Source organism: Rhineura floridana, chromosome 3, assembly GCF_030035675.1.
Source record: "Rhineura floridana isolate rRhiFlo1 chromosome 3, rRhiFlo1.hap2, whole genome shotgun sequence".
NCBI lineage: Eukaryota > Metazoa > Chordata > Lepidosauria > Squamata > Rhineuridae > Rhineura > Rhineura floridana.
This window is the reverse complement of record NC_084482.1, coordinates 115,492,107-115,636,285: the sequence shown is the minus strand read 5'-3', so window position 1 is coordinate 115,636,285 and position 144,179 is coordinate 115,492,107. Positions and strand designations below refer to the sequence as shown.

Sequence of the window (144,179 nt, the reverse complement as noted above, 5' to 3'; positions counted from 1 at the left end):
TTAGCAGGTGATATTCAAGCGCTTTCACTTCACTTCCTGGTACCAGCTGAGTCCCTGAGTAACAGGACAGAAGTTTACAAAAAATCTCTTTACCCCTGTTGATGTGAAGCCAAACCCCAGACAAGAAGAGCTCAATATACTGGGAAATTGGTTTCATCTGCCAAGGTTAAAACTGGTTCCAAATATCTCCCAAATTCCAAGGAAAGAGAAGCTTTTTCTCAACTTTCACATGGACAGTTGCTATATTCAGATCCAGATTCCAAGCTTTCTCTTAGTTTGACTTGTGTAATTGTGCAAGCCCTTTCTAAAATTCCACTTACGTTACTTTGATGCAGGAACTTTATGCAGAAAATGAAATACAGGATTTAAAAAAACCGGTATGTTTCATTATGAAACCAGGCCAAGATTTTACAGTTATTGAAATTCTCTTATCTCCCCACTTGACACAAAAAGCCCCATCTTTGCTCTGCTATTGCATATAATGGAGTTTATCATACTCTCAAAGTCCTTGTCTTGCCATGGCTAGACAAGAACTTTGAGAGCATATTAAGCTAAATTCATCTAGGAGAATATTTTCAATTACTTATTGGAACCTACAAAGGAAGAGAAATCAGGACTGATTTATGTTGATTTAATATCCCTCAATACATCCATCCATTATTCTATCCCCGTGGAGCTCATTAGAGTCTCTTCCTGCAGGAAAAAGTATAGGTAGTTCAGCGGCAGCTGGCATTCCATAACTAAAACATGGAACGTATTCCATGGCCTCACTGACATGGAGCCACCAGCTGCTGCTGAGGTGGTTTGATCATTTTATCTGCTGATAGAGCTTGACTTGGTCAGACTGGTTCTTCACAGCATGTAACAGTCTAAAGGATTTCTGCTGTCCTACTCTAATGCTTTTAACAAGAGTTCCCCATTTGTTGATGTTTATAATCAATCCTTGTGATGTGCCAAAAGTTGTCTTACAGTACAATAGCTCTATATCATAGTAGTTACAGTACAAAGAGAAAATATATATTTTAGCCTGCATCTGTACACCCTTTTACATGCACATAAGCAATAATCTCCCCAAAATATATTTTTGTCCCACTTTATCAGGGCTATAGCAAAATGATACCCTACTGCATACAAATAACACATGGTGGAATATATCAGATTAAGGGGCAAGGAATTATTTATTTATTTATAGAATTTATTTTATTTATACAATTTATTAGTCGCCCATCTGGCTGGCTGTCCAGCCGCTCTGGGCGACATACAACATAGACATATAATACCTAGACATTGAAAATCTAAAAACAATGAAGATAAAATCTAGCCCACCCCAAAAGCCTGCCTGAAGAGCCATCATAGAAGGGGCATGGCGGAGATCATTTGGGAGGGAGTTCCACAGGGTGGGGGCCACAATTGAAAAAGCCCTCTCTCTAGTCCTCACCAGTTTGGCTGTTTTGACTGATAGGATGGAAAGAAGGTCTTTTGAGGCTGATCTTGTTGGGCGGCATAGCTGATGATGCTGGAGGCGCTCCTTTAGATAGAATAAATTAGTGGCTCTTTAATTCTCTATCTGGTTCCCTTAACCAATCTGTGTCTCAGTTCTTCACTTGTGATGCATGACTTGAATATAATTTATTGGTTTATTAAATTTATATCCTGCCCTTCCTCCCAGTAGGAGGAATTTACTTCAGAGTGGAGCCATACTAATTCCACAGATTCTAAGTCATCTGTTTTATCCCGAGTTAGAATGTTTGGTCTGTCCAGTGGACAATCAGCCTAAGGATATGGCAGTTTCATGTGTCTGTATGAACATGGTTCAGATACTAAGCATACGAAGAGCCTGTTGGATCAGGACAATGGTAAATTAATCCCAGCATCTTGTTCACACAGTTGCCAACCAGATGCCCATGGGAAGCCTGCAAGCAGGACCTGAGTTCAAAAGCACTCTATCCTCCTGCGGTTTCCAGAAGCTGCTGTCTCCATCTCATAAGAAGCTGCCTTATAGTGAGTCAGACCATTGGTTCATCTTGCTTAGCATCATTTACACCAGGTGTGGGGAATATCGGCCCTTCAGATGTTGATGGACTTCATGGTTGATGGTCAAGAATGATGGGATATTGCTGGACTTAATTTTAAGAATTAAACTGAACTGTGGGAGGGTAGACAGAAAGGCAACTTGTTCTTCCCTTGCTGATTTCTTCTTTAGCAACCACTTGTTGATTGTTTTTCTCAGGCTTTACTTCCTTCCTCCTTCATCTTGTTAGTTAATGTTAATGTGTGTGGGGGAGAGGGGGGAAAGATGGCAGCAGGAGGAATGGTGGTGGCTGCAGCCGCTGCTGCTGCAGGTTGCGTCTCCTCCCCTGTGGGATTATCTTCGGGTAAGGAAGCCACCACCGCTGCCTCTTCCTGCTCCATTTCATCCACCACAGCTGTAGCCACCGCCCGGAGGCTGAAGTCTGTGAGGACCAGCGGGACTGGGAGCGCTGGAGGCAGTGTTGTTGGAGGGCTTCTGGTGAGATACTCAGACAGCAGCAGTAGGGAGCAGCTCTTAGACTGGAGGTGGAAGCAGCTGCACAAAGTGTGGAGTGTGGAACCCGACGGGCTACCGGAGCCCGCCGAGTGCTCAGAGTCACCCTTCTGCCTCTCGGGAGCTGCCGCCCCTGCTAACACCATCTCCTCTTCCTCGGTGGTGCAGCCTGCACCCACGGCACCGCATTCCTCCCCTGGCAGCCCCACGTCCTCCCCCAGCCGCAGCTTCATCCTCACTAGCTCCCACAACATGCTGCTGGCGGGCGTCGGGACTCAAGCTGCGGGAGCTGGCGCCACCAAAAAGACCATGGAGCCACCACTGCCTTCAGTTTGAACAGGCTTCAGGGAATTGTGACATTGAGATGCAAAACACTGCAGGAAAAAGGATGGATGTCTTTTTAAGACAAGGTGTTCAACTCTTTCCTGGACATTTTTTTCTTCTTAATAATGTTAATGCATGTGTTTAGGGTTGAGTTCACATGTGCCAATGTCACTTCAGGATCTTAACTTCAGGGCTGCCCACTGGTGCTCATCCCCTCCCCCCAAAAAGTGCATTCACTGTGGATGCGGAGAAAAAAGAATAATGAAAATATCTGATATTTCTCCATAGTACAGGTTACTCAGTTCCCAGCTCTTCCCCTCTTTCACTTTTCGTTTTTTTGTATCTCATCCCTCCTGCCCCACAGATAGTCACTGATAAATTTACAGTGGAATCCTATACTTGCTTAGTCAATAGTAAATCTGCCTGAGTTCAACAAGGCTTACTCATAGATTAAATGAATAGAGGATTCCTGTCTGAGTTGATGTTAATAGTATGTATGAAACTGTTCATAGGATTGTTGCACAATTCTAAAGAAAAAATTACCTTCTGTTACTGGGTGAAACTTCACCTGTTTAATTTCTGTATGTCAGTCTACTATTAAAGATACAGGAGTGGGACCAATAAAAAAAAGGGGGAAAGTAGCTAGGCCTACTGTTGACCCCACCTACTGATACCACTGGGTCACCTTCCGTTTGCTACATTGCCTCCCAGTTCACCATGCACAATGGGGACCAGCTACCGCTGGTGAATTCAGGGCCCTGTTTTCCTATAAAAGGGTCTCTTCTTCTCATGACTTCTTGTATATAAAGTCTGCCCAATGTTCTTTCCGATTAGCAAAAAGTTCTATAGTGCTACGGCTGAAGTCTGGAATTTGCTGGATCATCTGCTTCTCAATGGACAGCATTGCCAAGGTACTGAGTTGGTTTTCTGTTGCTGTGTTCCACAGGCAAGCGTTTATTCTCTTCAGAGCTGAGAATGTCCACTCTGTTTCTGCTGTCATTATTGGAGTGATTATAAGGATTCTCAACAATTTCACTGTTTGCTCTAAAGCTGACTCTAGATTTCCCTCCAAAAGCAGGTTCCGGAGTGCAGAAGCATCCTTGCAGTTGTTGTATTTTTACCTGTGGTACAAGATGGAAAGCTCCGTCCTCAGTCTATCCTTCTCCAGTATTGGGTATGCCTCTACAGCATTATTAAGTGCCTCTTCTGGGAATTTCTTGCTATGTGCTGCAAACAAACTCCCCTCTACCAGTGTTGCAGCTGATAGATGATTGGTAAATGCAAACTCTTCGTTTACATGTGCAATGATGATGTTGCAGACTTTTGTGCCATTTGATCCAGGCTCACCTTTGATTTGCCTCTCTGTAACTGAGAATTCAATGGTGCCATTCTGTTCACAGGCAGGCTTTTGATCCAGTCATGGACAGATGCCTTCACTAGGGATGGGTTAATCTTCTAATTTCAGTTTCTATTTTTTCCAGTCTTGAATTCAGTTCTCCACATTTTAACATCAGTTGCAAATTTTGTTTTTAAAAAGTTGTCATGAAAATTCATAAACATTTTAGTGCAGATTTCTCCTAAAATACACACAATTGATTTATTATTTATTTGTTACATTTATACCCAGCCTTTCTTTCACCATGGAACCCAAGGCAGCATACATGTGGTTTCCAGGCGGTCTCCCATCCAGGCACCGACCATACTCAGACCTGCTTTAGGTTCATCAAAGTGGTAGCCTCATGTGCCTTCAGACCATATCCTGGGATATAACTGTATGCAGTTTTGCCTAATATAGTGCATTTTTGTAAGTTATCTTCATGAATATATGCATTCATTCCGGGGTGGGCTAATTTTTCTGTGATTGTTTATTGTTTCTGATTGCCCTACATAGTTTTACGCCTGCATTAGTGTTGACTGCATTGTATTTTATTCTGTAATTATATTGTATTTTATTGAATTTTAATATGTACGTCGCCTAGAGTGGCTTCGGCCAGATAGGCGACACAAAAATTAATTAATTAATTATTATTATTATTATTATTATTATTATTATTATTATTATTTATATGATCACTTTACCTAAACAGCCTTTCCCAACCTTGGGTCCCCAGATGTTGCTGGACTACAATCCCCATATTTCCTACCATTGGCCATGTTGGCTGGGGCTGCTGGGAGCTGCAGTCCAATAACATCTGGGGACCCAAAGGTTGGGCTGCTGCCTAGTATATGCAGTTTTTGCACACATTATTGGTTGGAGAATGGCAAAATTTAGAGAAGCCCAAATTTCGCGGATGTCTGTGTTCTGGTTTGCATGTTGTTTGGGAAAGTGTGACTAAGGCTGCAATCCAATACATGTCTACTCAGAAGTAAGGGACATTAGGTTCAACGGGACTTACTCCCAGGGAAATGTTTATTGAATTGTAGCCTTAGGTAGGTTCACCTTTAAATGCTCACTGAACTGGATTTTCTGTAGCCTTCGTTAATGGAAGAAGAGAGGAGGAGATTTTTTTGGCAGGTTTTCGCTTCCCCTGTAGGACCCCAGAATCTGCTCTGAAGGATTGGGAGCATCTCCAGAACAGCATGGAAGGTGAGACAGGGTGGCTGCAAGGGCAAGGGGGAATTGGCAAAAATCCTCTTCGTTAGTGGAAGCCTCCACCAAATCAAAGACTGTTCTGAGAATTGAAGGACTCCACTGAATACAACCCTGGGCTCCTTTGGAGGAAGGAGCAGGATATACATTTTAATAACACGGTCTGCTTAACTTAAAACAACAGCAGAGGGTTATTCTTCAAGATCTGATGAAGTACACTGTGGTTCAAGAAAACTTATTCCATAATAAATGTGTTAGCCTTTCAGGTGCTACAAGATTATTTGTTGCTTTTGCTAGAGCAGACTATCGTAGCTATGTTTCCAAAAACTTCAAGTTAGTTGTTCTTTGAAATGAGTATTTTAAAAAATCACCCTGAGGGAATCTTGTAATCTTGTATGTAGTTCCAGTGATTTCACTACAGAGACAATGCCTTGGTAGTTGTACTTCCCTAGCCATCACTAAGTTTGAAACGCATAACCCATAATGTTTCCAATGGAGGTTTTAAACTTCCAATTAGAGGATGATGGAAGGGCAATTGCATCCTGGTATGACAGGAAAATCAATAACATAGCTTTTTTTAAAAGCATAAAATAAAAAGATCCCTTTCATTAGTACCAACAGAGCTTTGGTGAAAGCTTTTCTTCTGGATGAGAAGAAATAAATAAACAATGGAAGGATAAGCATATACTGTATTTCAACATGGTTGGAATGGAGTCTGGCAAGAGAATGCATTCATTTTCTATTCGCCAGTTCTAGTCTCTCCCTCAGTTTTATCTTTTTAACGTTCATTCTATTGGAGTATGTTTTGGGTTCGGTTCGGTACCTTGAAACAAAATGAACATGGAGTTTTGTATTCAGCCAGTCCCAGTCCTGTAGTTCTGTAACTTGCAGCAGGAGGATGGCCTCTCACACTGTTGTGACTGTAGTAATTTAGAGACATTTCCTTACAAGTAACATGGGATGGGAGTTTAGAGATGATTCCTGGAGAATAGTGTGAGTGGGTGAAACCTGACTGGCTGAAAGAGCTCTATCAGAAAGCTTTGGTGTGGCTGCTAATTATTAAAAAAGAGCACTTGGTATCTGGCCCAGAATTTCTAAGGATTACGGTTATTCCTTTCTAGTCATTCTCACCGTGAATGTATATTTGTGGATTTTTAATTGTATTTTTATCTGATTTTTTTACTTGCAATGCTTTTTGAAGTTTAAGAGGATATTTTGGTTCACTGCTAATTATGCTGTTTTAAATGTAGATGATGATTATGATTATATTACATGCCATTCACCAGCAGGCCCAAGGATGGGTTACAGCAGTTTCGAGTTTAGTATAAAAACAATTAAAACAAATTTCAATGACAGGGATAGGGTAGGTCCTGAAAACTACATCTCAAGTGCCAAAGGCCAGGGTAAAGAAATGTGTATTTAGTATTTGCCTAAAACTGTACAGTGAAGGTGCTAGGTGCACCTGTGTGGGGAACGAATTCAACAACTTAGGGGCTGCTACAGGGAATGCCACCATCCTTGAACTTCCGAGGGTGGCAAAACTATCAAGGACCCCTCTGCTGATCTTCACAACCAAGAGGATCTGTAGGGAAGGAGGTAGTCTCTCAGATATTTGAGATGCAAGTCATTTAGGGCTTTAAACACTAGTGTGAGCACCTGAAATTGGGCCCAGAAACAAAATGGCCATCAATACAACTGTTTTAGAACAGGAGTTACATGCATTCTAAAAGCAACCCCAACCAGTAATCTAGCTGCTACGTTTTAGATCAGTTGAGGTTTCCAAGTCATCCTCAAGGGCAGCCTCACCTAAAGTACACTGTAATAATCCAATCTGGAATTTACCAGAGCATGAAATACTGTGGCCAAGTCATCTCTGTCAAAAAGGGGCCAAAGTTGGTCAACCAGCGGAGCTGGAAATAGGCACCCCTAGCCACCAAGGCCACCTGGGCCTCAAGTGACAATGTTGGATCCAAAAATACCCCCAGGCTACAAACCTGCTCCTTCCTGGGGAGTGTCATGAATCCCTACCGTCAAGGCACAGGGACCATGCGTCAATCTCAAACCCCACCCTTAGGGAAATGAGACCGGAACCGAAAAAACTATTACTTCACCCTTGCCAGGGCTGTGTACACTCACAACAACCCTGCAAGGTAGAAGGTAGGCTGCCACCACCCCTGTTACTGGTCCACTCAGAGCCAGGGGGTCTCTGAGCCCAGAAAATAGGTCAAACCAAGATCCTATGAGGCAAGAGCCACAGTTACACTCCTTGCCAGGAACCTCTGGTTTAATACCTCCAATTAAGTTTAAGCTTTAACTTCTTTTCCCTCTTTGGTAGTTACGTGACTGAGTATGGTCAAGGTACTGAATCCAGAACCACCCCTTCTCTCAATGAACACACCAGGTTAAATAGAAGTAGCTTTATTAAGATATATAAGTGCACATCAATATAGCAGCAAGTAATCCTTTAAGACCATTCACCCAAACAGGGGTTTAGGTACTTATAAGAGAATTCATACACACAACAATAAAATAACAAACTAGCTTACCTAACTACTTACACATGAGGTAGTTGGTTGCAGTGGCATCTCTCCTAAGAGAGATGGATGTTAAACATAAAGCAATGGAACCAGGCATAGGTAACCAGGCATAGGTTACCTCCCATAGGCAACCCCCATGGAACCACAAAAGGCAGAAGGGTTTGGAACTCTGGTACCAAGTCAGCAGAGAACAAAGGCTAAGGGTTTCCAGCCCTATACTTAAGGAAAAGAATCCTAACGGTCCAAGATTAATTGACCAATCAGGAGTTGGCTGATGTAACCTTCTTCTAGGTGTTTCTCACTTTTTCGTGCCTTGCAGGCCCCCCTCCCAACTGTGTTTCAAACTGCACAGGCCAGGGATGACCTTGAGTGCCAGGCGCTTGCTAATCAGCAGAGATAACCAGGTGCAGCTTGTTGAGGCTTCTTCTAACCTTCTTCAGCTGGAAAGTAAAACTTAGAATATTGCCTTGTCAGAGGCCTGTCTTTTCTAACTGTAAAATCTCCCAGAGTCCCTTGCTTGAGCCAAGATATTACTTATGAGATTTTTAATAACTCATGAACATATACAGGTTCATGACAGGGAGTACAATCCCATCCAGAACAGGTTATCTTCCCACCTCTTGGACTTGAGAATTTGGAACAACTAACACCTCTGTCTTTTCAGAACTCAGTTGCTGTTTCTTGGCCCATATCCAGCCCATCACTGCCTCCAAATATCTGTCTAACACCTCAACCACCTATCCCAATTCAGATGAAACAGAAAGACAGATTTGGGTGTCATTCGCATATTGGAGAGGCTTCACTCCAAAATTCCTGATGACAGCTGCCAGTGGCTTCATATAGATGCTAATCTATATGAACCCTATGGGACACAACAGGAAAGCTCCCATGGTATCAAATAGTAACTTCCCATAACTATTTACTGGAAACATCCCTGGAAATAGGAGCAGCACCACTGAAGCACAGTCCTCCAGTCCCCACCTACCTGAGCCACTCCAGAAGGATACCATGGTCAATGGTATCAAAAGCTGCCAAGGGATCAAGAACAAGCAGGGTTATAGTTCCCCTGTCTCTCTCTCTCCCGACAAATGTCATCAACCAGGATGACCAAGAAAGTTTCAGTGTAATGGCTGGGTCTAAAGCCAGACTGAAATGGATCCAGATATTCACTTTCTCCAAGGATGCCTGAAGCTGGACTGCCATTATCGTCTCAAGAAACTTTATTACACTCTTGTATTTGATGTTCATTTCTAATGCTCTGTTTTGATATTTTGAAATGTGTTCATGTTGTTTTATGATCTGCTGTAAGCTGCTTATATATTTTTAAAAATGGAAATGGACTGCCTTCAAGTCGATCCCAACTTATGGCGACCCTGTGAATAGGGTTTTCATGGTAAACTGTATTCAGAGGTGGTTTTACCATTGCCTTCCTCTGAGGCGGAGAGGCAGTGACTGGCCCAAGATCACCCATTGAGTTTCATGGCTATGTGAGGATTCGAACACTTGTCTCCCAGGTCGTAGTCCATCCCTTTAACTACTACACCACACTGGCTCTCTTAAAAATGTAAAGCGCTATAGAAATAACATAAAGCAATAAATAAATAAATACATAATATTTGACAGAAGGCAAGTGACATCTGTATTCTGAATCCAGAATTTGCATTTTGTTATAAATATTCTGATATATTGATGGGGTGGGATGAAGGGAGGAGGCAGAGGAAGAATAGCTCTGATTGCAATGGCCTCATGGTAATTGTTGCATTATTGTCTGACAAACCCCCTCCCACAGAAAGTAGCAGCTGGTAAGGTGATTTTTATCATAAACATGGAGGAAATTAACCTCATCTCCATCTATACCACACCATGGTCCCAATCCTGATTGGGGCCCTCACAACTGCTATTTTAAAATCAGGGCCAGCAGCACCCACCCACATGTCCCACCTACCTCATCTCACATTGTCATGTGAATGATATGCACGTGTAGAGCACATGCCTGCCATCAACCAAGATGGCGGCAGGAGCATCAGCCCCTTAGGAAAGCCCCTGCCACCATCTTAGTTGATGGCAAGCAAGCATGCATGCACAGTGCGCCCAGTATTCTCAGGGACAGGAAACGTAGGTGGGGTATGTGTGCGGGCTTATTGAAGCCTACACTGATTGTATTGGGGGGGGTACCTAGGAGCTCCCTCTCCGCGATCCACAGCAGGGTCAGGACCCAATGCTGCCATCAATGGTGGATTGGGAGCACTACCCCTCCCACCCTCTGGTGTCAGCCCTGATTAAAATACACACAGACACAGACACATTTAATATAATAGTTTGGCCTTCAGTACACACTGCTGAAATTGAAGTTCCATGTATAAATGAGTATTTAAGGAATTTGTCTCTCAGGGTGCTTCCAGAGAACCTGTTTATTGAGCATTCATGCTGATTTGTTTGCAAGGATATTAGGTGACATTGAGTATTTAATCAATATTCACTCTGATTTGTTTGTGGAGAGGCTAGACAATGTTGTGACAATGCATATGTTATCCCTAGGAATGAGGGAGAAATTTGGTTCAGTTTGAATTTTAATACGAGCTTTTTAATTTGCACTTTCCAAAACAATATGCAAAACAAACCACAGCTATCTTTCAAAATTTATGCTTCTTCAAATTTGCTGTGCAGTTCTCCAACCAAATAATAAGTACAAAAATGAGTATATTAGGGGAAAGTGTGCATTAAAATGCATATATTAGTGAAATAATGCATTATATTAGGGAAAATTACAATTAAAAATGTGTATATTAGGAGAAATTTGCACTAAAATACTGATGGACCTTCAAAAGGACTTTTAAAAAAACACCCAAAACATTCCTAAACTAATGCAGAAATGTGGAAAACTGAACTTACCACTCGTAAAAGGCGAAACTGAGAAAAAAACAATGTTGACAGATTCGTCCATTCCTAGTTATTCCATATTTTCCACTGCATTTTCCCACCATTTCCTTATCACAAAAAGTCCAGTCTTATGGAGAATAAGTTTGTTGTGTAAGAGCTGCAAATCAGCTTTAATAGTGCACTTTGAATTTGCCGCTATATGATCTAATCCCACTCAAAAATAGCGACAGTCTGGAAACGTCCACAGTTACAAATGCAGAAAGGAGCATTTAATCCACTGGTCATTTATGATTCACCTTTTCACTGTAATGGACCCTTTCTCAGAACTCCCCAGAATCTTTACAAATTCAGGTTTGAAATAACAATTTCCCTTCACCTTCTGTTACTCCCACCAGCCCTGATACATGTCTACTTTGACAAACCCAAAATGTTTGCGTGTAGAATCTCCAGAGAAGAAATGCTGACAACTTGGGTGTGAAATTCACTGAAACTCCCTAAGGTTCTCACAGCTGAACAAGCCAGTTACAAGTTGATGCAGTCAGTTCCCACCTTCCAGGCATCAAGCTGAGGCAGTGAAGAGAATCAGCTCTGGTAAACCATACGTCTCAGCAACAAGCATGCCTGAGCTTAATCTTTTCTCTACACATATAGGAGACACACAGCTGGCATCCTGATGATTTCATCAACCAGCTGACATCCAGCTGTGTGCTGCTGGTGTGCTTCATCTTGCCAGTTCTGTAGGTCACATCTGTTTATCAAAATTACAAAGGTTGCAATATTTATTTATTTTATTTATATCCCACCCTTCCTCCCAGTAGGAGCCCAAGGCGGCAATATTAAGTTCTCATTCCAGGTCATCACCAGGGCAGTCAAAATCTATGAGTGAGGCACACACAAAATGATATATTGGAGTTTCACTTCCCTCCCATCTCAATCTCTTACTTGTGAGTAATTCTCTAAAGGTCTTCTGGGATGATGGAATAATGTCTCCATTGACTTCAGTGATCTGGGCAAGTATGTTCTTGGCAGCAATGTGGTGACAGATCATTGGGGTAGGGAATGCTTAGCACAGCTGTGGCTTGGGCTGTGCATGAATCATTTGCTTTACTTTCCAGCATTCCTGACATCAGTGTGCTTCACCAACAAACACATTCTTCCCTCCTCCTCCTTGGTGGCTGTTTAAATGAATACTTAGCACTGATATAAGGACACAGATTCCGTCTTAAAGCCTGGACTCATGTAAAATTTGCTTTTACTGAAACTTTTGGACTTCAGTGGTTTTAAGGTTCCCTCGACTTTGTTTCCTCATATGGGGATATTCTAATTGCTGTAGTAAATTGCTTTAGTAGAACACACAAATTGTCTCAGGAAAGAGATCAATGTTCCTTCTATTGCTGCCTTCAGTAGCAGCCAATACCAAAGCAATGAATGTTCTTTAATGCACCTAATTTTGCAGTGCTGTGCCAAAGGGCATATTCCATTTTGACACTAGCCGACGATCACTTTATTATGCCCAGGAACATGAGGAATGAAAGCTGTTTGTCTACTTTTTGTCCTATTTAATGCATAAGTGCAGAATTCTTACTAAAAAAAAAAGGCATGGGATGGACTTCTGAATACCAATCACTGTCAGCTATTATGGTAGTGAGTGTAATCAAGTGAAGACAAGTGAAGAGTAGAATAAATGTCATTGAATGAATAATATGATATAACCGAGTCGGTATTGTGTTCCAGTGCATAGAATCCTAAATTAGATATAGAATTTGCACAGAATCTGTTTCTTTAATAGCTAGTTTCTAGTTCTTATGTTGATGAGAAAATGTTGATAATATCTAGACAGCATCTACCAAAAAATCAGAAACAGAGAAGTCTTAGCCCCTTCAGTGGTTAGAGATTGGGGCCTTTTCATTCTGCACAGTTTAACATGGTTTCCCATGACAGTGTAATTGCTTCCTATTTCTAGTGGGAATATCAAATTAATATTTCTACTGAGGCACCAAATCACAAAATAAATTATAAATTGCTCTGTAGGAATGATGTGGCCTACATGTTCTTTTAATCATAGGGATGTGCATGGGCCCCAAGATTTGCTGTGTATCTGTACATTTTTAAAAATTCTGAGTCTCTCTGTACGATCTCTGCTTCCATCTGTAATTTGGGTTCCAGGCCAAATCATGAGGTATAGGGCAGGTGGGCATGGCTTGGCCAAAATATTTTTACATGTTTTAGGGAAACCCCATTAGGCCCAGCCCCTGAAGGTTCCCCATCGCTGACTTAGAGAAACATAGAGATACAGAAAAACATAGAGCTATAAGGTCAAAAACAACAGAGCGGCACAAGCCCGCTTCACCTCATTATTTGGCTCCAACACAGAGCTGATGCACATGCCTAGTAAATAGCAGCCAGGGTAGGATGTAGGATTAGCAGAAAACTGATGCAGGACCTGGTATGGATCCAAAGTACAGGACCAGATCAGGGACCATGGATACTTTTCCTTCAAAATAAAAGTGGCAGCAGTAAACACTTCTTTTTTTTTTTTTAAGTATGATTCACATAAAATGTAGTTTGGCTCTAAAGAACATGAGATAAAAAGAGAGGGGCATGGAGGAAAAAGTAAAGTTCTGTGGTTAATCCTCAGAGGATGTACAGAGTGTGCAAGTGAAGCCAGTACAACCCTTACCATACAAAGGGGAGGGGGAAATGAAATATGTCAAATACAGCATCAAGAAGAGAAGTACAATAGAGAGAGAAAATGAGTCTGAAATAATTCCTTAAAGGAGGACAAAAAGAAGGGAAACTGGATATCTAATGGGAGAGAGTTCCACATGTGACAGGCCATGAGAGAGAAACCTAAGAGACAGAAATAGTGCAAGAGACTGAAAGTTTCATAAGAAGGTTTTATAAGAAGGTAAGCAGGTCTGGTCAGTGCCTGGATGGGATACCGCCTGGGAACCATATATAAAGCCACTTTCGGTTTCTATGATGAAAAGAAAGGTGGGGTGTAAATGTAATAAATAAATAAATAAGGTTTGTGCTTGATGGACTAAACAGGAGAATAGAGACAGGAAAAGGGTGCTATTCCTATTCAGGGTAGACCCACTGAAGTCAATGGACACTATTAACTTAGGTTCATTTTCAGTGGCCCTGCTTTGAGTAGGACTTAGTTGAATACAAAGCGGGATTTTGTTGAATATAAAGTGTGTGCAAAAAGACTTAAAGCTGAGACGAAGTCTAAACTTAATTAGAAGCATTAAAGGAAGCCTGGTAAGAGAAACAGTTGTAACATGATTGAGGTGAAAAATTAAGTGAGCAGAAGCATCAGGAACAAAGATCACAAGCTGAGAGGCAGGAAGACTAAGTGCTTTCTTTCCATACATATACGGCACTAGCTTGATCAGATAGAATGTTTTTTGTTACATAGGGGAGTGATCCTATTATATATCACTTTTGCATCTAAAAGGGCCTCATATGGACGCATTAATTAATTCAAATTACTGCCTCTAAGAAAGATACGTTGGTCAGAGTTCCAAAATGTTCTTGGCAGTATTTAAACCTTTCTCAAATACAGTATCATATATTGATCCTTAACCAAAAGTGTTTTTAGGTAGAGACTTGCAGCTTATTGGACTATGACAATGACAGGGTAATAAATTCCCCTTGGAACTTTGAGAATCCTGCTGCTTGTATTAACAAAATAGCAGATTTCTAGTCATTAGGATGGTAAAGTTTGAAACATGCAATAACATTGTGTTCCAAGCTTAGGAACAAGGCCTTGAATAAAATGAAGCCCAACGTCAATACAGTTTCTAGTCCTTTATTTTCTAGTCTTTCTGATTTATTTATTTAATTTGTATACCACCCCATAGCCAAAGGTCTCTGGGCAGTTTACAGCAGTTAAAAACATTAAAAACAAATATACAAATTTTAAAATACAAACAATTTAAAAACACAATTTAAAATTTCTTTTAAAAAATTAAAAACACATGCTAAAATGCCTGGGAGAAGAGGAAAGTCTTGACCTGGCGCTGAAAAAATAAGTGTTGGCGCCAGGCGCACATCATCAAACAGATCATTCCATTATTTGGGGGCCACCACTGAGAAGGCCCTCTCTCTTGTTGCCAGACTCCCAGCTTCCCTCCAAGTAGGCACCTGAAGGAGGGTCTTGGATGTTGAGCGTAGTGTACGGGTGGGTTCATGTCAAGAGAGGCGTTCCATCAGTTATTGTGATCCTAAGCCATGTAAGACTTTATAGGTTAAAATCAGCACCTTGAATCGAGCTTGGAAACATACAGGCAGACAATGCAAGCGGGCCAGAATTGGTTTTATATGTTCGGACCGTCTGGTCCCTGTTACCAATCTGGCCGCTGCATTTTGCACAAGCTGCAGTTTCTGAACTGTCTTCAAAGGTAGCCCCACATAGAGCGCATTGCAGTAATCTAACTTGGAAGTTACCAGAGCATGGACCACTGAAGCCAGGTTATCCCTGTCCAGATAAGGGTTTAGCTGGGCCACCAACCGAAGTTGGTAGAAGGCACTCCATGCCACCGAGGCTACCTGAGCCTCAAGTGACAGAGATGGTTCTAGGAGAACCCCCAAGCTACGAACCTGCTCCTTGAGGGGGAGTGCAACCCCATCCAGGACAGGTTGGACATCCACCATCTGGTCAGAAGAACCACCCACTAGCAGCATCTCAGTCTTGTCTGGATTGAGCCTCAGGTTATTAGCCCTCATCCAGTCCATTGTTGCAGCCAGGCACTGGTTCAGCACATTGACAGCCTCACCTGAAGAAGATGAAAAGGAGAAATAGAGCTGTGTGTCATCAGCATACTGATGGCAATGCACTCCAAAGCTCTGGATGACCACACCCAACATTTCATGTAGATGTTGAACAGCATGGGGGGCAGAACTGACCCCTGTGGAACCCCATACTGGAGAGTCCAGGGTGCCGAGCAATGTTCCCCAAGCACCACCTTCTCGAGCCAACCCGCCAAATAGGAGCGGAACCACCGCCATGCAGTCCCTCCCACTCCTAGCTCAGCTAGTCTTCCCAGAAGCATACCATGGTTGATGGTATCGAAAGCCGCTGAGAGATCAAGCAGAATCAGCAGAGTCACACTCCCCCATCTCTCTCCCGACAAAGGTCATCATACAGGGCGACCAAGGCTGTTTCTGTGCCAAGACCAGGCCTGAAACCCGACTGAAATGGATCTAGATAATCGGTCTCGTCCAAGAGTGTCTGGAGCTGTCCTGCCACCACTCCTTCAAGGACCTTGCCCAGGAATGGAACATTTGCTACCAGCCTATAGTTATTAAGATTATTAAGATTCTAGTCTCTCTTGATTTGGGATTATTTCATTAGTGCATATCACAGAACAAGTGCCTAACTGTGGCCTGACATCCACGTAATTCATGAAAATATGCAAAAATGTATGCAATATATATCATTACATGCAGGAACTGCAACAAAGTGTTGTAGTGAGAAGTGCTGTTCAGGGTTGCAGCTAGCTTTGTTTCAGGATTCCATTTTCTTCTGCACTCCAACCAATGTTCCTTTCACACCCACCTCATCAGTTAGCATTCTGTGGCCACTCAGCATTGGACTTTGGGGGAACCCACCCCCTTCAGGTTTTTCCCCCTAAAGATTGTACTTCTGCAAATCCTGTTGATATCTCCATCTTGTTGCCATTTTGCCTTCATAAGGACTGGCATTCAGAGATTTCAGTTCAGTTTTAGTATCTGTCAAGGGTGGGGAACCTTTGGCCTTCTGGACATTGCTGGTCTACAACTCCCATCACCCCTGACCAGTGGCCATACTTGCTGAGGCTGATGGGAGTGGAGGTCCAACAACATCTAGAGGGCCACAGCTTCTCCATCCTGGGTATATATGATGTCCTTCTGGATCACGGTCAGTTCCCACATTGACCCATGATGCTAAACAGCTTGACTATTCCTGTCACTGACAATTTTTCATGGCTTTTGACCCTGGTGAGAAAGAGAGAGGCTTCCAGCATTTTGTTTTCTCTCTTAAATACACTAACAAGAAGTAGAGCTGCAAAATCAGGAAGTAGGGTTTTTTTAATCTGAACTTGTACACTTCAAACTGCGAGTGGATCATATTTTAAAATGCTTCCCCATGTAAAACACACTCCCATGAATATGGAAAAACAGCACTTAGTTCAGCACTTCCCTTCATGTACTAGTTTGCCATGTACAGGAAAGCTTTTCTGAAAAGCAGGGGATCGTTCTAAAATGCACTCGGGACCTGCAGAGTATGTTGAACACTACCACATAATTTTGCTGAATGCTTAGTGATGTTCCTGAAGCTGTGGGACAATTTAGATGGATGAATCTGTCCATTTCATTTTCTCTCAGTTTCTCATTTTCCCAGACTTGCTTGCTATTTTTTTTAGTCCTCACAAAAATTCATCATTTCTTGTGCTCATTTCTTGTAATATGAACACTTTTATACAATTTTGCCCAATACAGAAATTTTTGCAAGTGATTTCATTAATATAATACATTGCTGTCTGTTTCTTTCACTAATATATACTTTTTACACATACTTTCCCCTAATATATTCATTTTTGTATACATTATTTGGGCTGGAGAACTGCATTACAAAATTCATAGACATGTGAATTTTAAAGGCTAGCTGAGCTTCATTTTTGCATATTGTTTCAGGAACTACAAATTAGAACCAAATTTCTGCCCTATCCCTAGTTGACAGTGATTATGTTTTCCAGGCCCAGTGCCAATAGGTGGCCAGGTTGGGCTTCTGAGGCCCCCCCTTAAGGTGTTAGGGTGGCACTCCCACTCTACGATCTGTAGCAGCTTTAGGCCATCTGACCTATCGCTGCCATGGACCAAGGAGTGGGAGCTCCTAGGCACACACACACACCCATATAGGCAGTGCAGGCTTCAATAAGACTGCACTCCCCACCTACCATACCTAAGGGGTTCACATTCCTGCCGCCATCTTGGTTGATGGCAGGTATGCGCACTGACACAAGAGACAAGTGGGGCGGGTGGGCCTATTTAAGCCCCGCACCACCTGCATTGGGAGGACGTGTTGGGCTATATGGTGCTGCAGGACCAGGGCAGGCTGCTGCCCAAGGGCCCAGTCACATCTGGCACTGCCCCTGATGTTTTCTTAACACTCTCCAGTCTAATGCCTTTTTGAAAATACATACATTCCGTCTGACATTTCATGCTGAAGTTATTTCCAGAAAAGTCTCATAGGTTAGAGCAGCCAAATACAGCTTGAACAAAATATCATCTGATTGATCAAATAGAAACTAAAACCAGATCATATTCCCAACTATGTGCGAAATACAATAGCACAACACCCTTCTTCTTCTTCTTCTTCTTCTTCTTCTTCTTCTTCTTCTTCTGCTTCTGCTTCTTCTGCTTCTGCTTCTGCTTCAGTAGCAGCACACCTGGAGAGAAACTATTCCTCTGGGTACATTATTTACTTCAGCAAGATATTGATGACCTCATAATTTATGCCCAGCCTACACAATAGAGTCCTCAGCAAGTTGTAAGAGGTGATCAGTAATGATGCAAAAATTAATGCAATGGAAATGATGTTTTTTCTGTGCAGCCTGAATTCTGGGAAGTTAGTACTGGAGTTCTTAGTGAACTGAAGCAAAGCACCTTTGGGGCTATATATATCGACATGAGAAAAAGAGTGAAAGAGCATGGAAGGATAATGGCCTGTGATGAAGGTGCTACTACCAGATAACAGAGAGACAGTGAAGGAGAGGTACAAAATGGGAAGACTGAGCAAAAGGAGGTGAAGGAAAGAAACCTAAAGGGTTAATCACAAAGAGACATGTTGATGCTACCATAGTCCTATGTAGGCATTATTCTTTTGGCAGGTCCACACCATACATTTAAAGCACATCCAATGCATATTTAAAGCACATGGCGTCCCCCAAACATTCACGGAAACTGTACTTTGTTAAGGATGTAATTTGTTAAGGATTTGTTAAGGAATTTACAGCTCTGTGAGGGGAAAGCCATAGTTCCCAGGATTCTTTGGGCGAAGCCATGTGCTTTAAATGTATGGTTTGGATCTGCCTATGTTTTAACACCTCTATGGAAGGGTATGGAAGAGGGGCGCCAGCCTTGCCTCAGTGTCTGCCTGTGCATGTCCCTGCACGTTGCAGCCCCTGAACTTCTCACATTGACTGGGAAGGTCTCATGTGCCTTCAGACCACACCTTGGGATGGGTATTCAGAATGAGACCCTAATCTCAAAGTGGAATTCCTACTAATGGTCTAAATGTGAGAAGAACTGCTCTCTGTTGGGATGGTTTGGAGAAGTAGATACTATACCTGACAATGCAAACAGATGAGGCAACTAAAGTAGCAAGTATGGAATATAATTCACAGTGATCAATAATATGTCTTCAGTCCCTTGTTCTTCTTCAATTACAATGCAAGCAGCCAATAACTAGAGAGATAGAGAAAAAGAGACCATCCAAAAGATGCTTTGAAGCAGAAGATCCTTTATTTTACATAACAAAGAAATTTGCTCATAGGAACAACTAACGTGAAAACATACTCACAAGAATCAGGACAGAGAAAAAGAACAATAACTGATTGATTACTATTTAATAAAAACATGTTGGCGCTGCCTTTCCACTTCAGTTTAGAGGTGCCCAAGTGGCTTAGTTAAGCAAAGAACAAATTCTGATGATGATGATGATGATGATTAAAACCACAGGGTTGTATCTAATGTTGTGCGTGCAGAGTTCCACTCAGACTTCTCCTTCCTCTCCTCTCCCCGCACACCCTCAAAATCTGTTTTAGAGGGCCTTCAGCTCTTTGAAGCAGATTTTGAAGGTGCACAGGGGCTTCAGGGGAGGGGAAACCTTCATTGCACAAGTGGAAGTCTGCTATACTAGCAGAACAGCAGTGTTAGATAGGGCCCATAATAATTATGCACACAATTTTAACAGTGTTTGGCATCAATAATGCAGTGGCAAATTCAGAAGTGCAGGGTCCCTTCCTGCTAGTTACAGACCCTCTCCCCTCCCTTTTTTTTTGCTGCTGGGTTGAGAATGAGATCCTTGTTAAAACTTTCTCCCACAACAATAGACGTCCCCAGGAGCCAATGAGCATGAAAGGGGAGTGTGTTCACTACTGAGAAGAGTCTTCTCAGTGGCTGACTCGCCTCCTTTCACTCTGATTGGTTCCAATCAGCAGAAAAGGACAAGGAAGCATGTTAGAAGACTCTTCTCAGTGGCTAACAAGCTCTCCTTTCATGCTGATTGGCTCGTAGGATGCTGGAGACATAGGGACCCTGTTGGGACCTGATACCCCCCAAAAGTAAAGGGTCTAAGACACCACCCCCTCCAAGACTTTGGATGACTACACGACTGTTTGGCATGCATACATAGCACTAGTTATGCTTCAAATTAATAATTACAAATAACTGATCAACATTTGTTTTGTAAACAAAGGTCATTAATATATGCCAACTATTAATGTGTCAATAACGTATTTTAAATACGGTGTCCTTAGATACAGGATTGTTCTCCCACAGTTTATATTCCAGTGGCACCACTTCACAGCATGATGACATGCAGCGTAATTCTAAACATATTTATTCACAAGCAAGTCTCATTGTGTTCATGAAGTTTACTCCCTAGTAACTGTGCTCAGGGATTGCAGCCTAATTGTTCCAGAGTTCTTCCTGCCTTGGGACTGAAACTCTGTTGATAGGTAAAATGTCAGAAAGAGTTGAAAGCTATAAGGAATGAAACATTCTAAACCCATTATGCTCTTTCCTAATAAGATCCGCAGTAGGTATGCGTTATCTGCTTTCCATGCTCTTTAAACAGTCAGGCATACTTAGTGCCCATTTCAAAAAAAGCCTCATTAAATGTTTGCCGTAGCCAGAAATAAAAGCACACCCACTTCCACTTGTTTTCTTTGATTTCATTGCCTCTCACAACTGCCTAATAAATAGCCTCTGATTTAATTTCCCAGTCAGCCACCTAAAGCCTGGAACAGTTTGCCCCTGTCTGTTTAGTCAAGACAACTTCCTTTGCTCCTTAAAACCCTTTCTAAAAACCCACTTCTGCATTCTTTGTTGGGTCCACCAACCCTCACCTTCTGTAATGAGGGATGCTCAAAGAATTCTATTTTTGTAAATTCTGAAGAGATCTGTCCTGATCCACACGTTGTGGACTAATGTGTGGGTTGGAATGTAATTATCTTTCAGATTTTGCAGTTCTCTGAATTTTGCAATACACTTCTTGGCTCAAAAACCCCTACCAAAACACATTTTTAAATAGTAATACAATATATTTAGAAATGCATATATTGAGATAAAATATGTATTTAAATATATACCTTGTGATAAAATAGAGATATTCACTCTCTTTCTTAAGAGTAAAGGTGGGGCCATTGCTATCAATGCTCAGACATTCTTTTCATCACTGGACTTCTTCCCTAGGTTTGTCTTCAACCTACTTCCTGCCCCTACTTTCCTCATGTTTCCTCAATCTCTGGTTACACACTCGCCTTTGGTACTTTTTGTCCCAGACCCTGAGTCCAATGCCTCTATTCTTTGTTTCCTTATTATTTGCTGTAAATGTGCAGGCTCCCCGCTCCAATCCAAATTCCTTTTCTCCTCTCACCTTTCTTTGGACACTGCTTGAGAGGACACCGTTCCTCTTATCTCTGTTCCCCTGAACTGCTTACTCTGCAAGCAGGATGGAATGCATCCTGAGAATTCTCCTTCCCTCCACTCTCCTCTTCTAGTTCTAATCATACTCAAAACGTGCTTGTCAACGGCTCCTTCTCAACTGGAGGGAAGTAACAAGTGGGGTACCAGTCCTGGGCCCAGTGCTCTTCAACATTTTTATTAATGACTTGGATGAGGAGGTGCAGGGAATGCTTATCAAATTTCCAGATGATACAAAATTGGGAGGGATAGCTAATACCTTGGAAGACAGAAACAAAATTCAAAGGGATCTTGATAGGGTGGAGAACTGGGGTGAAAATAACAGGATGAAATTTAACAGGGATAAGTGCAAAGTTCTACACCTAGGAAAAAGAAACCAAATGCACAGTTATAAGATGGGGGATACTTGGTTCAGCAATACAACATGCAAGAAGGATCTTGGGATTGTTGTTGATCACAAGCTGAATATAAGCCAACAGTTGTGATATGGCTGAAAAAAGGCAAACGCTATATTAGGCTGCATTAACAGAAGTATAGTTTCCAAATCACATGAAGTATTAGTTCCCCTCTATGAAGGACTGGTTAGGCCTCATCTTGAGTATGTGTCCAGTTCTGGACACCACACTTTAAGAAGGATGCAGACAAATTGGAGAGGGTTTAGAGGAGGGCAATGAGGGTGATCAGGGGACTGGAAACAAAATTCCCACTACCAATTGGTTTCTGCGCATTTCACTCCTAGTGTCTCCAAAAGCACATTCATCAGCTTTCTCATGCAGCCATCTTATATAGGCCTCTGTAGATTCCCCTGGTTTCTGATGTCTCAGGTGAAAGCATGCCCTCTCATGAATGATTTTTCTTTCGCACAGAATATTCATCAAATTTCCACAGGACTAGGAGATAGTCACCTAGTCCTCTGTAGCAGCAAACTCAAATTATTTAAATATCTGCTTTGTTTGCTGGTCCATGGCATAAATCAAGGAGCATACCTGAATTTCTTCCTTCTCTTCATTCAGTTTTGTAGCAATGCAGTATCTGGAAAACCTCTGCTTCCAATCTGGCCATGCTGCAGGCCTGGTGAAATCAAAGGTCTCTGCTTTCCTTTGTCCCCCCCCCCAGTTGTCCCAGGAGCTCTGCTACTCTGGAGACACTATGAGGATTTCTTAACTTCTCACACCATGTTATATTGATCAGGATGAGACCGAGGATAAAATAGAGCTTCTTTACTTAATAATTCTTAAACAGTAAAACATCTGAGCTTGTTCTGTGCTAGAGAGCCAGTGTGGTGTAGTGGTTAAGGTGCTGGACTACAACCTCAAATCCCCACACAGCCATGAAGCTCACTGGGTGACCTTGGGACAGTCACTGCCTCTCAGCCTCAGAGGGAGGCAATGGTAAACCACCTCTGAATACCGCTTATGATGAAAACCCGGGTTGTCATAAGTTGGAATTGACTTGAAGGCAGTACATTTACATTTTATTCTGTGCTAGGTGTCACCCAGCACCTCAACACTGACTAACTAACTTCAGTAACTAAATCAGTCTAGCTCCCCCTAGGGTGTGTAAGCTAACTCTTTCTTTGCTGTGCAGCTAACTTAAATACACATTTCACTACACCTATGAGGAGAGACTGAAAGAACTGGGCAAGTTTAGCCTTGGGAAGAGGAGACTGAGGGGAGATATGATAGCACTCTTCAAGTACTTAAAAGGTTGCCACACAGAGGAGGGCCAGGATCTCTTCTTGATCATCCTAAAGTGCAGGACACAGAATAATGTGCTCAATTTACAGGAAGCCAGATTTCGACTGGACATCAGGAAAAACTTCCTAAATATTAGAGCAGTGCAAGTGTGAAACCAATTACCTAGGGAGGTGCTCTCCAACACTGGAGACATTCAAGAGGCAGTTGGACAGCCACCTGTCAGGTTTGCTTTAATTTTGATTCCTGCATTGAGCAGGGGGTTGGACTCGATGGCCTTAACAGACTAGTTAGTTCTGCACTCCACTGCATTATATATAAAAAATCCAACAGTTAGAAACTCATTGCAATAAATATTTAGTGAGAAGAGGTGCCTTACATTTCTCCCTAGTTTCACTACCATGATTCGTTTTTTGAAGACTCTCCAGCACTATGATGAATGTGTACATGGGTCTAATAATCAATACTGTAAAAGTACATTTGTTGGTGGTTAGTATGTGGTTCTGACCATACTAGATCTGATTGGAAGAACTTCATTGCATTCTACATGGACAGTGCCAAGACAAATTGGCAGGCACTGGGGACCTTCCCAAACAGTGAGGAATTCTACTGTTTATTAAAATTAACAATGATGCTGAAGACACATAAGCACACATGCTTCATTAGTTCATTTTGGCTCACCATAATGCACCCATTCACCATACACATCTAGATCTTTAATAACCTATTCCTCATTTTGCTGGAGAAGAAGGACTTGATTACTGCTACAGCAGATGCATCTTCACATTGCAGAGTGTGCCACAAAACAGAATTTATGTCAGCTGGGATTTCTTACCTGGAAGGAGTCCTTCTCTCTAATGGGCCTATATTAAATGAGCCATGGAACAGATGCGATGCAAATGGAAATCATAGATATGGAGCTGATTGGAATATTACCGGTTGACCAGCTGCGCACCAAGAGAGTCAGCCAGGGCCAGCTCTACCTTGCAGTGTGCCCTTCTTGCAGGGGCAATTGGTGGAGGCACAGAACAGAGGCCAGTGTTGGGGTTTGCGTGCATGCTGCACAAACTATTGCAATGGCATCAAGAGCATAGTCTTTCCTCCTGACCATCTGATTCTTGCTCACTGGTGACCACTTGAGCCTGTCCCCGTGATAAGCAAGCCCGGTGGCTCACCAAGGCTGCCTGAGTCCGTTACCAGGCTCAGCAACTGCCTGTTCTTTCCCAAATGAGCCCACTGAGAGCAATCTTCCAAATCTGCACCTCTACCCACCTGTCTGACCTCTTTCTTCCCCACCTAGTCTCACTTGGGGGAAATAGTGGCAGTGGAAAGAGCACTGTGCAACCATGTAAGGAGAGCTTGAGGGGTCAGGCCAAAGGCCCATGTAATCTAGCCTCCTCTTCTCACAGTGGCCAACCAGATGTTTATGGGAAGCCCACAACCAGAGTGCAAGAGTGCTCTCCCCACCAGTAATTCCTAGCAACTAGTATTCTGAGGCATGGTGCCTCTGACAGTGGAGGTAGAACATAGCCATTGTGGTTGGTAGTCAATGATAGCCTTATCCTCCACAAAATTGTCTAATTCTCTTTTAAAGCCACCCAGGTTGGTTCCTTTTGTGGGAGCTAATTCCATGGTTTAACTGTGCTTAATTCTGTTACAAAATGCTACATGTATGTGACTTAAGCTGTACTCTGGCGTCTCACTTTATTGAATTATCTGCTTTACTTGCATTTATTTCCTATAGCATTGTGGTAAGATTTAAGAATGCTTTCTTATGATATGCTCTCTGGCCTGGGACTAATTTTTGCCTAATTCTATTTTTTTCAGAAAGATATAATTTTGTATATGATAGAATCATAGAATAGTAGAGTTGGAAGGGGACTATAAGGCCATCAAGTCCAACCCTCCGCTCAATGCAGGAATCCAAGTTAAAGCCTACATGATAGGTGGCTGTCCTGCTGCCTCTTGAATGCCTCCAGTGTGGAGAGACCACCACCTCCCTAGGTAATTGGTTCCATTGCTGTACTGCTCTCATAGGACATTTTCCTGGTGTTCAATCAAAATCTGGCTTCCTTTAACTTGAGCCCATTATTCCTTGCCCTGCATTCTGGGATGACCAAGAAGAGATCCTGGCCCTCCTTTGTGTGACAACCTTTCAAGTATTTGAAGAGTGCTTCCATATCTCCCCTCAGTCTTCTCTTTTCAAGGCTAAACATACCCATTTCTTTCAGTCTCTTCTCATAGGGGCTTGTTTCCAGTCCCCCGAGCATTCTTGTTTCCCTCCTTTTTTTTTTCCAATTAATTTTTATTCAGATTTTCAAAACCAAAACAATACAAAAAAAAACAAACACACAGATCAATACAATAAAAAGGGGGAAAAAGAATAAAAACTATTGACTTCCGATTTGTCGTAGTTCAGCTATAAGTCTATAATATATAACAAGCCTGTCTCTTAATAGATTATAAAATCACCTTCCTCCAGCGGTTATCTTAGTTGGTATCAAATCTCATTAACATCATATCATTTTATTCTTCCACAAAAAGTCAAAGAGAAGTTTCCAATCCTTGAGATATATGTCCATCAATTTTTTTTCTCGATAAACATGTCAATTAATCCAACTCATCAAGTCTATTAAGTCCAGTAATTTCAAATCGCTCTTCTTCCATTATCTGTGTTGGTTCCATCTTCCATCTTCCATCTTTACGCACCCAATAATCTTGCTGTCATAGTCATATAATAAGAGTCTGATAGGAATTTCCTTTTTCACAGATATTTCTTTGCCATCAATTCCGAACGTATCACTGAAATATTGTTGCAAAGCCGTATCTCTGTTCCTCTTTTTTACAGAATACACTAGCACATCTCTTGAAGGTTTTCCCATTGACACAAAACAGGAATTAATTCTGTTAACTTTCTCCATTTCAAGTTCCATCAAATCCTTCCAGTCCAGGAATTTTTTCAAACCGATAATATCTTTATCTCCAATCTCTTCATCAATTCCTTCAGGGACAGCGCTGAGTTCCAAACCATAATATTTGTCTCCAGGATCCATCACAGCCAGGAAATCCAAATCTTTTTCCAAGTCCATATTTAATCCAATCTCCATAGTTTGAACCTTGCCTTTAATTTTTCTTTCATCCTTTTTTGGTTTTCCAGATCTATCTTTATTCTCCTTTCTCATAGAATCCTGAATTTCTTTCAGCTCCTGTCTCATTTCGTCAAATTCAATTCTCAACGCTTGTCTATTATTTCTCAGTTCTTGTTTTATTGACTTAATCCCATTCATTATTTTCTGAAACATATCTAAAGATAAAGTCCCTTCTTGTACATCCATGTTCTTCTTAATTGTCATTCTTAAAACCAAAGGAACAAAACTCCTTCAATTTTCAATGTCCCAAGCAAAGAGCAGTTTATTTCTTTATCCAGTTACAAAGGAGTTAATCTTTCAAACCAACTGATGTCACACTCTAGACAGTACGGATTTCCTTATCTCTTATATGCCCAGAAGTGCAAAAACAACTTTAGTTCACAGCATCCAAATAACTAGTTGCAGAAGGAATGAGCAGATTCGTCAAAAAAAAAAAAAAGACCGGAAAAAATAGTCCCAGACATATATTACACAGAAGTCTTATAAATCAAAAAATTACCCAATCAGAAACCCCTCATCCGTTGTAATCTTTATAATGCTGATTTATATGCCAGCTTTTGCAATAAAAAAGATAGGCTATTTTTATTTTCTTCCCCCTTAGTTCCGTGAGTAAGAGAGAAGGTTTTGACTCACCCAGATTTTCTTAATTGCTGGTTCCTTGACAAATCTCTTTAACTGTATAGATAACAAAATAATGAGCATAGACAGGAGGATGCTTGCCTGTTAATCCGTTTTTCTTTGAAGAAAAAAAAACGGCTCACTTATTCAGCTGAGCTAGTTAGAAATCCTAGCTCCGTCCGAGCTGTTGGAAGACATTCTTTCACAGAAAATTCTAATGAATTCTAGTCTCCAACAAACACAACAAAGCTGTGTGGGAGATCTCACGTTTCTTCCTTATCCGGAAGAAATTATCCCCAGTCAAAAAAGCCCTTTTGACTGGATTTTAAACCGAAAAAGTTTCATCCAAGACGGGAGCCCGTCTCAGAGGCAGCACAGGCGGAGGGATCCTCCTGGGAAGTCCTTGTTTCCCTCCTTTGAACCTGTTCCAGTTTGTCTGCATCCTTCTTAAAGTGCAGTGTCCAGAACTGGACACAGTACTCAAGATGGGGCCTAACCAGTGTTGAATAGAGGGGAATGGGTACTTCTATAAATCCAGGACACAATAATGGCTCAAGTTCCAGGAAGCCAGATTTCAGATGAACACATAAGGCTCGAGACTAGAGATGAGTCATAAAGGCCAATACTATAAAAGGCTCGCCCATGGTTCTCACATAGAGGAGGGCCAGGATCTCTTCTCGATCGTCCCAGAGTGCAGGACATGGAATAATGGGCTCAAGTTGCAGGAAGCCAGATTTCGACTGGACATCAGGAAAAACTTCCTAACTGTTAAAGCCATACGACAATGGAACCAATTACCTAGAGAGGTAGTGGGCTCTCCAACACTGGAGGCAAGGCAGCTGGACAGCCATCTGTCGGGAGTGCTTTGATTTGGATTCCTGCATTGAGCAGGGGGTTGGACTTGATGGCTTTACAGGCCCCTTCCAACTCTACTATTCTATGATTCTTCTATGGCAGTGCAAGTTTTTGACATCAGGCAGAGTCCAAGAGGCCTCAGAAGGGCTGCCACACTGACCCATGGAGACCCGAACAGTTGTTATAAATGTCTTAACAGCAACAAAGGGTCATAAATATCATCTGACTAGTACATCTGAGGCCGTGTGTGGGAATGTTGACCAGTTGATAAGCTCATAATATTCCTATCCTATGGCCTCTGCACCTGCTGTTTAGAATTGGGGAGAATCATTCATCAGCTACAGAACTTAGCTACTTTCTCATCTATCCTAGCTTCCTGCCTAGTGCTGTTTAAGCCTTGTGAAAAACATAAGCATGGTCCCAGTAACCCAAACAGCAGGTGTGGTTTATTAGCATTTAAGTGTATAAAAAGCTCTGCAAAACCATCCCATGGGGGGGGGACTCAGAGTAGACCCAAGATCCTGGGATAATGTGCTGCATACCAGAGCTCCTATAGGGGTCCATTTGCGGTTGTTTTGAAGGGTTCCCTGACAGTAGCAGGAACATGAGATTAATTGCTTTGCTTCCTGTTTTCATATACTTTGCTTATTAGTTAATAAACCTGTGACTTTTCACCCCATCTGTCTTGTTATTGCCACCAAATCCATAAAGAACCTTGCCCTTTGGCATTACAAATTAGCTTGGGCAATACAGCAGGTCCTCAACCTGGGGGTACTCCTAGATTCATCATTGCCACTGGAGGCTCGGTTGGCCTCAGTGGCTAGGAGTACCTTCTTTCACTCCAGCTGGTTTGCCAGCTTTGCCCCCTTTTGGACAGAGATGACTTGGCCACAGTACTCAATGCTCTGGTAAGTTTCAGATTGGATTATAGCAATGTGCTCTACATGGGGCTGCTCTTGAAACAGACTCGGAAACCTCAACTGGTCGAAAATATAGCAGCAATACTACTGGGCTGGGGTTCCTTTTAAAACTCATATAACCCCTGTTGTAAAACAGCTGCATTGATTGCCAGTTTGTTTCTGGGCTTAATTTAAAGTGCTCACACTAGTGTTTAAAGCCCTGAACAACTTAGGTCCCAAATATATGAAAGACCGCCTCCATCCCTACAGACCCTCTCAGGTGTCGAGATCAGCAGAGGGGGCCCTTTGGTAATTCCAATACTCTCAGAAGCAAGACTTCCAGGAGTTTTCTTGGAAAGAAAGCAGAGACTGTGGTGCCTTATAGGATATATCGTCTTAATTTACACATATTCACAACCTGAGCATAAGATGGAGGGGTTCTCAACATTAACAGTCCATCAAATCTTGCTCCCCATTGCCCATAGCTTTGGGGCCCCTTCAGACACAGAGAGCAAGCAAGCCTCTCTGTCAGTTCTCTGTTCCCAGGCTGTCCTCAGACTAACTCTAACACAAACACACAAGCTACTTCCCTTTTTTGGGGGGGTGTTCTTCCTTTGCAGATTCCAAATCAGAGCCTGGAAAGGGGATTTATAGAAACAATCCATCTCACCCCCTAAATCTCATAACAATATTATTATTTAAAATTCTGTCTTTCTAGATGTGGGGTTCTTTCTTCATTTTTAGTAACTACCTGTTTGAGGTGCATCAGACAATTAATTTTCACTGTTGGTGTGGAAGATTTTCCAATCACAAACTCAAGCAAGTCTGTGCTACTGTGAAAGGAAGGCTACATGTTATTTTGTATAAGAGAGTTCCTCATGTATGTTTCTCATGTGTTTTTCTGAATAATTTGCCAAAAATCATAATTAGAACAGCTTTCCCCAACGTTGTACTCTCCAGGACTACAACTCCCATTAACCCAAACCAGTCTGACCAATGGTCAAGGATGATGGGAGTTGTAGTCCAAACACCTGGAGGGCATCTGCTTGGAAAAAGATTGTCCAGAAGAATAGAATTCTTCTGCTCCATATTTATTCATTAATTAGATTTATTAGGTATTTGTTAATCTGGATTAACTACTGTGCACCACTGGATATTAGTAATCACTCCTTCTGCAGAAGAAAAAAGCCTGTTTTGCCCATAGGCATGCATTATAGGGTATATAGAACTTACAAGATCTGAACAGGGTGGTTCATGACAGATGCTGTTGGAGGACACTGATTCATGGGGTCGCCATAAATTGTAGTCGACTTGGAGACACATAACAACAAATGTGTAATCTCAGTTTAACCACCCCGACTGTGAGTACAACAAGCTCTTGGGAGAAAAGTTGCTGCTTTCTGAGCTATCTTAAGGATTCTGTCAAATGCTTTAAAATATAAATATCCACCAGTGGCATGGGCTCCAGCAGGTGTGGGGAACCTTTGGCCCTCCAGATGTTGCTGAATTCAATTCCCATCAGCCCCAATAAACATGGCCAACCAAGGGATGATGGGAGTTGTACTTCAGTATGGACTTTAATTGGGCTGGATTGAAGCACTATTTCATTGCTTCTGCTACCGGCTGATTAACTCTTAATTTTTTATTTTTATTTTTTGCTCCTGGGAATGAATAGGAATGGAATGAATGGAATGCAGAAAAATAGCTCAAGTAGTCATAAAATGGCAAAGAGAAGGAAACGGTAAATCAGACATCCACTTGTAACAGGCCTCCTTTCTCAGAATCACTCTCCTTGGGCAGATTGTCAATTTCATTTGCCTTTTCTGTCTTAAACTTTTATTGGCCTGCTGCCTCATGTGGAAAGATAGAGTGCATGAGCCATATGTTTGGGGGATTTTGTTATCTATTTATTTTCATTGCCATTTCACACTCTCTGTGTCCACTCTGTTCTCTGAAATGACAGGCTGTTCATACTTTACCATAAAGCTTCCAAGTATCAATTCACCTTTTCATTACTAAAAATACACGTTGCTCCCTTGGCTTATGTAATGAAAATGGCTTCTTCTGCACTATTTTCAATTACTTCACCATATTCAAACATGTATTTAGTTACTGTGAATAACAATTAGCACACCTGAAGAGAATTTCTTTTTAATCACAGCAGGAGAGATGCTTCAAGATTTGAAATTTTTGCAGCTTCCCTATATCTAGATGGCACTAATATCAAATGAGGCTTTTGAGAACTGGAATCCATTTTTTGGTGCTTTATATAATACCTCCACTTTTTACTCTTTTATTGGTTTACCGGCTCGGCTTCTTGTTTGCACTTTATTTGGGTGCAATTATGTCTTGCTGTCTATCGACAGCAAGGGTCCTCTCGACCCTTGCCCTTCTTGGCTTATTAAAGCTTGCCGAGGGGGTCTGACCAACTGGATCCAGGGTGTGGTCAACGCATCATTGCGAGAGGGAGTGGTTCCAGCCACCTTGAAAGAGGCGGTGATCAGACCACTCCTGAAAAAGCCCACCCTGGACCCATTGGTTTGTGACAACTACTGACTGGTTGCAAATACCCCCTTCTTAGGGAAGGTGATTGAGAGGGCTGTGGTGCAGCAACTGCAAGTACTCTTGGATGAAACAGATTATCTTGACCCATCCCGGTCTGGGTTCAGGCCTGGTTATGGGACTGAATCGGCCTTGGTCGCCCTGATGGATGAAGGACAGGGGGAGTGCACCCCTGTTGTTCTTGATCTCTCAGTGGCTTTTGATACCATTGACCATGGTATCCTTCTGGGGTGACTTGGTGAGATGGGTATTGGAGGAACTGTTTTACAGTGGTTCCAATCCTATCTCTGGGGTCGTTCTCAGAGAATAGCATTGGGTGACTGTCTTTCGGCTTCCTGGCAGTTGTGCTGTGGGGTGCCGCAGGGTAGCATCTGGTCCCCCATGCTGTTTAACATCTATATGAAGCCATTGGGAGCAGTCATCAGGAGCTTTGGGGTGAGGTGTCAGCAGTACACTGATGATACCCAGCTCTATTTCTCTGTAACATCTGAATCAGGAGAGGCCATGCAAGCCCTGGACCACTGCCTGGACTCGGTGGTGGGCTGGATGAGGGCCAATAAACTGAGTCTGAATCCTAGCAACATGGAGGCACTGTGGGGTGGTGGTTCCTGAGTTTGGATAATTGGTCAGTTGCCTGCTTTGGATGGGGTCGTACTCCCTCTGAAAGAGCAGGTCCATAGCCTGGGGGTGCTCCTGGGTCCATCTTTGTCGCTAGAGGCCCAGGTGACCTCAGTGGCTAGGAGTGCCTTTTACCAGCTTTGGCTGGTGAGACAGCTGTGGCCGTTTCTGGACCAGGATAGCCTGACCACTGTTGTCCATGCACTGGTAACGCACTGGTAACCTCTAGGCTGGATTACTGTAATGCGCTCTATGTGGGGCTGCCCTTGAGGTTGGTCTGGAAGCTGCAGCTGGTGCAAAATGCGGCAGCAAGACTGCTCACTGGGGCAAGGTATCGCCAACATGTCACCCCGCTGCTGAAAGAGTTTCACTGGATACCTATTACCTACCGAGCCAAATTCAAGGTTCTAGTTTTGGTATATAAAGCCCTATAAAGCTCGGGACCAGGATACCTGAAAGATTGTCTTACCCCTTATGTACCCAGTTGATCACTGCGCTATGCAGGTGAGGGCCTCCTGCAGATACCATCTTATCAGGAGGTCCATTCTGCACAATATAGGAAACTGACCTTTAGTGTGGCGGCACCTACTCTGTGGAATTCCCTCCCTTTGAATATTAGGCAGGCGCCATCTCTGCTATCTTTTCAGTGCCTTTTGAAGACTTTCCTCTTTCAACAAGCCTTTTAAGTTGAGACCTATCCCAGTCTGCATCTGTGTCAGAATTGTTTAATATGTTTTTAATAATGTTTTTAACCCTTTTTAAGGTTGTTTTTTAAAATGTTTTTAATGCTGTTTCATTTTAATGTATTTTAAGATCTGTTTTTATGATGTTTTAAAGTGTTTTAGTGCTTTGTTTGCTGCCCTGGGCTCCTGCTGGGAGGAAGGGCGGGATACAAATAAAATAAATAAATAAATATTATGTTAGAAGCCATTTGAAAGGACTTAGATGGCACAGGCATGAGATATATTATCATTTATTTATTAATTAAATTTATACCCCGCGTTACGGCCCAAAGGCGCTCAAGGCAGCTTACAAAAACACGAATATAGCGACACATCATACATCAGTACAATAATGCAATTCTCAAAATTAAATAACAAATAACATTATTAAAAGAAAAGAAAAAAACATTTAAATGTGTCACGATAAGAGAACCGCATTCAGCCAGGTTTTTTATACTAGATATGCTCTGCTCCGGAGGTAAGAGTCTCAATTTGAAAGGACACAAATTGGCTCTTCTTCAGCTTTTTCAAGGCCTTATCTTCATGACTCCCCAAAACGCCATCCTCCATTTTGTAACTTAGAGACGAGAGACTTTTCGTTTTCCTCTTCACGCAGTATGAAGTATCTGCTTTGCCAGCCTTGGATGAGGTTTGTGTATTTTCGCAGAGAGCCCTCGAGCACCATCTCCATCTTCCTGTCTGCCACCAGCCCCCCTCCAGTGCCGCCAGTGCTCCCTCCTGGACTGGCCACGGCTGAACTGGGACTGCTGCTGCTCCCACCACCTCCATCAGGCCTCCCAGTTGGTGCAGCTGCCGCTCCTTGCCGACCTGGGAGCCCCCAACTGGCAGAGGAGCAAGGAGAAGAGTGTGACGCACTTCCCTGGCTCTCCCTGTCAGGTTCCTACCTGCTCGTGGTTACTGCCTGTCACTAGGCACCACCAGGGACTCCACCAGTCCGGACTGTCCTTTATATGGTTTCTCTCCCTGTTCTAGCATAGATCTCAACAGATCCCCCTGCTAGGCAGCACCACCAGTCACGTCCTATAACCAGTATTCCCAGAGACTCTGCCTGAGTCTCCCTCAATTAGGTTACCTCTGTGACTGCGTGCTTAAACTGTCCCAATCCCTTTGATTTACTCAGACTGCTTATAATTCTGGTTTGCTCTGAATACTTGTGGTGTTATATTCTTCCCTTCACCCGCTGCCACCATTTGCTACAGTTCAGCCTTGGTATTTACCTTACCCTCCCTTCTGGTCTGTGAAACCCCAGCCAAGGATCAGGCCTTTGGTAAACCACAAGTATTTATTAAATATAACAAAGATAAGATTTCTTTAAAAGGCACTTAAGCATATGGTTACATCTATTCCTGAGGTACTGGTCTTAGTATTAATCCGAACTCCACCCTCTCCTCACATCCACCAACTCTCCACACAATCTCCTATCAAAACCCACCAAAACAACCCTCTCAAGTCCACCAACGTCCACCGTCATTCTTGGCTCTGGATTGCTCGTCTAGCTCCATTTGCCAAAATCCTTTACAGAGGTCTAACGTAGAGATAATGGTTGCTGCCCCCAATAACTCTAACATTGTGTCTACCCTGGGCATAGGATACGCATCTGGGACCGTGATTTTATTGATTTGCCGATAATCAATGCAAAACCTTGTCGTTCTATCTTTTTTCGAAACCAGGACAATACTTGAGGCCCAGGGACTGATGGATTCCCTGATCACTCCTAATTCCAGCATATCTTCCACCTCCTTTTTGATCTCACTCAAAACTTTCCCATTCACACGGTATGGCATAGATCTGATTGGGGCATGATCTCCAGTATTAATGGAATGTTTGGCTATACTGGTTCGGCCAGGTTTATTACTAAAGAGATTCCCATAGTTTTTCAAAACTCTCAGAATCTCTTCTTTTACTTCCTCCTTCACCTCCTCTGACCATTCCACTTGATCTACCCCTCCTTTGTCTTTGCTTTCCTGTACCAGATCCGGAAGTTCAGGCCCACTTCCCTCAGGGAATAAGGTAACTTGCAACACCTTTGCATCCCTGGTATGGTAAGGCTTTAACATATTTACATGAACCACTTTGCTTTTGTTTAATTGGTCTGTGGTGATTACATACGTCACTGTGTCAAGCCTTTCTCTGATGGTATATGGTCCTTCCCAGTTAGCCTGTAATTTGTCATGTTTCCTGGGTATGAACGCCATAACCATATCTCCCACATCATACACACGTTCCCTGGCTGTTCTGTCATAGCAGTAACTTTGCTTCTCCTGTGTATGAGTCAAATTCTCTTTCACTACTTCCATCATTGATGTTAATTTATTGCGGAATTCCAATACAAAATCTACTACAGATGTTTTGTACTCTCCCAGAGTTCCTTCCCATGAATTTTTTAACAGTTCTAAAGGTCCCCTCACTTTTCTAGTGAACATCAGTTCAAAGGGTGAGAAGCCTGTTGACTCCTGAGGGACTTCTCTGTATGCAAATAAGAAGCATCCCAAACGTTCATCCCAGTCTTGTGGGTGATCTTGAACATAGCTTCTTATCATGCCCTTCAAAATGCCATTGAATCTCTCAGTTAGCCCATTAGTGGCGGGATGGTAAGTAGTGGTCTTTAGATGTTTTAGACCACAACATTTCCACATACATTGCATCACTTCTCCCATGAATACACTGCGTTGATCCGTCAGCACTTCATGAGGGAAACCCAGCCTCATAAAGATTTTTAACAAAGTCTCTGCCACTACAGGGGCTTCTACAGATCTTAGTGCTTCTGCGTCTGGGTACCTGGTGGCAAAATCCACCACCACCACTAGATATTTCTTGCCATGCCTTGTGGGTTTGGAAAAAGGGCCCACCAAATCTATTCCCACTCTATAAAAGGGTTGTCCAATTATAGGAAGGGGCTTTAAGGGTGCCTTAGTCTTTACTCCACTTTTCCCCACCTTTTGGCATATACCACAAGATAGACAATGTTGTTTTACATCTTTGGAGATGTTTGGCCAATAATAGTGTGCAGCCAATCTCCTCTTGGTCTTTTTTATTCCCAGATGTCCTGCACATGGGACATCGTGGGCTACCTCTAGCAATCTGGTTCTGTATTTGCTAGGTACTATCAATTGCTTCACTGGTTCACATTCATCCTTTCTCTCAGCAGGCATCCACAGTCTATATAAAATCCCATTTTCACACACAACTTGATTCCTCAGTTTGTCAGTGAAAGGAATCTGTTGGGTCAGGGCTTGTTCCTTTATTTGATTCAAACTGGTATCCTTATTCAGTTCTTCTCTGAAATGCTCTGTCTCTTCCCCAGAGACCAGCTGATACAGTTTGTCTCCTTCAGCAGGCCTGCTAGTGGTTGCTATGGCGACCTGAGGCTCGCAAACAGATTCCACCCTGTTTATTTCAGCCCCCCTTAACATGGCTTCTGTTTCTCTGCCAATTTGCTGTCTGGTCACCACATATATTTTCCCTTGTGCCCCCATAACATCTCTTCCCAGGATCACTGGTTCTTGTTGTTGGGCATTAATGCCTACTTTATATCTGCCCTCTCGGCCTCTCCATGCCATTTTCACCAGTGCCACAGGCAAGCTTTCTGGTTGACCCCTCACTCCTTGGATATTCACCGTTTCCTGAGGTAATATTTCTTCAGATTTTATTAAATCTGGCCTCAGTAACGTCTCAGCGGCACCAGTGTCAAGCAATGCCCAATAATTTGCCCCGTGTACACTCACTTCCTCTCTCAAACTTGAATCAAGGTCTGTTACTTCTGTCCAGTTTATCTGGCAAAACTGAACCTTTTTTGTGGTTAAATCTTTTGGTTCTATTTTTACTGCCCTTGCCTGAGCAGGATTACTAATGGGGTTGGCAACCTCACATTGAAAACGTAGGTGCCCCGGTCTACCACATTTGTAGCATAATTCCTCCTCTGTTTTAGGGTACACAGATCCACTCTGGGGTGTCCTGTGTCCTTCAGATTTTATTGGAGGACTCACTCGCTGTGGTACCACATCCCTTCTGCCAGCATTATATGGTCTGGGTTTAAAATCTCTTGATGTTTTCCCCACCCAGCCAGTTCTATTGGAGGCAAAGTGATCCACCATCTCGGCGGCCTCCTGCACCGATGTAGGGGAACGGTCTTTGACCAGGAGCCTTATTTCTGGTGGTAACTGATGGTATAATTGATCCAGTATCATGAGGCTTTTCACCTCTTCCACTGACTGAGCTTTGGCACTACTCATCCACTTTCCAAATATATCCATCAGCTTTGCTCCCAGTTCAACAAAAAACCTCCCTGCTTGGATCTGACAGTTTCGGAATAATTTTCTAAAATAGTCAGGTCCCAGTCTGAATCTTTTGTAGACTGCCTCTTTAAACTCAGCATAGGTGACGGGCTTGTCTGAGGGGAAAAATTGGTATACCTCTGCCAATTCCCCTTTGATCAGATTTGATAAATACTGCATGTATTTATCTTCAGGTAGCCCCCACAACTTAGCTGCCCTTTCAAAGGTTGTGAGATAAATTTGAGGATCTTGACCAGGCTTATACACAGCAAAGTCCTTTGGAGTAATTTTTATTTTTGCTCCATCTCTGTCTTTCCTTGTCTCCTCAGAGTGAAATTTCTCTCTATCCAATTTTAATCTTTCCCCTTGTATCTCGGCATCCACTCTCATTCTCTCAGTTTCCATCCTCAATCTCTCAGTTTCCAACTCCCTCTGCTTGTCTTTTTCCTCAGCCTCCCATCTTAACTTCTCTCTCAAGTACTCTATATAAGCGGGATTGCTTAAGTATCCTTCTGGGGTCTCTTCCCTGACAGGTTGTTTTTGCTGGGCAGTTGCAAATCCTATAAGTGCTACCCTCAATTCATCTACCCCTTTACCCTCGTGAGGTAAATTGAATGTTATGCACTTCTCCACCAGCTCCTCTCTTTTCATTTTTATATGTTCAGCCATGGTATTTGAGTTCACTCACTCTTTGCCACACACTCTTTGCCAGTCACTCTCACAAGTAATCTTGTTTTGTTATTTCTGTTTGTCACACCACTGTTAGGGATTCTCTAGTATTCGTACCACCGCTACAGCCAACACCTGTGACGTAGTCTCCTTTGTCACCACGTGTCTTTGGGACTCTCTTTGGTTCGTATCCCACCGCTACTGCCACCACATATGTCGCCCTTCCCTGGCTCTCCCTGTCAGGTTCCTACCTGCTCGTGGTTACTGCCTGTCACTAGGCACCACCAGGGACTCCACCAGTCCGGACTGTCCTTTTTTATGGTTTCCCTCTCCGCTCTAGCACAGATCACAACAGATCCCCCTGCTAGGCAGCACCACCAGTCACGTCCTATAACCAGTATTCCCAGAGACTCTGCCTGAGTCTCCCTCAATTAGGTTACCTCTGTGACTGCGTGCTTAAGCTGTCCCAATCCCTTTGATTTACTCAGACTGCTTATAATTCTGGTTTGCTCTGAATACTTGTGGTGTTATATTCTTCCCTTCACCCGCTGCCACCATTTGCTACAGTTCAGCCTTGGTATTTACCTCACCCTCCCTTCTGGTCTGTGAAACCCCAGCCAAGGATCAGGCCTTTGGTAAACCACAAGTATTTATTAAATATAACAAAGATAACAAGATTTCTTTAAAAGGCACTTAAGCATATGGTTACATCTATTCCTGAGGTACTGGTCTTAGTATTAATCCGAACTCCACCCTCTCCTCACATCCACCAACTCTCCACACAATCTCCTCTCAAAACCCACCAAAACAACCCTCTCAAGTCCACCAATGTCCACCGTCGTTCTTCCTTTTATACTGTCAGCCATTTTAAACATTCAGCCAATCATCCAACATTCTACTGCCCATTCACTCCCCCTTCCTCTTTCATTCTACTTACCATGTATCTCCTATACAAACAGCACTTACCCTATTTACACTAATACAGGAACATCACAAAGAGCTTGCTGAGATGGGGCGGATGCTACTCCGGCTGCTGCTGTTACTGCTGCTGCCGCCGCCACTGTTTACTCTTCATATTTAGCTTCATATCCATCCAGGTTCATCAATTGCACTTTATATACTCGTGAACTGCATTTGTGCTTTCACCAAATATGCAGCTCCCCAGAATTCTGCCTCTCATGCAGAAGCCAGGTTGACTTGCATTTGCCTCTCCACAACTGCTTCAATCTCTCCCCTGCTACCCGCAGCCACCTCCCTTCAGCTCCTCCTCAGCCGCCAAGCAGAGCTGCCTCCTACTCCCTGACAACAACTTTAAAAGTAAATATTTGGTTGCCAGACAAGGGTTTTGCCTATGCGTAGTGATCTCCAAGTGCATCATTGTGGCTATCAGGCACTATTAATGCAAGTGGAGAAATTAAGGAACACTAGGGCAAGTTGTGCCTTCTACTCTATGGAATGCTTTGCCGAGCAAGGCCTACCAGACCCGAACACTGTGCTGCCCCTATACAGCAGTTAGTAAGACCTGGCACTCTGGAAAAGTCCTTTGGTTTGCTATGTAATTTTGCTGGCTCCAATCTGTTATCTGTATGCTGCTGGAACATGTTAAACATTGTCAACTCAAATGCGTATTGTGTTTTTTTTAGGGGTTGTGTTTGTTGTATTCTGTTTTCTTACCTGTTTCTTAGCCAGCTGGGGCCTCATTGGGGAAATAAGTGGGGGAGCCATTTTTAAAACAGAAAACATATACATACATATAGACTATGTAAGGAATACTAGCATTAAGAATACCAGTATGGTTGCAGCCTTCCCACTTCCAGGCTCAGACTAGAGGACCCTGGCTTCAATTCAAAACTGTATTTCAACCTCCCTCACATTTCTCAACATGTAGAATTTACTATTTGCCATCAAAATTCTGTTCTTCAAAAAAGTTCTTGAAGTGGAAGAAAAAGCCGAAAGGATACTTGGGAGCCAGCTCACATTCCGCCAAATGCCTGGGAGCTTGTTTCCTCTCTTTTATTGGAGAAAGGAAGTGTTTGCATTACAGCAGTGGTAGAAACTATTTCAGTTCAAGGACCACATTCCCTCATGGGCCACCTTCCGAATACTGCATGCCATTTCTGGATGGGCCAGAAACAAAAGTGGATGGAAAAGTGGAGGCAAATCTTACCTTTGTGCAGTAGGGTACATTTCACCTACACAAGTATCGGAGGTATCCATCTGTCTCCATTCATGAATGACTTCCCATAAAATATATCAGTGATTTCACAATAAATAGATCAGCAAGAAAAACAATTTCACATATAAAAAACATCATCACAATTCAAAAAAGGAACTTTAAAAACTGGCATATGCAAAAACAACTTTTGCATGCACATACATCTCTCCATTCAAACAAGCAAGATGAACTATCATAGTGCAACAAAATGTTCCATCCAGATGAAAACATATGAGATGGTGGAGCAAGGCCAGTGAGAGGTGTAGCCTGGGGATGGAGGTGATGGCTTAGGGGAGTCCAAAGGGCCAGACAGAGAGGTGTGAAAGGCCACATTTGGCCCTCAGGTCTGAATTTACCCACCTCTGCTGTATAGCCTCATATCTAGGACAGGAGTTTTTCCCCAGAGGACCACTTGAAAATTGCTGAGGGTCTTGCTGGACCACTTAATGATTTTTCTGCTGTGCTAGATGCTATATTATTTTAAATTGTATTTTTATTGCTTCTTTTATTTCTTACATATTGCATATACAGTATTCCACTGAGTTCAAATTGTAATGCAATAAAATAGAATAAAAAAAGAAAAGGAGCAATAGAATACAATTAAAAATCAGTACAAATATTTAATGCAATGGATATGCTGTCTCCCATATTCAATCACAAATCTACAGACACATTGTGAATCCTCTGAATGAAGCTCATGGACCACAGTTTGGAAACCCTTGATCTAGAATATCCCTAGGGAATTTATTTATTTATTTATTAAATTTATATCCCACCCTTCCTCCCAGAAGGAGCCCAGGCCAGCTAACAAAAGCACTAAAAGCACTCTAAAACATCTGTTTGTTTTTTTAAAAAAGAGACTTTAAAACATATTATGGCATTGTGAGGACTTGCCAGGTAAGAGGAATGAGGCCCAGGCAGTTAACGACTGTGCCGTGTTCCAGTCCTCCCCACACCCGCAGGTTTGTTGGTTGCCCTAGCAGCCAGCTCTCAGACCTCCGGATGCTGCTCCTAAATGCCAGATCGGTGCATAATAAGATCTCCCTCATTCATGATTTAATTGTGGATGAGGCAGCCGATCTGGCATGTATAACTGAGACCTGGATGGGTGAGCAGGGAGGAGTTAGTCTCTCCCAGCTATGCCCACCAGGGTACATGGGTCAGCATCAGGGTAGACCTGAGGGTTGGGGTGGGGAGGTTGCTGTGGGCTATAGGAGCTCCATCTCCCTCTGCAAGCACCCTGTCCATGTCACTACTGGTCTAGAGTGTTTGCACCTTGTGTTGGGTCAGCGGGGCAGACTGGGGATTCTGTTGGTGTACTGCTCACCCCACTGCCCAACAGACTCCCTAGCTGAGGTGATGGAGGTGGTCTCGGGTGTACTGTTGAGATCCCCCAGACTGTTGGTTCTGGGGGTGTCAACATCCATGCCGAGGCCACCTTGTTCGGGGCAGCTCAGGATTTCATGGTCTCCATGATAATAATGGGACTGTCCCAATATGCCACTCGCCCAACACATGTAGCAGGGCATACTCTAGACTTGGTTTTTGCAACTGGACATGGAGATGGTGATCTGAATGTGGGAGGTCTTACATCAGTCCCTCTGTCATGGACAGATCACTGCTTGCTGAAGTTTAGACTTACAGTGGCTTTTCCCCTCTGCAAGGGTGGGGGACCTATTAAGTTGGTCTGCCCTCAGAGACTAATGGATCCCGATGGTTTCCAAAGGGCTCTGGGGAGTTTTCTGGCTGATAGGGCTGGTGCTCCTGTCGAAACCCTGGTTGAACTGTGGAATACAGAAATGACCCGGGCGGTTGACATGATTACTCCTGAGCGCCCTCTCCTGTGTAGAGTTCATATGGCTCCATAGTATACCTCAGAGCTGAGAGCAATGAAACAATATAGGAGATGGTTTGAGTGCAGATGGAGATGAACTCCTGGTGGATGCAATTACACACTGGTAAGTGCCTATGGTAAGCTGTTTTAGGGGCAGTGAGGGCAGTAAAAAACCAATATTTTGCTCCCACTATCAAATCATCAATCTGCCGCCCAGCGGAGCTCTTCAGGATTGTCCAGGGGCTATTACACGCTGGCTCCAAAGACATGGTAGAACCATCTGAGGCCCGCTGTAATGAATTTGCTAGGCACTTCCAGGATAAAATCTTTAGCATCCACCAGGACTTAGACTCCAGTGTTATAGCAGATGAATCAAGTGAGATATCCAGAGCACAGGCTTGTCCTGATTTCTTGGATGAGTTTCATTTGGTACAGCTTGAGGACGTTGACAAGGTGCTTGGACATGGTCTTGTAAACTGATGAATGGGCACACTTTCCACACTAGGAAATTCCCAATAATGATGCACTAGATGGTGACATATTTAGGTTAGGGCTGTAAGCTATAGCTATAGCTTTAGCTATAGCTTACTAGGCATGATAATTAATCTAGTCCTTTGTGCATCTGATTGCTAGAAAGGTTTCTGACTCTGAACTGTAGGTATCTCGTGGTTATATGTAGCATGTGGCAAGAGCTGGTGATGTGATATAAAGACTCACTGTATGAAAATCATGATGATTTGAATTAGAATATCTAAGACATTCATGATGGTTTAGAGTGGCTTAAGCTTTAGCATTCTAACCTATAAAACGCCTGTCAAAACAAACTGGGATGTGGCAGGAAAAGCCGACATGGCCATATTTGCCAAGTGGCATGTATAATCATGCCAGACTAAGGGTTTTGGAGAATTCTGATGAAAATGGAAATGAGAGCAGAAATTGCCTGTTTGCTTATTCATCCCATGTCTAGAACAGAAATCAATGCAGTGAATATTATTGGTATTCATTGTTGTTGCTTTTGGTCCACAAATGATATAAAATTGATTGTTTTTTTCCTCATTTTCACTGGAAAAATGAAAAACTGAGATAAATTAAAAGTGATTAGTTCATTTATCCTACATCATATGGCAGCGTGTTTGACATATTTTCTGCCCCCCTTTCAAATTTGAAATGTAGAATAGTGACATGAATGTATACACTGATCTTCAATGAAATTAAAGTGGTCATTTGCCCATAACCCAGTGTTCATTTTTGCTAGCATATCTTTGCTGGGAGATTGGAAAGGACAAAAAGCTATTGCTGTTCTGTCACCCCATTCCACACAGTCCAGCTATGAGTTCAGAATTAGATATCAGTACAGGCAGATTTCCAGACACAAAACCATCATGCAGAGGAGATTAATTATCTTGTCAAAGCCAAATGAGACACCAAAGAAAGAAATTTACCTCAGCTGGTTTTGATATACTAGCACAGCTTTGGATTTTTCGCACTTTTAAGAAATATAACTTTCAATATTCTATCAGGAAGCTTACCGCAATGGTTGTTTATGAGATACTTCTCTTAGAAACCTTTCACAGAATAATCTAAAATGCCTGCGTTTTGTGAACCACACATCAACTGAGGGAAATATATTCATTTATTAATTTAACATCATTTACTACCCTCTCCATGTTTTCCATTTCTCACTGTACTACATTTTAAAATTCAGTAGCTTTCTTTCATCACTTGTAAAAGAAACCCCAAACCAAAGCTCTCTAGAAACTGAGAGATGATAATTAAAATATCAAACGTCTTTCGTTTGCACTGAGTCATTCTTTGATAATGATTCACAAGGGGGAGGGGACTTGACAACAAGTTTCAACATGTAAATAATGGTATGATCAACGTGGAGACAATGTCTTTCCATCATTCCTGCTGATACTTTTAATTGTTTAATGAACATGGTTTATATTGTGCATCAGTTGTTGAGCATATAACATCACCAAGCAAAAAAGATATGAATCAAAAGTCATATTATAATTCTGGAAGTGAATTTATTTATTTACACAGAGAAGGTTTAATTGTATGATTCCTAAAAGAAGAATTTGCCATCTTAATTTGTTGTACGTTCTGCTATAATAATTCCCCTTCTCTTAGTCTTTATTTTACCTTAAAAGGGTCACCATCCATGAGAACTATGGCTGCAACAACTCTACACCAAAGTAGGTTGCTTAAACACAGGGGTCATGGGCTATAATGCATACAGAATTGTAAGCTTTAATTGTTAAGCAATTTTCTTTATTTTAAATATCTGAAATTCTATTATTTTATTTTATTTATAAAATATTTGTATATCACAATTTCTTCATAAAAAATCATAGTGGTTTACAACAATTGTAATACAATTAAACCACACAAAATTAAAACATTAAAAATCACAACAATTTAAAACATGTTGAATAGTCATTAATCCAGAGTTAAAATATAAGCAGCTGTTATTATGGCTTTCTAAATAGAATAGGTAACCATCACATGAACAATTTGCTAGCTAATGGAATTGCTTTTTAAACATATGCTAGTCTTCCATTCTCCATGGCTGGAGATTTAGCACCAAAGAGTCTAAGCAAAGCATTTCAGGAGCATTTATGAATAGGTACACACTTTATTTTATTTTTAATTTAACAGGATGTAGATAGCACTTAATAATCAAAACCTCTAAGTTGTTTACATAAAATATAAAATATGCATTAAAAATACCAATAAAATTATATGCTAAAAATGTGTTTATTTTCTTGTTTATTGAACAAAATTTATATACCGCTTGATTGTAAATAGAACGTCTAGTGGTGTACAAAAAATAAAACAATAAAATTGTCAATAAAAGAAAGAGTTAAAAGCAGAGTTTTTAAAAAAATAAAAATGTAATTCAGTCCAACAGTAAAAGTAAAAACAGATTAAAACACATGTCAATTTCTATATGGCTGGATAGGCTTGCCTAAACAAAAATGTTTTTAGCAGGCGCCAAAAAGAGCAGAACAAAAGTCCCTGTGTAATGTCAATAGGTAGGGAGTTCCAAAGCATAGATACTGCCACACTAAAAGATGGATTTCTTTAAAGTACAGAACAAATATTATGTGTCAAGTGGCAGTGACCAAAAAGAACTTGGCCTAAAAATATCAAATATTTATTTATTTCATAGGATATATATACCTCTAGAGGAAGGCAATGGTAAACCACCTCTGAATACCGCTTACCATGAAAGCCCTGTTCATAGGGTCGCCATAAGTTGGGATCGACTTGAAGGCAGTCCATTTCCATTTCCATATACTTCTAAATCGTCAAACTCTAAGCTTTACCAAATGGTGGTTGGGCACATCATATTTTTGTTGTTATGTGCTTTAGAGTCAATTTTGAATTATGGTGACCCTATGAATCAGTGACCTCCAATAGCATCTGTTATGAACCACCCTGTTCAGATCTTGTATGTTCAGGTCTGTGGCTTCCTTTATGGAATCAATTCATCTCTTGTCTGGCCTTCCTCTTTTTCTACTCCCTTCTGTTTTCCCCAGCATTATTGTCTTTTCTAGTGAATCCTGTCTTCTCATTATATGTCCAAAGTATGATAACCTCAGTTTCATCATTTTAGCTTCTAGTGATAGTTCTGGTTTAATTTGTTCTATCACCCAATTATTTGTCTTTTTCTCAGTCCATGGTATCCGCAAAGCTCTCCTCCAACACCATATTGCAAATGAGTTGATTTTTCTCTTATCGTTTTTTTCACTGCACATCAGGACAATCAGACGTTGTGGCCATTTCAAATGAACTATAATTAATTAATCTGCACAGAGAGCCCTAGTTTGTTCTGCAAGTAGTCAAGTGATAAAAATAACGAAACTGAGACAAATAAAAACAAGTTACATGTTCAGTTTTTGCTCAGAACATCTATCGGTTTCTCCATATTCTGTCCTTACAGTATCCTCTTGTCCAGAGTATAGGTTGCGCATCAGAACAATCAGATGCTGTGGCACCCCCATTTCTTTTAAAGCATTTTTTTACAACACACAAAATGGTTTACAAGGGTTACTATTTTGAAATGAACACTCGAGTCTAGATAGTCCTATGAAGAAGAAGGTGGTGTCTTTTTTATGAAACCATCTCTTCCAGGAAATAAGACAGGAACCAACCTTAGTGAGTTTTTTGTACCTCCCAAAAGCAAATGTGTTCATCTAGGCCTTTGGAGAGTACTGATATCTGGGTTTGAAAACTGTTCTGGTTCCTAAACTTGTGCTAGTATTCTATTTGTATTTATTGTAATGTGTTTTTATTGGTTTTAAATTTTGTTTATTGGGTTGCCTTTTAAAAGTTGTGAGCTATCCTCGGATTTGTGTGAAAGGTAGTTAATAAATGTTTTAAAATAAAATGCAGAATGTGATTGCAAGGTTGCTGATTTGGAAGGTAAATTTAAAAGACACATACCTCATATGCTGTAACTGAGTATAAAAATGCAGTAGTTATTATGGGTTCTAAAACATGAGAATACAAGTTGAGCCCTTTGGGATCAGACCAATAGCCTATCTAGTCCAGCATCTTTTCCCCCCACAGTGGCTAGCCAGATGCCACTAGAAAGACCAGAAAGAGGACATGCAGGCCATAGCCCATTCCCATTATTGCTCCCTGATATTGAGTGTCCCACTGCATCTGCACCTGGATGAGCAAGGACGCTCACTTGAGCTTGTGGTATGGCTGAAAGGCTATCAGTGATGGATTTTTCATTGCATAGCTTAGCGTAGTGTGAAATGTTAATGATTCCATTTTGAGAGAGAAGTCTGCTGTTACAGGCAAGTTAACTGTTTCAGCCCACAACTCAGTGACACAATCTATATAGTGTTTGCACTTGTGGTTATTCAAAAACATTTTCTCCTTGCTCATCTTTCTACCTAGTGGCTGTCAGTTCACAACTCAACTTTATATCTTACTATAAGAAACACAAAAGTTGCTGTTGCTTCATTTGTTCATTGTTAAGAGTTTAAAGTTACTGATTATTCAAGAGGTCACAAACCACCAACAACTCCCAAATCTGTAGGTGAGAGGTTCAGCAAACACACTAGCTGGACCAATACAGAGACTGCCAAAGGCTGATTGAGGCATTTTATTAATTCACAAGAAAAACTGACAAACTCCTTCTCACACAGAAGTCTAAACACTTACAAGAATAAAGCAGAGTAGAAAACATTTTACTCTGGAGTTGGGAACACTTATCAGGATTCTGAAGACAAACCCCTGATCATTTTGCCTGAACCTAATTAAATATCGTTTCCAATTGTCTGTCCCATTCAGAGTGGGAACCACGAGGCTGAGACGCAGGTGTAATTAATTCTTGTTTTATTAAAGTAATGGATATATCAAAAGCAGTGCGTTTCATAGAGAACACTAAACTAACTCACCAGAATTCCCTAGCTGCACTCTAGACATGCTCTGCAACATAGAAAGAAAATTGACTCAGCAGCTCCTCCCCTGGAGCTGTAGGCTTAAGTAGGGAAAGTTCATGATCTTAATCTCTGACTCCTTCTCAAGTCCTGCCTCTGACCGGTCTGTTTCTCGCAACGCCAAGAGCGGGGTGACGGGGGGCGTGCCTCCAATGGCTCATCCAAAAGGGCCTCGGCAACAGGCTTGAGGTCAGGGGGAGGAGGCTCTCCTGGCGCATCCTGTGAACCGCTGGGCAGAGGGGAAGGGAGCGCGACCTCCTGAGTAGCTTCCAACAGCTCTGCGTCTTGGTCTGGGGGTGGGGCACACCCCTCTTCAGAGACTGCGCCATCCGTGGGAACTGACCCTTCAGACTCACTCCCACGTCCCAAGTCCTGTGGAGATGCAACAACTCCTGGATCTACCGCTCCTTCTGACAGCTGGGGAACTTGAAACTTATACCTTCCCCCTCCCTCGCCCTCACGCTCACGGAGGAGCTGAGGCTCAACATCACCCTGCGTTGAGCAGGGGGTTGGACTTGATGGCCTTGTAGGCCCCTTCCAACTCTACTATTCTATGATTCTATGCCCTCACCAAACCCACTGTAGCATCACCAATGAAGTAAACTAATTGGCTAATTGGTTAAATAGCTCCCTATTCCATAAAAACTCCCTGTTCTCTTAAAATCCTGTTTTCTTGTGTCTATACTCCTCCATAGGAGGTCTCACACACTCCCCAACCACAAAGTGTTTTTGTTTGATACTAGGTACATCTGGGAGTAGAGTTTTACACTTGTTTGCAGCTGCTATTTGATCCATTGTAGATGTTATTTCCTGTCCCCTCATTTTCTCTGTCACTTTAGTCTAATATCTATTTCCTCTTGCAAGCAGTGAGCCATTTCTTCCCATAATCCTTTGAACAAATGAACAATACCTTTGCCAATGCACAACATCCTTAAATCCAAAATTCCCTAACATCATTCCTTATTTTAAAACACCTGGTTGTAGCATCATCACTAATGTGCTATACCTGTTTGGAATGCTTGTTCATCGGCTGTATGTTGATCTGTCAGTCACATAGATACAGACCACATAAATGTTCTACCAAGTTGAATATTCTGCTGAAGCTTAGGTCATACTGAGGTGCAGAGTAATGAAGGAAACCAACCTCTGTCAATAAGATGTCTGCTTGGAGACACTGAATGTTTAAAGCACCGTTCTGATACCTCTGTGCTTTCATGCTCATCTTCTTGTGCTGCCACCAATTCATCTATTCCACATTTGTCTCCCCAGTTCCCCTTTGGATGAAAACTTGGAAGTAAAGGTTAGAATATCTAGGTTTTTCACTGATGTTGTGTTGCAATCAATCTTTCTCCATCCATAGGGCAAGGGCACTGAGCATGGCTGGAAAAGTGCAAGCTTGAAACAGCATGCCTGGCTGGAACAGAAATCAGTCTGCTTAGCCTTTCAGAGCCCTCAGAGCTGCATTGCCTTTTCTGTACCATTCTGCAGAGCTATAGTAGAATGAACTATGGGGTGGTCTTTACATTATTTGGCAGAGCTGTGATATCCTGGAGAAATAGACAATCTTTTTAATTAAAAGATAGGGTTAGTTTTGAAGGAGTTACGAACTCTTCTATTATTGTTGTTGTTGTTATTAATAATAATAATCAAACACATCATAGCCTTGTGTTAATGGGGGGAACAGCACAGGTAGCATTGGTTTGGATGGGATATTTTCAATGCCATTACATTTGCTTTAAAATGTTGCAGATGAAGGAGCTTGTGCTTGCTTCTATGATTAGCTGAATTATGCAGTGGGATGAGAAAAGCTACAGATTTATAGTTGCACACCAAGGGGACCTCCGTGGGATTGTGTCAGGAGGAGAAGGAGGTGAAAGATTCATGTTGATCTGCTGCGTTTGCATGCAAATTCCTAAGATATAATGACAATGAACAAAAGCAAACAAATTGTCAGAGAATCTTGCTCCCCCCAAATGCCATCAGCTGCAGATTGCTCATCTAAAAAGCAGCTTTGATCCCTGATTCACATTTTGCATGTAGGAAGGTATCATAAGATAGCAAATGTTCAGCCTTTCATTTCATGCGCCAGTATGTCTCACTGAGCTCAACAAACATGCATCTGTTTGGGCTGCAGTGCTCACCAAATCAGATCCCAAGCGTAGCTCTAAAATTAGATTTCATCATTCCTCTCATTGCAGGACAAGTGCTTAATGTCAGATGAATCAGTAAGAAAACTTCTACGGTGGGGTACTGCAAATGCCCAGGGCTTTCAAACAATTGGGGAGGTAGACAGTGGTACCCTGTTGCTTGGATAGCTAACTTCAGCATGGTGAATTTTCTTCAGATTAGCTATCCTATTGGCTACACACTTTATTTTAAAAGGAATGCTAAGGTCAGGAGGGAAAATGCACAGTTGTGATTTTGAACCTAGCCAGGCCACCACAAGCCAATATAATAAAACTGTTCTGCTTCTAGTGGCACACAGGCAGACCAGCTGCAAGTTAACAGGGGCAGTTAAAAATGCAAAACAGAGAGGCAGCATAAGGAACATCCCCCCCCAGACCCATTAACTAGCAAGGAGCCAATGCAAAGATGCTATTCCTGCACTCAGTGCCAACCGCTGAAGGCTTTTAAACCTGAGCCTTCAGAGCACAGCTACAAACCATATGTGTTTCTTGTAGATTTAGTCTACTCATGAGGAACAGCTTACTCAAAGGTATTACTTTACTCCTGAGGAGTCCTTGTTCTTTCGGTGAGCAGTCTGGCATATGGTGGCTGACTGAGCCTGCACCTCTTGGCACCAAAGCTCCCTAGGGAAGGAGCTACCTGGCATCATGAAGGGAAGGCTGGATTACTGTTTCCCCTGAGGACTCTGCCTCATGAATCTCAACACAGGGTGCTCCTCTTAGTTATTTTGCTCTGGGAGCTCTAGGTCATCCTCCATAGGGGACACAAACTACAAAGATGTAATGCAATCCTAACGGTAGTTACTAGGATGAAAGCCCCTCTCAGTTTGATAGGACCTGTTGTTGTTATATGCCTTCAAGATTATTATGACTTATGGCGACCCTATGAGCAGTGCCGGTGCCAGGCTATTTTGCGCTCTAGGCAAGGCTAACTACTTCCACCCCTCAAAAAAAAAATTGCTAACTTCAATTTTCAAAAACAGATGTCTTGTAGAAAAAATGAAAAGCACAAAACTTGAAACTACTAAATTTATTTTAAATTGCAATAATAAGTAATACAACAATCTTTGATTATCTTTCTCAAATACAAAAGAAAATGTTTTAGCACACAAATCATTTTGAATAATCTTGTTAATTGTGATGCTAAAATTTAAGTCTCTTAAAAGTTTCAATTTCAGGCACATCAAAATCTCACTTTGTGTGCCTTTTCCTTTGCAAATTTTGTCACCAATTCCTTCAGGTCAAGTGCTGATGCTTGGGCATGTTCAATTGATATAGTTGCCAAGCCAACTAGTCTCTTTTGCAACATTGTTGAGTGTATGTAAGTTTTTATAAGTTTGAGCTTTGGGAAACTGCATTCACCACTTGCCACTGACACCGGAAATGTGAGAAGGATCCTTAGAGCAACAGAAACATTAGGCACATTATCCGGGAGTTTTTGTTGTAGTATGAAGAGAAGTACTCCTTGTGGCGGCATAGACTTTGGAAGTCTTCAAGCTATTGCTATAAGTTCACAGCACAGATCTTCAGCATCAATATCTTTGTTTCCATTGTGCATCAATGATTTTTCCAAATTCTTGCAGGCCTTAAGTACATCAGTAGATTTTTTGTTGATACTGTATATATCATACAGGAAGCCAAATAGGGAATTATATTGTTGTAGCTGTTGGAATCTCTCTTCAACAGATTGTATGGCCATGTCTAAGACAGCATAGTAGAAACCTACTTTGAATTTCTGCTTTGGATCTTGCGGTGCCTCTTCTTGGGCCTCATACTCAAACTGCCGTTTCTTTCTCCTTTTTCTAACCTGTTCTGTCTCAATGTTTGGTAGTATTTCTAGCTCCTTTGCAATCTCAGTAGCATCTATCAAAACTTGTTGAAAACCCTCATCACACCTGCAGCCCACAAGGTAATTCTTGGTCACTTGCAATTGGCTTGTAGCTGAATTTAAACCAGCTTCCTTATTTTGTAGTAGCTTGCTTGTAAGATTGACTTCAAAAAGGATGTTGTACCATGTAACAAGGGATACCACAAACTTGAACTTACAAATTGCATCAGCAAGGGCCTTAGCTTCAATTCGGGAAGTATTTCCAGATAAACCTTTTAGGCTTGTGTCATCAAAGATCTTTATTAAAGCATCATATATTCTACCAAGATGATATCTCATTGGTTTCAAAGCATCGATCCGACTCTCCCATCTTGTTTCGCTCAATTATTATTATTATTATTATTATTATTATTATTATTATTAACTTTATTTATACCCTGACGTTTTTCCAAATTGGAACTCACAGCGGCTTCCAGATAAAAAACACATACAATTACAATGGCTTAACAGTTATGCCTGAGTCTGATACATTGCTAGTTAGAATTTGCCAACCCTAAGTCAATGCAGAGAAATTATAGATCTGTTGAACCAAACTGAAGAAACTAGTTGCTTTAAGACAACACTTAGTGGCATCATTGACTACCAAGTTTAAAGAGTGTGCATTGCAGGGCACAAAAAAGGCACATGGGTTTATGTCCAGGACTCTCTTTTGTACTCCATTTTCTTTGCCTTTCATGTTACTCCCATTATCATAACCCTGACCACACAGATTCTCAGTTGGTAATCCTATTTGCTCAAGCTGTCCAAAAAGAATTTCTGTCATAAAGGCACCTGTAGTCTCCTTTAGTGGAACAAATCCCAAGAAATGTTCTCTTATGATAACCTCAGGCTCAGACATCTCATTATCTGATGATTTGATTACATCAACATAACGTACAATCATTGTCATTTGTTCAGTATGACTAACATCAGGTGTGCAGTCCAGAATAATTGAGTAGCATTTGGCTGAGTTTGCATGTGCTAAAATTTTCTGCTTTATAGCACCTGCTAGAAGCTGTATAAGCTCATTTTGGATATCTTTTCCTAGGTAGTGAACCATTGTTTCTTGATCTTTAACCCTGCGCAAATGTTCATTCATGATAGGATCAAAAAGGGCTAGATATTCTACAAACTTCAAAAAAATTCCATTGCTAGCACTGTACAACTTTTCAGTTGTACCACGGAATGCCAAGTTTTGCATACCAAGAACTCTTGACCAAAGCAATCAAGAGTTCCAAGATTTGTCGCTAATATTGTTCTTCTTGCCTAATTTTCTGCTGGTTAATATCATCAATTGTTTTTCCTTTAGATAAGCGCAATTCAAGTTCTCTCCAGGTCTGATACCTTTCTAAACGGTCAGTATTCCTCTCATGTGAAGAGAGAATTGCTCCAATGTTCTTCCAGTCTTTTGAACCTGTTTCTTGTAGGGTTAATGCACCATTTAAAAACACTAATCTGTATAAAACTGTGCCCCTCAAAGGTCAGTACTGTGCCCCTCTGAGGTCTGCGCCCTAGGCAGCTGCCTAGTTGGCCTAATGATAGCACCAGCCCTGGGTGTACACTCAATAGCAAATCTGGGTTCCCCTTTGCATAATGTGTGAAATGAGACTCTTGATTCCTAATTCAGCTACCCACACTTTTGAACACTTAATGACTACTGAAACAGGAGAGTATAAGAGCACATGACTAGCCACAGTGTCACAGCCAAAATGAATGTATTAATCCCACTCATTCTACATTTTCTAGAACTGCAAGCCAAGGTTCTAGTAGGAATAAAGAGGCCATTGCAAAAATAACCAGATGCATGTATTATTTTAGCTAACAAAACAACCACAGTGGCTCCGAGGGAAATGACACATTAAGTAGGAATGCTGAAATGGTGCGGCTGTTCAGTCATTCCATTGGCCTGTTATGGCACTCCAGAGTCAGTGTCAAATATATTGTTGCATTATTTCTCGGCGACAACTTGCATGGTTGGCTGATTCAAATCGAAAGTGTTTTTAACATTGCCACGGCCTCTGTGATCCGACTGTGTTTTCAGAATTGCTGATGCTACCACATATGCATTTATATTCCATGCCCATGTTTTTTCCTCAGATCAGCATTTGTTCTAAGTGAATTTCCCTTTTTTACTTCTCTCCAGTCTTCAAGCAATTTTTATATATGTCAGCAGCCTCTTGGTATGTCAGTGCTACCTCAAAGGAGGGGCAGAAGACAGGGGTGCAAAGAAGCCCTGTGCCACTGTTGGAAAGGGAGTCTGCTGAGATAGGGTTTGGATGCTGCTCTGAATCCACTTCCTGCCTCTTACATAACAGTATAAGTGTCATTCAGCCCTCTTAAGCTGCAAGGGCTGGGACCCCCTGCCTGATCCTGGCTCCAGAGAGAAGCTGTAGTTAATCTTGCAGACTCTTGCATCAGCTCCTGGCTGGGTCAGGAGGCATAAAAGCCCAGCTGTCCTTGGGTGGCAGGACTGCTGCTGGCGGGGTCATCACCGAAGGGGGTCGCCCCTTGGGGAGTCCCGAGGGCAAGGGCTCTACCCTCTTCTATTTCTTTTTTTCCTAACCAATCTGGCGGAGATTGGTAGTGGGGAGGGCGTGTGGCTTATGTGTAGTTCCTGCGCTGGGTGAGAGCCTGTGCAGTGAACAGAATGATAGGAGAAAGTCACCAGATGCCTTCAGAGTGAGAGTCTCTAACTGGCAGAAGGCTGGCCCTCCCTGGGTGTGAGACAGAGGGGGAGTAGATGTGCCCTGTGTGAAAAATATTGAGTGCGTCTGACTGTTCCCAATTCTCACAGAGGCCTACTGGGATAATTGGCTCAGGTAGGTTTTCTTGGTGGGCTCTTGTTGAGTCCATATCAGGTGTTTAGGAGGACTGTTAGTAAGCAGAGACATGGATGATGCCACCTCAATTTCAGTGATCACAGGTAGAGGGAAGTAGAGCCATGGGGGGTGAATTACCATAGAAGATGAGGACAAGGCTATCTACGCCTTGTTCCTCCCTCCCACTCCTCTCATGGAGGGGCTCCTCGTTGCGCATCTGCTGTGCCCATTGGCCTGTTTGTGTTGTTGGGTAATGCCAGATCAGTACACAATAAGACCACATTTATTCATGATTTGATCATGGATGAAGGTGCCAATTTGGTGTACATTACTGAGACCTGGGTGGGTGAGCTGGGAGGAGTTGATCTGACCCAGCTTTGCCCACCTGGATACTCAATGCAACACCAGCACAGGCTGCAAGGACAGGGGAGTAGTAGCTGTGGTGTACAGAACTTCTATCTCTGTCACCAGGAAACCACTCTGTCTTGGAGCTGGCTGTGAGGGCCTGCATCTGGTGTCAGGCCAAGGAGACAGGAAACTAGGGTTGCTGCTGGTGTACCGTCCACCCTGCTGCCCGGCAGCTTCTCTGACCGAGCTGGTGGAGAATTGGGTGACTGTCTTTTGGCCCCCTGGCAGTTGTGCTGTGGGGTGCCACAGGGTACCATCTTGTCCCCCATGCTGTTTAACATCTATATGAAGCCCTTGGGAGCAGTCATCGGGAGATTTGGGGCGAGGTGTCAGCAGTATGCTGATGATACCCAGCTCTATTTTTCCATAACATCTAAATTGGGAGAGGCCGTGCAAGCCCTGGACCAGTGCTTGGACTCAGTGGTGGGCTGGATGAGGGCCAATAAACTGAGTCTGAATCCTAGCAAGACAGAGGTGCTGTGGGTTGGTGGTTCCCAAGTTCAGATAATTGGTCAATTGCCTGCTTTGGATGGGGTCATTGTGATGTTCCTACATTAGTGTAAATAGGATAAGTGCTGGTTGTATAGGAGATACATGATAAGTAATATGAAAGAGGAAGGGGGAGTAAATGGGCAGTAGAATGCTGGATGATTGGCTGAATGTTTAAAATGGCTGACAGTATAAAAGGAAGAATGTCAGGTAAATCTGGGTGGATGTGGTGTGGATGTGAGGTGGACGTTGGTGGGTTTTAGAGAGTTGTTTGTCAGGAGAGCGTGGAGAAGGAGGGGGGTGGAGTTCGGATTAGTATTAGATAAAACTATATGCTTATGTGCCTTATGAAGAAATCTTGTTAATCTTGTTCTCTGTGTTATTTAATAAATACTTAATTTGGTTTACCAAAGGCCTGATCCTTGGCTGGGGTTTCACAGACCAGAAGGGAGGGTGAGGTAAATAACCAAGGCTGAAGAGTGGCAAATGGTGGCAGCGGGTGAAGGGAAGAATATAACACCACAAGTATTCAGAGCAAACCAGAATTATAAGCAGTCTGAGTAAATCAAAGGAATTGGGTCAGCTTAAGCACGCAGTCACAGAGGTAACCTAATTGAGGGAGACTCAGGCAGAGTCTCTAGGAATACTGGTTATAGGACGTGCCTGGTGGTGCTGCCTAGCAGGGGGATCTGTTGAGATCTATGCTAGAGCGGAGAGGGAAACCATAAAAAAGGACAGTCCGGACTGGTGGAGTCCCTGGTGGTGCCTAGAGACAGGCAGTAACCATGAGCAGGTAGGAACCTGACAGGGAGAGCCAGGGAAGGGCGTCACATGTGGTGGCACAGTGGTGGGATACAAACCAAAGAGAGTCCCAAAGTCACGTGGTGACAAAGGAGACTACGTCACAGGTGTTGGCTGTAGCGGTGGTACGAATACTAGAGAATCCCTAACAGTGGTGTGGCAAACAGAAATAGCAAAACAAGATTATTTGTGAGAGTGACTGGCAAAGAGTGTGTGGCAAAGAGTGAGTGAACTCAAACACCATGGCTGAATATATAAAAATGAAAAGAGAGGAGCTGGTGGAGAAGTGCATAACATTCAATTTACCTCACGAGGGTAAAGGGGTAGATGAATTGAGGGTAGCACTTATAGGATTTGCAACTGCCCAGCAAAAACAACCTGTCAGGGAAGAGACCCCAGAAGGATACTCAAACAATCCCGCTTATATAGAGTACTTGAGAGAGAAGTTAAGATGGGAGCATGAGTTGGAAACTGAGAGATTGAGGAGGGAGGCTGATGAGAAAGAAAAGCAGCGGGTCTTTGAGGCTGAGGAAAAAGATAAACAGCGAGAGTTAGAAACTGAGAAGTTGAAGATGGAAACTGAGAGATTGAGGATGGAAGGTGCAGAGAAGGAAAAGCAGCGGGAGTTGGAATTTGAGAGAATGAGAGTGGATGCGGAATTACAGGCAGAAAAGTTAAAATTTGAAAGAGAGAAGGTTCATTCTGATGAAACAAGGAAAGACAGAGATGGAGCAAAAATAAAAATTACTCCAAAGGACTTTGCTGTCTATGAGCCTGGTCAAGATCCTCAAATTTATCTCACAACCTTTGAAAAGGCAGCTCAGTTGTGGGGGCTACCTGAAGATAAATACATGCAGTATTTATCAAATCTGATCAAAGGGGAATTGGCTGAGGTATACCAATATTTCCCCTCAGACAAGCCCGTCACCTATGCTGAGTTTAAAGAGGCAGTCTACAAAAGATTCAGACTGGGGCCTGATTATTTTAGAAAGCTTTTCAGAAACTGCCAGATACAGACAGGGAGGTCTTTCGTGGAGCTGGGGGCAAAACTGTTGGACATATTTGGGAAATGGCTGACAAGTGCAAAAGCTCAGTCAGTGGAAGAGGTGAAAAGCCTCATGATACTGGATCAATTATACCATCAGTTACCACCAGAAATAAGGCTCCTGGTCAAAGACCGTTCCCCTACATCTGTGCAGGAGGCCGCCGAGATGGCGGATCACTTCGCCTCCAATAGAACTGGCTGGGTGGGGAAAACATCAAGAGATTTTAAACCCAGACCATATAGTGGTGGCAGAAAGGATGTGGTGCCACAGCGAGTGAGTCCTCCAGTAAAATCTGAAGGGCACAGGACACCCCAGAGTGGATCTGTGTACCCTAAAACAGAGGAGAAATTATGCTACAAATGAGGTAGACCGGGGACCTACGTTTTCAATGTGAGGTTGCCAACCCCAGTAGTAATCCTGCTCAGACAAGGGCAGTGAAAACAGAGCCCAAGGCTTTAGAAACAGCGAAAAAGGTTCAGTTTTGCCAGATAAACTGGACAGAAGTAACAGACCTTGATTCAAGTCTGAGAGAGGAAGTGAGTGTACAAGGGGCAAATTATTGGGCATTGCTTGACACTGGTGCCGCTCAGACGTTACTGAGGCCAGATTTAATAAAATCTGAAGAAATATTACCTCAGGAAACTGTGAATATCCAAGGAGTGAGGGGTCAACCAGAAAGCTTGCCTGTGGCCCTGGTGAAAATGGCATGGAGAGGCCGAGAGGGCAGATATAAAGTAGGCATTAATGCCCAGCAACAAGAACCAGTAATACTGGGAAGAGATGTTATGGGAGCCCAAGGGAAAATATATGAGGTGACCAGACAGCAACTTGGCAGAGAAAAAGAAGCCATGTTAAGGGGAGCTGAAGCAAACAGGGTGGAAACTGTTAGCGAGCCTCAGGTCGCCATACCAACCACTAGCAGGCCTGCTGAAGGAGACAAACTGTATCAGCTGGTCTCTGGGGAAGAGACAGAGCATTTCAGAGAAGAACTGAATAAGGATACCAGTTTGAATCAAATAAAGGAGCAAGCCCTGACCCAACAGATTCCTTTCACTGACAAACTGAGGAATCAAGTTGTGTGTGAGAATTGGATTTTATATAGACTGTGGATGCCTGCTGAGAGAAAGGATGAATGTGAACCAGTGAAGCAATTGATAGTACCTAGCAAATACAGAACCAGATTGCTAGAGGTAGCCCACGATGTCCCATGTGCAGGACATCTGGGAATAAAAAAGACCAAGAGGAGATTGACTGCACACTATTATTGGCCAAATACCTCCAAAGATGTAAAACAACATTGTCTATCTTGTGGTATATGCCAAAAGGTGGGGAAAAGTGGAGTAAAGACTAAGGCACCCTTAAAGCCCCTTCCTATAATTGGACAACCCTTTTATAGAGTGGGAATAGATTTGGTGGGCCCTTTTTCCAAACCCACAAGGCATGGCAAGAAATATCTAGTAGTGGTGGTGGATTTTGCCACCAGGTACCCAGACGCAGAAGCACTAAGATCTGTAGAAGCCCCTGTAGTGGCAGAGGCTTTGTTAAAAATCTTTATGAGGCTGGGTTTCCCTCACGAAGTGCTGACGGATCAACGCAGTGTATTCATGGGAGAAGTGATGCAATGTATGTGGAAATGTTGTGGTCTAAAACATCTAAAGACCACTACTTACCATCCCGCCACTAATGGGCTAACTGAGAGATTCAATGGCGTTTTCAAGGGCATGATAAGAAGCTATGTTCAAGATCACCCACAAGACTGGGATGAACGTTTGGCATGCTTCTTATTTGCATACAGAGAAGTCCCTCAGGAGTCAACAGGCTTCTCACCCTTTGAACTGATGTTCACTAGAAAAGTGAGGGGACCTTTGGAACTGCTAAAAAATTCATGGGAAGGAACCCTGGGAGAGTACAAAACATCTGTAGTGGATTTTGTATTGGAATTCCGCAATAAATTAACATCAATGATGGAAGTTGTGAAAGAGAATTTCAGTCAAGCTCAGCAGAAGCAAAGTTACTGGTATGACAGAACAGCCAGGGAACGTGTGTATGATGTGGGAGATATGGTTATGGCATTCATACCCAGGAAACATGACAAATTACAGGCTAACTGGGAAGGACCATATACCATCAGAGATAAGCTTGACACAGTGACGTATGTAATTACCACAGACCAATTAAACAAAAACAAAGTGGTTCATATAAATATGTTAAAGCCTTACCATACCAGGGATGCAAAGGTGTTGCAAGTTACCTTATTCCCTGAGGGAAGTGGGCCTGAACTTCCGGATTTGGTACAGGAAAGCAAAAACAAAGGAGGGGTAGATCAAGTGGAATGGTCAGAGGAGGTGAAGGAGGAAGTAAAGGAAGAGATTCTGAGAGTTTTGAAAAACTATGGGAATCTCTTCAGCAATAAACCTGGCCGAACCAGTATAGCCAGACATTCCATTGATACTGGAGAGCATGCCCCAATCAGATCTGTACTGTACTGTGTGAATGGGAAAGTTGTGAGTGAAGTAATCTATGTAGGACATAAGGTGGGGAGTGGGAAAATTACCCCCTTATGGAGCAAGGTGGAGGCAATACAAGCGTGGCCTATCCCCTTAACCAAAAAACAAGTTAGGGCATTTCTAGGTGTGGCTGGTTTTTATAGGAAGTTTGTGAAAAAAATTGGGGAAATAGCAACCCCCTTGCATGAATTGACAAAGAAAAAGTGTTCTGATCGTGTGGTATGGATGGATGAATGTCAGAAGGCTTTTGATCTGCTGAAGCAAGCCTTGTGCCAAGGACCTATATTAATAGCACCAGACTATGAGCAACCATTCATCGTGGCTACGGATGCGTCAGACCTCGCGCTGGGAGTCGTCTTGCTGCAGGAGAGAGAAGGCACCAGACATCCAGTGGCGTATCTGAGTCGCAAGCTGACGCCGAGGGAGAAAAACTATTCGTCGGTCTAAAAGGAGTGCCTAGCGGTCATGTGGGACTGAACAAGTAGCGCCCATACATGTGGGGACGAAGATTCACGGTAACAACGGATCATCGGGCCTTGTTATGGTTGCAGACTATGAAAAACCATAACACTATGCTGCAGAGGTGGTCCTGGGCCCTACAGGACTATCAAGTGGACTTCCAGTTCATAAAAGGCAAGGACAATGTACTGGCCGATGGACTTTCAAGGCAGGTGGCTGGGACTGCAGTGACGTGACCAGACGGAGGAACAAAGAAAGACATTTTCCCCATAGAGACTTGTGATATTGTTAACATGACGTATAAATCCTGGAACAGGAATAATACTCTGCCGTTGTTTTAAGGGGGGGGGGAAATGTGATGTTCCTGTATTAGTGTAAATAGGGTAAGTGCTGTTTGTATAGGAGATACATGGTAAGTAGAATGAAAGAGGAAGGGGGAGTGAATGGGCAGTAGAATGCTGGATGATTGGCTGAATGTTTAAAATGGCTGACAGTATAAAAGGAAGAATGTTAGGTAAATCTGGGTGGATGTGGTGTGGATGTGAGGTGGACGTTGGTGGGTTTTAGAGAGTTGTTTGTCAGGAGAGCGTGGAGAAGGAGGGGGTGGAGTTCGGATTAGTATTAGATAAAACTATATGCTTATGTGCCTTATGAAGAAATCTTGTTAATCTTGTTCTCTGTGTTATTTAATAAATACTTAATTTGGTTTACCAAAGGCCTGATCTTTGGCTGGGGTTTCACAGACCAGAAGGGAGGGTGAGGTAAATAACCAAGGCTGAAGAGTGGCAAATGGTGGCAGCGGGTGAAGGGAAGAATATAACACCACAAGTATTCAGAGCAAACCAGAATTATAAGCAGTCTGAGTAAATCAAAGGGATTGGGACATCTTAAGCACGCAGTCACAGAGGTAACCTAATTGAGGGAGACTCAGGCAGAGTCTCTAGGAATACTGGTTATAGGACGTGCCTGGTGGTGCTGCCTAGCAGGGGGATCTGTTGAGATCTATGCTAGAGCGGAGAGGAAAACCATAAAAAAGGACAGTCCGGACTGGTGGAGTCCCTGGTGGTGCCTAGAGACAGGCAGTAACCACGAGCAGGTAGGAACCTGACAGGGAGAGCCAGGGAAGGGCATCACAGTCATACTCCCTCTGAAAGAGCAGGTCCATAGTCTCAGGGTGCTTCTGGATCGATCTTTGTCGCTAGAGGCCCAGGTGACCTCTGTGGCTAGGAGTGCCTTTTACCAGCTTTGGCTGATAAGACAGCTGCGGCCGTTTCTGAACCGGGATAGCCTGACCACTGTTGTCCACACACTGGTAACCTCTAGGCTGGATTACTGTAATGCGCTCTATGTGGGGCTGCCCTTGAGTTTGGTCCGGAAGCTGCAGGTAGTGCAAAAAGCAGCAGTGAGACTGCTCACTGGGGCTGGATATCGCCAACATGTCACCCCGCTGCTGAAAAAACTGCACTGGCTGCCCAAGTTCAATGTTCTAGTTTTGGTGTACAAAGCCTATACAGCTCGGGACCAAGATACCTGAAAGACCGTGTTACCCCTTATATGCCCAGTCGATCACTGCGCTCTGCAGGTGAGGGCCTCCTGCAGATACCATCTTATCAGGAGGTTCATTCTGTACAACATAGGAAATGGACCTTTAGTGTGGCGGCACCTACCCTGTGGAATTCCCTCCCCTTAAATATTAGGCAGGCGCCATCTCTGCTATCTTTTCGGCACCTTTTGAAGACTTTACTCTTCCAACAAGCCTTTTAAGTTGAGACCTATCCCAGTCTGCATCTGTGTTAGAATTGCTTTTAATATGTCTTTTAATATCTTTAACCCTTTTTTAAATTAAAGATGTTTTTTAATTTTTTTTTTTATGTTTTCAATGTTGTTTTGTTTTAATGTATTTTAAGGTCTTTTTATGATGTTTTAAAATGTTTTTAGTGTTTCTGTTTGCCGCCCTGGGCTCCTGCTGGAAATAAGGGCAGGGTATAAATAAAATAATAAATAAATAATAAATATTTACACCGAGAAAAATATGGCCATAACTCACCTAGAGTGTCAATCCGGTTGGCCAATTAATATTAACATTCAGATCCTGCACCCCAAATTGAAACATTTATCCCCAAGCTTTCCATTTAAGGAAAATGCCAAGTTGGGAAGAGGAGGGAAGGAGGGAGAGCTCAGACTGACAGGTCTAACTTCTAATTAGAGGAAATTATTTTGCTGGGGCTGTCCAAAGACAGTGCTTTGGAGGAGTGATGTTGTAGTAATGTATCACGTTCATGTCTGTACATTGCGCTTTGCTAGTTCTGCTAGCAGTGCTTGCTTGGAAAAAGTTGGACTTCTGAGTTCTTCTGCCTCTGTGCCACATGTCTACAGTTCAGCGCCTGTCAAATCAGCTTTGCACTTAATTTCTCTGACTTTTGGTGCCAATTCAGCAAAACACAAGTCTGAAGCTGTTTTTTTCATTCACCATAATTCCCTAGCCCAGGAGTCACCCACATGATGCTAGTGGGAGCCAGTGTACCTGCTACTACTTCTTTTCACACTCCCAAATCAACTTTAAAGGCATCAAGCACAAAACCTCTAGGGCTAATTTGTCTGTAGTTTGACAGGTTTCATACCTAGATTAAGGTGGCTCAAGTATGCTATATACATACAAATTTCCCACAAACCAATATGAGAGATAAGTGAATCATTTTTATTCCACTACTGTAAATGCTGCCCTTGCTGCAACCCCCCCCTTCACCTATCATTCTAAAATTTGGGAGAACTCACCCCCCTCAAATGGGGCAAACAACCCTGCAAATTTCATTGATTTCTGCCAAACAATTTAAAAGTTATGGACAGTTCTTTAAAAAAACAAACCTTTAGAGGTGCCCAGATCAGCCTGCCCTGTAATTCTTGTCTGTAATTTGGCAGGCTTTACCCACGCAGAAAGGATTACTATACCTACATACACATATACACACATGAACACGCACCATTTTTTCAATTTGCCCATAACAGTGAATGGGGAAGGTACGAAGCTTTGTTTTTCTGAAACTGGTACTTGAATATGGATCTGAACTGAATCAGGGAACTTCTGAAGCACTTTGAACTGAATTGGGCTATTTTTCAAAGTGCCAAATTGGAGTCTGAACTGAATCTTGTGGTCAGTACACATGCCTATCATTAACTACAGGTCATCACCCAAGGAATCCTTTTATGCTGAAGAGTTTGAGATGAACTTTTAAAACAGCTGGGATCTGTTACAATTAGCTCAACATATAAATGATGAGGGAAATTTACACTTTTGAATAACTAATTACATGAAGGTATGAAAAATACTTCACTTATTGTAAGTATTTTCATCTACATCAATGAGTCTATAAAACTAAATGGAAATACTTCAAGGAAGCAAGCTAATTTCAGGAAATTAACTGATGATTCATAGAAAGTGATGTTTCCAAATTGTGTAAGATGCTAACAGTACATGCCTATGCACACTTACTTGAGAGTAAGACCTGTTGAACTCAATGTAACTTTTCAGGAAGCACGTATAGGATTATACTGAACATGGAATAAACTATACAGATGAAACTAGCTATTGTACTAAATTGAATAAGGATTTTGAGGAAATATCTCAATAAAAATGTGGCAGTATTTGCTGGCAGAAGGAATACAATCATTACCTTATATCAATTTATTTGAGCATTATTACAAACGTTTAGCTTATTGCTTTTTAACACAATGTGTAATTAAGAAAGTTAATTCTAATTTTGATACATCTTGCTGGTGATGTAATTGAATGCAATGTCTCCCCAATGCAATCCATCTTAATTTAGCTAATATAATTCTGTTTTCTGTTTTATGCAGTATAGTGTCAAACTTGAATGGGGCTGTCTGAGAAAAGAGTATTGTGTAATTTAAATCTTTCTGAGAGCTTGAAAATGATGCAAGAAACCATTTCTTTCTGGATGAGGCCAAATGAACTTCTTGTTATATGCCTTCAAGTTGATTACGACTTATGGCGACCCTATGAATCACTGACCTCCAAGAGCATATGTCATGAATCACCCTGTTCAGATCTTGTAAATTCAGGTCTGTGGCTTCCTTTATGGAATTAATACATCTCTTGTTTGGTCTTCCTCTTTTTCTACTCCCTTCTGTTTTCCCCAGCATTATTGTCTTTTCTAGTGAAACATGCCTTCTTTATTATGTGTCCAAAGTATGATAACCTCAGTTTCATCATTTTAGCTTCTAGTGATAGTTCTGGTTTAATTTATTCTGACTCCCAATTATTTGTCTTTTTTGCAGTCATGGTATGCACAAAACTCTCATCCAACACCACATTTCAAATGAATTGATTTTTCTCTTACTGCTTTTTTCACTGTCAAACTTTCACATCCATACATAGAGATCGGGAATACCATGGTCTGAATGATCCTGACTTTAGTGTTCAGTGATACATCTTTGCATTTGAGGACCTTTCCTAGTTCTCTCATAGCTGCCCTCCCCAGTTCTAGCCTTCTTCTCATTTCTTGACTATTGTCTCCATTTTGGTTAATGACTGTGCCAAGGTATTGATAATCCTTGGCAAGTTCAATGTCCACGCTGTCAACTTTAAAGTTACCTAAATCTTCTGTTGTCATTACTTTACTCTTCTTGACATTCAGCTGCAGTCCTGCTTTTGTGCTTTCCTCTTTAACTTTCATCAGCATTCGTTTCAAATCATTATTGGTTTCTGCTAGTAGTATGGAATTGTCTGCATATCTTAAATTATGGATATTTCTCCCTCCCATTTTCACACCTCCTTCATCTTGGTCCAATCCTGCTTTCCGTATGATATGTTCTGCGTATAGATTAAACAAATAGGGTGATAAAATACAGCCCTGTCTCACACCCTTTCCAATTGGGAACCAATCGGTTTCTCCATGTCCTGTCCGTACAGTAGCCTCTTGTTCAGAGTACAGGTTGTGCATCAGGACAATCAGATGCTGTGGCCATTTCAAAGGAACTATAATCTAATTAATCTGCACAGAGAGCCCTCTTTTGTTCTGCAAGTAGCCAAGTGATAAAATTTTATTATTTATTTATTTAATTACATTTCTAGACCGCCCTATAGCAGAAAGCTCTCAGGGCGGTGTACAACAAATAAAATCACAATTAAAATATGAGCAAGTGTGGAAAAATATATATATATATAGTACAATTATAAAACATTAATAAAATTGCCATTGAGATTTATAAATTAAGATCATATTAAGTTTAGAATGTTAAATTAAAATATTTAAAAATTTACAAAATTTAAAAAGCCTGGGCGAAAAGGTAAGTTTTTACCTGGCGCCGAAAAGATAACAGAGAAGGCGCCAGGCGTATCTCGTCTGGGAGGGCATTCCATAGTTTGGGGGCCACCACCGAGAAGGCCCTAGATCTAGTTGTTGATCTCCGGGCCTCTTTATGGGTTGGGACCCGGAGAAGGGCCTTTGACGTCGAGCGTAGTGAACGGGTAGGTACATAGCGAGAGAGGCGCTCCATCAGGTATTGCGGTCCAATGCCGTTTAGGGCTTTATAGGTAAGAACCAACACTTTGAATCTGGCCCGGAAACATATCGGTAGCCAGTGCAGCTGCGCCAGGACAGGTGTTATATGGTCAAATTTCTTTGTCCCAGTGAGAACTCTGGCCGCAGCATTTTGCACTAGCTGAAGTTTCCGAACCGTCTTCATAGGTAGCCCCACGTAGAGTGCATTACAGTAGTCCAATCTAGAGGTTACCATAGCATGGATAACTGAAGCAAGATGCTCCTTGCTCAGATAGGGTCGTAGTTGGGCTACCAGCCAAATAAAAATAACCAAATTGAGACAAAAACAAGGTACATGTTCAGTTTTTGCTCAGAACATCTATGCATGATAAAACTCCCCATATATACATTTGTGTGTATATATATATATATATATATATATATTGTATACATATTTATATATATATTTGTATTTGTATGTATATATGTGTCAGCGTGACCAAGTTTCAGGAACTAGTCTTTACATCTGGACTACTTCCTCTTGATTGTAACCACATATAGCTAATTCCCACCATCATAGAACAAAGGAAGGTGCCTCAGACCATTGGTCCATCTAGCTCAGTAACTGACTAGCAGCAACTCTCCAGGATTTCAGACAGGAATCTTTCCTAGTCCTATCTGGAGATGTCAGGGATTAAACCTGGGGACCTTCTGCCTGCAAAGAAAGCGATCTACCACTCAACTATGGCCCATCCTTTACCATTTGCCATACTGCCCAGGGCAGATGGGAATTGGAGTCCTAATGTTTGCAGGGCCACAAGTTGTCAACCCCAAGCTGAGACTGTCATTACTCTTAATTTGTCCAGTAAGTAAAAGCTTATTATTGCCATTTTTCTCTTTGTTTTCCATATTCTGCACCTAAGATCCAGCTTTTCAAAGGCTTTTTGCATTACAGGCAGCTGCCGAAAATACAGGACTGCCGCAAGAAAGGTTACAATAACCCAAGGCACCACTGTCTTTAGAAATTACCCATTGTCCTACAGTAGGCCTGAGGAAACTGCAGTCTGCAGGCCTAAACTGCCCCACTAGGCCTCTTTATCCAGGCATTCTCCTTAAAACATGCACTCTTCTTCCATCCCATTCTGCAGTGAGCAGATCATGCAAGAAGAACTTGTCTTTTTCATTGCAGTGAGGAAATGAAGCACACTGACTATGCAAGAGGAGATGGCTTGGTCACTGCTAGTCATCTCTGTGGAAAGGACTCCTCTCGTGATACTCATCTTTCCAGGAACCTACCTCACTGCTTAACTGACAGGGCTTGTCCACAGCTAGACTGTAAATTCATTGCCAGGGGAACTCTTTTTCAGCTGCATGACAACAAACTGCTACAGTTTCACAGAACTGAGTTGTAATAATGGGAAATAGCTTCACTTGTCAAATCTTTCCTGACATACAGCAGTTGAAGACACAGGAGTTCTGCCAGGGAAAAGGGGGGCAATCCCACCTGATGTCCATAGGAACAGGTCTGGTGCCTGCATCTGGCATCTTTGGGCAGTTGCAGTGGTCCCAGTGCCATGGTAGGGCCCAATGCACTGAAGTCTTTTCCTACCTTAGTGTCGAGCCCGTTTCCTCAGGGGGATCAAGGAAGGGGGCTAGATGAGCTTCAGCTCCTTCAGCTAGAGCAAGGGGAAGAATCAGAGGATGTTGACACTTTCTAGGACCATGGGGGAGGGGGTGTGGTTGACTCTGTGCCAGTTCTCATGGTCAGTTCTTCCGCCGAAGAAGACTTCACGCCACTTCCAGACGCCTCAACAGAGCCGTTGGAGGATGTCCTGGCACGCGCGCCAACTCCAACCCCCCTGAGCTTCCCTCCTGAAACTTCAAACGCATCCCCGCCCCCTGAAGCCGAGTTGGCACCTATTGAGCCTGTATTGTCAGATGAGTCAGTGGAGATGCGCCCCCTTTTGCCCCATGCGAGATGCCGTGAGGAGCGCCTCGGCCAGAGGGAGGGTCTTCAAAGGAGTCAGAGATTACAGGCGAAGACCTTTCCTACTTAAGGCCGCGCTCCCCTGACCTGGGTGCTGAGTCAACTTCCTTCACACACTGCAGAGTATGCTTAGGTAGCTTAGTTAGGGATAGAAATGAGTTAGCATAGCAAGTCTATGAAGCGTGCTGCCTTTGATGTTTCAATTACCCTAATAAAACAAGAAGTAATTACATCCTCATCTCCGCCTCGTGATTCACACTCTGAGCAGGACAGCAAGGGAGACACTGGCATTTCCACAGGCCCAAATTCATTGCTCAGAGGCATTGTGAGAAATTTTCAGTTGTGGTTGCCTGATAAACTGATGGCCAAATAGAAAGACCTCATGATACGCACTTTTCAAGATCACCCACCCCTGCCCAAATCTGGCTGTTCCCCTTTATGGGATTCATGATATCGAAGTCTGGAATACTTACTCCAAAGGTTCCTATGGCCCCAACATTGCACTAATCCCCTTACTGATTAACTGACTATAATTTCCCTTCCCCTTCCTCCAAAGAGTTCAGGTTTGTGTACTTACAATAATCCTATAATGTAGGTTAGATTGAAGGACAGTGACTGGCACCCAGTGTCTGCTAAGAGAGAGAACATTGCATTTAAAATTTTAAGCAGAGCAACCTTTGGGAAAAATAGCTTTATTTCCCCCCCCCACACACACACACACAATGGGCTGGTTTGTCCCCTGCACAGTTTTAACAACTCTGTGAGGATAGCAGCTTTCAGCTAAGTTCAATTTTGCCCTCTTGTTTTATACAGCGGTTTTAAAAGGTGCATGTAGGTTAGTTACAAACACAAGGATCATTGTCCATTTAAAAACTCAAATGAAAACTAGGGCAGCAAACCCCAAGCTATTATGGACCCCAGTTCAGAACCTTTTGACCATGTGGGGGCTAGGAATATCTACACACCCTGCCAAGATAAGGCATCTAGCTTTTGGTACTTCCTCCATGTTCAAAACAATAGCTGCCTCTAGTGTTAAATGCTTATAATGACAGTTTGAAATATCTCATGCTTTAGGTGTTAGGGCAACAGAAGAGCGACATGGACTTTGCTAGAGCTTGTGATACATTGATCACCCACACGATGTGATGTTCCATCACATTTTATAATACAATAGGTGAAAGTATTATTTTAAAATAGTTTAAAATAACGGGTACAAAGGGATTATAACATACAAAGACAAAATATTTTTCTCTGCTTTTAAATCTGTGCATATTTGCTTCTTCATCGCTTTTAGTTAATTTATGCCCACTAGAGTTTTCTTGTCATTTTGCTGTGGTGATTCATGAATCCTTTCCCTTGTTTAAATACTATTATTACTACCATTTTAAAATGTTTATTTGTGCCCCTGCTGTGTTCAAGGCTTTGCACAAAACAAAGTAATTACACTCACTGCCCACACATTTAATATACAGTAGTCAGACAAAGTCCTTTCCATTGGTCAAGCTTAGGGTTGCCAGGTCTCCAGTTTTTGCCCAGAGACTCTGGATTTTTGGGGACCTCTCTGGGCAGGGCTGGCGTAACACGGTAAGCAAGGTAAGCATGGCTGGAGGGCGCCATGCTTGAGGGGCGCCTCTGGCGCCCCTAAGCCACACCGGTACACCGCTCAGACCCTCAATTCCTTGCCTTTCTGCTCCAAATGGGAAGTGAGAAGCCAGAAAACGCTCCTCAGTTCCATTTTGTAATTTCTCTTTCTCTCTCTTACCTCTCCAAACATCTATGGCAGTGGTGGCGGCAGCGGCGGCAGCCTGGCCTGAGAGGACTGGCAGGCTCTTGCCACCCTCTGTGAGGCAATGAGGCACCATTGGGAGAGGGCACAGTCAGCCCGTTTAGCTGGGCGAAGGCTGGCCGGCGCTCACCAACATCATTTGCCCGCTGCCACTTCCTCCTCAGGGGAGTGAGGGGACAAGAAATGGAGGACGGGAAGAAGCGGGAGAGGCAGAAGAAAATGCTGCCTCAGCGTGCTCAGACCTGAGGCAAAAGTCGAACAGGAGGCCCGTTGAGAGGGTCTTCCCCGAGGGGAAAAGCGACGGAGGCAGGAAAGGGCTTGAGGAGGGTCATGCAGGATCGGGCGTTGTGGTGCCCCCATCCCATAATACCCACTCATTGTTGCATCGGTGCAGGCAAGCTGAGAGGGCCTCATCCAGCTGCAGAATCGCAAATACATCTCTGCTTACTTTGTCTAGTTTTTGGTCTAAAGCAGGTTTACCTCACCCTTCAGGTTCCCAGAAAGAATAAAAAAGACAGATGAAAAAATATTTCCTGCATTGATGGGGGGTGGACTTGATGGCTTTATAGGCTCCTTCCAACTTTATTGTTCTATGATTCTAAGACTAAAAAGACAAGACGCTCCCAGCTTACAAGACACACAACATGTTTTTATGATGTTTTAAAGTGTTTTTAGTGTTTCTGTTTGCCGCCCTGGGCTCCTGCTGGAAGGAAGGGCGGGGTAGAAATAAAATAATAAATAAATACATAAATAAACAAACAGGAAAGGAACATGGGGAAAGAGAAGTTGGGAGAGGATGAGAAGCAAATTTGGGGACTCCGGTCTTTTGAAAGTTTATAAAGTTCTTATAGAGACCGTTCTTCAGGCCCCAGATGGGCTTTGTTGTTGTTATGTGCCTTCAAGTCGATTACGACTTATGGTGACCCTATGAATCAGTTATATGCAAGAGGATCTGTCATGAACCACCCTGTTCAGATCTTGTAGGTTCAGGTCCGTGGCTTCCTTTATGGAATCAATCCATCTCTTGTCTGGCCTTCCTCTTTTTCTACTTCCTTCTGTTTCCCCCAACATGATTGTCTTTTCTAGTGAATCATGACTTCTCATTATGCGTCCCAAGTATGATAAACTCAGTTTCATCATTTTAGCTTCTAGTGATAGTTCTGGTTTAATTTGTTCTAACACCCAATCATTTGTCTTTTTTGCAGTTCTTAGTTTTTCGTAGTCCATGGTATGAGCAAAGCTCTCCTCTAACACCACATTTCAAACGAGTTGATTTTTCTCTTATCCACTTTTTTCACTGTCCAACTTTCACATCCATACATAGAGATTGGGAATACCATGGTCTGAATGATCCTGACTTTAATGTTCAGTGATACAATTTGAGGACCTTTTCTAGTTCTCTCATAGCTGCCCTCCCCAGTCCTAGCCTTCTTCTCATTTCTTGACTATTGTCTCCATTTTGGTTAATGACTGTGCCAAAGTATTGATAATCCCTGACAAATTCAGTGTCCTCATTCTCAACTTTAAAGTTACATGAATCTTCTGTTGACATTACTGTAGTCTTCTTGACGTTCAGCTGCAGTCCTGCTTTTCTGCTTTCCTCTTTAACTTTCATCAGCATTCGTTTCAAATCATTACTAGTTTCTGCTAGTAGTATGGTATCATCTGCATATCTTAAATTATTGATATTTCTCCCTTCAATTTTCACACCTCCTTCATCTTGGTCCAGTCCCGCTGTCCGTATGATATATTCTGCATATAGATTAAACAAGTAAGGTGATGAAATACACCCGTCACACACCCTTTCCGATGGGGAACCAATCGGTTTCTCCATATTCTGTCCTTATAGTAGCCTTTTGTCCAGAGTATAGGTTGCACATCAGAAGAATCAGATGCTGTGGCACCCCCATTTCTTTTAAAGCATCCCATCGTTTTTCATGATCTACACAAAGGCTTTGCTGTAATCTATAAAGCACGGGTGATTTCCTTCTGAAATTCTTTGGTCCGTTCCATTATCCAGCGTATGTTTGTTATATGATCTCTGATGCCTCTTCTCTTTCTAAATCCAGCTTGGATGTCTGGCATTTCTCGCTCCATATATGGTAAGAGCCTTAGTTGTAGAATCTTGATCATTATTTTACTTGCATGGGATATTAAGGCAATAGTTTGATAATTACTGCATTCTCTGGGATCCCCTTTATTTGGAATTGGGATGTATATTGAACGCTTCCAGTCTGTGGGACATTGTTTAGTTTTCCATATTTCTTGACATTTTTGTCAAGATTTGGACAGATTCATTCTCAGTAGCTTATAGCAACTCTACTGGTATGCCATCTGTTCCTGGTGATTTGTTTCTTCCAAGTATTTTAAGAGCAGCTTTCACCTTGCATTCTAAAATTTCTGGTTCTTCTTCATACGGTTCCTCTGTGAATGAATGTCATCCTTGCATCTCTTTTATATAGTTCTTCAGTGTATTGCTTCCATCTTTTATTTTGTTTCGGTCAGTCAGCATGTTCCCCTGTTGATTATTCAACATCCCTAAATGTAAATGCACTGCCTTCAAGTCAATTCTGACTTATGGCGACCCTATGAATGGGGTTTTCATGAGGCTGAGAGGCAGTGACTGGCCCAAGGTCACCCAGCGAGCTTCATGGCTATGTGGGGGTACTCTTGGTTTAAACTTCCCTTTAATTTCTCGTTCTACCTTTTTTGTTGTCCTATTTCTTTACAATAACTATTGTAACAGTTCTCTTTGTCCCTATGTACTAGTCACTGTATTACTGCAGTTAAGGTTCTGATCATGTTTCTGTCTCCTTTTGCTTTCCTTTTATCTTTAACCATTTTAAGAGTTTTGTCAGTCATCCCTTGAGGTCTTTCTCTCTTTTTAACTAGAGGTATTGTCTTTTTGCATTCTTCCCTGATAATCTCTGACTTCAATCCATAGCTTTTCTTCTTGTTCTTTATCAACTAAATTTAAAGCCTCAAATCTGTTCCTTATTTGATCTTTATATTCTTCTGTTATATTATTTAAATTGTATTTTGGCATTATGATTACTTTGTTCTTCTTTAGCTGTACGTTGATTTTCGATATTATCAGTTCAATTATAAAAGGTAAGGGCGCTGATTTATAATTTGCAGGGGGGGGCGCCAAACACGCCAGCACCGGCCCTGTCTCTGTGTCTCCAGGTGAGTCACCTTAATTTCCAGTTTCTCTGCTTTCATTTAAAACAAGGATTAGATTTCTAGATGGTCTAGTTTATGAGATATACACCAAAATGTCAGCCACTGCCCCCTCGCGACTTCTGTTAAAACAACTCGTAGCTGGCTGCTCTAACCCCACCCTTTCAGGTTTGTAGCCAATAAGTGAAGTTGGGGTTGTGATTGACAAGGGATTTGTTGATCTTCAGGCAGTAGCTAGACCACATTGCAAGGCCAGAAAACTGTTCCCCCCCCCGCTTATCTGAAAATCTCATAAATTAAGTATATAGCTTTTGGCAGCAGTCTTTTTTGTTCTTGTGTGCAGGAGTCAAACAAGTTTAAATTTTCCTGGGCTGTTGAAGAGGGCAATGTTTTGAAAACCTTCCCAATATGAAGCATTAATCCAATACTCACTTTTCTGGGAATAAAGCTGCAATGCCAATCCCACATACCCCGAGTAAACCCCATTGAATTCAATAGGACTTACTTTTGAGTAGTCATGGTTAGGATTGTGCTGTAAATTAATGGGACTTTTGAGTAAACACAGCAAAGGACGGTGCTTGTGTTGTAAATCTTTCTCTTCCCCTCCACTCCTATTTTTAAAGCAATTAGGCGGGGCTTACATACTGTAGGTATCGCTGCTTTTAGTATGTAGGAAACTAATATTGATTTTATTTTTTTAAAAAAATGTTCTGCAATGACCAGCTATTTAGGTGTATGCATTTTTATATCTCGTGTGTGTGTGTGTGGTCTTCCCAACAACCCTGTGAGGTAGGGTTGGTGATTGGAAACCAAGTCAGCTCACAGCAAGAAATATATCCCTTTAAAATCCAATATCCATAAAAACAAGTATAAACAGTTGCACAACAGCTTAAAGTGGCATGATTCTGAATTTTGGGTTGGATGAGTGAAGTTCCTTATCACTTGAGCTTGCAGTTCTGTGCACACTTCCCTGTTTAAGTAAGCCCCATTGAATATATTGAGACTTGCTTCTGAGTAAACAAACCAGAGACTTGTTTCTGAGTAAACAAACATAGGACTGCACTATAAATATCTTTACAGGTTGTGTAAATAATAAACATCTTTGACATTCATGCTTATATAAATATTTATTCATACTATGTCCCGATAAGTATCTGATTTCACACTATTGTTGTATATTATTATTTCCTCTACATTTTAAGTGTGCCCTTCTTCCTTGGGGTGGTCATGGTTCCCCTCTGTTGTTTTCATCCTGAAGGGCAGATTAGGTTGAGACATGGTGAGTAGCCCATGGTCACCCAGTAAACTTTATAGCTCATTTCCATTTTAAAATAATAATTAAAATGATTTACATGCAAGCAAAGTTTGTTAAGTAGATCCACACAATACATTTAAAGCACATCCAACACCCATTTAAAGTGCATGACTTGCCCTAAAGATTCCTGGGAAGTGTAGTTTCCCCCTCACAGTTATTGTTCCCATCACCCTTAACAAACTACAGTTCCCATGATTCTGTGGTGGGATTCATGTTCTTCAAATGGGTGTTGAATGTGCTTTAAATGAATGGTGCGGATCTGCCCTAGGTATGACGTGCATTCATTAGTAAATTGAAAATAAAATTTTTAAAAGATCCTTTTTTAAACAGGTGAAGCATTGTAGCTCAGTGGTAGCCATATGCTTTGCATGCAAAGGTCCAAAATGCAATTTCTGGAAAAAACTATTGCCTGGAATCCTGGAGAGCCAATGCTAGTCCATGTCATCAGTACTGAGCTACATGGTACCAAATAGCCTGAGTAGGTCCTTTGTTCCTAAAAGTAGAAAGAGACCCAAGTGCCACAGTCACTACAAAATTTATGTATTTTATTTACAACATTTATATACTGCTTTATTGTAAAAAAAACTCAAAGTGGTTTACAGAAGGAGTTAAAAGAATACATTTATTGGCAAAAACACTTAAAGACAGGTATTTAAAAACTTTCAAAATAATAAAATCAACAATGAGTTAAAAACAGATAAAAAACACAATAGCTTCTACATGCCTGGGTAGGTTAAACAAAAATGTTTTTAGCAGGTGCTGAAAAGAGTACAATGAAGGCTTCTGCCTAATGTGAATAGGCAGGGAGTTTCAAAGCGTAGGTGCTGCCACACTAAAGGACTGATTTCTTACAAGAGCAGAACAAGTATTATGTGACACCAGTAAGATGGAAAGCACACCTTGAACTTGTCCTGGCAGTGTGGCTGCAATTGTTGTTGTTCCCAATCTGTTGCCTGTGAAGGTAGACCAAACCATGTGCATTTTCTTTGTCAGTTATTGCTCACTGGAATTGGGTTGGTTGACAAAATGTTTATAGCAGCCCACAGGGTAGATAGAAAAAGGCAGAAAATCTTCTTTCCCTTATTCATTTCCCAAACCTCTTACTGAAGTGAAGGGTCAAATCTGTGAAGAAATTTGGAGCAGCCATGCTAAAAGGCAGGCAGGGCATTCCAGGTAGGGTCTTGCCAGCCCTGCTTGGATATGATTTGCAGAGGATCCCTAGTCAAGCTTTACTAACAGCACAATCCAAACCATATCTACTGAGGAGTAAGTCCTATTGAGTTCTATGGGGCTTCGTCCCTTAGTGTGTTTAGAATTGCAGCCTTCAGGGGCATCCATCTTTACTCCCCAATGCTCCCATCTAGCATCTCCACAACACTAGGCTTCTTCTTTTTACAATCGCCTTCTGGTGACTGGCCTGGCCTAAGGACACTTAAACCCTTCTAGCCAGAAGCAAGTAGGCTAGATTAAATGTTCACTACCCAGGCTCCATCTTTTAGTTAAGATTTCTACCTTAATTTCCAATCAGAGAAATGTCTTTGTTTGAATTGTATGCTCCAAGCAACTGTGGTTGATGCTTAATGTATCATGCCTAATGACATCTGTAGGGCCCGCCCCTGTGACATCACTAGGGCCCACCCTGAAATCTCAGGGTTTGGGATGCTTCTGACCTGGCAACCCTAGTTGAGCTGTCATGGGGATCTCCCCTCTTCAACTCCATTTATTACCAAACATTTTGAAAGGGAGTGAAGAAGAAAAAGATCTGGGGTTGGAACCAGCTATATAATTGTGCAAGCAAAATGACTTCTGCTTGTGCAGTGGATCTTTTCCTCCCTTCTCTCCCCCCACATGCTCCCAAATCTGCTCTGGAGTTTCCCCCAATCAACTGGAGTTGATTTGGGGGTGGTGCAGGCAGCATGCAGGGGGAGGAGAGGGAAGTTCTGTTGCACAAGCAGAAGTCATTCTACTTGTGCAATGGAGTAATTAGATTCAGCCTCCTGTTTGGGCAGTAATCACCCTGCTTTCCGTCATTTGATTCTTTCTCATGCTTAATTATTGTACCATTTATTATTTGTACTTTCACCAATGGCTTCAGGACATGTTACAAAAATATCACAATTAAAAGCATATACAAATGTCTTGCTATAGATTGTGAGCCTGAGGACAAAGATTGTCTTTTCTAAACTTTGTGGAGGGCCTAGCAAATTTAGGTGTTTGGGTTGTATCCAATGAAGTCATCCCATTCACAAAAGGACTTATACTTGTGTGAAGGCATGTACCTTCCATCTCTGTCCCCCTCCCCCAAGACCTCCAGAACAGATTTTGGACACAAGGGTAGAGAGAGAGAAGTTCCTTTGCACACGCGTAAGTCCTTGCATAAACAGGACGATTTCATAGGGTACAATCCAGAATTAATAATAAATAGGCAGGAATGGAGTTTATGAACTCACGATGAGTAATGGGGGTAAAGAAAAAATCAATTAGCCATGGAGGAACAGGTATGATGTGAAGATATTTCAGGATAATATTTTGATAAAGAAATGAGCATTGAGGAAAGCAGTCAAGGAAGAGATGAGACTGCCTGAGACATAGAGAACCATAGAGCCAGTTGGGAAAGTGATCAGAACAGGAACCTGTGAACTACAGTGATCAAAATTGAGAGGCATGTGGGAGGGCTGCTAGCTGGTGTGCGGTAAGTAGAAGAACATAAGGGAAGAGTGAATTAGAAAAGGGATTTAAAGGAAGTGCTGATGTGATCATTGAGAGACAGTGAAATGACTGATCTCATGCATTATTTTTGGTTGATAACTGTTGCACTGGAATGTGCTAGGGTCATGATATGCTGAAGTTGTCCTGTCACGTGGTTTTAACAGGATGAGCAACAAATATGGATGGGACAGTGTAAAAAAATGGCCTGATGTTATAAAGGCCTAAACTGCCAGAGACTACTGCCTCCTTCCATGCAAACCTACTAACTCTTGCAGATCTCCAGCTGGGAACTTGTCCAAGTCCTCCCACTATCTGAGGTGACATAACTGGGAACTTGTCCAAGTCCTCCCACTATCTGAGGTGACATAACTCTTCTCTGCTCTGGAATGCACATCTGGCACCCTTGCCTCCTGTCTGCTGACAATGCATGAAGGCCCTGCTGTCCCAGAAAGCATTAGGACAGGGTATGTTGACACAATTTGAACTTTGATGCTACTATAGTTTCTGTTCTTTAAGCTTTTTAAAGGAATTTTTCTGCTGTTTTTATTTACTACTTTGGCATATTTGTTTTTATTCCTGATTTCTTATCTATATTTTAAATATATATACATGTATTATCTGCCTTTAATGTTTGTTAAAATACATATTAAAAACATGCCTCCTACACACTCTGGCTATATTACTGTTGCTTATGGATAACTGGCACATAGAGGGGGAATTGTAAATATGGTGTTACTAGGGGCTGCATCTGTGCTTGCTTCAGTCAATCCTGCCTGCCCCCCATCAACCCAACCCCCTTGCCACCTATCCCGTTTACCCCTCACCAAAGTTACCCAGCCACTTTCTTTGCAGGTCTCCAAAGCTATCCCCCTTTAACACTTGTCAAAGCTACCAATCTCCACCCTTTGCAGGTTGCTGAAGCTACCCAATCCCACAATTTGCAGGTCACTAAAGCTATCCACCCCTTCCCTTTACTCCTGCCTGCCTCTGTCTGTTTCCTCCTCTGCTGGCTCAGCAGGTCTAAGTCTGTTGCCACACTGTAGTTTGCAGCCCCACCCATTGGCAGCCATGCAAACTGCAGCTGCATAACAGCAACGTAGGGATTTTATGTATACAGGAAGAAACAAATGTGACTTGAGAGCCAATTCCAGATACTGGGTTGCTCCATTGAATCATCTGTGCCTTGATCTTCATGGAAGTGAAGCAAAATGGCCCTCAAAAGCTAATCCAAAGGACACCATGCTTTGATTCACTTATCTCTGTACTGAACATCATTTAATCATTTACAGATGGCAATTGGATTTTCATTTGTATTACTGTGGTACACCAAACCTCCTTAGGGTAAAATGATATTTGCATACTATTATTGAATATTTTTTTTTCTACTGAGCATTTGGAATAGCAGTAATATTTTTGTATCTATTATCAAACGTTAATCAAATACTGATCGTATCTCCTACTAATAGTATTCCTGGTAACATATCCCATTCAGATTACCAGTTAAATTAGCTGTTGCATCAAAATGGTGTCGCCAGAACAATATCCTTCATCCTAAAAATTATCATAATGGCTGAAACACTAGGCAGGCTTGTTTAAAAAATAAAAATCCTAAACTATCCCTTAGTGATTTAACTGACACTCAGAAGTTTGTTTGAATACCACAAGGAGCCTCCAGGCATATCGACAAATGTGTGTAGTCTGTATCTGCTAATTTAAAGAACTGTATGAAAGAATTTTGCTTTAGAATCAGTTTGAATATGAGTTGTTCTAAAGTTTTATTCTATATGAACTTTTAATCTGAGGGCACATAACATTCTATTCAGATTTTTTCCTCCTAGAAGAAATTAAGCTGTTTTAAGTAGACTACTTGTTTGTTCCTTCGACAATAACTGAAAAAGGCCACATAACTATTAGGCAAAGCATAAAATCCCTGAAAGGCTGGGATTCTGCATGAATAATTCTTAATTTAAACAGAACTTACCCAGTGACGAGACCTGGGGACAACAACCAAAATAAACACATTCAGAAATACTTGTCTCTTCATGATGCGAACCTGTAGATGTGCACATTTTCATTATTTCTGAATGCTGTCCCTGGAGACCACTGTATGATTTGAAATATAATTCTACTATAAACAGGCCATGTATTGAAGTGTCCACACCAATGTCCTCCATGCATATCAAATCTTAAGAAAGTCTACAGGTAACGTGGTAAGAATAATAATTTAGTGGGCAGTTTTTTTTCTCTGTTCCCTTTCTCTTAAAAACCTTAAGGAAAGAATTCCATGTAATCTAAAATTCACATATTGCATTATGAACACCTACTGATCCAGATAAAATATGTTGTCATACCTTCTCTTTAAGCAGTTACTTCCTTGGTGAAATATATTTCAGTTGGCCAAGGTTGTGACAATTATGGTCTAACCTCTGTGGCCTACAAACAAGCAATGTCTGAGATTCTGGCAGGCTAAATATCGTATACCTATCCAGTTCTCTATTTTAATTGTTCCACCACCTGTGTAATAGATTTGCTGAAGATTATGCATTTTATTTTTGAAATCCATTATTTTGTACAGAACACAATTTTATGAAAAATAAATACATAGCTTATGTGTGGTTAGCAAAGCAAGGAAAGCGACATTTTGTAGCTAGTAGCTGCAACACAACCTCAATTATTTTTCAACAACTTCTCTCTGGCTCAGACAATCATTTTAGATGAGCACAGAGCTTTAAGCCATCAAAGTGACAAATCAAAGATTTTATGTTATGAACTGGCACTCAAATACTCCAGCAAACTTTCTTTGATGTCATGATACATTTGCTGCAACTGGATAAAGCAAGCTGTCCAAATCCTTTACTAGACAGTTCATTTTTCTGCCATTCTCTGATAGGAAGACAAGTAAAAATCAGAAAAAACAGTCCAATCTTTTACTAATGGATTTTATTCTGCAAAAATCCCGCCACCTTATTTTATATCAAAGTATGAAATTCTGTGCTGTCACAGAAAACTGACACTGACATCCCCAGAATATTGTTTTAGATACAATTTCATTTAAAAATAGATTGTTATGCTATCCACAAAATCCAGAGGCTATGGAAACAAGACAAGACTGTATCATGATTGACAAAGCATTAGTCTGAGCCAAGAAAAGTGAACAGGTAGAATTTATACTCAGTGAGTCGGTGGGCATTCTGCAAGTGACATCTCAGTGATGGAGACTTGCTCTTTGTTGGCCATCTGAGGAATCTTATATCACTTTTTACTTAACTTCATCAAACAAATGCAAACACCATCAATCTTCTCCATATAAATCAACAGTATCACATCAACATTTTGTAAAGCTAACCACAACCCACAATGTGGTCATCATGTATTTAGTTTTAATACCTTTAACAAAAACTTATTCCTTGAAAATATACTGTATGTCTCCGTTGTGCCTTTGTTGCAAAGGGTGGGAAAGGGTGGATCCTATGCCTCTCTGTCATAAATGCAAATTATTTACAAAATAATCTTGAGAAAATAAAAAACCCAGTTTCTATCCTGTAACAAAACAAATATGGACTATCCACCAGTACTGACGGGGTGGGGACAGAGCTCTTATTACAGGCTTCTGGAGACACTGCCTCTCTCCCACCCACCCCTACCTCCTAGATTATGCCAAACCAAAATATGTCAAAGGCATACCTGAATTTACAACATTATATTTTCATACACATAAATACAAGAATTTAAAAGGAGAATATGTTTAATTGTCTTATACCCACTTCTAGTGTCATCTGGTTATCTGAAAACTGTTTATGGAAACATCCAACATCACTATATGATATCTGCTGGGTTGGAAGCAGTAGAAAAAAACCCCTCTGGATTTGCTAGTTGTGTCTCCTCCATATTATACATAGAAAGCCATGCTTTGCAGATATACAGGGACAATTATGATAACCAGGTCTGATTTTCTGGCCTACAAATAATTTGGCAATAACTGTGTTGTCGCTGTGGCCATGCCAAGCATTACAGCGTTAACTGGGTTCAATAAAAAAACATGGCCTGTCAAATTCACTGTTGTAAACTACAAATGAAGGCATATATTAGTGGGATTCAAAACTTTTAATTGCTTGTTTCTAGAGTTAGAAGAGCCTACGCTCCTGGAACTTATTCAACACCATCTCCTCTCACTGCAAGAGAGCAAAGAGCGAGATTAAGCATATAAGAATGGGGCTGCTGATAAATGTTTACTATGCAGAATCAGGATTACAGCATTCCGCACAATGCAGGGGTCACATTGTAATGCCTTCCTGAAGACTTCAGCAATCTGACAGACACCCTGGCCATTAATTGAAGAAAGTATCTGAATTAAATTGCCCTGCTCTTATGATCCTGGACAGAACAGAAGCCCAGATGAATACATTTAGCAGCCAAACCCACTGAAGTAACTTTCTTTCACTCACTGCTGCCAGATTAGCTTATATAAGAAAAGCTATTATGCATTAAGTACATGGATTCTATCTTTGGGATAGAGACAGGAAGAACAGGAAACACTGTGGAAAGCCCAGAGGTGTGAGGAGAGTACAGCTGAATACTGGAGCCCTATTCACTTGCTATTTATTTGTAGGACATAACTGTGTTAACTTGAAATGAGCATACTGTTAGTCCCGCCCCTATGTCATGCCTCATTCCTCAAATAACCACGCACTGTCCACTTATGAACAAAACCCCAACGTGTGCACTTCTGCTTGTATGTAGGGGTCTTTATGTGATTGGGATGGTTGCACAGCCAGATGTCCCAATTACATGAAGGCCCTACACACAAGTGAGAGCTTGCACACTGGGGTTTCTTTTCAAAGAACTGTAAAGTTGTTTGAGGCAGGAGGCATAATATTGGGGGCAGGGTAAAAGCATAGCCCTGCTCCAGGTAAACATAATTATATCCTACCTTTGAGTAATGTATGAAAAGAGCTTGGGTGAAGTGTAGATGTGCTAGCGGCTGGGCCAGAGACCATGCCTGTTATTCACAATCCCAAGCAGGACTCCAGTTTATGCTTAATAGCAAGCAGTAATGAAGTATAATAGAATGGGCCACTGCTCCTGCCATAATATCTTACTGTCTGGGAGCAGTTAAAGTAAATGGTAACATCCCTGGGTCAGAAGTTGGCATCTCTCAGTGGGAAGAGCACCTTCAGAGGTTAGGGCAAACTCAAATACATCCCTCTACCAGGTTAATGCCTTCCCTCTCTCTATTTTGCTTTAGAAAGTTTTATTGAAAGAAATTCAAGCAAAATTCAAGGTAATATTATTTACTCCAAGGATCAGTTACACAGTCGGGCATTACTGCCAATGACTCCAGCTTCCGAGGCATAATAACTGTTGCTGTTTGTCATCCGCACTGACTGCTACAAATGTAACATTAAATACCCTTGAAATTGTGCTCATTTCCCTTCAGTAATTTCTTGCTCAAATGAGATTTCAGGAATCAAACAGCAGAGGAGGAGCTGTAGGAAATTCTTGTTCCAAACTGTTAAAATTATATGACATTGTTTCTAGTAATTAAAAAAAAAATACAGGTAAGCCTTCTATATATTAAATCTAACTGAATGAGATGTAAAGCAGGGCTGTGGAGTCGGAGTCAATAGAAATGTACTGACTCCGACTTCAAAATAAATTTTGATTGACAATTTTTTTAAAATATAAATTCACAATGTCAAAGAAGCTTCCCATGAAGTCAGCTGTAGTTGAGCATTTCACCATAACTCAAGATGGAAAACATTTTGTGTGTCAGTATACGACACAGGACCCAGATGAAGACAAATGCTGTGATGCCAAGATCAGCGCATATTCAGGCAGCGATAAAAATGCTCCTACGAGAGCTTCCAATTTAAAAAGACATTTACAGCCCTTTCCAGGGCTGTGGAGTCGGAGTTGGAGTCATGGAGTCGGAAGCAATTTTGGGTGGAGTCGGACAGTAGAAAAATAGAGGAGTTGGAGTCAAAGGTTTGGCCTACCGACTCCACAGCGCTGATGTAAAGTGATATACTTTTAAAATATAAAAGGAAAGAAAAAGCACCAAATAGTGGAAGTAGGAGTCTGCTTTGAATTGAGCATGAGCAGCTAGCAGAGCAACATACATATTGCAACATGGGGTCTACACTGCCCTAAGAGAAAAGGAACAGAGGCCAAGTAGGTAGACAGCCAGCCACATTATTATGAGTATGGCAGAAAAGAAACGAACTAGGATCTAATTTTGTCGTCTTCCAATTATTCGTCTGTTTTCCTATTCTACATTTCATTTGGCCCAATTTATAATATGGGAAAACAGCCATCAGAAACATTTACTGTTCTACTTCTCTACTGTGGCTCTTAACAAATGCAGCTGTCATGTGGCAATAATAGGCAGATTAGAGATTAGGCAGCACAATGAGGTTGTAGAGTGGACTGCACCATCTGGATTATAAGTGGAGGAACCTTATTTTGGAAGATTTCCCTATGCTACAAACTATGCAAACAAAAAACCAGAATATCCAGCAATGGGTGAGGCTACAATCTCTCTTCCTGATGTTTTCTTTTTTTTTAAGGTGGGGGAGATTTCAAATGTAGTACGCCCCATCTTTAGTCTGAAGTAATAATACCCTCTGCTGCACATGCAGAGCTAGCCACACATCAGCATTGGAGAGAAGTCACTCAGTGTGGTAACCATTTGCCCTTTGTCACACTTGTATTTTACTTAACTGCCAAATTAGATTTTACACAGCATATATGCATGCAACAGCCAGCCACAACCTCCTTATTCACCTGCACATCTCCTCCAATGCAATCATATTCCACGCAAGATGGCAACCACCTGTGGCTGCTTTTCATCAAACACATGTACATTAGGAGAGCATCACACACACCTGCTGGGGGTTGACTAGTTTCTAGGATTCTGGCCCTAGACATTTGCCTCTTAATATTGTTTAGAAACAACTGCCTGAGAAACCTAAGATACTTGCTTTTTCTTTTTAATGTGTGAGTTTATTGCAGACTCTTCCACAAGATCATTGCTCATCATTTAACCTGTATTTGCTTTCCTCATAGCAATATTGATGGCACCAGAACACACTGGCATTTCAGCAGTGCAATGGCAGAGAAAATACTTGAAATGTTGACATCTTGAGCTTCACTCAATAAAGAAGCGAACAAAAAGGACCTTTGTTAAAGTGCTTAGCAAGCAGTAGTATGTTTAAAATAACAAAATGATCAGTGTTTTGGCTGCTGTGAGAAACTCAGATGTCAACATTTGTATCTGGGTTTCCATTTTCTAGTTCAAATATTGCATCTGAGTGCAACATACGCAAACATGAACAACATAAAAAAGTGAGAGCTCTGGTTATTTCATAACTTATTGACAAAAGGATGGGTCCAGACTAACTTAAGTTCCACTGATTGCAATATATCTACTCCCAGCATGAGTAAGTCTCTATCCAACCTTTAGTTTCATAATTGTAATATACTATTATAAAAATGCTGTAACATACCAAGGTTTCTTACAAATTCAGATAAAAGCTGAAGTCTTCCCTGGTCTAGCCAACTATCCCATCACACTAAAATCATCAGTGGACATATTCAGGAATTAAAGCCTGCTCTCAGACATGATGAAACAGTTTGTGTCAATCTATTCTTTTTTCTTTTGTTGCTGTTAACCTGGAGAGCACAACCTAGGAGAAAGTATCCCTTCTCTAAAATTCTTCCAGTAGCATGCACAATAAAAATTTCTGATAAGGAATCCCTCACCCCCACCCGGCCCAAGAAAATTTTTTAAAGCATCATCTAAGCTGTTTTTCAAGCTAGCTGGTGAACACTGAGATACATTACAGAATTTTTGGCACCTTATACCCTCTAAAGGGGGCTTTTTTATATTAAAAAACCAAGGTTTTGTGCATTTGGGACTGGCTGCATTTTTTGCTTTTCCCTTTCTCTTGAAGTTTTCTTGATTTCAGATGCAGCTTTCATACATCTGCCTTTGCTGCTCTATTTGGATTCAGCACCTGTATCATCTTCAGATGGGATGGAGGGAACACTGTCATGGGAAACAGTATCAATGCTTTGTACTTCTAACTGAAGATGGACAGACACCTCAACGGCTATTTCTTTGCCATGGTCGTTTACAGAACCATCATCTGAATCTGCTGTTGGTGAATTACTGCGCTTGATTTCTGCGTTTAAGGGATAGAGTCCTTCTTGAGCACCAAGAGCTTGCGCTGGTTTGACTCCAACTTCATCAGGATCATCAACTCGCACCGCTTCAAAGATCTCTTCCATAAAGGCCCTACAGTTAAGGATTAGTGGTGGAAGAGGGATACTTCTGGCAAGTTCTTCAATGTATCGAGCAAATTCCATAGTCTTAAATTGAGTGACTTTGGCCAACTCTAGTGTTTTGGCAGAAGTAATGATAGGAATGCGTTTGGCAATTTCAAAGGCCTTTTGCAGTTTCTCAGCCCCTTCAGTCCTGAAGAACTCGTTGATGGCCTTCTCTGTCTTGCGGAGGTGGCTGCTCATCATGCACAGACGTGTTATATTTAAGATCAGGGTGATAGTAAAGGCAACCAGGCAGACAATCATGTAGTAAATGCCCATATTGCCAGACGTGGAGACAACCCTGAGGATGACTGAATAAGAGTAAGTGCCATTTTCATTAGCGACAACACAACTGTATCGCCCCCGGTCACCAAAGGTTACACTTGTGATGTTAAGGGAACTGTTAGAGATCAAGCACCTTCCATCTAAAAACACAAATACAAAAGATATTTCAATGTTGGAGTTACAGATTATATGTGTATCTTTACTAAGATACAGAAGCATCTCCCAGGAATTGTATTGCTAAGCAGATGGGAACATAGATTGAAAACATGACTAACAACATTTGCCTGGTCGTTTGCCAGCCTATTAGTCAAGCAAGTAGCCAAGAAAATATTCCACTAACTTGCTTTCTTTATTGTTATATGGTCACAGACCCATTAAAATAAACAAAATGCATAATCAATATGATATCAAAATAGTTACAGAAATACAATAGATAAGACATAAAAGAAATTACAACTAAGGAAAAAGAATCCTCTTACGACTGCTTTGGGCAGAGAACAGGAACTTGGCCACTGACTCAGTTGTAAGCTTGTTAGTATCAACCAGAAAATGTTTCAAATACCAGTCCAATATTCTACCAGGAAAGTTCCTCATGATAGGGCCAAGTAGTCTGTTATGTTCCTCCCTATAAAAAATACATGTAAAAAAAAAAAATCCAGTGATTCGACACCTTCATCTCCTCAGGGGCATAACCAATCCTCGTGAGAGATACCTTAAAACTGCCCATCCAAGAAAGCGGAAGAAAGACAAATAAACCACGCTCTAGAAAAAACATGGCGATACTTAGGGATAGTCAGATTCTCCAAATAGGTAGCTAACTTGCTTGATTTAGATCACTGGTCTTCAACTGGTGGGTGAGGACCTACTATCAGGTTGTGGCCTGATCTAAGATGGGTCACAACAGGTCAGCAACACCATACAAATATATGGTAAAAAATGAAGAAATGGGTCCACAAATGCATATATGGGTTAAAGGTAGGTCCTGGATCTGATTTAGGCAGTGATTTACATTATCATGTTGATAATCATTTGCAAATGCACTCATCTCTACAGAATGGTCCTTCCCTCTAATTCCAATATTACTTGTGAAATTAATATTTTAAATAGCAAATATTTTCATGAACAAATGTAGCTGGATCCAGTAGATTGTGAGAGCAGCAACTGTGTACTTAAAAAAAGTTGGTGGACTATAAAAAAAAGAGGACACTTGGTTAAATCATAATGTGTCCACATACAGTGGGACCTTCCTTTTTCAAGTGCGTTGGTGTTCATGGAATCCATACAGCAGAAATGGCTAACCTCCAATTCAGGCATGGTGCCCTCCCAATGTTGTTGGAACTCCCAACTCCTAGCCATCATGGCCAATGGTCAGGGATAAGGGGAAAAGTAGTTCAACAACATCTAAGGGGCATCACATTGGATTAGATCATGACAGCAGTTTAGGTTTAAGCTGAGTAAATTTTTGGTTTCTGCTCTTCCCATTAATTTTGTCAATTTGATACCAAATCAGATTTTAAATACAGGGTTAAAATCACTAAAACAACTCCCTACTTTGCCAACATGCTCTTTCCTCAACAAAGAATGCTGCTGAAAGCTTTTTTCTAAGCTTGAACAACATGTAGTGGTACAATGGTATAATGGTTGTATTACTCAAACCATTTAAAGGAGGGCATTCTTGATGGCAGAAAGCTACAGAAGGCAAGGCACTAAGACTGCAGGAAAACTTTGCTGCTATTATGGTTGCCTCTGCCAGTCTTCAGTGCTGGGAAAGGAATTCATAAAAGCTCCACAGTGTTTTTATACTACAAGATTTAGTTAGATGGAAGTAGTGGCAGAGAAACTGATGAGGGTTTTTTGTAACACTCTTTTGTATAATGCCAACTCAACTTTTCAAGTTTATATTCAGATTGCCCAAATATCAAGTGGCTATACTCCTAGAGCAACTAACTCTGAATAAGAACCACTAATTGCAAAAAGATTACATGAGTAGCTAGACTGCCAATTGTGTAAACAATAGCCCAATTAGCCTCAACCAAAGTCTAGTATTTTAATTTAAAATGGATTTGTATTGTGTTTTAATGTGGGTATGTTTGGGCAGAGAGTTGACATGCCTAGGGAGAATGGCTTCCCTTCATGCCTCCTTAAGTCTGACATATATAAACTTCAGTGATCGTAACAGCATTTCTGGTACATTGCATAATCTTACCTCCTCCAACTTGCTCCAGTAGATGCCCTTTTGAGTTGTACCAAAGGATAGTGTCATGCTGACTAATGTTCTGCTTACATTTAATGAAAGCACAGTTGCCTTCCTTCACTATGATAACTTGGGGTACTGCCGATTTTGTGAAGGCTTGTAAGATAGGAAGTGATGTGTTGAAATGAAGGAACCTTGACCCAGAAGCAGCTGCCAGGTTGGAGGCCACATTTTCTAGTGCAAAAACATTAGCACTGAGAATCAAAGTCAATAGGCAACAACTGAGCTTCATGGAAGCTTAACGTATAAAGCAAGATGTAAAACGTTAAGCAGTCTGCATGACACTGGTCATCATGGAAGATCTTGATTGATTCATCAACTTTGAAGTTTTGGTTTTTTTATGAAGAAATGAAAATCCCAACTGAAATAAAAAAACATGAGTAAGGATTATTAATAATGCAAAGTTTTTTGGATTTCAAACTTAAATAGTTGGCAACCTGATTCCAGAGTGAAATGGTCTAAAACAGGGCTGGTGAACCCTCAGCCTGAATATAGCTCACAAAGCCTACCAGCCCTCTGTCAAAATCTGGAAAAAGGTCTTAAGAGGTTTAGGAAATAGGAAGGAATGCTGCTTGTCCTCCCCATCACAGGGCTGAGCTAGAAAGAGAGGAACTTCTCCCAGCTCAGTGCAGCGGGGGGAAGGAAACTATCCACTTTTTTTGCTGATTAGTCAAAATGGCGGGGGAGGGGGGCAGCTGTCTGAATGTGTGTATGTGCCTGCCTATCAAAATATGCGGTGAGTGTGCACATGCAATGATGTATGTAGATCTGAGAGTTGGTCAACCTTCAAATCTGTCCTTGGACTGAAAAAAAGGTGTCAGCTGTCAGGAACTGAAATCAGCTTAAGGTAAACCAGCATTAGCACAAATAACAACTTCTGAGTAAAGGAACGGGACCTAAAGAATGACTATTCTCCTTCAGTAGGAACAGAAACAAAATGAATAGTTCCACGGTGTACAAGGTTCAAAAAGGTTTTCTTCATCACTGGGTTAAAACTGAAAAAGGCAGACCAACCAGAATGGCCGTAGTTCAGTGACAAAGCATCTGCTTTGCACGCAGAAGGTCCCAGGTTCAATCCCCGGCATCTCCAGGTAGGGCTAGGAGAGACCCCTGTCTGAAACCCTGGAGAGCCGCTGCCAATCAGTGTAGATAATATTGAGCTAAATGGACCAATGGTCTCACTCAGTATAAGGCAGTTTCCTAGGTTCCTATGTAAAGAGGCTTCTGTACTATATGGAAAAATGACAAAGAATTATCTCAGCTGCGAGAAGAAAGATACAATGAAAGATTATTCAAAAGTTACTCGCCCACAGTTTGTGCCTACAGAAAGTGAGGTGTCCATTTTCAAGTAGTCAAGATAATTATTTTGACTCCAAAGCCAGTTTTTATATTCTCAATGTGCCCAAGTTTGACGTATTTGAATATTATACACCCATTTTATATGCATATACAAAACTGTTACAGAAGGGCCTTTAACATTATAATCCTATTTAGCATCAGTTCTTTTTACCAACATTAGATGAATGTCTGATTGGTCACTATCTAGCACAAGATGAGGAGCACTTTGTCCATTGAAATCAATGGCCTTAAGCACACCTAAGTCTTGTGTATGATTATGCTCCCAATTTTAACAAAGCAGGAAATGATTGCCCTTATTTAGAAATACTTTCTATCCATACCAATATTCATAATGCAAAACATTGTGCTACAGAATCACAAAAAATAATGAAATAACAGATTCCGTCATTATGTACTTGTCTTATATAAATTTGCAGCATTGAATCTAACCATATTTGATACCATGCATGCTATAATCTGTTTTAGGAGATGTAAAATATTAAGTATCATATTAATTCTGATAGCATTCCAGAGTTTTGTAATCCACAAGTGAGTAAAAGTGAATTTCTAACTTTTAACTCTCCTAAAGGTCTTCTCCCTTATCAATCTTTGTTGTTTTCCCCCTATTTTCTCTTTGTTCCTTTTATTCATCAACAATCTTCTGAAATTTCCTCTCACTGGTCTATTTCTTGTTCAGGTCCTCTCTCTCTTGTTGCTTCTTATATTGGCTATTGATCAGACCTCTTCTTGGATGATAAGGGAGTCAAAGGTGTACTAAAGAATGATAAGGAGATTGCAGAGAAGCTAAATGAATTCTTTGCATCTGTCTTCACAGTGGAAGATATAGGGCAGATCCCTGAACCTGACGTAACATTTGCAGGAAGGGATTCTGAGGAACTGAGACAAATAGTGGTAACGAGAGAGGAAGTTCTAGGCTTAATGGACAATATAAAAACTGACAAATCACTGGACCCGGATGGCATCCACCCAAGAGTTCTCAAAGAACTCAAATGTGAAATTGCTGATCTGCTAACTAAAATATGTAACTTGTCCCTCGGGTCCTCCTCCGTGCCTGAGGACTGGAAAGTGGCAAATGTAACGCCAATCTTCAAAAAGGGATCCAGAGGGGATCCTGGAAATTACAGGCCAGTTAGCTTAACTTCTGTCCCTGGAAAAATGGTAGAAAGTATTATTAAAGCTAGATTAACTAAGCACATAGAAGAACAAGCCTTGCTGAAGCAGAGCCAGCATGGCTTCTGCAAGGGAAAGTCCTGTCTCAGTAACCTATTAGAATTCTTTGAGAGTGTCAACAAGCATATAGATAGAGGTGATCCAGTGGACATAGTGTACTTAGACTTTCAAAAAGCGTTTGACAAGGTACCTCACCAAAGACTTCTGAGGAAGCTTAGCAGTCATGGAATAAGAGGAGAGGTCCTCTTGTGGATAAGGAATTGGTTAAGAAGCAGAAAGCAGGAATAAACGGACAGTTCTCCCAATGGAGGGCTGTAGAAAGTGGAGTCCCTCAAGGATCGGTATTGGGACCTGTACTTTTCAACTTGTTCATTAATGACCTAGAATTAGGAGTGAGCAGTGAAGTGGCCAAGTTTGCTGACGACACTAAATTGTTCAGGGTTGTTAAAACAAAAAGGGATTGTGAAGAGCTCTAAAAAGACCTCTCCAAACTGAGTGAATGGGCGGAAAAAATGGCAAATGCAATTCAATATAAACAAGTGTAAAATTATGCATATTGGAGCAAAAAATCTGAATTTCACATATACCCTCATGGGGTATGAACTGGCGGTGACCGACCAGGAGAGAGACCTCGGGGTTGTAGTTGACAGCACGATGAAAATGTCAACCCAGTGTGCGGCAGCTGTGAAAAAGGCAAATTCCATGCTAGCGATAATTAGGAAAGGTATTGAAAATAAAACAGCCGATATCATAATGCCGTTGTATAAATCTATGGTGTGGCCGCATTTGGAATACTGTGTACAGTTCTGGTCACCTCATCTCAAAAAGGATATTCTAGAGTTGGAAAAGGTTCAGAGGAGGGCAACCGGAATGATCAAGGGGATGGAGCGACTCCCTTACGAGGAAAGGTTGCAGCATTTGGGGCTTTTTAGTTTAGAGAAAAGGCGGGTCAGAGGAGACATGATAGAAGTGTATAAAATTATGCATGGCACTGAGAAAGTGGATAGAGAAAAGTTCTTCTCCCTCTCTCATAATACTAGAACTCGTGGACATTCAAAGAAGCTGAATGTTGGAAGATTCAGGACAGACAAAAGGAAGTACTTCTTTACTCAGCACATAGTTAAACTATGGAATTTGCTCCCACAAGATGCAGTAATGGCCACCAGCTTGGATGCCTTTAAAAGATTAGACAAATTCATGGAGGACAGGGCTATCAATGGCTACTAGCCGTGATGGCTGTGCTGTGCCACCCTAGTCAGAGGCAGCATGCTTCTGAAAACCAGTTGCCGGAAGCCTCAGGAGGGGAGAGTGTTCTTGCACTCGGGTCCTGCTTGCGGGCTTCCCCCAGGCACCTGGTTGGCCACTGTGAGAACAGGATGCTGGACTAGATGGGCCACTGGCCTGATCCAGCAGGCTGTTCTTATTTATTTTTTATTTTTTATTTTTTATTTGTTTCATTTATAAACTGCCCATAGCGAGTGGCTCTCTGGGCGGTGTACAAAAAGGTTAAAATACAGAATATCACAATAAAATCAACTACAACAGTAAACATAAGCAGCAAACAAAAAAAATAAAAGATTTAAAGTTATAACATTAAACGCTTAAAATGCCTGGGAGCATAGCCAGGTCTTAACCTGGCGCCGAAAAGATAGAAGCGTCGGCGCCAGGCGTACTTCTTCGGGGAGGCTGTTCCACAGTTCGGGGGCCACTACAGAAAAGGCCCTAGATCGAGTAACTGTCCTCCGGGCTTCCCGATGGGTTGGTACCCGGAGGAGGGCCTTAGATGCTGAGCGAAGTGACCGGGTCGGTTCATAGCGGGAGAGGTGTTCCACAAGATATTGCGGTCCCACGCCGTGTAAGGCTTTATAGGTCAAAACCAGCACCTTGAATCTGGCTCGGAAACAAATGGATAGCCAGTACAAATGGGCCAGAACAGGTGTTATATGCGCTGACCGGCTGGTCCTTGTCAGCAGTCTGGCTGCTGCGTTTTGCACTACTTATGTTCTTATGTTCTTAATTTTCTGTTAAGAAACTGTTAAAATCCACCTCATTTTTCTCCATTGTCCTTTTGATGATGTTCTGGTGTCTGCTGGCACGGAGCTCTCTAGGTAGGTTAGTGGGTGAAAGTGCCATCAGTAGGATCAGTTCTGGGGATGGGAGGGGCTGAGATGGCCTGAGATCTACTGGATTCCAAGCCAGACCAACTACCATCATACGACAACACTGGGCCCAATCACAGTGCCAGCTCCAGGCTTGCACCATGATGTGCCTCCCTACCCCTTAAACCTCAGTCAACATGTAAAGCGGGGTGACAAAGGTCCTGATGCTCCATTAACCCCGGCAGCACCTGGAAGCTGGCCCTAAGGGTGTTGTTTGTAAATGAAAAATCCAGTTATTACACTGTCCTTCAAAAGCCTGAGATAACTACAGAAATTGCATAAGCTCCCTAGTATATTCTACAGAGTTTGCATAATGCGCAGCAGCAGTTGTGATGGGTCATTGGATTTTTGTCATTAAACCCTTCAGTATTTGATTTATTAAGCCATTTATCCCATTTTCTTTTATGCAAACACATTACCATTACTGTTAAGCAAAGATCTTTCATTGCTTTTTTTTTGGAGGAAAAAGATGTTACATTTTTATGACAGAGCCATCATATTTTTATAAAACAGCTGCTGCAGCTGATAACACATAAAGAGGATAAGATTATTTAATGCCCCAAATTCTTCAAGAAAAACAAAGCCATGCATATCATATAGTGGCTGTTATGACTGAAGATTATACTTAATATAGATTATATTATACTTAATATTTGCTGAACAATATACGGATTCAGTCCAGAGTATATGTACCTAAAAGCAGAACATATGTATTTCATTTTGATCTGCATATTTAAAAGTTAGCATATGCTCAATTTTATTCAGTGCATGGTCATTAGGACTATCAGAGTACAAAAGAAAGCACATGCTCAAGTTCCTGTAGCACTGTCAATATATATATTTTTAAGTCTACAATATTACTTCATAAATAAATCACTGGGAAGCAAAAAACAAATATAAAGCAGTTTAGAGTATGGTCCCAAGAAAACAAGATACAAACGTTTCTTATACTAACTGAATGGTTAGTATAAGAGTATATTTTATCAGACAGATTTCCTTTATACAGAGTTTCACTTTATCAACTTCAGCAATTTCAGTATGCGCAGAACTATTGGCAGAGCAGGAATTTCACTTAAATACGGAGAACTCTGAAAGAATGGATGTGTTCCTAATATTCCATTAAACAGTGAAGGACCTGTTCACACAGACACGTGGATCACTGTGTCCCCCCTCCCCCGCTTTAAGAATTATTCATCACATTTGCTAGTTTACATAATTACTTTTTAGAATGAAAATATCAAATCTGAGCTATTACAGAGAGACAGATATTGCTTCATTTCACTGCAGTGATCCTGAGAGGCAATATTTACACAGAGGAAACTGGGGGATAGAGCATACCCAAGCTTAATAACAGCCTGGTCTTGTGTAGAATTAATTGTGCTTATATTTGTACAGGATTGCACTTGAACTCCGAGAAACATTTTAGGTAAGCATATCTAGGACAAGGATACTGGCCAATTGATGTCATGGCAAGCCTTAGACATCTTGCTGCCTTCTGAGTATTTCCGAGACTCAGATCAACAGAGGCAAGTTCCTGCTCCAATTCAGAAATGGAGGGACATGTCCCTGTAACAACACATTGGGCCCAGAGAGCCTCTGAAAAGGCCCCTTTCTTTCTTCCAGGGAAAGGAGCAGAGTTAGTAGTAAAGACAAGTTTGGCTACCAAGGTCAGCCACAAGTTGTGATGTTCTGGCATTAAGAACATGCTCCTCTGGATAATTGTTCATGTCAGGGTCAGAGGAAACCATGCAATAGCATAGCACAGACTTCAGGGCCAAAAGTAAAGTCTAGCAGTTGTGTGATTTTATCAGAATCTGACTAGATCGCCATGACATCACTTAAAAAAACATCAACACCACAATGCAATGCAAATTTACTCTCACATCATGTTGAAAAGTCCGTGGGCCACCAAGCATTAAGATGTAATAATAGGAAGCTGTATATTTAAATTACAAGACTCATTTAATGAATTTAAGTGATCATCACAATGATAATTTATTAGATAAAATACAGGTTTTCCACACAAAGGTCTATATAAAAAGGGGGGTGTTGCTCAGGAGTGACAAACCTATATCAACTGTGCAAGCTGGATTTGTACTCAACTACTGCAGCAAAATAGGATTACCACCACAAAAGTAGTCTGAGCAGCAAAGATTCTTTTAGCACCTTAAAAACTAACAAATTTTGTAGCTTTTAAAACTGTTTGTTGTTTTTGCTGACATGGCTACCCCTCTGATGATGATAATTATTTTACCCACCCTTCTTCCTGGAAGGAGCTCAGGTTAGCAAACCAAAACCAAAACACTAAAAGCATATATAAAACATCTTCAAAAACATTTTTTAAAAAAAAATATTTGACAACATCCTAAAAACAATTCAAACACAGATGCAGACAGGGACAGCGTTTCTACTTAAAAGAGGAAAGTCTTCAATAGGCACCAAAAAGACAACAGAGATGGCACCTCTCTAAGATGGATGCCACAACACTAAAGGTTTGCTTCCTATGTTGTGCGGAACAGACCTCCTGATGAGATAGTCATCAGACATAGACAGGAGGCCATCACATGCAGAGCACAGTGATAAGCTAGGTATAGAAGGGGTAAGACAATCTTTCAGGTCCTAGCTGCATAGGGCTTTATACACCAAAACCAACACCTTGAACTTAGCCCAGTATGTAATGGGCAGCCAGTGCAATTCTTTCAGCAGTGGAGTAACATGTTGGGAGGAAGGGCAGGATATAAATTTCTGGGAGAAAGGGCAAGATATAAATTTAATAAATATAAATAAATAAATAAATACATTTTGCACCAGCTGCAGCTTCTGGACCAACCTCAAGGGTAGACCCACACAGCACATTACAGTAATCCCACCTGGAGATACCAGTGCATGGACAACAATGGTCTGGTTATCCTGGTCCAGAAACACACACACCTGTCTTACCAGTTCAAGCTAGTAAAAGGCATTCGTAGCTGCTGAAGTCACCTGGGCCTCTAGCGACAAAGATGAAGACAGGAGTATCCCAGACAACGAATTGCTCTTTTAGCAGGCAACGAGCAATCATCCCATCCAAAGCAGGCAATTGACCAATTATCCAGACCTGGGAACCACCCACCCACTGACAGGGAAGATGACAGCAAGCATTGTAGCTGTACTCTAACTAGCACATAGATGGCAGCAGGCTGGCACGTTCTTCCTGGATCAAAGGGGGTGCAGACTCCCAGAAACCCTGGTGGCAAAGGCCAGTGTACGCTTCCCTTCAACTCTGCAGTCTGAGGCAACATCAAGGCATTATATATACATCTGTACGTATACACATAGTATATATACACCTACACAAACCGTTCGTTTTGTATACATTGTACAGCTCCCAGCAGCTCTAATACTCAAGTAAAAAGCAGTCCCAACACCCTAAAGATACCCCATCAGGCAAAGCAACATTATAGTTAGTGTTGAACTAGGACCTGGGAGACCAAGATTCAAATGCTCGCTAGATTATAAAGCTCACGAGGTGACCTTGGCCAGTCACAATCTCCCAGTCTAGCCTAAATAGCTATATATTAGGATAAATGAAGAGTGGGAGAACCAACAATGCCACCTTGAGCTCCGTCGAGGAAAGGTGGGATGTAAATACAATAAAATGGCTGTCTGCGCACCATAACGTCACTGTCCCCCTCTAAAAAATCGGCACGCCTCCCCAGGACCTACAGCCTTACAATACCTTTAAACTCCGGGAAGAATAACCTATGACAAATTACCGTGGTGATGTCCTATCATTCTATATCTAACTCGTTCAGTTAATTTCCCGATCCCCTCCGATAACAGTACGCGCAAGGAACTCAACGGTGCCTCCTACTTCCCTCTTCACTTCCCGTCTCCCAGACGCCAGCCCGGCGTTATCTTTCTCTACGCATGCACAACGTACCTAGAGGAAAAAGGGAGGAGTAACGCGACTTCCGCCCATCAGGCGCGTTCTTCCGGGTTGATGTCTCTCTCTCCTATTATCTCTATGCTGTGGAGGACCGTCCGATTGTGCTTGTGGTAGGGGAGCGCGTTATCTTTTGTAATAGGGACGTGGCCGTGGCTCATATGGACGAGAGGCTGTAGTGGGAAAGAGGAGGCCTGGTTGGAGCTTTCTCTACAGGTGAAGACGGGTAAAAGGAGGAGCGGGGCGGCTACTGGACCCCGGAGTTGTCTGTTGTTAATTGTACTAAATGTAAGTTGTTCTCTTGTGACTCTCTTATGTGTATGCTGCATCGCTTTGGTAGGGAATGTTTGGTCAAAACCTTCAGTCAGTTATTAGGGCGGAGTGGACTCACCGCCCACTCCTCCAAATTATAATGCATGTCAAAGGTCGGGGTAAAGCTTCCCTTTCAGAATGGGGAGTCTTTCTGTTTGGGTTCTTTTAGGCTAAGTTGCGGGACTGTTCCTATCCAACTTTTGGAATCGATGGTCTGTTCTGTTGAGCGTCTACGAGCGGGAGGAGTAAGAGCCTCTGCGCGTGATCACTGCCCCGCTTATTTGTTTGTTTTATTTATTTATTAAATTTATATCGCGCCCTTCCTCCCAGGATGAGCCCAGGGCAGCCCTTAGGGATTTCTGACTGTCCTTCCAGTGAGGGCTTGGTATCTCTATCTCTCTCTTCCCCCTTTCTCCAATTACAGGCAGTTCCATAAAAAGTAATGGAAGTTTTCTTATTGTGGTGAAAGTATAATCACTTGCTCTGTTGCTAGCCCTATGTAACCTAGCTGGGATTGATGTTTCCAGTATCAAGAGATCTTATCCCAGTACTTAGTGCTGCCTGTCTCTTTCCCGTAACGATTGTCCATTTGATAAACTTAAGCTAGTGTTTGTGTGATATACCTCTTAAAAAGTCATGTTTTAATATACTTTTAGCTCAGCCTGGATAAGCTCACAAAAGTAAGTGGCCTGCAAAATATTTTTTTTACTAGTTTGTTGTGTTGTCCGAGGAGGGACAGAGATCTCTCTTCCTCCTGAAGCAGCCCATTGTGTTTCTTTGCTAGATGGAGGGGGCTTCCTCATTCTGTGAGCCTGCCTGGCTTTGATACAGAGTGCAGAGTCCCACCTCCACCAGCCCTCTCACTCATCCGTCTAGAATTCTGTGCATTCACCTGTATGCAGTTTATTGTCGCCTATGGCTACCAGGTTAGTGATTAAATATAAGGCTATTTTAGTTGATGGCTCGTCCACACCCCACCCCAGAATAAAGCCAATTCTTCACCATTCACCTTTACTCGATAGGTCCACTGAGCAGAGGGCAGCGGCTGCCTATGTCCAGTGTTCTACACAACACGTAACACACTGAAGTCATTCAATAAAGTTAAACTGTAATAGGAAACTGAATAAGTGAGATTACACAAGGCACATGCCTAAGAAGAGCAAATGTTTCGAAAGTGGGATAGCTGCACTGGTGTCATTCAAGGCAGGACTGCCCAAAGGAAAGGACAAGCAAGGGCCACTTGAGAGGCATTAGCTGAATTTGTCACCTCTATGTTCTTAATAGCAGAGAAATTCTCTTCTCTAAACTGATCTCTGCATGGTAGCTGTGGAAGATACTGTATAGATATAACAATGTTTATGGGGACAATACTCAACATGTCAAAATCACAATAATTGGAATTCACTTTTTGTGGCAACTGTAATTAGCATTATTCCCACCCCCTTGCCCATACAAATATATCTGTGTGTCCCGAAACAGAGGATTATATGGAGCAAGCACACTGGAGAAGAATTTCATTTCTAAAATCCCACATGGAATGCCCCAATCTAGTGACTGTGTCTCTGTAGAGTTTTTCAAAATTTTGATACCTGGGGTGGAGAAGGCATGCATTGAATGTATGCATTGTTCTGTATTAAAACTGGAGGACACCTCATTCTTACACTAAAAAGTGTATTGTCTTGATCTGTTCCCAGAACAATACAGCCCAGTTAACATTGTCTCCTGTTGTCCTCTCCTAATCTTCATTTCTAATGCGGACTGGGCAATGGTTATGTTTCTGGGATTCTCCTACACTTGTCATGTGTAGTGTGGGTTGCATCAGGGAATTCTGATGCGCCTTTTCTTCTTCCTATCTTGGGATGATGTCCTGTCTTCATATTGGTAGGTAGTGGAAGGATCAATGCTGCAGAGGTCCTCACTGCTCCAAGGAACATAGAGTGGTAGATTATTTATTTATGTAACAATTTTGTATAATTAACTTTAAGTGTACAGTTCAAGGCAACTTCAAAGCACAGTAAAAGACAATAAAAAGACAAAAAACTTACAATAATAAAATCCAGCAATAAAAAAGTTTTAAAACAGCAGGGTCAAGATGAATCTTCCATAATCTGGGTATGACAAATGAGAAGGCCCTCTCCCTTGCCCCAACCAAACATGGTTTTCAAACTGACAAGAGGATCCTTATACATTACTTCAAGGATTGCCAACCCAGTGTCCGCAGACGCCGTGGTGTCTGCAAATGCCTTCCTTGGTGCCCCTAGGCACCAAGCTGGCAACTTTCATGGTTTGTGAAGGGGTGGTGGTAGTACTTTTTTGGTGGTGGTTATTGCAGGCACTTCTTTTGCTTGTGGAAGTGCTTTTCTGAATGTGAGGGTAGTGGTTTTGCTCAAAAATGCTCTGTGTGTGTGTGTGTGTGTGTGTGTGTGTGTGTGTGTGTGTGTGTGTGTGTGTGAGCAATATGTATTAATGTGTGGTCTGAGTGAGTGAGCAAGATAAATGCATGTGTGTCTGTGTTCTGTATGCATGTGGTGAGTGGCCACCTTGTATTTTTTTTCCTGGTACTGGAAAATGTTCCCTGTTGTTGGTATACAGCAACAGCACTGGTGTGTGTGGGGGGGGGGAGACAATCAATATTGTGTGATGTCCACAGTGAGGACCAGCAGAAGGTACCTGACGTCTCAGATGAAGCATGAGGTTGTCTGGGGCAGGGGAGGAGGAAGCAACAATGACTGTACTCTCTTTAATTTTGTATTATGCCATGCCCCGAATGGCAGCCGTTTTCTTACTGGTGCCCAAAGCACTTTCTCAAAATTCAAAATCTGCCTGCTGATCCAAAAAGGTTAGTAACCCCTGGATTACCTTAATAAGCAAGTAGGCTTATATGGGTAAAGGCAGTCTATCAGATATCCTTTCCCCAAAGTGTATAGTGTTTAAAAGATAATAACCAGCACAGTTGTTTCAACAGTGAGATGACATACTTCTGTTACCCATCTCCAGTCAACCTGGCTGCTGCTGCTATCTGAAGTTTCCAGGTACTTAGCAAAGGCAACCTCACATACAGTGCTTTGCATAGTGCAGTCATGATTGATTGATTTACTATATTTTTACCTTACTTTTAAGACTTATCACCTAAAGCAGCTCGCATTATTTAGGGGGGGAAAAGACAGGAGGTACTGCCATTGGGCTTACACAGGTATACAAGGGAAGTGGAGAGAAAAGGAAGAAGAGGGAGATCAGCAGTTCCATTAAGGCCAGTAGTGCATTATAAGCAGGTATTGCATCCCCTTGAGGCCAATCTGATTTTTCCTTACTAGTATTCTTGCTTGAATAATTGTTGACGGCTCTTGTTCCTTTGGTGCCTTTCATTGAGAGATGAAGCCAGCATGTCCTTTTCTCTTGCTTCTGCAGCCCCAGGGCAACTGGCAGTTTGGAGCTCTGTTCTTTCTGGCTGGAAGGGGGAAGCAAGCTCCATCCAACTGCACCTTTTCCAGCCAAAGAATCGGACTAGCACTAGGCTGATATTTAATATGCCATGCTTTTCTTATTGGGAGGCAAGTGGAACAGGCCCCTGGGAACCTTGATTCTTGCACAGATGGCAGACCCCAGTGTGTACTGCTTTCAGCTCTGCAGTCCCAGGGCAACTGACTAAGTAGAGTGTCCTTTCTGACAGGGAGGGGAGAAGAAACTCCCTGCAGCTGCTCTTTTTCTTGTTGACTTGGTTGGTCTTCCCCTTACTGTGATGTTGTTCCTTGGAAGCAGAGGGAGTAGTCTCCTAGGACTTACTCCCCTGGCCAATGGCAGAGGCGGTTGTATGCTGGCTTTATCTTAGTAATGTAACTAAAGCATGGCCAGGTCTCCCTTCTCCAGAAATGGTCATAGCTGGTGCACCAACCCAACTTGGGCAATGGCATCTCTGCCACAGCTGTCATATGGACATCTATGGAAACAACTCTCTTCAGCTCTCATAGTGCAGAGTTAGAAACCGCTGCCGTAGGGATGCTGTAATGGATGTTTTATGTTGTTGCTTTGAGATTATTTGTTATGATTAAGAACAAATCTGCCACACATGCATAGCTCACATGTTGTAATCCAGTGTTAGCTAACATGGTACCCTCCAGATACTGAATTCCCATCTGCCCGAGCCAGCAGGGCTGTTGGTCAGGGATAATGATAGTTGTAGTCCATCAACACTTGGAGAACACCACGTTGGCTACCCTGTTGTAATCCAGTTGCTTGGCAATCAATTTCAATGCCATGCTAAGTATTACTTATTTATAAACATTTCTAGCCTGATTTGACTACAGTGACGCATGCCTTAGTTACATCCCGTTTAGATTACTGTAACGTGCTCTACGTGGGGCTGCCTTTGAAGACTGTTCGGAAACTTAAACTGGTACAAAGAGCTGCAGACAGAGTGCTAACTGGAGCTGGTTACAGGGACCATACAACCCCCTTGTTGCGACAGCTCCGCTGGCTGCCAGTTTGTTTCCAGTCACAATTCAAAGTGCTGGTTTTGAGCTATAAAGCTGTATACAGCCTAGGTCCAGGCTATTTGTCAGACCGTATCTCCCCATATGAGCCTGCCCGGGTGTTGAGATCCTCAGGAGAGGCCCTTCTCTCAGTCCCAACACCTTCGCAAGTGCGATTGGTGGGGACGCGAGATAGGGCCTTCTCGGTGGCTGCCCCCAGGTTCTGGAACTCTCTTCCTAGGGAAGCACGAATGGCCCCTTCCTTGCTATCCTTCCGTTGGCAGGCAAAGATGTTTTTATTCCGACAGGCTTTTGGACTAGAAGATGTTTAAGATAGGACCTCATAAGGTCTGTTGTATTGTTCTATGGTCCTATTCTTAATGTTTTAAATTGTCTTAGTATCTTAAGTGTATGTTTCATGGTTTTAATGTTACAAATAGTTTAATTATATTTTAATTGTATATTTTTGTATGTTTTTTACCTATGTGTAGTTTTTATTTGTAAGCCGCCCTGAGTTCCAGTTTTGGAAAAAGGGCAGGGTAAAAATAAAGAGTAATAATAATAATAATAGCCCACCCATCATGTGTGGTCCAGGAAAGGTTACTTACAGCTGAATACAATGAGTAAACCATGTAATATCACTAGATCATAAATTAAACGAAACAACAGCAGTCAGGAACGGCAACAATACTATAATGGGAAGGATATTCTGATCTCATCCTCCATCACCAAAGGCTGTGCAAAAAGGAGTATCTTGACCTCATGTCAGAAAGTATGCAGTGATGAAGAGGTGTATCTCAGAGTGGAGAGTATTGCACAGCTATGCTGTACATTTGTTGTTGTTATATATGAATCGGCGACCTCCAATAGCATCTGTTATAAACCACCCTGTTCAGATCTTGTAAGTTCACGTCTGTGGCTTCCTTTATGGAATCAATCCATCTCTCGTTTGGTCTTCCTATTTTTCTACTCCCTGCTGTTTTTCCCAGCATAAACCAAAATAATGCCACCTTGGGCAAGTTGTAAATAAAAAGGCTGAAGGCAGACTGAGCTTTGTGGGGCAGTGTCCCATTCACCCTAATAGACCAGGCCCATTGAATAAAAGCTATGTGGCTGCTGGCTCAATGTGGATGAAGGGAGTTGGGTATTTTAGAAATGGGAATGATGAATCCAGAAAGGCTCAGTAAAATCATGAGACTATTCCAATTGAATAATACAAATAGGTAGTTATCATTCTAAAATGATAACTGGTTTCTGCTAGTTTCTAGATATTCTAGAATATTCTAGATATTCTAAATGACTATGCCCTAGACCAGTTGGTCATGGAACCGACCAGAGGGACGGCAACCCTGGACTTAATCCTCAGTGGGGACTGGGACCTGGTGCAAGATGTAAGTGTTGTTGAACCGATTGGGAGCAGTGACCATAGTGCTATTAAATTAAACATACATGTAACTGGCCAATTGCCAAGAAAATCCAACACGGTCACATTTGACTTCAAAAGAGGAAACTTCACAAAAATGAGGGGATTGGTAAAAAGAAAGCTGAAAAACAAAGTCCAGAGGGTCACATCACTCAAAAATGCTTGGAAGTTGTTTAAAAACACTATATTAGAAGCTCAACTGGAGTGCATACCGCAGATCAGAAAAGGTACCACCAGGGCCAAGAAGATGCCAGCATGGTTAACGAGCAAAGTCAAGGAAGCTCTGAGAGGCAAAAAGTCTTCCTTCAGAAAATGGAAGTCTTGTCCGAATGAAGAAAATAAAAAACACAAACTCTGGCAAAAGAAATGCAAGAAGACAATAAGGGATGCTAAAAAAGAATTTGAGGAGCACATTGCTAAGAACATGAAAACCAACAACAAAAAATTCTATAAATACATTCAAAGCAGGAGACCATCTACGGAGGCGATTGGACCCTTGGATGATAAGGGAGTCAAAGGTGTACTAAAGAACGATAAGGAGATTGCAGAGAAGCTAAATGAATTCTTTGCATCTGTCTTCACAGTGTAAGATATAGGGCAGATCCCTGAACCTGAACTAACATTTGCAGGAAGGGATTCTGAGGAACTGAGACAAATAGTGGTAACGAGAGAGGAAGTTCTAGGCTTAATGGACAATATAAAAACCGACAAATCAACGGGCCCGGATGGCATCCACCCGAGAGTTCTCAAAGAACTCAAATGTGAAATTGCTGATCTGCTAACTAAAATATGTAACTTGTCCCTCGGGTCCTCCTCCGTGCCTGAGGACTGGAAAGTGGCAAATGTAACGCCAATCTTCAAAAAGGGATCCAGAGGGGATCCCGGAAATTACAGGCCAGTTAGCTTAACTTCTGTCCCTGGAAAACTGGTAGAAAGTATTATTAAAGCTAGATTAACTAAGCACATAGAAGAACAAGCCTTGCTGAAGCAGAGCCAGCATGGCTTCTGCAAGGGAAAGTCCTGTCTCAGTAACCTATTAGAATTCTTTGAGAGTGTCAACAAGCATATAGATAGAGGTGATCCAGTGGACATAGTGTACTTAGACTTTCAAAAAGCGTTTGACAAGGTACCTCACCAAAGACTTCTGAGGAAGCTTAGCAGTCATGGAATAAGAGGAGAGGTCCTCTTGTGGATAAGGAATTGGTTAAGAAGCAGAAAGCAGAGAGTAGGAATCAACGGACAGTTCTCCCAATGGAGGGCTGTAGAAAGTGGAGTCCCTCAAGGATCGGTATTGGGACCTGTACTTTTCAACTTGTTCATTAATGACCTAGAATTAGGAGTGAGCAGTGAAGTGGCCAAGTTTGCTGACGACACTAAATTGTTCAGGGTTGTTAAAACAAAAAGGGATTGTGAAGAGCTCCAAAAAGATCTCTCCAAACTGAGTGAATGGCGGAAAAATGGCAAATGCAATTCAATATAAACAAGTGTAAAATTATGCATATTGGAGCAAAAAATCTGAATTTCACATATACGTTCATGGGGTCTGAACTGGCGGTGACCGACCAGGAGAGAGACCTCGGGGTTGTAGTTGACAGCACAATGAAAATGTCGACCCAGTGTGCGGCAGCTGTGAAAAAGGCAAATTCCATGCTAGCGATAATTAGGAAAGGTATTGAAAATAAAACAGCCGATATCATAATGCCGTTGTATAAATCTATGGTGCGGCCGCATTTGGAATACTGTGTACAATTCTGGTCGCCTCATCTCAAAAAGGATATTCTAGAGTTGGAAAAGGTTCAGAAGAGGGCAACCAGAATGATCAAAGGGATGGAGCGACTCCCTTATGAGGAAAGGTTGCAGCATTTGGGGCTTTTTAGTTTAGAGAAAAGGCGGGTCAGAGGAGACATGATAGAAGTGTATAAAATTATGCATGGCATTGAGAAAGTGGATAGAGAAAAGTTCTTCTCCCTCTCTCATAATACTAGAACTCGTGGACATTCAAAGAAGCTGAATGTTGGAAGATTCAGGACAGACAAAAGGAAGTACTTCTTTACTCAGCGCATAGTTAAACTATGGAATTTGCTCCCACAAGATGCAGTAATGGCCACCAGCTTGGACGGCTTTAAAAGAAGATTAGACAAATTCATGGAGGACAGGGCTATCAATGGCTACTAGCCGTGATGGCTGTGCTGTGCCACCCTAGTCAGAGGAAGCATGCTTTTGAAAACCAGTTGCCGGAAGCCTCAGGAGGGGAGAGTGTTCTTGCACTCGGGTCCTGCTTGCGGGCTTCCCCCAGGCACCTGGTTGGCCACTGTGAGAACAGGATGCTGGACTAGATGGGCCACTGGCCTGATCCAGCAGGCTCTTCTTATGTTCTTATGTTCTAGTAGTAGACAACCATCATGGCGGCAGTAACGGCAGCTGCTTCCACCCACCCCGTCCCCCACAGAAGACGCTACCGACGCGGTGACACAAAAATGGGCCGGGAAAGGACGATGGAGTTTTGACCCTTACCTCAGCTGAGTGGCAGCTGCCTCCTGTTTGTCAAAAAGGCCGCCGAGGTAGTTTTGCCCCATGAGGGAAGCCAGCTGAGGGGTGTCTGAAAGCAGACCTGGCTTTGGCTGCCGCGGCCATGACTTCGCTTTCTGGGAGGCTTTTTCCTCATGGATAGGGGGACGCGAGGGAGACCAACCAACAGGTACGCCATTCCAACACATGAGGGGAGATAGCAATAGTGGTGGCGGTTCTCGGCCTGCCCCCCCCATGCTTGTCTTCATCGCCTATTGCCTGGCACCACTGAGGAGCTCCTTTGCTTCGGCAGATCTGCGACCAGGACTTCCCCAGAGATGCGCCGGCGCCGTTGGCCACTTGATGCCACCTGACGCCGCTGCTTGAGATTGGGCCGCCAGGAAGAGCTAGGGTGGTGGTTGATGGAGACTGGTGGAGAGACTAAAGGGACTTTCTGTTAGAAAGAATGAGACTGCATATAACATCATGGTTGAGGTGCTCTAGCAGCTAAGTTGAAACTGTTTTAATTTTATTTTACTCTTGCAATATTGATTAGACGTGTAATGCGGTCTCCTATAATACGTTATGTTATACTTATAGTGTGGAAATAGTTTTTGTGTTGTGATATTTGCTATTTGTTATTTTTTCTATTATGGTTGTATTTTGCTTGACGTTGTTTTGTAATTGTTTGCTTTTGTTGCAAGCTATTTCAATTATTGTGTTCTTGCTTCCTTTTTGTAAGTCTCTGAGTTCTATTGTTGAAAAAAGCGACTAATAAATACTAGTAATAAATAATAAAATGACTGTTATTTTATTTATCGTCAGAGCCATAAATGACACTGCGACTTATCAGTTCTAAATCTCATTATGCTTGGAACTGTAGGGATACGGCTTAATACAGAAGTCCCAGATCACTGATGATCAGTTATTAACTGCCAAAGGTAAAAGTAAAGGAACAAGCCCTCCCAATTGTAATTTTTTACAATATTTGGAGGGGCAGGGGCCTTGGCAGGCACTTGGAGGAGTGGGGATTGGGGTGCCCTGGTATTGCTTTTTAATACTTCTTGGGGGGTATCCAATGTCACCTTTCCATTCACAGAAGACTATTATCCTGCAGAAACTTCTGTGAACAGAAAGAAGATGGAAGTGATTTTTGTAAATTCCTCCTTCCCCTTTCTCCTGCAGTCCTCTGTGCCACCTCTCAATCCTCTGGAGCACAGTTGGGGGAGTGATTTTTTATTTATTTATTAATTAAATTTTTATACCGCCCCATAGCCGAAGCTCTCTGGGCGGTTCACAACATCAGAATATCAACATACAATTTAAAAACCACACATTAATCAATTTAAAACATAACTCATTAAATTTCCAAAAAAACTATACTAAACTAAAATACTAAAATACTAAAAATACAAAATGCTAAATACTGCAATACTAAAATGCTAGAATGCCTGGGAGAAGAGGTAGGTCTTAACCTGGCGCCGAAAAGACAACAATGTTGGCGCCAGGCGTACCTCATCAGGGAGATTATTCCACAATTCGGGGGCCACCACTGAGAAGGCCCTTTTTCTTGTTGCCATCCTCCGGGCTTCCCTCTGAGTGGGCACCCGGAGAAGGGCCTTCGATGTTGAGCGCAGTGTACGGGTAGGTTCATATCGGGAGAGGCGTTCCATCAAGTATCGTGGTCCCAGGCTGTGTAAGGCTTTATAGGTTAAAACCAGCACCTTGAATTGAGCCCGGAAACATATAGGCAGCCAATGCAAGCAGGCCAGAACCGGTGTTATATGTTCGGACCGCCTGGTCCGTGTTAACAATCTGGCTGCTGCATTTTGCACAAGCTGCAGTTTCCGAACCGTCTTCAAAGGCAGCCCCACGTAGAGCGCATTGCAGTAATCTAGTCTAGAGGTTACCAGAGCGTGGACAACTGAAGCAAGGTCGTCCCTGTCCAGATAGGGGCGTAGCTGGGCCACCAACTGAAGTTGGTAGAAGGCACTCGGGCCACCGAGGCTACTTGAGCCTCAAGTGACAGGGATGGTTCTAAAAGTACTCCCAAGCTACGAACCTGTTCCTTCAGGGGGAGTGCAACCCCATCCAGGACAGGTTGAGCATCCACCATCTGGTCAGAAGAACCACCCACTAACAGCATCTCAGTCTTGTCTGGATTGAGCCTCAGTTTGTTAGCTCTCATCCAGTCCATTGTCGCAGCCAGGCACTGGTTCAGCACATTGACAGCCTCACCTGAAGAAGAAGAAAAGGAGAAATAGAGCTGCGTGTCATCAGCATACTGGTGGCAACGCACTCCAAAACTCCTGATGACCGCACCCAGCGGCTTCATGTAGATGTTAAAGAGCATGGGGGACAGAACTGACCCCTGCGGAACTCCATACTGGAGGGTCCAGGGTGTCGAGCAATGCTCCCCAAGCACTACCTTCTGGAGACGACCCGTCAAGTAGGAGGAAAACCACTGCCACGCAGTACCTCCAACTCCCAGCTCAGCGAGCCTCCCCAGAAGGATACCATGGTCGATGGTATCAAAAGCCGCTGAGAGATCAAGGAGAATCAACAGAGTTACACTCCCCCTGTCTCTCTCCCGACAAAGGTCATCATACAGGGCGACCAAGGCTGTCTCCATGCCAAAACCAGGCCTGAAACCCAATTGAAATGGATCCAGATAATCAGTTTCATCCAAGAGTGTCTGGAGCTGGTCCGCAACCACTCATTCTAGGTCCTTGCCCAGAAATGGAACATTTGCTACTGGCCTATAGTTATTAACAATTTCTGGGTCCAGGGAAGATTTCTTCAGAAGCGGTCTCACTACTGCCTCTTTCAGGCAGTTAGGGACCACTCCCTCTCGCAATGAGGCGTTAATCACTTCCCTGGTCCAGCCAGCAGTTCCATCCCTGCTAGCTTTTATTAGCCAAGAGGGGCAAGGATCCAACACAGAAGTGGTTGCACGCACCTGTCCAAGCACCTTGTCAACATCCTCAAGCTGCACCAACTGAAACTCATCCAAAAAATCAGGACAAGGCTGTGTTCTGGAGACCTCATATGATTCAACTGCTGTAACATTGGAGTCCAAGTCCTGGCGGATGCAAAAGATTTTATCTTGGAAGTGCCTAGCAAATTCATTACAGCGAGCCTTAGTTGGTTCTACCATGTCCCTAGGGCCAGAATGTAATAGCCCTCGGACAATTTTAAAGAGCTCCGCTGGGCGGCAGATAGATGCTTTAATAGAGGTAGCAAAGTAACACTTTTTTGCCACCCTCACTGCCCCTATATACAACTTGGTATAGGCACTTACCAATGCATAATTGCATCCATCAGGAGTCCGTCTCCATCTGCACTCAAGCCGTCTCCTATATTGTTTCATCGCTCTCAGCTCTGGAGTGTACCATGGAGCCGTATGAGCTCTACACAGGAGAGGGTGCGCAGGAGCGATCATGTCAACTGCCCAGGTCGTTTCTGTATTCCACAGTTCAACCAGGGTTTCGACAGGAGCGCCAGCCCTATCAGCCGGAAAACTCCCCAGAGCCCTTTGAAAACCATCCGGATTCATTAGTCTCCGAGGGCGGACCATCTTAATGGGTCCCCCACTCTTGCAGAGGGGAAAAGCCGTTGTAAGTCTAAACTTCAACAAGCGGTGATCTGTCCATGACAAAGGGACTGATGTAAGATTCCCCACATTCAGATCACCATCTCCACGTCCAGTTGTGAAAACCAAGTCTAGAGTATGCCCTGCTACATGTGTTGGGCCAATAGCATGTTGGGACAGCCCCATGGTTGTCATGGTGACCATGAAGTCCTGAGCCGCCCCAGATAAGGGTGATGCAAGGGACTGCAGAGGAAAAGAGAAATCAGCAAAAATTGCCTCCCCCCATTCTGTTCATGGAGGCCTCTGCTGGATCAAAGAGCTATGGGTGAACAGAAGCACACTATTTGATACAACCTCTTGTTTGGAAATCTGACATCCCCTGGTGGTAATCCCTGTTGTGCTAAATACATTCTTTTTCAGATGTAGGTATGAGTTAATAGGGGGGAAAGTTGATACGTTACTCTCTGAACTGTAGAATCTATCTCAAATGCATAACAATTAAAATGTTAGGAATGTACTAGTTGGACCATGTCATTTTGGTAGTTAGAATTTCGGAGCTGGACTTAACCTGGATTTTAGACCCCACTGTATACTGGGAGCTCTAGTTTCCAAAGATGTAGGGTTGAAACATTTTTAAGCACTATATTTTTCTATATTCTATTTCTATTCTATTTTCAAAAATGTGGTGTCTCATAAAATTGATTAGTAACATAATGAATGGGTACAGTGCCAGTCAATTGGGCAGTTTCAAAATGTAAACTCATTAACTCCCCCCCCCAAACAGTCCTTGCTAGGAAGACTGTGTGGGTAGTATCTCACATACAGTACTAGGATTATTTATTTGTAGGGAGGTGGCGGGGGAGGGTAACGAGGGATGTAGGTTAACACCAGAAGTATACATGAGCCAAGCATATTAAATCATATCCCAATCTATGTAGGCCATTGGGGGGAAAATCCTATTCAATTTATTCTAGAAAAACACTGTTTATCGTGTTAAACCTCTTGTATATATGTTAACAATAATTCTTTATAAATCCAGGTTATGGTCTGGTCATGTCCCAAAAGGATATTGAACCCATGAATGAAGATGCATGTGAACTTGATGAAAATATTCAGAAGACAGAACAGTCTGACCCCAGTGAGACTAATGGAGCAGAAGCTGACCTTGTGGCTATGACACGGAAAAGGCCTGAAGCTAAAATCTCCGAGCCCACTATTGCCCAAGAGCCACTGAGCCAGAATGTGCAGGTATTTGTGCTAAACCTGCTATCAGCACATTTTAATTTACCTCACAGTGTTCACATTTTAATGTTACACCCTCCTTAGCCAGACGTGGGGACTGAGAAGGTCCACTTCAGTGTGGTATGTGACATCTCATTGTGGAGCTGTTGTGTTACATTTATCCTGTGCACTAAATCATACTGTGCGTTGCTAACAATCATCAGGTTGGACCTGCTGGAGTTGTAGGGAAAGCAGGCGTTAGACTTCTAACTTATGACAGGCAAAGAAAATGTGGATGGACGTAGCCGTGGATCCCTGTTGTTGATCTTGAGCAGAAAAAGTGAAGGTGCTGCTTGCTTACTCTGGTGGAACTGTGAGGGCCTGTAAAGGCTGAGAGACACTGAGTGCTCTAAGGAACATGAACTAGCTGAAAGGAATACCTCCAGTGACCAATGTTGTTCTTTGTTTCATTGTTTCCTTTAATTATTTTTAAAAAGTTTATTTAATACATTTTTATATATGGTGGAATCTAACATTGTGTGAATGAACTTAGAATCATAGAGTTGGAAGGGACCCATAAGGCCACCAAGTCCAACCCCCTGCTCAAAGCAGGAATCCAAATTAAAACATACCCGACATGTGCCTGTCTATCTGCCTCTTGAATGCCTCCAGTGTTGGAGAGCCCACCACCTCCCTAGGTAATTAGTTCCATTGTCATACCGCTCTTAACAGTCAGGACTTTTTTCCTAATGTTCAGCCAAAATCTGGCTTCCTGTAACTTGAGCCCATTATTCCGTGTCCTACACTCTGGGATGATCGAGAAGAGATCCTGTCCCTCCTCTATGTGACAACCTTTCATGTACTTGAAGAGTGCTATCATATCTCCCCTCAGTCTTCTCTTCTCCAGGCTAAACATGCCCAGTTCTTTCAGTCTCTCCTCATAGGGCTTTGTTTCCAGTCCCCGGATCATCCTTATTGCCCTCCTCTGAACCTGTTCCAGTTTGTCTGCATCCTTTTTAAAGTGTGGTGTCCAGAACTGGACGCTGTACTCAAGATGAGGCCTAACTGGTGCCAAATAGAGGGGAACTAATACTTCATGTGATTTGGAAACTATACTTCTGTTAATGCAGCCTAAAATAACATTTGCCTTTTTTGCAGCCACATTGCACTACCACGTTCCTTTTATTCCTTGCCACATTTATTTTAATCCAGATACTCTCGGTGAAGCTACCAAGCTCATCCTCCTGTGTGTGTGTATATATATATATGTTTGTGCAACTCCACCTCCCTTTCTATTTCTTCTGTTCTTTTTAAACAAGTTATATCCTTCAATCACTGTATTCCCGTCATGGGAGTCATCCCACCAAGTTTCAGTTATATCTCTCAAGTCGTGTTTACTCTCCAGTTTTAAGAGTTCAGTTTCATTCTGTTAGTTTCCCATATTCTGAGCATTAGTATACAGACATCGAAGATCATGTGATTTACGACCAGGCTTCCTTCCTACATTTTTATGAAGACTATTACTGAACCCCATTAGAGTCATTCCCTCAGTTCCTCTTACTGTGCAGAAACCTTTTTTAGTCATTACCACCAAGTTTATGTCTCCCTCGCCCTTAGGATTCAGTTTAAAGCTCTCCTGATGAAGTTCTCCGTTTTGTGGCCAAACGCATTATTCCCAGCCCTTGTCAGGTGCAACCCAACACTTGCCAGCAGTCCATCTTCCAGGAAGCATAGCCCGTGGTCCCAGAATCCAACTGTGTCATGTTGGCACCACCTTCATAGCCAGTCATTCACCCAAAGTATTTTTCCCCCTTTCTGCTCCTCTTCTAACTACAGGAAGGATAGACGAGAAAACTATCTGGGTCCCAAAGTCCTTGCGTTTCCTTCCCAGAGCTTCAAAGTCTGACATAATTTCTTTGTAGCTGTTCTTGGTAGTATCATTCATTTCCACATGGATGAGCAAAAAGGGTATCTGTCAGTGGGCTTTATGATGGCAACACTTCCATCACATCTCTAATCCATCCTCCAGGGAAGCAGCATACCTGGCGAGTCCATGGATCTTCTCTGCATACTTGGGTGTCAATCCCACACAGTAGGGATTCTCCCACTACTCCTCCTCTTCTCTTCTTCTTGTCTTGGGGCGTGGTTTCATTGTCTCTGCTTGACTGAGCTTCAGCCTCTTGCTCGCTGTCGTGTGGGGTCTCCTGTAATTCTTCCCCTGCAGGCTGTCCTCCAGTCTCATCCTCAAGTGCCTGGAAGCAGTTCCATAGTTCCACCGGTGAAGGGTGTCTTCGAGCTCTTCTGCTCCTGTCACTCTTTTCCACAGAGTTTCCTCCAACTTTGTTGTTGCTCTCCACAACAGCCTCTTCTGCTTCAACATGCTGTTGTTCTTCCATCTCCTGTGCTTCTCTTTGCTGTTGTTGTTCCAGCATTCTATCTAAGAACTCTTCATCTTCTCTTATACTCTTCAGTGTGGCCACCTGCTATTCCAGTCCCCTCACTTTTTCTTCCAATAGTGCCACCTGCTTGCACTTGTTGCACGTGTACGACATGCTGCTCTCAGGCAAGAAAACAAACCTTGGACAAACCTTGCAGGTCACCACCACTGGAATGCGCTTCCCATCCATAGTCTCCACTGCCTTTTGTTTCTTTCTTTCTACTTTTATTGGAATGGCCTGTGCTTTGTCCTGTCCTCCTTCAGGGTAAATAGGAGAGTCCCACTGGTGTGTGGTGTACCGTAGAAGGGGAAAACATTATTAGGGACCTCCCCCTTGACCTCCTCTGCCAAACTCCTGTTAGCTCTCCCTGTTAGCTCATTCTGTTCGCTCCCTATTTGATCACTCTGTTCACTAGTACAGTGAGGCTTTACCTTCATCTCCTGATGAACCCCCAAAATCTGCTTTCAAGGGTACGCAAACTCTCCAGAGCAGATTTTGAGGACATGTACCTTTTACCAGCTTCACTACAGCTGTATCTGGGTCTGGATAACTTGGCCACTGTAGTCCATGCATTGATAACGTCAAAACTGGATTACTGCAATGTGTTCTTTGTGGGGCTGTCCGTGGCCCTGGTCCAAAAGCTCCAGTTAATGCAGAATGGAGTGGTTACCCTGCTGATGGGGGCAGGTGGTCCAGGATACCTTAAGGACCACCAGAGCCCTTGTATCCCAGCCCAGTCACTGAGATCAAACGAACAAGCACTGTTGATTGTCCCTCATGTTAGCGACCTGAATGGTCTCAACCAGAAGTTGGGCATTTAGTGTTGCCAGACCTATGCTGTGGATCAGCGGAGTGCTCTTTGCCCTCAGGTCCTGCTTGTGGGTTTCCTATGGGGAATGGGTTGGTAACTGTGAGAACAGGATGCTGAACTAGATGGGCTATTGGCCTGATCTAGCAGGCTCTTCTTATGTTCTTATCACTCCTCCAGCAGAGATTTGACAGGCATCCTCACTTTTGACTTTAAGGCATCCCTTGAAGACTTCTTGATGCGGATAAGCCTATGCAGTTGTTTAACACTTTCTTGAGTGAAGAGTCATTCTAATGATAGTTTTGTTCTGTTTTAAATGGTTTCTAATGTTTTTGCACTGCTGTACAGTGCTGCCCTAATATTTAATGAGAGGGTGTTATACAAATATATTTTTAATAAAAAATAAATATGTAGTGAGCTGAAGAGAGGAAGATGCAGTCGTGTTGTGCGAACAGGAGTCTTTTCCATTCACACACAGGCAACAGTGGATACAACTCGTGTTATATAGATTTTTTGTGGTGGTGGGGAACCCACACAAGACAGATCTTGTTGCTCTCAGGGAGGACAGAGCTCGTTTTAACTGTGTCCCCCAGGTGGCCAGTTCTTTGATCATCTTTGGTTGCATTCATATTTGAGTAAAGAGCAGCTGAACTGAGGTAAGGTGGGATATGGAGCTTTATCTCCTCATCTGCAGGAGCAGTCACCTATCCAGTTCAGTGAGTTGGAACCACTTCCACAATCTGTTTGGGGGCTTACATCATTTTGGATCTACCTCTGTTCTCTGAGAGAAATCTGGAAAGTACCAGCATTTATACCACTACAGTAACTTGCTCTAAGTGGAGCTGCTTTAATGATGGTCCTGAAAATACCAGCTGGTGCAGAACATCTGTAACCCACTCCCTATTGGAAGTGGAACACTGAAGGTATACTGGAAGAATGTCTGTGTTCCAGGGATTCATTCTTTCTTTTTGGCACACTTCAAAAGTGCTTGCTTTGACCTATTAAGTCTTTAAAGACTTGACAGTGCAGTCCTATATATGTCCCCCCATCTGTTCCAGAGGGTCCCCCAAATCATCTGGAGCACATTTTCAGGTATTCAAGGGGCTGCAGGGGGAGAGAGAAAGAGAGAGTCCCATTTGTGCAGGCAGAACTTTTGTCTGTGTGGGATGCCACAGTTGGACATCAAGAATAACAAAACGTTATCTCTTTCCTTGAACCTTGGGATATAGCAGATTATTAATTTATTATTTAAATGTTTCTTCATTAAGTGCCCAAGGCAGATGATAACAACAATAAAAATTTGAAATAAAATTGCATATCAAAATTAGAGGATTTAAGGTATGTTACTTTTTTTCTGGTTGGTTTTCCTGTTTAGTAAACAGGGATATTGAACTTTAAAGGTATAGAAGCTGACATCTTCCTTTTGTTTTCCTCCAAGGGTTCCAGTTCCGCCGAAGAGTTGCAAACAGGATGGGGGTACTGGGGGAGCTGGGGAAAATCACTGCTCTCAACTGCTTCTGCTACAGTGGCTACTGTAGGTAAGGCTTTCTAAAACTTAAGCTATGTAAGAGATCTTGCAGTCCAGATCAAATAAATTGTCTGTGTTCTTACAAGTTAAGTGACAAATGCAAAATGTTCTTTGGAAAATAACAGGAGAAAAATTATCGGAGGCAGATTAAAAAAATTAAAATGTAAGCAGCAACACATCAGTAAAGAGGTTAAAATAAAGGAAAAAGAGGGGCATTTTATGTAACATAAATATTAAGTCAGTGGCTCAATTGGCCAATGCATTATAGGTTCATTAGTGATTTTCAAATGCAGCATATTGCCTTAAGCAGTTCATCTTTTCGGCTTGTGACCTGCTTTCTTGGTGAAATGATTCATTTTTCCTTAGGACCAAAGTAATATCTCTGCTTTCTTTAGGTCATGGAATCTCAAATGTCATTGAAAAAGCAGAGACATCCCTTGGGATCCCCAATCCTGGTGAATTATCTTCTGAGGCCAAAGGCATAACAGAAGGTCAGTTTCTATTAAAAAATAAAAACTACTTAAAGTTTGCCACCTGTGGTACTGTGATGGATGATGTTGTTGTTTTAACTCTGTTACGTCTTGCTCAAGGGACTCTGTTGTATGTTGCCAGAAGCTGGCCATCTCGCTGTCATTGTTTTACTTATGGTCTGTGAGACTCTTCAGAGGTGTTGCTGCTGCCCTGTCTCCTTTTATTTGAGACAGAATCATAACCTTCACAGAGGAATGGCAGCTACATTCCATACTGTCACCTTGATTCAGCGATGAGGCTGTGGCTCTTGCACCCATACAAACTGCACTGGTTCTTCCTGTGTGGCAGGGGAGGCCTTTGCACATGGGCAGCCTTTGCTGTAAGCTGTAAATGGCTATTGGCCCAGTCAAGATGAGTCCATATCTCTCAACTTATTGTATGTGATACTAATGGTGTACAGTGGCTGGGATCCAGAGAATTGCACTACTAGTTCTGTGTACCTAAAGGGGTTTTAGAGTTGTCTGAAACAACAGCTCCCCATGCCATATGCAAACCTTTGAAAATGAGGGGGCTTTTGTTTGTGATAATGGCATATGGGTCTGCTCTGTGTGTGTGTTGCACTCCAGTGGCTATGCCCAAGTTCCTGAATGCACCTAAAGTAGCTCTTTCAATGGAAGGTATTGTTCTTTGCACATGAATATCCCTGGATCAAGCCCTAGATACATTTTATATAATGTAAAGGTTGGTAATGGTGATAATGGCCTGGTTTGCATGCAGCAGTAAGCCAAACCATGGCTAAGTATGAATGTGCAAGAGTGCAGTTACAAACAGTAAAAGTGCAGCTGCTTCAGTCCTCATCTGGCTGTCTTGCTGCTGAACCACCTGGAACTAAGCCATGGTTTGGCGTGCTGGTATGTCCAGACCCAGGCTCGTAGTTTGTATCACTCCAGACAAATGACAAGCTGCCTTGTCACTTGTGGTTTGTTTGTCTGAGTTTGGACGTAACACTAAGCTATGGCTTAGCTCAGGGAAGTTTGTACCAGGACAACCAGGGGAGAGAAGCAGATGTGATTTTTACTCTTTGCACATTCATGCTTAGCACACTTGCACATTCATGCTTAGCCATGGTTTGGCTTAGCAATATGTGCGACCTGGACCTGTCTAGGACACAGCTGCTGACACATCACTTGATTTATTTGATGCAGAAAGTCAAGCATAAAAAGTAGTCATGGAGACAGATGGCAGAATCTAACATTGCATAAAGGGACTTTATTTTCCTCTAATCCCTACTGCAGCCCCCCATCGGCATCTCACATCTGTTCTGGATTGTCCCTCAACCATCTGGAGCAGATTTTGAGGCCATAGTGGGGGCTGCAATGGAAGCCTTTCTATTCATGCACAGTGTTTGATATAACCTAAAATAATGTTTAAAAAAGAGAAAAGCTTCATTGGCCTTATTCAGAAAACATCATTTGGAAAACAGAAATCAAGCAAAGATCAGCTGTTTCTTAAAGACACACAATTATCCAGGGTCAGTTTTTCAAATTAGGATCTCAAGGGTCATAAAATGTTGAACTGCCTTTTGATCACAAGTGTCTCTAAAAGACTCCAATTCCAAAGTCAGAATTCTTCGATTGCTATCAAGTAGCTGTTGTTTCACTGACCAGAAGTCACACTAAGATCAGTTTGGCAACAAGTCTGTGATATTAAGCACAAATCTATATATGGCAGGTGATTTTCCATGCGTTTGATGTGGCATTATCATAAATATATAAAAATATGCTTATTTGCTGGCTCTTTTTCTTAGGGACGTCAATATTAAGCAATTCCAGAATAGAGAACAGGAGGGCTGAGATTTGGTATACGCATTTATTTCATTTATAAATTGTTTCATAAGTACAATAAAAACATATATAAAACAATTGCTTACACAAAAAGTTGAAACAATTGCATAATTAAAACAATTCCATATATAAAAATGACATGGTGCCCGTGCAAACTTTTTGGTTTGGGGACTGACACTTAAAGTCCCTTTCCCCCTTTGTTTCAGAATGCCATAATTCTTCTGAAGAAGGCTATGATGGCAAAGGAAAGTCTGAAAATCCCTCACCTATTAGTGGTGCATATGGAATGTTTTCTACCATCTCTGCTGCTGTTCAGAGTACAGTGAGTGAGACTGAAAGGAATATATTAGCATTGACTTGTTTTTTTATTTTATTTTGAATCATAGGCAGCATTCAACTTCATACATGCTGAAATTGCTACATGATGGTTCATTAAAAGGTTGATTGGTTATGTAGTCCTGTGTACTATTTACCAACAAATCAGTTACTCATTATAATAATTAGTTAAACACTTGTGACATAGCTAGAGGTGGTTTGTATTAAGAAAATGTTTCTACTTCGAGTCGGAGTAGTGATGGGTATTCTAGCCTTGAAATCTGAAATTTGGAATTTTTTTATGACCTTCCTGCTTAGATGGAGATTTCCTGCTATGTGCTTAAGATCTGGGCACTAATCTCTGAATTTCTCAATCTAGATTTGCTGTTTAATTGGGGTGGAGAGAAATAGCATGAAAGTACATGCATGCAGTAGCAAAAGACACGTCACCTAGCACTTTGTTATGGTTGTGCCCTTTGGCTAAGCAATAAAGATTTGGACTGGTAGTACTTTGTGGACTTTGCTAACAGTTTAGTGATATTGCTGAACTTTGTAATAATGCTTTATTTCAGTTACAAATTTAATGTATTTCTAACATACTGGTGCTCTTTCTTTCCCCCAATAGCATTTTCTTTCAATCCAGATTACAATCTGAGCCAGAAACTGCCCTCCTCCCCTCTCATTCACTTACTTGCTCTAGCAATTGGTAGAAGGGAAGGAGGTCTCTCTGCCTTTTCTCTTCCTCCCTGTGCTTGGAACATTGCAGTGACAGTATACCAGGCACGGGGATGCTGTCTTAGCTTTTTTCAAACACTAAGAAGGGAGAGGATAAAGAAAGGGGTGTGTGGAGATAAATTTTCTTCCATGTTGCTGCTGCAGCCAGGTAAATGAAGTGGAGAGAGGGGAGGGAGTTCCTCTCTGGGTTGGATTGTAATCTAAGCTGAAGAAAGATGGCTGGGTGTGGGGAAAGAATAACCCACTTTGACGAATGCAGCACATAGTAATTCCCCGGTGTAATTTCTTCAGTTTCCTCCTCAGTGCACTAAATGGAGTTGGTTCTGTAGGGAGATTATTGTAAAGCTAGGAGGGGTAGATCACCAGTACCTGGCTATTGTGATCTAGCATAGGTGTCTGGGTGGCAGGGGTGGGAGAAGCATTATTTGCTTATTGAATACTGATCTGAAATAAATTTGACTAAATGCAGATCTTTCTGTGTTCATGAAGCAAATTAAAAACACAACATATATCATTATACGTTTTTGAATTTTTTTTGGTCTTGTTTTGGGTTGTTCCAGCATCAGGATTAAGTGGTATTGGGCTGTGCTGTTTTTTATCTCCACATTTTAACTTCCCAAGGATGGTGATAAAAAGCCCATCCTGTACTTTGAATACTTGATTCCCAGAGTTTCCACCATGCGAGTTATATTTATGTCGTAAATTTATGTATTCTTTTTCAAGATGAAGTCTTGGGGTTGTATTCAACATAGTGCTAAGGCAATCATTTTGCCATTGCATAGATTTCTGTTTGCATGGTGGAACAATCTCCCCCTCACCTACTCCCCTCCCCCCAATTCTGTTCTGGGAGTTCCCCTAGTCCTCCGGAGCAGATTTGGGGATGGCACATGGCACGGGGGATGCGAAGGAGAGGAGGGGGGAACCCATTGCGCTAGCGCTAACACAAAAAGTTAGCTGAATACCACCCTTGAGGTTTGATCTCCTTTTCTTAAAATGTTGAAATCTTTTTCTTCCCCTCCCTTAGGGGAAGACTGTTATTAGTGGAAGTTTGGATGCATTAGAATTCATTGGTAAGAAGACTATGGATGTGATAGCTGAAGGTGACCCTGGTTTTAAGAAAACAAAAGGCCTGATGAGTAGAAATTCCACACTTTCTCAGGTACTGGCTTCCTTCAACCTTCCACACAACAACAGAATGGTTTCTTTCTGGATTCCCTTAATAACAAATTATCTGTCCCTATAGCTGTTCACAGTAGAACACCAGATATGAACCTTTCCTTTGTGTCTTTTTTTAATATGCATTAGTTTTAATGCTTCAACTTTTCCATTTGTAGATCTTGCGAGAGGCAAAGGAAAGAGAAGAACAGCGGACAGTTACTGAGGTTTCCATGACTACAGAGAAAAAAGCCCATTATGGGCTACTCTTTGATGAGTTTCAGGGTCTTTCTCATTTGGAAGCTTTAGAGATGCTTTCTAGAGAGAGTGAATCAAAGGTAATGGCCTTGGGCAATTTCCTATTTTACAGTTAAGGAGGAATAAAAATGGGTATCTCTGTAAACTCTGGGGGGATGAGACCTTTTATAGATTCCACATAGCACTAGTAAATGAAAACCAGTAAAAGCAGAAAAAAGGCCCCCATGCCCTCCCGCGCTGTTGCTTTCCCTTTTGTGTAGTGAGTTTTTTTAAAAATAAGAGCTTTCTCAATCTTTGTTGCTTTGACTGACTAGGCCATTGATAGTAAAAATCAATGGCATTGTGAGATATGGCAAGTTTGATACTCTTACACACACTTTCTCTCTGCCATGAGGGAATATGCCAAACACAGAACTCCCCTTCTCAAAGAGAATTGCTTTCAGTAGTCAGCCTGTCATTAGTGCTGCTGCCTTAACTTTTCACACCAAATATAAAGTGTTTCTGGCTGGTGGGTTTACAGTTCTCTTTGTGGTTTTCTTTCCTTTAATCAGGTGAAGTCAGTAATAAGCACTCTCTCTGGAGATGAGTTAGATGCTTTAAAGGCTGAATTGGAACAGCTCAAAGAAGCATTTTCGTTAGCTGAATTTTATGATGATGAAGAAGAAGAAAAGAAGGGTAATAATGAGAATTCCAACTTACAAAAGGAAAAGCAGACTTTTAATAGGACTGAATGGCGAGTTAATTCATTTTGTGAGGAGTATGCTGCAATAACACATGAAAGTCAGATGACTGAACATAAGAAGAGGCGTACTGAGTAATATCAGTGGTCTATCTAGTCATTATTCTATTTCTGTCAGTGGTCAGTTCTCTGGGAGCTTTGCAGGAAATATCAGACAGCACGGGTCATTAATTGAGTACTCTGTGCACTTCCACCTTCAGATGAATGCCTTTGGCAAGATTATGCATGCCATCAACCTCTTGGTTCATTGTTAGTGGTATTCTTATCTTCTGTTATTTTTAGGGCAGACTACATGGAATTATCCAATTTTTTCCCTTCACAACAACCATGTGAGGTAGGTTAGGGTTCAGTGAGAGTGAGTGGCCTAATGTGACCCGGTGAACTTGAAGCCCAGGTCTCCCTGATCAAAGCCCAACAATCTAACCACTTTATCACACTTTGTTTAGTTCTTTGTTTAAATCCTCTTAGATAGTTTGCCATTGGCCTGAGTCTTCAAGAGTGAGATTGCTGAATGAATGGCATAACACTTAGTCAGTGGGAATGTGAAGACCGCAGCAGGAGTCTCACTGACCTGTGCAGGAGAAGCAGTGCTAAGGTCCCCAGGAGAGTCTCACCCAAAGACTCGGTATTATTTATTTATTACATTTATATACTGCCCCATAGCCGAAGCTCTCTGGGTGGTTGACAGCAACAAGTACAAGTCCTTCAGTGGGATAATGTCAGCCTTGGTAAATTTAATGTTAGAACCTGAAATATATATGAAGCAAAGTTGATAATACTTGAGAAAGGTGTACCATCTCAAAAACCAAACACAACTTAATGTGTTTTAACACAACTTTAATGGATATGATTAGAAGTAGCATTCAACATCTGTCACCTGTTGCTTTCAGAAGAGGAAGACTTCACAAAGGATGTAAAAGATCTCTTTTCACAATTGCGTGTTGTCTCTTCAACGCCAGCCAAACTGACCCAAGTGAGTGAGTTTTTGTGTTTTTTGTCATCTTTTGGCTGTTGAGGTTATCTCTGGAGTAGTTCTGGTTGTGCCTTGGGGCCCTGAATGGCATACTTAAAACCATAGAAAGAATTTTGCAAGTTGAAACAGAAAGTATTATGAATTTTCTAACAGTGTACCTTTTCAGGCTGTTCTGTGCTAGTGATCCATTTTGTTACTGCTCCTGGCAGGGCCCAGGGTCTGTGATTTCAAAATTATTCCTGGGATATTAGTTTGTCATCTCATAGATTTTATGTGGCAGAATTTAGAAAGCATGCCATCTCTAGTAAGGACACTTAAGTCGTCAAAAGTTGTTTTTTTGGCTCATAGCTGCAAATTAGCACTCCGCCCACACTCTATCTTGCAATGATTGTCAGAACCACTGAGTGCCACTTTATTCCAAAATAGGATGAAAAAGCCTCTTATTTATGGGTTTGTTCTTCATGCTAATTCAGTGTTAAAGAGAAAGAATGGTTTTAAATGCATTTACATATTGATCATTGTTACTCATTGCATTCTAAGACTTGGAACAGTACATGTGTACACAATAAATAATCCTTCATGATGAAAACCTGACAACAATTTAGCTTTTGTCTTGAGCCATGCCACCATAAATAGTCTTGCCACTTGCAATGATTAATGCTGAACACAATTTCTGGAAAGGCTTATACCTCAAGAATTAGAAAATAGGTGGTAAACAGCAGCAGCAATCATGTGCTTTTGTGTGTAATCTGTTTTAAACCATTATCCCACCTTTGTTTTTATTTATTTAAAATATTTCTATCCCGCCCTTCTACCCTATAATAGGACACTCAGGGCGGCTTACAATAAAAACGAACACATACATAATAAAATTGTACACAATAAAGATCACAAAAACATTAAAATACATAAAATACATTTAAAATACTTAAAATACAACAGTGGTTCCCATCCTGGGGGCGGTGACCTCCAGGGGTGGCGTGAAGTAATCCAGAGGGGGCCGTGAACACTAAAGAAATGAATTATTTATTAATTTTTTTAAAAAAAGTCTTCACTCCCTCTACACTGTCTGCTTTCCACTGCCGCTGCAGATGACACCTCCCCCTTGCTCCAAACGAGAGGGGAGGCCTTTTGCTGAAGCGCCAGAGCGTCTTCCAGATGCGTTGAGGGCAGGTATCTGCCTATACCACAAAAAGGAGGCTGAGGGTGGAGCTACCAGAAAGAAGAGGAGATTTCTATCACTGACTCCTGTCTCCTTGCACTGCCACTGCTGATGACGCCCTTACTCAGAACAAGAGGAGAGGGCTTTTTGTGAAGCAAAAGAAGCAAGGCTGCAAGGAAAGGCTGCTTTCCCCCTTCCTTCCTGGCAGCCTGCCTGCCTGCCTTTCTTGGCTCCTAATTCACTGCCATCTCCTTTTAAAAATTATTCTTATTTGTAAGGCCACCCAGATCTCACCTTCGGCCCAGACAGAGCCAAGGAGCAATGAGGAAGTTCAGGACTTGCTCACCCCCCATCTCTGAGGCTGTGTTTGTGTGTGCCAGCATCCCCCCTTTCTTCCACCTACAATCCGCCCCCCATCTCTCTCCCCAAGATGCTGCAGCAGTTGAGGGCTTCCCTCCTCCCACGTGCCCAAATGCGTGCATGCCTGCAGATGCTGGCAGGAGGGGGCAGGTATGTTTGTGTGTATGCATGTGCTGATCTGTCTTTTGCTCCACTCTCATTCCCCAAGTGCATGCTAACCAAGTCATCAGTTCTGATGAACATCCCTACTACTACCACATTGCTACTTCTTATTCTTATTAAAAGCTCAGCAGGTTGGCTGAGGCTGGGATCCACATACTGCAGCTGAAAGGTATTTATTTATTTAATTAATTATCATTGCATTTATATCCCTCCTTTCCTCCAAGTTGCCCAAGGTGGTGCACATAGTCCTCCCCTTTCCATTTTATCCTTACACCAACCCTGTGAGGTAGGAGAGGCTGAGAGGCTGTGTCTGACTCAAGGTCACCCAGGGGGTTCATGGCTAGGTGGGAATTTGAAACTGGATCTTAGTTGAACACTATAACCCACTGGTGTTGGGGAGACAGGACAGTACATCTTCAGATTATGTGTGTGTGGGAGGAGGGGGATACCAATTTGATGAACCTTTGCATTAAGAAAAGAAAGCAACACATCCCTGTCTGCAGGGAGCTTTTTATGGAAAGTGATATTTGGAGATGTGATTTTGTCATACACCATTTTTTCACTTAACAGAGGCTAAAATTATAATTAGCTGGGGGGAAATTTTTTGAGCTTACAAAGGGGGTCCCGTAATCATAAAGGTTGGGAACCACTGAAATAAAACACACACAGACGCGGGAGTGGTATTGAAGGGACTAAAGAGGTAAAATTAAAATAGAAGGCGTAAAATCAGTGTCAGGCTCTGCCTTCAGTCCCTCCCAAAGGCTCTCCGGAACAAGATGGTTTTCAGAAGTCTCAGGAAAACCATCAGGGAGGGAGCAGAGCGGGCTTCTTGTAGTATGGTATTCCAAAGCTTGGGGGCCACAGCTGAAAATGCTCTCTCCTGCGTGCCTGTCAGTCTAACATCTTTCATTCCAGGCACACAGGAGACCAGAGGCAGATGATCTTAAATCCTGGGCAGGAACATATGGGCATAAGCGGTCCCTCAGGTACATTGGTCCAAGGCCGTTTAGGGCTTTAAAGGTCAGAATGAGCACTTTGAATTGGGCCCAGAAACAAATTGGGAGCCAGTGAAGTCGATAAAGCACAGGGGTAATATGCTCTCTGCATCGTGCTCCAGTTAACATTCTGGCTGCTGCATTTTGAACCAACTGTAATTTCCGAACTGTTTTCAAAGGCAGCCACACATAGAGTGTGTTACAAGACTCGATCAAGATAGAGTGTGTAATCAAGACTCGATGTCACCAATGCATGTGTCACTGTGGCCAAGTTAACTGCTTCCAGGAATGGATGCAACTGGTAGACCAGTTTGAGTTGGCCAAAAGCACTCCTGGCTACCGCAGCCACCTGATAGTCCAGCAGCAGGGCAGGATCCAGGAGGACTTCCAAACTGCGAACCTGCTCCTTCAAGGGGAGTGCAACCCCATCCAGAACAGGTTGCAACCCTATTCCTGGCGCAGTTTTCCCTTTGACCAGCACCATTTTCATCTTGTCTGGATTAAGTTTCAGTTTGTTAGCCTACATCCAGCCCTTCACAGTCTTCACAGGCACCGGTTTAGGATGAGCACTCCTTCCCTACAATCAGATGGTAGGGAGAGATACAACTGAGTGTCATCAGCATATTGATGACATTATACTCCAAATCTCCTGATGACCTCTCCCAGCGGTTTCATATACATGTTAAAGAGCATGGGAGACAGAATGGAACCCTGCAGTACCCCGTAGGCCAACCACTTTCTGGGTCCTGTCCATTAGGTAGGACTGGAGCCACCATAAAACAGTGCCTCCCAATCCCATCCCAGCTGGACGGCCCGGAAGGATACCATGGTTGATCATATCGAAGGCCGCTGAGAGGTCCAGCAGTACCAACAGGAGTGCACTCCCCCTGTCTGAAGCCCAGCGTAGGTTGTCATGCAGGGCAACCAGGGCAGTCTCTGTCCCATGGCCAGCCTGAAGCCTGATTGAAAAGGGTCTATATAATCCAATTCATCCAGGAAGACCTGGAGCTGAGCAGCCACTACCCTCTCAATCACCTTGCCCCAAAAGGGGAGATTAGAGACTGGGCGAAAATTGTTAAGATCCGCAGGGTCTAACGAAGGCTTTTTAAACAAAGGTCTTATCACAGCCTCCTTCAACAATGTTGGCATAGAACCTTCACTTAGGGAGGTGTTAATTAACTACGCCAACCAGGCAGCCACTCCCACTCTGGCAGATTTGATTGATCAGGATGGGCAAGGGTCAAGAGAACAAGTAGTGGCCCTCATTTCTCCCAGAGTCTGGTCCACATCCTCAGGCATAACCTAAATACAAATCAATACATAATACCATAAAAACAGAACAAACAGCCTCCATGACAATAAACCCTTTTCCTTCCTCAGATTTACTCCCATGGTGGAAAAGTGAAGTGCTGCAATGGGAGCATGGTTATCTGCCTGCCCCCTTCTTGTGGACATAGGTTTGCTAGAAGTTGTGCTTCTGACAGATTTCTGATCTGGCTTCAGTCAAATCTCTAATGGAAGAGACCAACTTGTATAAAGAAAGTGGCTTCTTTGTAGTTCATTGTGAATATGTGAAGTTAAGCAGGCTTCTGACTTTTTCTTTGCCAAACCCAGGATAGTAATCATTTACTCCAAAGGCACTTGCACTGCTTCAATGTAAAGGATAAGCAGAATGGTCCTTCTTATCACTTCGGTAATGTGCTGGTGTGAATCTATTTCCTCTTGGACAGGCAAGGAACTCTGCTTTTGAATTGGCAACAAACCTCAGTGTGCAAACTGCAAGACAAGAAAGACCCCATGAAGAAGACCAACAAGTGGGCTCAGGGGATGCTGAACAACAGGATAAAAAATCAGTAGAGGTAATCATTTTAATGAAAGGAATGTTGCATTACAGTCTGCTGATGCACTTACATAATCTATGTTGATAGTTGACAGGATGTTGCATTGTTCTTGCACTTACAATCTTTGCATGAAACCTGTGTGATGGAATTGGATGGGAAACTAGCATGATAGCTTTTTTAAGCCAGAAGACTGATACCTTTTTCAAACTTCTGCAGGATATTCACACGTTTGCAATCCGAAGCTTGGCTGAATTGACAGCTTATTCCATTGAAGTGTTCCACAAAACCGCAGCTCTGGTTCTTCATAGTCAGGAACAAGAAGTGCTAGCCATCAACCGAGCCAAAGCCCTTTCACAGTAAGACTGATCATTCTTGGCTCTCTGATATATAATAGGAGGGACTTCCAAAGGGTAGGTGCCACTGCACTGAAGGCCTGATTCTTATAGTGTGTATTGCTAAAATCACACTGCCTCCCCCTGCACTGCTTTTCCTCTTGCATAAACCCATGACCACTTGTTTTTCTGATGCTGATTGCCCCCCCCCCCCAGAAGCGGCTTTTTCAAATTTCTTTCCTGTGAGTGCAATACGCAGATGAATACACAGAGGAAAAAGCTACTCTGCCCAGGGTGTGTGTGTGTAGTTTGGAGCAGAAAAACAAGGGTAAAGTTATGCACATTGAAGAAAAACTCTTAATTCCATATCTATACTCATGGGGTCTGACCTGGTGGTGACTGACCAGGAATGAGATGTTGGGGTTGTAGTGGATAGCTCGATAGAGGTGTCAACGCAGTGTGCAGTTGCTGTGAGAAAGGCAAATTCCATGCTCATTTGGAAATAATTAGGAAAGGTATTGAAAAGAAAGCTGTTGATATCAATGCCATTATACAAACCTATGATGCGGCCACAATTGGAATAATGTGTACAGTTCTGGTTGCCTTACCTCAAAAAGAATGTTGTAGAGCTGGAAATGGTTCAGAAAAGGGCAACCAAAATGCTTAGGGAGATGAGACGACTCCTCTATGAGGAAAGGTTGCAGCATTTGGGGCTTTTTAGTTTAGAGAAAAGACAAGTCAGGGGCGACATAATAGAAATGTATGAAATTATGCATGTCATGGAGAAAGTGAAAGAATGAGATTTAATGGGAAACCTGTCAACATATAACCATCATCCAAGTCTGTGCTGCAACGGCAAACACAGAAGAAAAGGAAATTTTATGCAGAAGTACAGGAAGAAATTGATCACCAAAACAAGATATTCTGATAATCATGGGGAACTAGAACGCAAAAGTAGGGAACAGAGAAGAACTAGAAATTGTGGGGAAATGGGGCTTAGGAGATATAAATGAAGCAGGAGAAAGACTTATTGAATTGTGTGAAGCCAATAATTTGTTACTTACAAACACATTTTTTGAGCAGCTGAAAAGATGACTGTACACATGAACATCACCAAATGGTCAATACAGGAATCAAATTGATTATATAATTGGTAGCAGAAGATGGAGAAGTTCCATACTTTCTGCAAAAAAAAGACTAGGAGCAGACTGCAGTATAGATCATGAACTGGTCATATCGAAAATCAGGGTAAAGCTAAAGAAGAACAAAGCAATCATAATGCCAAAATACAATTTAAATAACATCCGAGAAGAATATAAAGATCAAATAAGGAACAGATTTGAGGCTTTAAACTTAGTTGACAGAGAACCAGAAGAACTATGGATTGAAGTCGGAGACATCATGCAAAAAGACAATATCTCTAATTAAAAAGAGAGAAAAACTTCAATGGATGACTGACGAAACTCTTAAAATGGTTAAAGATAGAAGGAAAGCAAAAGGAGATAGAAACATGATTAAAACCCTAACTGCAGTAATACAGTGACTAGTAGGTAGGGACAAAGAAAACTATTACAATATTGTGTAGAAATAGGATAATAAAAAAGATAGGACAAGAGCCCTATTCCAAAAGATTAGAGAAATGAAAGGGAAATTTAAACCAAGAGTAGGGAACACACTGACTGACCGAGATGAAATAAAAGGAAGATGGAAGCAATACACTGAAAAATTATATAAAAGAGATGCAAGGATGACAGATTCATTCATGGAGGAACCATATGATGAAGAAACAGAAATTTAGAATGTGAGGTGAAAGCTGCTCTTAAGTTACTTGGAAGAAACAAATCACCAGGAACAGATGGCATACCAATAGAGTTGCTACAAGCTACTGAGACTGAATCTGTCCAAATTTTGACAAAAATTTGTCAACAGATATGGAAAATAAAACAACGGCCCAAAGACTGGAAGTGTTCAATATACATCCCAATTCCAAAGAAAGGGGATCCCAGGGAATGCAGTAATAATCGAACCATCGCCTTAATGTCTCATGCAAGTAAAGTAATGTTCAAGATTCTACAACAAAGGCTCTTGTCATATATGGAGTGAGAAATGCCAGATGTCCAAGCTGGATTTAGAAAGGGAAGAGGTGCCAGAGATCATATCACAAACATACGTTCGATAATGGAACGGACCAAGGAATTTCAGAAGAAAATCACCCTGTACTTTATAGATTACAGCAAAGCCTTTAATTGTGTAGATCATAAAAAATGATGGGATGCTTTAAAAGAAATGGGGGTGCCACAGCATCTGATTGTTCTGATGTGCAACCTATACTCTGGAGAAAAGCTATGTAAGGACAGGACATGGAGAAACCAAGAGGTTCCCCATCAGAAAGGGTTTGAGATGGGGTGTATTTTATCACCCTGTTTGTTTAATTTATATGCAGAACATATCATACGGAAAGTGGGTTTGGACCAAGATGAAGGTGTGAAAATTGGAGGGAGAAATATCGATAATTTAAGATATGCAGATGATAGCATCCTACTAGCAGAAACCAGTAATGGTCTAAAACGAATGCTGATGAAAGTTAAAGAGGAAAGTACAAAGGTAGGACTACCCCTGAACATCAAGAAGAGTAAATTAATGACAATAGAAGATTTATGTAACTTCAAAGTTGATAATGAGGACATTCAACTTGTCAAGGACTATCAATACCTCTGCACAGTCATTAACCCAAATGGACAGAATAGTCAAGAAATCAGAAGAAGGTTAGGACTGGGGAGGGCAGCTATGAGAGAACTAGAAAAGGTCCTGAAATGCAAAGGTGTATCACTGAACACCAAAGTCAAGATCATTCAGATCATGGTCTTCCCGATCTCTATGTATGGATATGAAAGTTGGACAGTGAAAAAAGTGGATAAGAGAAAAATCAATGCATTTGAAATGTGGTATTGGAAGAGAGCTTTGCACATACCATGAACTGCCAAAAAGACAAAGAATTGGGTGTTAGAACAAATTAAACCAGAACTATCACTAGAAGCTAAAATAATGAAACTGAGGTTATCATACTTTGGATACATAATGAGAAGACATGATTCATTAGAAAAGATAATAATGCTGGGAAAAACAGAAGGGAGTAGAAAAAGAGGAAGGCCAAACAAGAGATGTACTGATTCCATAAAAGAAGCCACAGACCTGAACTTAGAAGATCTGAACAAGGTGGTTTACAACAGATGCTATTGGAGGTTGCTGATTCATAGGGTTGCCATAAGTCGTAATCGACTTGAAGACACATAACACGTATGGAGAAAGTGGATAGAGAAAGGTTTTTCTCCCTTTCTCATAACACTAGAACTCATGGACATCCCGTGAAGCTGAATGTTGGAGAATTCAGGGCAGACAGAAGAAACTACTTCACACAGCACATAGTTAAACTATAGAATTCACTTCCACAAGAGGCAGTGATGGCCACCAACTTGGCTGGCTTTAAGAGAGGATTAGACAAATTCATGGAGGATAAGGCTATCAATGGCTGCTAGCAATAATTGCTATGCTCTGCCTCTATAGTTGGAGGCAGCATGCTTCTGAATGACAGTTGCTGGAAACTGCAGGAGGGGAGAGTGCTCTTGCACTCAGGTCCCACTTGACGGCTTCCCATGAGCATTTTGTTGGCCACTATGAGAACAGTATGCTGGACTATATGGGCCACTGGCCTGATCCAGCAGGTTCTTCTTATGTTCTTAAAAATGGTGGGCAGAGAAGGAGCTAAAGTGCCCACTGCTATTTCTCAGATCCCAGTTGCCCTTCTGAAAACAACTTTCCAAGTCTTAAAGCTATTGGTAACATTAATTGTGTTGGCTGTTGTAAAGTATTTATAGTGCACACAACTACTTTTTTTTTTTAAAGGGAACTTTGGTACTTGTGCAAGGTAGAGTTCGCACATGTTCTACAGTATGTAGCTTCTGAGAGCTGCTCCTGGTGCAGTGGGGAGGTGCTGACACTACCATGGTGACAGAGTTGTGGCTTGTCCTCCTGTTTGCTTGTGGATTGAGGGGATCACACGGCTCCTTTGGGACCACGTGCTTGTTCTCACTCCATGAGGGCTGTTTAGTTCCCTCGCCCTGATGGATGGATGAGACAGGAAAATGATGGCCAGATCAGCCCGCAGAGAGGAAGTCAGTGTGAGATCCTGGACACAGTAAGTTGATTGAGCTGGCAAGGTTCATTCAACATCAACACAAAATTGAGCCTTCAGTGTCATCGGCCCAATTCTCTGGAATGCTCTGTCAAAAGAGATTCAGCAGACGCCTTCTGTTTTAAACTTTAAGCATCTGCTGAAAACCTTTCTGTTCTGCCTGGCCTACGCAGGCGATTGAGAAGATGCTTGTCATGAACCCACCCTTCACCAGGGATTATCCATCCTGACACCCCACTCTTGGTTCAGGAAATCCCCACCCAGCAGGATGCTTGCCTCAGCTTGGGTCAAATATACTCTCATAACCACAAGCTTCAGTCCTTCCACTTTTTGTTCCACCCAAAAGATGGCCACTGGTGTGCCGTTAGCACAGTAGGATGTAGTTATAGGAACTGAATAGGACCCTGATAGCACACATGACCAGGCAGACACACAGGAATTTAAATGAACCACATAACTTTATTAAAATACAATATGTTACATAGTATATTGGTGTATAGTCCCTATCTTCCCTACCTGTCCTACCCCCATCTAACTAATATGTAGTCCACTCTTTTCCACCCAGCTCACTCCCACAACACAGCCTCCCTCCTTCCACTCCAAATCCCAACAACAAAAACTCCCAACTGTTAGAACTCTCACTCACACACCTCTTCCCACCTGGCCGTCTTACATCACTCATACTCCCAGGCATTGCATTAACTCCTCCAAATCCATAATACATATAATAAGAGTTCCCAACATGTGGCTTCATTACAGAGCTCTTTTTGAAACAATTGACCTTTGTTTTTCTTGTATTTTTAATGCTTTTATTCTATGGTGATGGGTTTTTTTTAACATAAACCTCTTTGATGTTTTTAATGAAATGGAAAAATGGAAATGGACTGCCTTCAAGTCGATCCGACTTATGGCGACCCTATGAATAGGGTTTTCATGGTAAGCGGTATTCAGAAGGGGTTTGCCGTTGCCTTCCTCTGAGGCTGAGAGGCAGTGACTCACCCAGTGAGCTCCATGGCTGTGTGGGAATTCAAACCCTGGTCTCCCAGGTTGTAGTCCAGCACCTTAACCACTATACCACACTGTCTCTCTTTTTAATGAAATAGCGGTATACAAATATTTTTGTAAGTAAATAAATTATTCAAGATATCCTTATTCTCTCAGGAAACTAAGTTTTGTTTACTTATGGGTTGTTTGTTCTTTTCTAGAATGACCATTGTGTTGTGCAAAGAATTGTCATCTCTTGCTAAAGGCTTTGTTACATGCTTAACAGCTGCAGGGGTAAGAGGTCAAATTTAAAATAGTTTTTATGAGCAAATACAGTGATACAAATGCAATGTTCTGAAAAGGTGGCTTTCTCTTTATTTTTTTTAAAGAGGAGGCCTCCTACGGTCCCTTGTGACTAAAACGATCAGTGCTAGACTTCACTTTTCTCTCTCTTTATTGAAATACTGGGTGATAGCCAATGTTGTTATTACTCAGAGCAGGCCAATTGAATTCAATGGATTTATGTAACAAGTCCATAAATTTCATTGTATGACTTAGGCGGAAATCTAATATGCACTTACCTGGCAGTAAGTCCCATTGAACCCTATGGAGTTTACTTCTGAGTAAGCATGTTTTGGATTGTAGCCTTAGTTGGCTATAACCCCTTCTTTTGCAAACTGGAGTTTGGGAAAATCTGTTGAAAATGTCTGTTAGGCTTAAGCATTTTCCTCTACCTCTGCTTATAGGTACCTTCTTGATTTTAAGTCTCCACCTCCCCCCTTTCCTTCTCTGGAAGCTCCCACTTATTACATATTGTGAATTTTCTGTTGTCAAGACCCTATTTTTTTAATAGCCCCGTCAATATTTTTTGTTCATACTGAATTCTTTTTCTCCCTCGAGTAATGTGATGTCTCAGTATTGCAGCTGATTTTTTAAATTTTTTCATCTCAGCTGAGAGTCTAACTCTTAAGAGTGTATGTAACACACTCTTGACTTCAGAGCTGCATATACTAACAGTATGAGGTTGATTCTCAGCTGATTTAAAACCAATAGAGCTTGATTAAATCAGTTTTAGGGCTGGAGATCAGATTCTGTTCAAGAGGTTTTGTGCACAGTTTGACAATGCAACCTTAAATATCTGGGTTTTTTTTCAGGTGGAAGAGAAGGCAGATGTCCTTAACCCCTTAATCACTGGAGTGTTTTTGGAGGTCAGTTATAACACACTTGCAAATTTTAGTTGGTATTGCAATAGGTTTACAGTACAAAATATGGCTTCCTTATAATCTAATTTCCACCCACCCACCGACCCTTAACTCTCATGGATTGTAGAAGTTGAAAGTGTGTGAACGATTAGTTCAAAGAACAGTAGGTAATAGGTGGGTATAGCTTTTCATTGAATACAGTATGTGGGCTTCTACATGTGACATGGCTATGTCCCACTCCCCTAGACACACACTGTTGCATAATGTTCCATGATTGCATTGAAATGATCAATTTGGGGAGTTCTGCTGAGTAAATGCTAACCCCTGGGATTAGCAGTCGCTGTATATGCAAAAGCTCCCCCAGTGTGATTGCCCTTTTTGTTCTTGCTTTGTAGGCTTCAAACAGCGCCTCTTACATCCAAGATGCCTTCCAGCTGCTTCTGCCAGTTCTGCAGATTTCCCACATCAAGGCTCGGACAGAGTTAACACAGCAATAAATCAAATCTCTGTATTAAAGCAGTGACCCGTTCGACATGAATTACACCTCCCTGGTTCAACAGAACAATAGGAGCATGAAATGAAAGACAAATGTTTTCACCATGTTTCACTGGCCAGTAATAACATGCTGAATGGCCATCATTGAGCTGCCTAGGCTTCCCGGTGAGGAGGATGTAGTGCAGGCAACTTTGCAAGTTCAAAGCGTGGGTTGGCATTGCCACTGTGCTGGTTCGTGTCCTTTCTACTTCTCCTCCTTACACTTTGTTTAGAAAGTGTGGGATTAGGCTCTTTGAGACAAGATTATTGTTATCAAGAGAGAGAGAGAGTAGAGGGGATTGTTTAGCTACCTAGAGGAAATTTGAAGTTAGTAATTGTATAGCAAAATGTTCCACGTACACTTTGAACGGCAATTTCACCCTGGATTATTAGATATTTTGCATGAAGTTACTACAAAAAAAGAATTCCATCACTTTTCTTCATGCCCATTCCTCAGTGTCCTAAACATTCAAAAGAAAAACAATCAGTAAGGACAAGGCTGCAATCCTATGCACAGTTGCATGGGAGTAAGTCCCATTGGACACAGTGTGACATGTTTTCAAGTAAATGTGCATAGGATTAAAGTACAAATGTGTGTGTGTTTTTAAAGACATTTGTCCTAGCCTTGTCTGTTCTATTAACAAAACCTTAGAGATAAACAGGGAATTCTAAAAACTTTCTTTTGAAATGACAATACTTCCAAACAAATACATTTCTTTGGGCATACTTGTTTGGGTAGAGCAGAAACATAGACCTGATTTGGCCAATACATTTTGAATGCCTAGCTCTCCATTAAAAATATGTTAATAAAAAGATTTAAATAAAACATAGCCCAAAGAGAATTAGCTCCATTTGAATTCAGGGCTTTTGATATAGAAAGCTAACATAAGAAAAGTGTACAGTAATTTGTTCCTCTTAGGCCTATTTGAAGTGGCCAAATACTCCTGCTCTGTTCTGTGGAGAGAGCAATTCATGGCTGTGGGATCCCTGCCTAGATGCCCAGGCTTAGATTTGCTGCTGCTTCATGTGGACAAGCTCCAAGGCTTTCAGGACAGAATTATTTCTATTTTTATATAATTATTGCTTTGCACTGTTTTTATCTTGTACTGCTATGGGAAGGTGGTTTTCCCCCCTCCCAACTTTGTGCTTGGAATCTAAGTGCAGGAGAAATTATTCTATGAATCTTTTTGTGTTAACAAGGAAGCCGCTTGCTATTGTCATTGCCTCTCCTGCCTCTTTCCATAGCGTGCATATCTTAATCACTACCCAACCCCACCCCAATTTGAAGAATAAAGCTAATGCTTGATCAAGAAGGGGAAAAATTGGACGTAATCAAATTGCAGCTTTCTGTCAGTTTAAAAGAGTGAAAGATTAGTTTATGGCCTGTATAGTCAGCATGGTGGTGTCCTCATGAGGTTGTTCTTCAATCCCTGCCCTCATGGCTAATGGCCAGGGATGATGGAAATTGTAGTACAACAACCTCTAGAGGGCATAGTGTTGGCTATACTTGGTTTTTTGTAATGTTTTAGCATCAGTTTCAGCGTTCACACTAATTTGTTTTTAAATCTTCTGGCTGCTAAATCTGTTTCCTTGCATACTCTGTTACTCAGAGAAGCAGTGTTGGAGCAATACACTCAGAAAAGTGGCAACAAACATATTCAGTGTTATACATCAGGGCAAAAACCCTTTCTTGAGTTTTAGATAAATATTCTATTGTTTTGGACAGATTCTTTTTCTAGCAAAGAATCTATATTTTGAATATGTATGATATTTGTGAAATCTGCACTATACTATATAATGAGAATAAATGTTCTGTGATGCAATAAAGAGAAGGTTTTCCAATAACAACCAGGTAGCCTATCCATTGTCTATAGGACATGCACATAGTTATTCCAGAATGGGTCAGCAGAAGCTGAATCTCACTTTTTCTTGACACTGCTTTAAAGCTTTCTCCCTTGCGCACACTTGAACCTGCAAACAACAACTAACAGTTTTATGGCAGTCCTGCATCTGGTGTCATGGCACATAAAGAGAGAGATGAGGGTATATATGCATCATAAGTGAACTTGGTGGAAACCTGTGATCAGAGAATTTTGTAGAAATGGACAGCTTTTATTTAAACCCTTACTGATGACTACTTTGTTACCATTGAAAACACAAACAAAGGGGGCTGTACTGTTAAAATTGAAGGGAAGGGAAAAAATCCCATTGAGCCATAATTTTTATTGGAATAATCTGCAAGCAACATCTAGTGTCCATAGTGTGTTGAATCATGCTGGCTGTTCAAGAAATGATAAGCCTTCTCCCAGGGCACCAGTAGGAGGAGGTGGAATGAAACTAGTTGTCCTTTTCTACTCATCCCACCACCACAGCCTAGAATGTTTTTTTTAAGAGAGAACAAGGATTCAAAAACATTAGATCGCAGCATTTCAGTTAAAATGATTCCCAAGCACTTTTTGAGTGTTTTCCTCTTGCTTTTCTTTTTTAACGTTAATAGTGTGGTGTAGTGGTTAAGGTGTTGGACTAGGACCTGGGAGACCAGGGTTTGAATCCCCACATAGCCATGAAGCTCACTGGGTGACCTTGGGCCAGTCACTGCCTCTCAGCCTCATGAAAACCCTATTCATAGGGTCACCATAAGTCGGAATCGACTTGAAGGCAGTACATTTACATTTTTAGCACTCCTCTAAAACTCTCATGATGGAGCAAAACTATTTTTTAACTAGAGGTAAAATGTCATTGCGTGTTTAAATAATTTATTGTTAGGGTTGCCAGGTTCCTGGCCCGAGACTGATCCTGTATCTTTAGGAGAAGAGAAAGTCAGCCAAGTGCAGGTGTTCTTGCAACCCTGTAATGGGAAAAACCACAAGGTGGAATTCTCCCTTCCCTCTGCACACCTTTTAAAGATACAGAAGACCTCTTGGTTGCCAGGCCCGGCCTCCAAGAGGTCTTCTGTATTTTTAAAAGTTGGGGAGGGGGAAGGGAGAATTCCACCTTGTGTTTTTTCTCATTACAGTGTTGCAAGAACACCTGCCCTTGGCTGACTTTCTCTTCTCCTAAAGATGCAGGATCAGTCTCAGGCCAGGAACCTGGCAACCCTACTTATCATAGATTTGATTTTTAGTGATCCCTATTTCCCTATCATACCCTTTTTGAAATGAGATGCCAAGAATTGAAGGGTGTATTCTGAATTTGGCTAAATCAAAATCAGATACATGCTGTTTTTTCCATATCTTTCCTAATGATGATTTAATGTTGCATTTGCCATTTTTTTTGCACTAACAAACCACACTGAACCAACATGTTCAGTGAAATTTCTGCTATGACATCAAAGGTATTTAATGGTCAACTTATACAACATAAATAGACTTAAAAAAATACACACACACCACTGCACAGTTTTTCACTTGTATTCAGTCTCTCATCTGCTGTTCTCTTGCCCATTCACTCCATTTGGAGAGATCTTTGGGGGAGCTTGTCATAGCCTACCTGGGATTTTTCCAGTCCTGAATAACTTCATTTCATCCCAAACAGGGCTACTTGATTATTCATTCCAAGTTCAGACTATTTATGAACAACTTCAATGGCTGTAGTTCTAATTCATTTCTATGGAGTACTCATTTGGAGTATTCCCTTCTATTGTGAAGGATTCAAATATTCTTACCATCTGCTTCCTGTAGAATTTTGCAATCCCACCTACCACTTTTTCATGCTTATTCTTCCATGGAGAAAAAGCAGAATTGTATTGGTGCCAAGATCCTGGAGATGGCAGTGACAGTCGTGAATATACATTGGGCAAGATCAAATCGTTCTTCTCTGCCTGTGTGGAATTGCTTTATATGCTGGTTTAGAAAGCATAATCCCTCCTGCTGCTGCTCTCATGTAAAGAAAACAAACAAATATTTATTCAAATAGAATAATAGTGTGTTATCTCCAGCAGTTTTCCAGCTCGTTTTAAATCTTGTTCAGAGAAAATAGAGACCACTAGAAAATGTTTTGTGCTCCCAGGGAAGAGTGGTCAGTATCCAGCGACTTACAGTATCCAGCGATGTACAAACCTTGTTTGTACATTGTAGGAGGGGAATAGCACTGCAAAATGTATTCAAATTAAATGAGTGTGGAGCAGAATTATAAAAGTACCATGATAGGAAAGGTATAGGTGTGGCAAATGGTAGTCTAGCTTCACTCTCTGCTTTGGGGGGGCATGAGCAGGGTTAGGTGAGCGTAGCATAGCTGAGGTCTCCGTTAACATGAGAGATGATCCTAAGGCTATTTTTTTCTAAAGAAAAGCGGCTATAGATTTGCATCATGAAAGCACATTCAGTTGCAAAGGAAGCTAAGAGGTACATGACATGTTGCTGCACAGTCCTATACACGTTTATTTGGAAGCAAGTCCCATTGGGTTCACTGAAGTCTACTCTCAAGTAAGTGTGTAAGATTGCAGTTTGGACATGACTTATGTTAGCTGGTGTTACGGAGTTGCGGGGGCAGATGTGCAAGACTCCCCTGTGGGCAGACTCCTTTTTTGTGTAAAGACTCATAGAAAAGAATTGTGATAGGCTGCCACTGCCAGCTAACCCTAGTATAAATATTCTAGCTGCCAGGCTGTTTGGGGAGTTTCTAAGCCCTAATGCCAAGGTCTCTCTTCAGCCCTGCTTTGGAAATGTTAAAATAAAAAGTAAGGAGCTTTAGATTTACTTCTCAAAGCCCAGAGGACCACAGGACTTAAGCTATAATTTCACAAGGGTTTCTTGGAAATCATGTAGTCTTAGAACATGGGGAAGAGTTTAAGGAGAAATTCCTTGTTAAGACATTCCAACTTTAGCTATTTAGATTTTATCTCCTTCAGCAGTCTTGGGTTTCAGAGTAGAAGAGAGGTTCTGAGAGAGAGAAATTAATGATTCCAAGAAGAAGAAAATACGGTGGCTTCACCTACTTATGGGAATTTGAGTCGAGTAAAAGCTGGCCCCCTGATGAAGGCGGACTGTTATTTTGTCCAGCTGTGAGAGATGCTTCATCTCCGATGTCACTCTCTGTGGCTAATCAGAATTTACTTAAAGGCTACTCCCACATTGATTACATTTATATCCCTCTTTCCCTCCAAGGAGCTCAAGGTGGTGTACAAACATGGTTCTCCCCCTCCTGATTTTATCCTTGCAACAACTGTATGAGGTAAGTTAGGCTGAGAGACAGTAACTGGCCCAAGATCACCTAGTGAGCTTCATGGCTGAGCAAGGATTTGAACCCTGGTCTCCCAGCTCCCAGTCTGAACCTCTTACACCACAATGGCTCTATTGATGACTTGACTAGAGATGGGGAGAAATTTGAAAAAAGTTCACACTTAAAGGGGAGCTAACTGGCACTTTCCAAAACAATGTGCAAACCAAAACACATCCATCTTTGAAATTTGCACTTTTCCAAATTATGCATTGCTGTTCTTCAGCTAATGTGTAGAAAAATGCTTATAAATTCATATATTAGGGTGCAATCCAACTTGTATTTACACCAGGCTGAGGGGAGTTGGATGTGGCCGTTCTCCAGCTGACTTGTCTGGATCCTGACTCAGTTGGGCTACACCAGCATAAGTCCCACAGGCCAGCTCAGCTGGGACCCAGCTGGCTCAGCAGAGACTGGTGCAAATGGAGCTGGCATAAGGCCCCAAAATGGGGGTGTCGGGAGGGGGTTGAGGTGAGGGGATTTAGGCCTCATCCAACTTGTGTTCAGAGCACTCCTGCAGGTCCCAATCCAGGTAAAAGTTACGCTGGGGAAAAGGTCAGTCTAAGAAAATAATTGCATTAGAAGTCGATGGAGAGGGCTTACTCCCTGGTACGGGTATTTGGGAGAGCAGGCGTTTACTTTCTGGGCCTTACACACAGCTCCCGACTGAGCTGGTGTTCAGCCAACCCAGAGGCTCCTGAATAGTAATTGGATGTGGTGAAACTTTACTCTGGCTTCTCTTGCTCCAGCACAACTTAGCCAGCTTCCCCTGACTTGGATTACTCTGCCAGTAAAAATAACATACATATACATAATATATATAAAAATAACATACGTATACATAATATACATAGAAATTATATTAGGCAAAATTGTTTGGCAAAAATGTGCATATTAGGAAAAATTGGCACTAAAATGCTGGTGAATGTTCAAGAGGACTTTTATTTTAAAGCAATCACAAACTGATGTGGAAATGTGGAGAAATGAATTTAAGATTGGAAAAATGCAACACTAAAACTGACATGTGCATCCATTCCTTCTCCTGACTTAACATTACCACTTTTGACTTAACTGAGGCATTATAAAATAAGAATCTCAGAGGGTTGTTTCCAATTAAGTTCAACTCAGAGTAGACCCACTGAAATTAATGAAGATAACAGGCAGAGCAATCCAAATCATGGAAAGCGGGGGGGGGGCAGAAGAGGAGCTGGTGGGAAGCTCCACAGCATTTGCCGGCTCAGTCAGGAGCCATGTGTGGGGGGTGGAAAAGCAACAGCCAGCTCCCATGAATACCCCTATTGGGGAGTAAACGCTTCCAAATGAGCACCACTGAAATGATTTTATTCTGCTGGCCTACTGCCCAGCAGAAATATTGCATGGATCAGAACCTGAGGGTGAGTCCTGAATGTGAGGAGGATGACACGTAAGTCCCCCCAGCTTGTCCTCTGCTTTGTGCCCAGAATGCCCCATTTTCAGGTCTTCTGCTTGCTTCCGTTGGGTCTCTGTCCACCAGGCTGGCTGTCCCTGGAGGACCTCCAGCTGAGCTGGCAGGGTCCTGGTGGCGCTGCGGCTCTGCCAGGACGAGGGGCTTCTGCCAGTGGAGCCCAGAGGCTCAGCTGGGGATCCGCCATATTCAACTCCCCCCAGCCCAGCGCAAATACAAGTTGGATTGCACCCTTAGTAATATGCATTTATTTTAATTGGTTTACTCTGAATATGGCTATCTTTGGATACAACCCAGGGTGTTTATTGAAGAATAACATAAAATTGATGAAGGGCTGTAGCTGAGTGGAAGAGCACCTGCCTTGCATGCAGAAAGGCCCGAGTTCAATCCTCAGCATCTCCAAATAGGGTTGGGAAGCACTCCTGCATGAAACCCTGGAGAGCCACTACCAGTCAGTGTAGACAATACTGAACTAGATGGATCGTTCCTATGTTCCTTATTGTATCTTTCCATGTTCCTAGTATATCATTCAGAGATGTCATCTGATCACAGACACTCCTTGGGACAGTGTTGCTTTGCTTAGAACATAGGTTCCATCATAGCTCAATGGTGCTTTTAATATATACCTTGTGGAACATATGCTTGATTCAACAAAGACTCTAATGTCGGGTGGCTGTCCAAGCTTTTTAGTTTCAGTATCTGCATTACAAAGATTGGGTCAGTTTCTGGCAATCCCCTCATAGCTGCAATCCAATATAAAGTTATGGATGCTTAAGCCAACTATAATCAATCAATTTAAGCAATGTCTGTGTCTGGACTGTGGCCCTCCTGTTATAAGAATCCAAGTAGATAAATGCAGCATTGGAAGTGGCGCCAAGCCTCTATGTTTAAGTAGCTGAACTTGCTCATACTTGCCTGTCAAAAAGCAAGTTGTGTCATTCCTGGAGACATTATCCGATCCTGTGAGAAAACATGTGCTAGGATTTTTTTTTATATATATATATATATATATATAAACTGAAAATAGCAATGTGTTTCAAGTGTATTCCATTTCATTTATTTATTTATTTATTTATTTATTTATTTATTTTAATTTATATACCGCCCTAAGCCCCTCTGGGCGGTGTACATAAAAGATAAAACAAGCACAGTGTATAAGTACAAGAAATACAATAAATCAAGAACCAAAAACAAACAAACAATAAAAGAACCAAACAACGTCCAAAATACAAGATAATAGTGAAATACTGTTAAAATACACTTTAAAATGCCTGGGAGTATAAAAAGGTTTTCACCTGGCGCTGAAAAGATAGTAGCGTCGGCGCCAGGCGCACCTCATCGAGAAGACTGTTCCACAGTTCGGGGGCCACCACTGAAAAGGCCCTAGTTCTAGTCACCACCCTCCGAGCTTCTCGATGGGATGGCACTCGGAGGAGGGCCTTAGATGTTGAGCACAGTGTACGGGTAGGTTCATATTGGGAGAGGCGTTCCACCAGGTATTGCGGTCCCATGCAATTTTCAGAAACAGAAGCTTGCATCTGAATAACAATGCACATGCAAATATGCTATAGTGCTAGTAGGATGGTACAGTAAAACAGCAGCTATTCAGTATGCCATGCATAACTTTGTGTGGCTCCCACACCAGCACTGCAAAGGTTTAAGAAGACATAACAGGTTATTCGGAAGCAGGGGAGGGGAACCTGTGGTTCTCCGGATGCTGCTGGACTACAACTCCCATCATCTCTGACCCTGACCATTGGCCAGGCAGGCTGTGGCTGATGGGAATCCAACATCTGGATGTTCATGTGCAGAGCTTGGAAAAGTTACTTTTTAAAACTGCAACTCCCATCAGCCCCAGCCAGCATGGCCACTGCATTGGGCTGATGGGAGTTATAGTTCAAAAAAGTAACTTTTCCAAACTCTGGTCATGTGTTCCTGTTCTAAAACCAAGGATGGATCCCCCATCCCGTTAGTGTAAGTAAAATTGTAAAATTTGTAGGCCATGTATCACCTCTTTTCCATTATGTAGCTAATAAAACCCGTTACTTACTGCTCTTTATTTGCTTGCAGCTTCTGTGCGTACAGCCATCTTATCCCTGCTGGAGTTCTGGCACTGCCTGAAACCAGAACGGCTTTCAGCATGCCCAGCTGTCCACAACCTTCCCACAACCCATGCTGTTATGGCTCTCTTCCTGCCTGCACTAGTGTACACACCTAATCATGTTAAAAGGATGAGGGGGAAACCAGCACCTACCCTTTGGTTCAAATGGCTGCTCAGAAGATAAAGGGACATCTTGGTATGTTTAGTATATGGCTTATGAAGTACTACTTTCAATACTTAAAGAAAAAGTAAACTGCCCAGAGAGCTTCAGCTATGGAGCGGTATACAAATGCAATAAATAAATAAATAAATAGGACAGATAAATGCTAAACAGGACTGGATGCAGCAGATTTAACAACTCTGTTAAGTAGATTCTCTGGAAATCTATCAAGTGTCACTTGCTAAAAAAAAGTTTGGATCTACTACTGAACTGTCCAAAATGTTAGTCTTTTTTTTTTTACTCCAAAAACCAAAATTGTTTGTGCAGTGTTGTAAGTAAGTGCCCTCCCAAACAACATGGCTACTGGCCATATTTGCTAAAACAAATGGCATGAACATTGCCTGGTATACTGACAGTGCGGGCTTCATCTGCCAGGCCAGCAACTGGCAACATTCAGTGCTGAGAACAAACAGTAAGACTGTAAACACTTTTTGATTGCATCTCGTGAAAATGAAGCACAAATGTTACACGTTTGTCATTACCCATCAGGCTGAGTCCTGTGGCCAAACTACTAGATGAGACGATTGAGATTTATGAGTGGATCTCCAGTCTTGCTAAACGTTTCTTTTTTTGTTGTTGCAAAAAGCAGTTGTGATTGGGGAAGGAAAGAATTCAGATGGCAACCCTGATGCTGAGGAAGGAGGGATTAGGGTAGTTTTCTGATGAAACTCTCCTCTGAAGCAGCTATTTGCCCCTTAATATACCAGTGTGGTGCCTGTGTTTTCCCTAATGTGGCAAAAAGCAGCTTTGGGCTGATTAGTGGGTAGGTTTGATTGTAGAAATATAATTATTAATATCCCTGGACTGATCTCATTAGAAGTCAAGAACTGTAATCTACACACCCATTGCTTTTCAGTTTGGAACCCACCACCTTATTCCCAGGGCCACTATTAATCTATCTGATGGTCTGCCTTTCCATGCAAAGGAATAGGTGGTCTGTTGACATCTACATTCTGGCTGCTAGCATAGAGGAAATCTTTGATTACACATCAACTTTTGTTGTTAATAAAAAGAATACTAAATTATGACATGTTAGGACAGAGAATGAAGAATAATGAAGCAGTATTTCTGGGCAGAAAGAAATAGAACAGGTTCTCCCTCTAGCTCTTCTGTTCTTCAGGACAGAAGCGTTATGTGCAACCACCAAATCACGCTCACAGCTGGGAGATCTGTCCTTGGAGCAGCCACCTAGAGTGGAAGGGGCCACTGAATCAAATGGAATGATAAGGAGAGAGAGAATGTCCCAAATAAGATACAGGGGTGGCCTAACTACTTTGAACCAGCACTTTTTGGTAGAAGATAGTCAGGTTTTAGAAATTAAATTAGTTACATTTATATCCTGCCCTTCTTCCCAAAGGAGCCCAGGGCAGCAAACACACAAATGATAAAACAATTAAAACATTTAAAAACAATTCCAGTACAGATACAGACTGGAAAAGATCTCAACTCAACAGACTTATTGGAAAGGGACGGCCTTCAGTAGACTCTGAAAAGACAACAGAGACGGCGGCTGTCTAACATTTAACGAGAGGGAATTCCAAAGGGTAGTTGCCACAACAATTCACTAAAGTCCTGGTTCCTATATCATGCTGAATACACCTCCTGATAAGATGGGATCTGCAGGAGGCCCTCGCCTGAGCAAGGGTTGTATCTACACAAAGCACACTCCCTGATTCTGTGCAATAACTTAGCTAGGGGCAGATGGAACCAGTTTTTCTTCTCTTCCATGGTGTAATGGGGAGGAGAGAGCACACCTGAGATCAAGTGCATTGCATAGGTTAGGACTGAAGAATAGTTGAGAGGCGAGACTGCTTGTCTGTCTTCCCTGCCAGGTGAGGTTGCTTTCCTTGATCTTCTTACCCCTCCACCTGTTACAATAATTTAACTTGCTGCTCAGTCTATGGTTGTAGAAGACATTGTCTTTTGGATGTGCAATTTGGAGGATTGTCTGCTGATTCTAGGTGGTTTGCGTTACATATGACTTACTGAACTAAGGTTCAGGACATTTTGTTCTGTGAAGTAAATTCTTCAGCATGTAAAGTAAGAGAGATGCTGTTTCAGCTATGGATTAAGATTTCACCGAGACAAATCTAGAGAAGTTACATTAGGGTTTGCCAGATTTGCCCAGGAAAATAAGCACATGCAGGATTATGAAATATGCATTGACTTCACGTGCTTGAGTTGCTCTGTAGTGGTGTTGTTGATTTATTTAGCCTTAAAGTGGAGGGGCACAGGGGGAATGGACTTTTTTCGATTTTGGTAACAAGATTAGTAAACTCTGTTTCTTGCACTCAAGCCAATCTGCTTGTCCAGACTCCAGTGCTGTGTCTACTACCTGTGTAAGTTACATAGTGGTGAAGGTGGGCGAGGCCAAATGACAACAGATTCTTTTACATGGGGCTAGTTTCATATCTACTCTCCCAAGGCAAGTCACATAAAGGCAGTTTGCTCCAAATACCCTGGGTTAATCTCATGTTGGGAATCTTTTATCTTCCATATAGAAATCCCTTCTGCCTCCAACAAGCTTTTCACATGCTCCTTCTTTTCCTCTCCCAAGTGTCTACTAGTCCTGTTAATATATAGGCAATGTGCATTGTGTTGCCTTAGGAGTCTCAGGTTCACATACTAACACAATCTACATTTCCTCCTGGCAAGAGCTTCGGCACGACTAAAGAATGTCTTCCATTTTAAAAGGTGAGTCCTCTGTTTTGCATCTTTACTGAAAATCTGCCTAGGTAAAACAAATAAGATGTTAAAATAAGAAAATCTCTCTCATATCATCAGGACCAAATTCTACTTGCGTCTATATAACTACACAGTTTTCTGCATGACTAACTGCTTACAGCTGATGTTCTGCCTCCACTGTCAGAGGAAGTATGCCTCTGAACATCAGTTGCTGGGAATCAAACAAGGGGAGAGTTCTACTGGACTTAGATCCTGCTTGTGGGCTCCCATAGACATCTGG

At 42.1% G+C, this 144,179-nt stretch overlaps 2 protein-coding genes across 6 annotated transcripts; one reads left to right on the top strand and one right to left on the bottom strand.

Moving 5' to 3' along the window:
• Positions 1 to 79,127: 79,127 nt before the first annotated feature.
• On the bottom strand, positions 79,128 to 95,661 carry MFAP3 (microfibril associated protein 3). Of its 3 annotated transcripts, none has more exons than XM_061617448.1 (3): positions 95,473 to 95,661; positions 87,019 to 87,427; positions 79,128 to 84,952 (listed from the first exon to the last, which is right to left on the bottom strand). In XM_061617448.1, the coding sequence occupies exons 2-3, from the start codon at positions 87,296 to 87,298 to the stop codon at positions 84,201 to 84,203; spliced, it is 1,032 nt and encodes a 343-aa protein (XP_061473432.1). In that variant the 5' UTR covers positions 87,299 to 87,427; positions 95,473 to 95,661; the 3' UTR covers positions 79,128 to 84,200. The 3 variants fall into 3 exon arrangements, with proteins under 3 accessions (XP_061473432.1, XP_061473431.1, XP_061473433.1); XM_061617447.1 differs by having other exon boundaries at positions 95,510 to 95,661; XM_061617449.1 differs by lacking the exon at positions 95,473 to 95,661 and adding an exon at positions 94,695 to 94,811.
• On the top strand, positions 95,648 to 134,080 carry FAM114A2 (family with sequence similarity 114 member A2). Of its 3 annotated transcripts, none has more exons than XM_061617446.1 (14): positions 95,648 to 95,792; positions 109,023 to 109,231; positions 113,889 to 113,988; positions 114,374 to 114,469; positions 116,500 to 116,615; positions 118,368 to 118,502; positions 118,678 to 118,836; positions 119,308 to 119,431; positions 120,386 to 120,468; positions 124,878 to 125,006; positions 125,205 to 125,344; positions 130,718 to 130,790; positions 131,651 to 131,704; positions 132,094 to 134,080. In XM_061617446.1, the coding sequence occupies exons 2-14, from the start codon at positions 109,037 to 109,039 to the stop codon at positions 132,193 to 132,195; spliced, it is 1,506 nt and encodes a 501-aa protein (XP_061473430.1). In that variant the 5' UTR covers positions 95,648 to 95,792; positions 109,023 to 109,036; the 3' UTR covers positions 132,196 to 134,080. The 3 variants fall into 3 exon arrangements, with proteins under 3 accessions (XP_061473430.1, XP_061473429.1, XP_061473427.1); XM_061617445.1 differs by having other exon boundaries at positions 95,648 to 95,895; XM_061617443.1 differs by having other exon boundaries at positions 95,649 to 95,967.
• The last annotated feature ends 10,099 nt before the right edge of the window (positions 134,081 to 144,179 follow it).

Excerpts from the sequence above, each read along its gene's own strand:
- FAM114A2 (XM_061617446.1), top strand. The coding sequence starts at position 109,037 with ATGTCCCAAAAGGATATTGAACCCATGAATGAAGATGCATGTGAACTT. Across the intron at positions 114,470-116,499 it reads GGCCAAAGGCATAACAGAAG|AATGCCATAATTCTTCTGAA; the intron begins GTCAGTTTCTAT and ends CCTTTGTTTCAG. Across the intron at positions 125,007-125,204 it reads AGGATAAAAAATCAGTAGAG|GATATTCACACGTTTGCAAT; the intron begins GTAATCATTTTA and ends AAACTTCTGCAG.
- MFAP3 (XM_061617448.1), bottom strand. The coding sequence starts at position 87,298 with ATGAAGCTCAGTTGTTGCCTATTGACTTTGATTCTCAGTGCTAATGTT. Across the intron at positions 84,953-87,018 it reads ACTGGAGCAAGTTGGAGGAG|ATGGAAGGTGCTTGATCTCT; the intron begins GTAAGATTATGC and ends TTGTGTTTTTAG.